The 144,179-nt window shown below is 42.6% G+C and overlaps 1 protein-coding gene and 1 pseudogene across 2 annotated transcripts; one reads left to right on the top strand and one right to left on the bottom strand.

The window, feature by feature from the left end:
- Positions 1 to 1,678: 1,678 nt before the first annotated feature.
- LOC309663522 (uncharacterized protein) lies at positions 1,679 to 113,053 on the bottom strand (the record flags this gene model as incomplete). The annotated part of the gene is made up of 3 exons (XM_082478875.1): positions 112,733 to 113,053; positions 75,419 to 75,466; positions 1,679 to 1,741 (listed from the first exon to the last, which is right to left on the bottom strand). Coding segments are annotated over exons 1-3 (426 nt in total), but the record flags the coding sequence as incomplete, so codon positions are not given.
- Positions 77,908 to 97,207, top strand: LOC309663519 (histone deacetylase complex subunit SAP25-like; annotated as a pseudogene). Its single transcript has 4 exons — positions 77,908 to 78,006; positions 80,360 to 80,511; positions 83,789 to 83,933; positions 96,646 to 97,207. The product of its transcript is annotated as a histone deacetylase complex subunit SAP25-like (transcript).
- Positions 113,054 to 144,179: the final 31,126 nt, after the last annotated feature.

The following is a 144,179-nucleotide window of genomic DNA, read 5'->3' on the forward strand; positions in this document are numbered from 1 at the left end:
TACATTAACAGTTGAGAAACACTTCCATTCTAGTTTTCCAAAACAACAGTAAACACTTTTCTAAAATAACCCTATAACACAGTGAGCCCCTGTAACTGTCCAAGGGGAATCCAGCCACAGCAGCACATGGACATGGGGAGAGGGGTCAGAGATGGAGTTGGGAGCCAGTCTTGCCACCTGCAGTGGGTGAGCCCTATGACTTGATAATTTCCAGCTTCCCAGGCCTCCACGCTTCCACACACAGCTCTGTGGACTTACAGTGTGCCCTGCTTATCTCCATGCTTATCGGGAAGGTCAGACGGTATCAGGACTGAGGATGTATTTCACGCACCTTAAAACTGATGGAGCTGGGGCTTCCTTGGTGGCTCAGTGGTTAAGAATCCGCCTGCCAATGCAGGGGACACAGGTTCGAGCCCTGGTCCGGGAGGATCCCACATGCTGCAGAGCAACTAAGCCCGTGTGCCACAACTACTGAGCCCACGAGCCACAACTACTGAAGCCCACGCGCCTAGAGCTCGTACTCTGCAACAAGAGAAGCCACCGTAGTGAGAAGCCCGCGCACCACAACGAAGAGTAGCCCCCACTCGTTGCAACTAGAGAAAGCCCTCGCACAGCAGTGAAGACCCAGCACGGCCAAAAATAAATTAATTAATTAAAAACAAACAAACAAACAAAAAACGGATGGAGCTGTTATGACCCCAGGTCCACAGGCATGTTTGCAGAACGGAATCTGTGTGCCCTCCAAGGTGAAACGCAGGCAACAGGACCACCTTGGCAGCTCCCGCACGGGGGCAGGGCCAGACCACCGTGTCTGTTTGGAGAAGCTCGGAAGTGCCCTATCGGCCCCCAGTTCCACTCAAAGAAGCCCTGCGGCGCCGTTTCCCTCTGATGCCGCACGGGCATGTCTTCCGGCGTCCCCTTGCCACCACCCTGCACGGTGTTTCTTTGGTTCCCACAGTGGACTTTTCCAACTCTTGTGCTCACGGCCCCTGTGGGCTTTCCGCCTGCTCTTCCTCTGAGCGGCCCCTGTGCCATCAGCCGTCAACCTTCACAGCAGGTCCCTGGGTCCCTGGTTTGCCCTGGAAGAGACCGGGCAGCAAAGCAGCCCTCCCCCGCTTCAGCCCAGCTGATGACTCTAGACCGTGGTTGTCTGGGACAGCAACGCCCTCTCTTCTACCTGAGAGCGCGGGGAAAGTAAGGCGCCCTCCATACGGGAAAACGTGGGCAAGCCTCAGCCCAGAGTATGGGCAGCCCAGGGGGTGAAGAGTCAGGTGAAAATCTCGGAGAAACCCCACCACTAATAAAATCGTGGCTTCCTCCAAAAGGCATGAGAATCAGCATGCCGAGAATCACCCACAGGAGAGCCATAATGTGAGGTGGGAGGATGGCAACAGCTTGTACCTTTCTTCAATATGATAAAAAAAACTTTTACTGTCTGATGAATAACGGAAGCAGTGGGTGGCTAGGTTTTAAGAAGTCTCGAGAATGTTTTTAATGTGAATTTACACACACATGCACACACACACACACACACACACACACACACACACACCTGAAGGAGAGTGAACTTCCCCAGCCACAGAAGAACATGATGCCCTCCCATTCCAAGGACCCACTGGCACGTGGTCAGCCTGCAACTGTGTCCCGAGTGTCCGTGGCTGTGTACGGGGCCTCTTACCTCACAGAAGCTCTGGCACTGCTGCTTCCGCAGGTCCCAGGACACCTTGCAGGGCTCCAGGCACTGGGAGAGATGAACAGGGAAAACCAATCAGTGAACACGGGAAAGAAACAAAGCCCAAAAGGAAAGAGCCCACCTGTGTGCACCCCTGGCTTTTCAGGGCCTACTTTCCCTAGTGACTTCGGGAAACACAATGAATCAGCAGCTCATCTGAACTCTGTGTATCACAGGAATATGAGGAAGAGCGTCACGACCGAGCAGGGACAGAAAGACATATGTTTCCACACAATCGAGAAAAGAGAGCCGCACGGTCTGGAGGCGACACGGAGGAGAAGCAGTTATATCCCCTGTCAGGCACAGCAGTGTGGATATTTACTTTTATTCAGTAAAAAATATTTTCTAAAGGTTGTGGTTACAGATGGATTCTTTTCTCATCTGCTTTAACAATAACTTGCTTTTAAATGGACAACATAGGGCTATTTTTTGAATATTCTTCTGTAAGTGACTGAAGTATTGCATTAAATATATGTATATGTGTGTATATATATATATGTTTATATATATCACACCCATTACTGTTAACTTATGTGTTTATCTCAGTGAATCCAGCAGCATTCACATTTGTCCAGTTTAATTACTCTATTAAAATGGATTGAATAAACCTGAATATGAGACTCTGCCATAAGAGCTTCAGAATAAAGTTTGAATACATATATATAATTTACACATATGATTTAATAAATCAAAGATAAGAGCCAGGATCCACTGTTCAGTAACAATTGTAATAATAAATATATTATTGAATGAACAAAGTATATATACATGTAAATGTAGGTTTTATATACATACTACTATATATAATATATAATTATAACACTTAAAATATAGTACTATATATACTATCTATATAATATATTGTAATAAGAGATAACAGCCAAGCCTCGTGATTGAAATTAAAATCTTACATTCATATGAATGGATATTTGATTCTCAAAATTATATTTTAATGCAAATTTTAATTAGTACAAATTAATCATCTCATATAGTTAAATGACAGTTTTCTAAATATTGGCATACCCTGGCTCCCATAAGCTCATGATTATTCTATCTATCTTTCATTATTGATAAATTTTCCAGTTGATATCAAAATTCTCAGTTAAATTTCAGACATATATAATGTAGAATTCAGAACATACACCCGTACTATATTTTCACTTTACTCTCTAGTACCCTCCCTGTTTTAAAATACAGTTTAAAGATGAACTGGAAGACTCTATGTGAAATTTACTTTGCAAAAATCCATTGCTTTATTTTTCAATCAAAAATGCATATATGAAAACAAACTACTGACTGTATCAACTGTCAGTCTGTCACAGCACTGCTCTCAAAGTGTGATAAAGGACCAATAATATGAGCATCACCTTGGAGTTCATGGGAAATGCACTAGATGTACAGAGTCAGATCTCTGGGATTGGGAGCCAAGAATCTCTTTTAGCAAGTTCCCCTGAAAATCTTGGTGCTTACACTAAACTTTAAAAAGAACTGCCTTATTGTGGTAAACATTTCCCAATATATATGTGTATCAAATCATCACACTGTACACTTTAAACTTACACAATGTTATATATGTCACTTATATCTCAATAAAGCTGGGGGAAAAAAAGAACTGCTGTAGAATTTGATGAAAACAGAGTCTGTAATGGCTCTTTCTTGGTTCATGTAAGTATCATTTAAGAATCAGTCTACTTCTTGTGAGAATATTCTAGATTTGATATCCTTTAAATGTTGCATATGAACAATTCATTTTTAGTTATTTTAAATTAAAAAACTTGAGCTCGTCAATGATGCTTTTCCAAGACCTATATAAGCGTGTCCCAAGTCTATTAGTGTTCACCTCTTCCAAGCATGTTCTAAAACAGATGTACAATTTTTCACCAATATAACAATTCTAAAAGAATACCATTTTTCTAATAGCAATGAAATAGTTTAAAACTTGTCTACCTTACATATTTCATGAGCTCCCTAAAGAGTGAGTTTTGTTTCCTAAAGGTACATCCAATGCCTTACCCACAGAGCTATCCTAATTTGTTGCAAGACATTGGCTCCTAGTCAAAAAACTTTACTGGTCATTTAATAAATATGCTTAGACTTAACTCCTTCTCAAGACTACTTGAAATGAATAACTGACATTCTTTCAAATACCTTGCAATTTTTTTCATTTGAAGAAGTGGCCTACAACGGAGCAGGACCGCACCACAAGACCTGGGGATTTTTCACGGACAGAGGCTCAGCTACTGACAAGTTAAGTCTCTGTCATTTCACTCGGGAAACATCCAACAAGCATTTATTCCATATAAAAAGTGTTCAGTGCAATGTGGCTAAAAATGTCTCAGAATAATTATGTAATTCTTGCTTTCTGTCATTGCTGAAAATGTGAATTATGAAAACAAGATATTACATGTGTACAGTTGCATTTTCACAACTAGGGACATGCATGAGTGCATTAAAAAAGTCAGTCCTTTGTGATGTCCATGATTCCAAATAACCATATTCCTGACAACTTGTGGAATAAATGCCTTATAAAAACTAGATATCATTTACAAAAGTGGGCATATTTCTGAAATGCTAACAACAGCAATACGTAATGCACTTGTCTTCTTGTTAACCCAGAATCTCCATCTGTCAAGTCTAGCATTGGTATATGCAATTCATTTAAAGTTCTATTTTAATTGCATGCTTGCCTCATTTCCAGTCACCACTAATCAGTAGCACCTAAAGATACATCTCAAAATGCTACTAATGACAGCCAACATTTTCTTTTAGTAATCCTCTGTGAAAACTACCTGACAAGAACAGCCTAGATGTAAACATTTGAGTAAATCTTTGCAGGATAAATTTTCCAAAGGTCTGTTTCTTTATGGTGCTACTGGCCAGGTAAAATGATTTCAACAAAAGCTGAAGAGGAAAAAAATGACAGCCTTTTCTCTCACACTTTGAACAAGAAGGAAACACTTTCTATTTCTCCAAGTAATAATAATAAAAAAGTACTGCCAAAGAAAGGTAGTCGCAAAACTCTCTTCCATGTGTGAAGGGAGTAGAAGAGAAATAATACTACAAGCAAACAACTGCAACTCTAAGGGCCATGATCACATACTGTGTCAAACTACAAAAACAAACAAACAAAAACAGTAATCAAAGTTAGTATTTTAGCAAGTGGTTTAGGCTTTCAAGTTTTAGGCTGATCAACTGTTTGAAATCATTTCCTCCTAGGCTACTGCTTCAAGCCCAATGAAGAGAAACTTTACATTTCAGAGAAACTTAAAAAAAAAAAAAAAGGTTGAGCAAGCTAATCACATTGATCATCATTTGGAATGTAGCTATCAATTTTTTTTTTACTTAATCTAGAAAGATACATTCACAATATCACTTGCTCAGATGATAATTGTATATTAAATTTATATTTTTTAAATGTACAGTAATAGAGATTGGTTCAAGATGGTGGAGTAAAAGGACGAGTGCTCCCTCCCTCTTGTGAGAGCAACAGAATCACAACTAACTGCTGAATAATCATCGACAGGAAGACACTGGAACTCACCAAAAAAGATACCCCACATCCAAAGACAAAGGAGAAGCCACAGTGAAACAGGAGGAGGGGCGCAATCACAATAAAATCCAATCCCGTAACCGCTGGGTGGGTGACCCCCAAAATGGAGAATAATTATACCACAGAAGTCCACCACTGGAGTGAAGTTCTAAGCTACATGTCAGGCTTCCCAACCTGGGGGTCAGGAAATGGGAGGAGGAATTCCCAGAGAATCAGACTTTGAAGGCTACTGGGATTTGATTGCAGGACTTCGAAAGGTCTGGGGGAAACAAAGACACTCTTGGAGGGCACACACAAAGTAGTGTGCACATCGGGACCCAGGGGAAAGAGCAGTGACCCCATAGGAGACTGAACCAGACCTACCTGCTAGTGTTGGAGGGTCTGCTGCAGAGGCAGGGGGCGGCTGTGTCTCACCGTGAGGACAAGGACACTGGCAGCAGAAGTTCTGGGAAGTACTCCTTGGCATGAGCCCTCCCAGAGTCCGCCATTAGCCCCACCAAAGAGCCCAGGTAGGCTCCAGTGTTGGGTTGCCTCAGGCCAAATAACCAACAGGGAGGGAACCCAGCCCCCCCCATCAGCAGACAAGCGGATTAAAGTTTTACTGAGCTCTGCCCACCAGAGCAACAGCCAGCTCTACCCACCACCAGTCCCTCCCATCAGGAAACTTGCACAAGCCTCTTAGATAGCCTCATCCACCAGAGAGCAGACAGCAGAAGCAAGAAGAACTACAATCCTGCAGGCTGTGGAACAAAAACTACGTTCACAGAAAGATAGACAAGATGAAAAGGCAGAGGGCTATGTACCAGATGAAGGAACAAGATAAAACCCCAGAAAAACAACTTAATGAAGTGGAGATAGGCAACCTTCCAGAAAAAGAATTCAGAATAATGATCGTGAAGATGATCCAGGACCTCGGAATAAGAATGGAGGCAAAAATCAAGAAGATGCAAGAAATGTTTAACAAAGACTTAGAAGAATTAAAGAACAAACACCTAGAAGAATTAAAGAACAAACAAACAGAGATGAACAATACAATAACTGAAATGAAAAACACACTAGAAGGAAAGAATAGCAGAATAACTGAGGCAGAAGAACGGATAAGTGACCTGGAAGACAGAATGGTGGAATTCACTGCCACAGAACAGAATAAAGAAAAAAGAATGGAAGGAAATGAAGAGAGCCTAAGAGACCTTTGGGACTACATTAACATTGTAGAGGTCCCAGAAGGAGAAGAGAGAGAGAAAGGACCCGAGAAAATATGTGAAGAGATTATAGTCAAAAACTTCCCTAACATGGGAAATGAAATAGCCACCCAAGTCCAGGAAGTGCAGAGAGTCCCAGGCAGGATAAACCCAAGGAGAAACACGCCGAGACACACAGTAATCAAATTGGCAAAAATTAAAGACAAAGAAATATGATTAAAAGCAACAAGGGAAAAACAACAAATAACATACAAGGGAACTCCCATAAGGTTAACAGCTGATTTCTCAGCAGAAACTCTACAAGCCAGAAGAGAGTGACACGATATATTTAAAGTGATGAAAGGGAAGAACCTACAACCAAGATTACTCTACCTGGCAAGGATCTCATTCAGGTTCCATGGAGACATCAAGAACTCTACAGAAAAGCAAAAGCTAAGAGAATTCAGCACCACCAAACAAGCTCTACAACAAATGCTAAAGAAAATCCTCTAAGTAGGAAAAACAACAGAAGAAAGGGACCTACAAAAACAAACCCAAAACAATTAACAAAATGGTAATAGGAAGATACACACTGATAATTCCCTTAAATGTGAATGGTTTAAATGCTCCAACCAAAAGACACAGGCTCACTGAATGGATACAAAAACAAGACCTATATATATGCTGTCTACAAGAGACCCACTTCAGACATAGGGACACATACAGACTGAAAGTGAGGGGATGGAAAAAGCTATTCCATGCAAATGGAAATCAAAAGAAAGCTGGAGTAGCAATACTCATACCAGAAAAAATAGACTTTAAAATAAAGAATGTTACAAGAGACAAGGAAGGACACTACATAATGATCAAGGGATCAATCGAAGAAGAAGATATAACAATTATAAATATATATGCACCCAACATAGCAGCACCTCAATACATAAGGCAAATGCTAACAGCTATAAAAGAGGAAACTGACAGTAACACAATAATAGTGGGGTACTTTAACACCTCACTTGTTAAATGGACAGATCATCCAGACAGAAAACTAATAAGGAAACACAAGCTCTAAATGACACAATAGACAAGACAGATTTAATTGATATTTATAGGACATTCCATCCAAAAACAGCAGATTACACTTTCTTGTCAAGTGAACACGGAACACTCTCCAGGATAGATCACATCTTGAGTCATGAATCAAGCCTTGGTAAATTTAAGAAAACTGAAATTGTATCAAGCATCTTTTCTGACCACAATGCTGTGAGATTAGAAATAAATTACATGGGAAAAAATGTAAAAAACACAAACACATGGAGGCTAAACAATATATTACTAAATAACCAAGAGATCAATGCAGAAATCAAAGAGGAAATCAAAAAATACCTAGATACAAATGACAATGAAAACACAATGATCCAAAACCTATGGGATGCAGCAAAAGCAATTCTAAAAGGGAAGTTTATAGCAATACAATCCTACCTCAAGAAACAACAAACATCTCAAATAAACAACCTAACTTTACCCCTAAGGGAGCTAGAGGAAGAAGAACAAACAAAACCCAGAGTTAATAAAAGGAAAGGAATCATAAAGATCAGAGCAGAAGTAAATGAAATAGAAACGAAGAAAACAACAGCAAAGATCAATAAAACTAAAAGCTGGTTCCTTGAGAAGATAAACAAAATTGATAAACCTTTAGCCAGACTCATCAAAAAAAGAGGGAGAGGACTCAAATAAAATTAGAAATGAAAAAGGAGAAGTTACAATGGACACTGCAGAAATACAAAGCATCACAAGAGACTAACAAAAGCAACTCTGCCAATAAAATGGACAACCTGGAAGAAATGGACAAATTCTTAGAAAGGTATAAACTTCCAAGACTGTACCAGGAAGAAATAGAAAACATGAACAGACAAATCACAAGTAATGAAATTGAAACTGTGCTTAAAAATCTTCCAACAAACAAAAGTCCAGGACCAGATGGTTTCACAGGTGAATTCTATCAAACAGTTAGAGAAGAGCTAACACCCATCCTTCTCAAACTCTTCCAAAAATTTGCAGAGGAAGGAACACTCCCAAACTCATTCTATGAGGCCACCATCACCCTGATACCAAAACCAGATAAAGAAACTACAAAAAAAGAAAATTACAGACCAATATCACTGATGAATATAGATGCAAAAATCCTCAACAAAATACTAGCAAACAGAATCCAACAACACATTAAAAGGATCATACACCATGATCAAGTGGGATTTATCCCAGGGATGCAAGGATTCTTCAATATATGCAAATCAACCAATGTGATACAGCATATTAACAAATTGAAGAATAAAAACCATATGATCCTCTCAATAGATGAAGAAAAAGCTTTTGACAAAATTCAACACCCATTTATGATAAAACCTCTCCAAAAAGTGGGCATAGAGGGAACCTACCTCAACATAATAAAGGCCATATATGACAAACCCACAGCAAACATCATTCTCAATGGTGAAAAACTGAAAGCATTTCCTCTAAGATCAAGAACAAGACAAGGATGTCCACTCTCACCACTCTTATTCAACATAGTTTTGGAAGGCTTAGTCACGGCAATCAGAGAAGAAAAAGAAATAAAAGGAATACAAATTAGAAAATAAGAAGTAAAACTGCCACTGTTTGCAGATGACATGATACTATACATAGAGAATCCTAAAGATGCCACCAGAAAACTACTAGAGCTCATCAATGAATTTGGTAAAGTTGCAGGATAGAAAATTAATGCACAGTAATCTCTTGCATTCCTGTACACTAACAACAGAAGATCAGAAAGAGAAATTAAGGAAACAATCCCATTCACCATTGCAACAAAAAGAATAAAATACCTAGGAATAAACCTACCTAAGGAGGTAAAAGACCTGTACTCAGAAAACTTTAAGACACTGATGAAAGAAATCAAAGATGACACAAACAGATGGGGAGATATACCATGTTTTTGGATTGGAAGAATCAATACTGTGAAAATGACTATACTACCCAAAGCAATCTAGAGATTCAGGTCAATCCCTATAAAATTACCAATGGCATTTTTTACAGAACTAGAACAAAAAATCTTAAAATTTGTATGGAGACCTAAAAGACCCTGAATAGCCAAAACAATCTTGAGGGAAAATAATGGAGCTGGAGGAATCAGACTCCCTGACTTCAGAATATACTACAAAGCTACAGTAATCAAGACAGTATGGTACTGGCACAAAAACAGAAATATAGATCAATGGAACAAGATAGAAAGCCCAGAGATAAACCCATGCACCTATGGTCAACTAATCTATGATAAAGGAGGCAAGGATATGCAATGGAGAAAAGACAGCCTCTTCAATAAGAAGTGCTGGGAAAACTGGACAGCTACATGTAAAAGAATGAAATTAGAACACTTCCTAACACCATACACAAAAATAAACTCACAATGGATTAAAGACCTAAATGTAAGACCGGACACTATAAAACTCTTAGAGGAAAACATAGAAAGAACACTCTTTGACATAAATCACAGCAAGATCTTTTTTGACCCACCCCCTAAAGTAATGGAAATAAAAACAAAATAAGCAGTGGGACCTAATGAAACTTCAAAGCTTTTGCACAGCAAAGGAAACTATAAACAAGACGAAAAGACAACCCTCAGGATGGGAGAAAATATTTGCAAACAAATCAATGGAAAAAGGATTAATCTCCAAAATATACATAAACAGCTCATGCAGCTCAATATTAAAAAAACAAACACCCCAATCCAAAAATGGGAAGAAGACCTAAATAGACATTTCTTCAAAGAAGACATACAGATGGCCAAGAGGCACATGAAAAGCTGCTCAACATCACTAATTATTAGAGAAATGCAAATAAAAACTACAATGAGGTATCACCTCACACCGGTTAGAATGGGCATCATCAGAAAATCTACAAACAACAAATGCTGGAGGGGGTGTGGAGAAAAGGGAACCCTCTTGCACTGTTGGTGGGAATGTAAATTGATACAGCCACTATGGAGAACAGTATGGAGGTTCCTTAAAAAACTAAAAATAGAATTACCATATGATCCAGCAATCCCACTACTGGGCATATACCCAGAGAAAACCATAATTCAAAAAGACACATGCGCCCCAATGTTCATTGCAGCACTATTTACAATAGCCAGGTCATGGAAGCAACCTAAATGCCCATCGACAGATGAATGGATAAAGAAGATGTGGCACATATATACAATGGAATATTACTCAGCCATAAAAAGAAACGAAATTGGGTCATTTGTAGAGACATGCATGGACCTAGAGACTGTCATACAGAGTGAAGTAAGTCAGAAAGAGAAAAACAAATATCATATATTAATGTATATATGTGGAATCTAGAAAAATGGTACAGATGAACCGGTTTGCAAGGCAGAAATAGAGACACAGATGTAGAGAACAAACGTATGGACCCCAAGGGGGAAAAGCGGCAGGGGGTGTGGGTGGTGGTGGTGGGATGAATTGGGAGATTGGGATTGACATGTATACACTAATACATATAAAATAGATAACTAATAAGAACCTGCTGTATACAAAAAATAAATAAAATAAATTCAAAAAAAATAATTAGGGATAAATCTGATTTTAAAATGTCAAGACCTATATGCCGAAAACCCAGACTACTTCTAAGTGAACTTAAAAAAGAAATAAATAAAGTGAGAGATATGTTGTGTTTAAAATAAATAAATAAAAAATAAAATGTACCGTAATATAAAACATGTTCATACAATATTCCACTCATGGAATAGTGAGCAATGAGACTTTGTGACATTTACTACATTTACTACAATACTCTTTATCATTTAGCTGCAGCTCAATAAACACCTGCTGAATAAATTTATTGATAAATTGAAATGTTTTTATAACCAGTACTTAGGACTGGGATACCCAAGTACTTCCAGAGACCAAGCAAATAATGAGGAAGAGTGAAGGGGGTAAATTTTGGATAACTGGGGTGACAGAAAGAATGGTAAACTGGAGAGGTCAGCCAGTATCCAGGAAACAACTGCTCTTTGCTGCCTTCTGGTTGTTTTCCAGAATTGCCTGACACTCAAACTTTACAGAGAAGCCAATGATGCAGAATTTATCTAAATCCTTCCAACTTTTAAATATATTGTACAACACTGTACAGGTCTTTTTTATTGTAATTAACTTATATCATAATATACTAGAGGGAATCCCCTGGTGGTCCAGTGGTTAGGACTCCACGCCTCCACTGCAGGGAGCCCAGGCTTGATCCTGTAAGCCGCGTGGCGTGGCTAAAAAAAAAAAAGATAGTAGGTAAATTTTTTAAATTGCTCTAAGTAAGTGGTTCTGAAATGGGAGTGATTTTGTATTCCCAGGGGACATTTGGCAATGTCTGGAATCATTTTGTTATGATTAAGGGGAGAGGTACTGGCTTCTTGGGGGTGACGCTAGGGATGCTGCTTAAACATCCACCAGGGCCCAGATAGCACTCACATGATAAAAAATTACCTGACTCCAGATGTTAACCGTGCCAAGGTTGAGAATTTTTGAACAACATGCAAAGGAACCGGAGTAACAGAGCTGGTCCTGAGAAACAACTTCCCCAGGATGGAGGAGTAAATGCTACTCAGGACCATGACCTACAATCATGGAACAATTCTGTACATTTTGGCCACATTCATCCTTCTAAAACACGGTTTTGAAGATGTGAGGTCACTGATACAATTAGTCAATCATTATCGAATTTAACCTAAAGTACATGGTTTTACATTCAAAACATCTGGTCAACCAGCAAATCCTGTCCAACCAACTCCTTCAACCTCCTATGAATTGCTTCCAGTGAAGCTGGTTGCTTTTCTGTTCCCCCCAAACAAGATCCTTTCTAATTCCACTCTGTTGTGATATGTCTTCCTTACAGACAAGCTATTCTGTCCTTCTCCACTCAGATCAGTAGCTGCTTCAAACCATCTATTTTTGGCCATTGCTATCCACACAGCACACACTGATTTGCCCTCTCTGCAACCATGTAGCATTTAGAGTTCCCCCCAAGAATTCTCACATTTTTGACTGATTTGTGGAGCCTATGACTTGTATTAAAGTTACACTACCTCCAGATCCTCCTGAGGAGGGAATACGCCTGCAAACCCTTTTATAATCCCTCACAAGGCATATGGGACTGAACATGCAAACAAGAGAACAGATTATAAAAAACAAGCCATGTGCACCATGGAATGGAAAGCCGTGGTTTGAGCCCTAACTTGGCCATGTGTCTCATCTACAACTGAGAAAATCACATGAACTATTTAGCCTCAGCTTGATAATTCAAATATGAGAACACCACCATCCATGTTCACTTGTTAAACTATCACCGAATGTGAGAGAATCTTTACAGATTTACGGAGCACGTTTAAAATGATTTGTTCAGTGGAGCCTCTTAACAACAAAACTACGGAAGTGTGTAAAATTAGGTATTATTATTCTCACATTTTAGAGAGAGGAAACTGCAGTTTAGAGAGGTTGAGGAAACAAAGCAAGTGACTGTGGGTGAGGCTATGGGAACTGGAATTTTGAGCCACGCTTTGGCACACTCCAAGGAATGTTATTTCCATTATAAAGCACTGCCCCATTTACGCCACATGCTGCAAGAGCTTAAAGAGATGAGATATGTGACAGAGATTTGGAAACTGAAGAGCAGTCTGCAAATCTATGAGATTACTAAATTATTATGATCCCAAGGAGGATTCAGCTCCAGAATGCCCTAGGTGCTACAAATTCCAAGGGATTTATGTATACCACAGACAAAGAGATCCCACTCTTCTGAGCCAAAGTACTGACAAGGAGGAAAATTATTGATATTGCTTTGGTGAACTACCATCTGGACAGTTTAGCACAAAGTTCCATACCTTACATTTAACCCAAAACTTTCACGCAAAAGTACAGAAAAGGAAATTATACTACCTAAATGGCAATCACAAAAAATTCTGAGGCAAAAAAGTTTCCTATAAAATTCAAATTTTCACACATGCCCAATCCTCAAGGAAAACAGAACCCATAATTACATTATGCTAAATAGACAGAACCCACGTTAAAACAAAGCAGCCAGCATTCCATACTTTTCAACCTGTTCACATTAACTTCTGCTAAATCAATGAATGTGGATTCGTATTTCCTATGTGCTAAGTGGTCATCGACTCACCAAGGTGGGGGAAATCTGGTCGAAATTTGTTCCACCCTGAGGTAGTCTATCATCTCCATGGGAGAAAAGCATGCAAATAAATCAGTCTACAGCAACAAAGTATACAATAAGTGATAGAAGAGTAAAGTCCCATAAGAAACCAAAGTGGTATGTTGTTCCATATGGGATAATTGGAGAGGATTTCACAGAACTGAGGGCTCATGAATTAGCTTAGAAGGATGAGGAGGACCTGATCAATTGTAAATAGATCTGGGGCCTGGACAATGTCGTAAATATGTGGAGTGTGAGAGCTAAAAAAGAAGATGCAATAAAACACAAGGCTAGGAAGATGGCCCTTGGAATTCAATAAGAGCCACTGACAGTCTTAGAAAGGAGTTGCTTGCCCCTATCTGTGCTTAAAATGACTTGAGTGTTAGAATAGGAGATGGATTACGGAGGCAAAATATGCAGGAAATGAAACCAGAGCAAAAGGTTTTACAATTTCTTCCAAACCTTCTCTCCAGCACTTCTAGTGCCAATACGCCATTTGGATGGAAGAGGACATTGGGTGAAAGGAAAAGAAAAAATCAACCTATGAAAGGCAATGTGGGAGAAGTGAGAACGGGAAAGGCACCCAACTTTCTAACCTCAATCGGAGGAGCTGACTGTGTCAATATGACGGAGGGTGCAGGCGAAACAAACATGGGGCGAGAGGTGGAATTAAGCGTTTAACGTGATGAGTTTGAGCTGTCAAGTGGATATACAGGGAAGGATGTCCACCAAGCTACTGGAATTATGGATACACAGTTCTGGAGAAAGGGTAGAGCTAATGATGAGCATTTACAGGTTTCTTTTCTCTTTCTTTCTACATCATGCATTCATTTCTTTCATAAACATGTGCTGAATTCCATCACCACGGCATCATGCTAAGTGATGGATCTGTTAAATTCATGAATTACACACACACACACACACACACACACACACCTGTCTTCAAGTTCTTCACAGTCTAGAAAGGTAAACAAGGCATGTTCACTTTTAAGCAAAAGTCCAAGATACATGTCAAAAGGAAGTAGAGAAAATATGAAGTTGGCATGTCAAGAATTTGGGGAGCTGGGATATATGACAGCTAGAATGGCAACACTGAGGCGACCTCACAGTTCAGCAAAATGGTTTTGTGTGATCTATCTTGCCCCCTCTTCTGTATTTGTGCCCGGGGAGACTGAAAAAGAAGGGACTGGAACATATTGGTAGGCAGAAAAAAAGGATCAGGTGGAGGGGGTCTGACTGAAGATGTAGGAGAAATGGGAAATAATCAACAGATCCAGGTTCCAGAGAATGTTGCAGGGGTTACAACATGGAAACACAGAATTTTAGAAAGGCAAGCATCTTTGATGGCATCTAACCCAACCCTACATCTTCCAGATTTGGGAACTAAAACATCTTTACAGGAACAATGGCTGGGTAGCAGGATTCAGGTCCAGGGCTCCATTTGTGATTGGACACAGACCAATCAATTCACTGTTGAGCTTAGAGGATGTAAGAATCTGGAGGCAGAGACACACAACAATGGTCATGAGAAGCACATTCTGTCCATAGTTCTCCAGTGTGGTGAGAAAGTGCTGATGATGAGATGTGTGTGCCCTTCTAGGGGCAATTCTGGTGACTGAGCTTGCGAGGTCCTGAGCTGATAGACAACACAGGTGAGGGACACAGAAACTGACGATTCCAGCCAGGTCTGAGGTTTCTGACACATGAAAGAGTAACATTTGCCCAAGAGGATTCTTTCAGAATAAAAACTTTAATGACCACATTTTTAAATGCCCCTATGTAGTAGGTACTCAGTGAATGAGATGCCCTTCCATTTCTAGAAGACCAATAAGGAGAATTAATTTTAGTTCTTTCATATTTCCCGCATATCTACCTTTGTTTCTTTTAATTAAAGAAGAAAATAAACCTTCTTTCAATTCTAGTCTCTCAAGCATGTTCCAATAATTGTTTTAAAAGTGCCAATTTTTTGCCCAAATTCCAACAGCTATGGACGGGTGAGGTGGCATGTTCTTGCGTATGTGGCCGGAAGGTGGAATCAGAAGGAAAAATCTGAGACTAGAGCACTGTACGTTTTATAGGACATATGGTATGCTCTCACACAAAAAAATTTTCTGTTGAATAAAAAAAAGTTAAATAGTGATTTATATTTAATTTTTGTCTGAATGGTTGCCTGGATGTAAAGAATAAATTTGGGGTTCCACAAAAAAAAAATCCACTTTTCATTTCATACAGGTATATACTCATAGCATATAATAATGCCAGCAACAGACGTTTCCAAAGACCTTTTCTGTTTTCTGAATTAATGGCAGCAAGTTTCTCTAGGAAACTGTAGATCTGTTTTTTAGATGGAAGCGTTTTTTTCCCCAGTATATTTCCGGAAATATGTGCGCCATAGTGGCTTTAGAAGTATTCACGGACTCTCTCCAGCTCTAAACTGGTATAGAAATTGTTACAATCCTGTTGTGTCAAAAAGTGTACCGCGTCTTGCCAAAATAATGAAACCTTTTGGCAGCCAGCCCACGGAAGTACAGCTGAACAATCAGCAGAACCTAAACCCGAGAGCTTCAGCATTGCCAGCCCAGCACGGCGATGTCACACCTCAGACATCTCACATCACAAGACAACTTTCTCTGAAACACTCTAAGGATAGTTACTCTCCTGCCGCGATGCTTATCAAGAAATCTGGGCCTCATTTGATCACAACTACTGTTCACAATAAAGGGAATTCTAACATCAAGAGCTCTTTTAGTTTCAGCGAAAGTATTTAGAAACAAACAAACAAAAAAAACAATTAAAATGGAAAAAAGAAACGAATCGAGGTAGTTATTATCAGAAAACCGTCCTGTCACTGTCATTCCTTCTCATACCGTTATGCCTATCATGAAGCCTCTTGAAATAGATCCGTCAGGGGATTCTGTTTCATTAAAGACCAAACAGACTTTCCTAGCATCCAGATTTTCCACTTGATCATCTGCTATGGCATTTTGGCAGAGTACTGAAGTTCCAGATAATAGCCCATGGTTACTTCTCAAATTAAAAAGATACTATGTATACCTGTATACATACCTGTAACTTATATGATATTGTGCATCAAATATAGTTCAATTAAAAATTTTTGTAATAGAAAGTTTTCAAAAATAAAGGTAAAAAATATTAGTAATGAAGAGAAAGTGACAACTTTACAGGGGAGAAACCTGGAGATAATACCTTAACTAAGTGATAAAGGATACATCTCCAGGAACGGGGAAACCCACCTGGTGCGCCCCTGATGCGATGCACTGGTAAAAACAAAGCATCACCATCACTGAGACAGTGTCCTGCCCAAAGGGCAGAACCTGAATTGAACCATGAGGAAGTATCAGACAAATCCAGAATGAGGCGCCTTGTACAAAGCAACAAGCCTCTAGTCTTAAAAAATACCAACATCGGGAACTTGCTGGCAAGACGACGGCATAGAAGGACGTGAGCTCCCCCCTTCTTAGGAAAACACCAGAATCAGAAAAACAAAAACAAAAACAAACAAACAAAAACACTGGAACCTACCAAAAAAGACCCTACATCCAAAGACAAAGAAGAAGCCACAAGGAGACGATTCCTTTATAAGAACTGGTCTCTCATCTTTGTATCTGTGTGGTCAGTATTTGCAGGACTTTGAATTTACCCACATTAAACTTCATACTATTAGTTTCAAAACAAAACCCAATATCATGAGAGGCAAAGAAGGGCTGAGGATTGCTTCCAGATGAAAGGACAGTAAAGACATGTGACAATTAAATGCAAAGCCATGCTGATGGGTCGGATCCTGAATCAGAGAAAACAATGCCAGACAGGACGCTATTCACACAATTAGTGAAATTTAAAATTCAGACCAAATGTGAGATCTTAAGATTACATCAACGTGAAATTCTCTGAGTTCGATTATTCCACGGCAGTTATGCAAGAGATGCATGCTGAAACGTTTAGGCGTAAAGAGTCATGATGTCTGCAACTTACTTTTAAATGGTTGGGAAAAAATAACAATTGTAACAAGTGCACACATACACCTATATCTGTCTATCTAGAGAGAGAGAATGTGATAAAGCAAATAAAACTTAACTGGTAAATCTAGATTGGGGTCAGAAACTAGAAACCAGGGACCAAATCTGACCCACCATCTATCTGTTTTTGTAAATAAAATTTACTGGAACACAGACACACCCATTCATTTATGTATTGTCACTGGTTGCTTTTGTGCTACAATAGCCGAGTTGAATAGTTGAAACAGTTTGTATGGCCAAGAAAGGCAAAAATATTTACTTGTCTTTGTCAGAATGTTTGCTGTACCCTGATCTAGATGAAAGATATGTGGAAGCTCTCTGTCCTATTCTTGTAACTTTTCTGAAGTGTTCTAAATGAAGTTAAAAACGAATAGATCAAAACAACAATCCTACTGTATAGCACAGGGAACTAGATTCAATATCCTGAGATAAACCATAATGGAAAAGAATGTAAAAAAGAATGTAAAACAGAATGTATATATGTGTATAACTGAGTCACTTTGCGGTATAGCAGAAATTAACACAACATTGTAAATCAACTATACTTCAAATTTAAAAAAATGAACACATCAAGTAATCTTAAAATTACTCAAAATCACAAATTTTCTTCAGCAGGCATCACTGAAATCTACTATGGACATAGACCTATGGGCAAAAGGTGATTTTAAAATTAGTAAAGCGGTTATAAACAAGTTGTGGGAAGAAATGGAGACTTAGGGACAAAGGCTTGAGACCTGAAACCTCATAGTGACCGAGGGGCACGTCTTCCCACAGAATGGTTAACAAAAACCGTCTAGGCTCTGCAAAGTTGTATCTAACAGGTTCTGTAAACAGGTGGTTTAAGGACAGCCTCAGGAACCCTGATGGTGCTGAGGCTGGAACAGCCCCGTCATCCTGGAGTCTCAGGGTAATTCCATGCGGGGGTGTGTGACGACCCCAATCATCTCGACCCCTTGTCTCGGTTTCTGATTATAAACACAGGAAATGAGTTCACTCAGCCCTGTGGTCCAATTTGCCTCTGAAAATGTCCCTCCCTCCTTTGTACTAAAGGAACCATTCTTACAACATCAAAGCAAAACGTTTCTCACAATGAAAGTAGGAAATGAGTATAACCTACTTATTTTGCCATTGCAAACCATTCAATGAGACGTCCTGCATAATTATCAGCTTCCAGTAGTACTTGCACATGCTGCCTAAATTCATACCTAAATTCTAAAATCAGCGGAATCAGCCCATCCCTATTACAAGTCCAATGAGGAAAAACTGATCCTGGTGTTTGGCCAAGGCAGGGATGTAACAGAAGGGTGTGTTCCATTTCCTCATCCTAACTTGAACATTTCCCTAAAGACACTTGAGAATGGGCCCTCAGTGGGATATGGACTGCAGAAGCAGACAGCCCAACCAAATGATGTACACGACAAGACAGCCTTTCCTCTGGGAAAATTAAAAATGTATATTTCATCAGGGCGCTCAGCAAATCAACAATGGCTGGAGAATATTATCTCTATGTCATTTCAAAGCCAGATATCTCCCTCTCTCTCTCTCTCACGCATGCATGCACGCACACACGCGCACACACACACCATTTTTTATTATAGTTTGATCACAGGCCTGTGTGTCCTTCACAGGCTATCAAATCAACGACTCATCCTTCTCCAATATTGACCCCCAGGTAATCAAAATAACTTGGGAAGCCTGTCTCCACCATGAGTCAGATTTTAGAGACTGAATTAAGAACTGTCTTGTGCTTTCATTCGATCAGATGCTGCACAGCTCCAGAGGAATCCCTGGTCAGAGTGTCCTGCGGGTTTAACCAGCCAGGCCCCGCTCCCTCGTGAAAGCCAGAATGTAATCTGCACAGCATGCGTCTGACAGCACTGAGGCCCGAGTTAAGGAACTGCTCCCGACATGCCACACACTGAATGGAGATTAGGACTTCCCTGCCTTCATGCTACATTGAAAAGCTTAGGCAAGTCTAGCGTTGATCCTTATCTCCGTATATATTTTCTTCTACACATTTTCTTAACAATACACAATTCCTAAGGAATCATGTAATTGGTGGTGTCAGAGAACCGTGTCAATCGTATCCCCAAGCTGGGTGGCCTGCTGTCCTTTTGCCCTGAGCTACCGGCCTTATAATATCTTGCCTACGTCACAGGAGTAATTGAGTTCTCAATTTGGCCCTATATTAAACCTCACGGAGGTACCTTTGAACTTATTTATAATACGTGCTCTGGGTTAATAAGATTATTTATATCAGCAGTATATAAGAATGGCTTAGGCAGATGTACACTGTGGCTAATTATTTCCAAGAAGTCGGATCCATTTGTCTGAGAGGTGAGTGATTGTAGCAGCTACTCCGCAAGGACCCAGGAACGACGCAAGTCCTTACAGTTAGACAAATCATCAGGAGTGTCAACGCTAATCCTTTTCAGACAGAAGCAGCTTGTTACACTGACAGCTTAATATGTATCTGTGTGGCTCGGCTGTCTGACACGTCAAGCTCCAGGAAGGCATGGCGTGCTCCTGAAAGGACGGGGAGTGGGGGGGGCTGCAGCTCGTAAGGACTTTCATGTTTCCTGTCTCCCGAGCCAGATCAGATCAGCCTGGCTTTGTTGACAGTAAAGGGCCTCTAGCACATTAGGGCATCCCTGAACAAACCCATTCAAGTGGGCCTTATGCGGTAGGTCTGCTCAAAATTAACAAGTGAGTCGTAATATTCGTAACCTTCCAGAAGCTGAAAACACTGGGGAGGAGGATATACGTTAGTTATGGGTGGGAGACCCTATTTCTATAGACCCTGTTTGCCCTTTAAACCAAACTTGGAACTTGCACAATCTCACCTGGGTATTTAATTTTGTTCTCCCTTTGAAGAGTGATCTTGAGGTTCTTGTGTCCAGTGGAATTCCATTATAATAAAATAGCAATTAAACCTACTGTGAGCCCAATCAAAACTAGCAGCAAGAGCAAACTTAGTAAGTTTGGATCAGAATGAAGATTTGTTTAATGATTCAGATTTTGCACAAGGTCTAGAATAGACTTCTTTACACCGTGGGCAACGCAGATGTGGGTTTCTTTGCTAATTTCCCCTTGTACCTCTTTTGACCTGAAACACACAATGGAGGACCCAATCAAGGAAGTGTCCTCTTGCTGTTCCGCATGTCCCAACTCAGCTGATTCAACCCTGCTTGATGAACTCTATGCTGACCCTCTCGACCACCTTACCCGCTCCTTCATCAGTGGCTCTGCTGGACCAAAAAGGGCAGAAAGAGAAGGCATTTGCATCATCCTGACCAGGGCTACCCAACATAAGACCCAGTGGGAATGCTCTACGTATGCATGGTCCAATATGGGAGCCATCTGCCATAGGAGGCAACTGAGGGCCTGAAATGTGGCCAGTGTAAATGAAAAAGTAAACACTTAATTTTAATTCATTTAAATTTGCAGAGCCATATGTGGCTAGTGGCAACCACCTTGGGGAGTGTTAAAAGAAAGTACAAGGGTGCACATTCAATATCCACTATACATACTCCTTCTAGTGGGAAAGCAAATAAAAACTACATTTCCCAGATGACCGTATCACTAAGATTCGGAATGCAATTTGGCCATGGTAATGAATGCTCCAGGGCAACCTTTGAAGGCAAAAGTGAAGCAGAAGGTATTTTCTTGCTCGTCCCCTCTTCACTCTTTCAGAACCACTGTGGATGCGTGCAGGTTCTCTTCTGTCTTCACTCCTCAGCTTCCTGGATGTCTGAAGAGACTTCCCTGGGGGAGATTCCCAGCTCTGAGGTCATTGTTCTAGAGAGACCTCAGAACAAGCAAGGGGGTCGGCTCTGAATCGCTCTGGAGTCACCTCTGGAGGTTTAGTGCAGAGCCCGTTCCTTCAACACTTCCAATCATTTTAGAAGCATTTAATTCCCTGTATTAAATTCCTTCTAGTTTATGCACCTAGAGTGGTTTGTTTTCTTCATTGACACTGGCTGACACAAGCAACTAGGACGACAGATGTGCATTCAGATTTAACCCCTACGCCATCAAAAATGCAAAGGGTGTACCCACGGCTTCTCCCACTGTCTACTGTGTCACCCATGTTAATTTATAAACTCTGCCTTCACTTTGTTACCTCCCTACCCCTGCATAAGTATGTGTTGAGCCACATCTGTGTGTCCGACACCCTGAGAGACACGGGAAGTTCGTGGGCACATAAGACAGACAGTCTGCCTGCTTCAATCTTAAGTGTGATGGAGGGCAAAATTAATCAAGCCAGTGTAACACGTGGGATCAATACCATGGAAGAAGGATGGAGAGAAGCACAGATGGGGACAACGTAACCCTAGCATAGAGCTGGACAAAGCTCTCTGCATGAAGGGGTGTCTAGGCCGTAAAAAGAATAATGAGTAGGAGAAGAATGCGTAGCAAAAGCAAGTGGGATGTTCTTGTCAAATGTGACCTTCAGAAGCATGAAGATAAAGCTGTAAATTTCAGCAATATAGATCCATCCCAATAGTTTCTGCTGGGTTGTGAGATGGGAAACATGCATGATTTATAACACACAGGCTACTCAGAGTAAACTTTAGCTGTTGGGCAAATGGAAGCTGGGATCTTAGCAGTCCTTAGAGTAATTGCTGAATGTGTTTCCAAAAGCATAGCAGACATGATGTCAAAGTGTAGAACAGAGGAAAGAAAATGACTCTGTTATTAAAGAAATTTATGTTCCCTTTATCAGAGACAAATGATCTAGCTTCCGTTTCTCCAAATATGCAGTGCCGTTTATAGAACCAATTCTTCAATTACCTAATAAATACAGCATGGAGAGAGCTGCTTTATGAAATGGTAAAATTCCTAAGTAAGAGTCCATGCACTTGAAAACAGTCTATATTAGGACACTCCTATATTATAACAGACACATGTGGTATTTATGACATAGCTGGTATATTAAGATGGCTTTCTTCCAGCTTAGGGGAGCTTAAAAATAGTCTCACCCACACATGAGATTATTTTGGAAATTTTAGATAAGGTGTACAAACCTCATAAATCTGAGTTGGCAGCTCAATATAACTGAGGACCACTAAATGTGGCAGGATAACTGGCCAAGGACACGCAAGAGGAAAAGTAAAGGGTATTTCTTCCACAGGTTCTATTATTTTCTGCCCAGTTCATTCAGTGTGTTGTCCACTTGCTATTTCCTGAGAGGGACCTAAAACACCTGGAATCTGCAGAATAAAGTAGAAGTGCAATCAGCCAAGACACTGCTAACTGATGGTAGTGTAGCCACAAGGCTGATGGCCAGCCACTCTGCTCTATTCCTGATGGCACCTAATGAACGCACTTTTACACTCTGAGGACTGCTTTTCTCCTGTTTCTTTAACACACTCGCGACGTCTCTCCGTGTTGATACAGAACATTAGAAACGTGTACCCCATTATTAACTTTAGGTAGGAAATGTGACTGACTCGTACACAGACTTCATTGCAAAGAGCATTCCAGCGCCTGCAGGAAACAGAGTCTGCTAAACGCTTCGAGAGACTCCAGGCTTGTCCGATAAGGTAAGTCCTTCCCACGAAGTGAGGAGTTTCTCCTTCTTCTAGCTTTTATTTTTTGGACACGAAGCGGCCCTTGCTGTTTGTTAATGAGGAGAAGCCAGGGGCCTTCCCGTGCAGAGAAGACTCCAGTCTTCCTCTCCAGCCCTCCCCCGCCCCCCCGAGAGTGACCCAGTGACAACAAAATGCTCTCGGGCCGGGTGGACGGCTCCTCAGGAGTCTTACAGACCACCTAGCAATCAAAGAAGGGGGGGCAGGCCGCCTTTGTGCGGGGGTATTTTGTCCATCCTCCCCCCCCCCACTCCCTCCCGGACACCCTCACCACTGCCCCGCATGGCTAGGCAGCCAGAGGCAAGGGCTTTTCACTCCGAATTTCACGGCCTGATAAAATGCAGGGGCTGTTTCCCGGGGGACCTGAAAGCCCTCCTTTGTGAGCCGTGGAGGGTCAGGTTAAGTCCTGCGTTTTGGCAGCAGGCATCTGTTTGTCTTCAGCGAGGTCTCCTAATGGGAGGAGGGGGGAGGGAGGGGAGGAAGGGAAGCCGCTGCAGAAAGGGGGTTTCGTCTTCGCAGGGGCAAATCCCCGCCTGCCGCTCGACAGAAATCAGGCACATGTAAATGGGCTGCCCACCGCACTGAGAGCCCTACCAAATCAATGCGATTAAGCCGTGAGACACGGAGCTTTCTCTGTCTTGCAGACTCGGCTCTCCCGTGTTGCTCTAAAGAGAAAAAAAAGCAAAGCAGAGCCTTTTGCCCACACTTTTTTAATTAGCAAAAAGAACCTGCAAAAAATAGTACTGGGAATATTGAAGATCTGTTTCTTGGGCTATTTTTTCTTCTGCTTGCAATAAAATCGTACATAGGACTTTGAAATTAATTCTTCTCAATTCAGGAACCCTGTTGGACTGTTAAGAGATATTTGCTATTCGAGGCTAATAAAGAGCTCATTCTATCTAAAGACAGTCTCTGTGAGAAAAGCTTTACAGGACATGATTCATATCGATTATTTCTATAAGTTATAGCTACAATTTCTACTCCGGAAAGAAACCAATGGGTAGAGATGGCCCCATCACTGACTATGACCCAAGTCAGTAGTTAAAAAACAGAGTTTTCTAATGTCGTTATAATCAACAGAGCAATGCTTTCTCATTGTAAGAGGACTGTACTTCCTTCTCCAATGTTCTTTAAGACTATACTTCAATAGCTTAGCTTATACGAAGAAAAATAAACATTTTTAAAGTATGAGAAAACTATTGGAAATAAGTGGGTTAGTCAGACATATGGAATGCCCAAAGAGTAAGGAATTTTACAGGGGAGGAAGCAATAAAAAAATAATATATTTTATGACTCTGAAGAGTCATAAACATAACCAGGTACACACACACACACACACACACATACACACACACACATACACACACATACACACACACATACACACACACACACACACAGCAAAGAAATAAAAGCAACACACTGCCAACTATCTAATTCATCGTTGCTAAAACGAGAGAATAATCAATAATCAGATGTGTGGAAAGAGAAAAAAAGAGGCTTCAGGACAGCGGTCAGTGAAATAAAATAGTGATCCTTATATTCACCTTCTCATTAAAGTATTATGTCTTGTGATCCTTTTTCCCCACTGTCACTAAGGTAGACACAATTATCCCATCAATCTTCTTAAAGGAAAGACAATATCACTGGAAAGTCAATCTTGTTAACAACTGTCATCCTTCTTTGACCCATTAGAATATTATAAAGAGAAAGTACAAGACCTGAAAATCAGAAGACTGAAAAGCAAATAACACACACAGGCATACACACACAAATACACACGCTATTTTACTGTAAATCATCATGGATATCTTAAAGCCCACAAGATATCACATCAAATACCAAATGTAGACCCCAGTTATGCCAGTGTGCTCAAGGGAACGTCACCCTGAGGGAATGTGGGGGTGTGCACGCAATCTCCTCATCTTTTCTCAACAGTACTAAGCAAATTTCCCCACAGGCTGATCTAAGGTTAGTGTTTAGTGTTCCAGAAAGGCATTCACTCTGGTTTTGTTTTGGTTTGTTATTGTTTTAATGTGAGGCGTGAGTTTTATTATGTCAGGAACTTACAATGGGGACAAACAATGAAAAAGAGTTTATCTTAATATTATAACAGACAACTGTAGAATAAAGTTAATGCAAAAATTTCAGGATAAAATATGTCCAATAGGTTTAATAATTCCATCCGTGCCACCCAAAATTTGTACACAAATGTTCATAACAGCACTCTTCATGATAGTCAAAAGTGGAAACAACCCTAATGTACATTAACTGATGAATGACTAAACAAAATGAAAATGTACAATGGAATATTATTTGGCAATGAAAAGTAACGAAACACTGTTGTGATACATGCTACAGCATAAATGAACCTTGAAAACATTATACTTGGTGAGAGAAGCCAGATAGAGAAAACTATGTAGCATATGATTCCATTTATATGAAATGTCCAGAAGGACCCAATCTACAGAGGGACAGAAAACAGATGAGTGGTTCTCTAGGACTGGGGAAATGAGAGGGAAATGGGAGTGACTGCTAATGCCTACGGTGTTTTCTGAGGGTGGTGTTGAAAATATCCTGTAATGGTGCTGATGGTTGCACAACTCTGTGAGTACACGGAAAACCAATGAATTATTTAAATAGGTAAATTGTATGGCATGTGAATTATATCGCAATAATGCTACTATTTTTTTAAATTATGTTTATAAATCCACCACTATATAATTTTACTGAACAATAATCGAAAATGAAAGTCACGTAGGTTAAAAATTTAGTGATCTTTGTCCCATTTTGAATAGATTGGTGCTGTCAGACGCATCCCTCCCATTCAGTGGGCTGAGCACATAGATGAGTCTTTCTCAGAGTGTGAGCTCGGTCCCCTCCCCAGCACCTCACCAAGATTGGGATTCAGTCTGAAGGAGCACCCAGGAAGATGTGTCCACAGGGACTCCAGGTGACGCTTATGCAGGCTGAACTTGAGGACCACGGTCCAAATGACAGCAATTACTTCAGGTCACTCTGAGACCGGAAGAAGGCCTGGCCACATAAAAACAGGACTCTTTCTGAAGAACTTTAAATGTTTCTACTTCCATGTTAATTTTGGAATAATTATTTTCCACACAACGTATTTAACCACCCACAAGCAATGAATCTAGAAGACGCTAGAAAACAATGACATTATCTTAAGTTTTATAGGGCAGTCAAAACACTTTTTTTTATTTGTCTGTCACCTGGGGAAAAAAAAGACCTCTTGAAAATGAAATGACCTCTTGAAAAATAAATTCTAGACATAGCAGTGCAAGAACTGGCAGTCCTTTATGGATTCCTGACATTGCATATGTTACCCAGGAAAGGTCCTTATAATAAAAAAAATAGGAGGTGTGTTTGCAACTTGTAAGCACTGGACTCTTTTCTAATCAATGTAGCAAAATGACGTATCATCCCGAGATACTGGTGACTACAATTTTAAGCTAAAATCCTCCATTGCACTCATGAATCGGGTCCTCCCATTCTAAGTTATATTACTGTTCTGTTCTGCTTCTTTTGAAGATTTAGGTTGAAAGGAATGGCTTCTGTGGTGTACCTTTTGGCCTCAACACTGTATTGGATGGGCTTCCCATATGTATTTTGAAGTGAAATGCTTTTACCATTAAAGCACTCAATTTCAAATGCATGTTCCTCAACATGCAATTCAAGGCTCCTTGGGGGAGAAGTGCAATGAGGCAGAGGTACCCTGGCGCTGTGTGCAACCTCCCATCGACAGAGGGAGGTCAACGTGTCCAGCTGTCCAGCAGGAGAAGAAACGTCCACGCCCGCCGGACCCAGAAGGGTGACCCAAAGGGCTCTCTGCAGAGGCTGGCAAAGCACGAACTGACTGAGATTTCCAAGTGCTGGCCTCCGTGAAGGAAGACTTCTTGTGTGGACCCTCAGATTCTACATTCAATAACCCTGCCGACCTAATGCAGCGGTAGACGGAGATCAGTGTACTTTGTGTTTCTACTATTGCTTCCTCTTATTACATTTCTCCACTCACCTTTAATGTGTTATCGTTACGCTCTTTTGTTTTTTCAATTTATTTTGGAATTCATCCTATCTTTCTCTTCTCAGCAAAGAAACATGAACTCAAACATTGCCTGAAAGTTGGGTCTACCTGATGGAGTTTCGTATGTCTTTTCTTCTTACACAAAAAGATCTGGGGAGGGAGGGTGGCTATATGCAGATATACAGATTCTCTCTGATTCTGGAAAAAGACTGTTTTAAAATTCTCCGTAATTTACTTTTTCAAAAGAGGCAAGAATATCCTTAGCTGTATCTAGGCATTTAGCCTCATGGGAGTCTTTAGCTGGGGAAGAAGAGCAGTAGCATGAAATATGTGTATCATAGACTCTACTTTTCAAAATAGTAACAAAGAGCAAAGGAAAAGCTGCAGAGTTCAAGAACAAGAGTAATAAATGCGGGACCATCAAGGAAGACGTGTTCAGGCATGTGAAATTTGAATTCTGTGGGCCTAATGATTTTGGAAAGCGCTGCCAGGATACTGAAGTGCTTTAAGAATGGCTACAATGAAATGACATCATATGTCTCAGCATGAACATAAATGTAAAATATAACACCCATCTTGCATCCTTACTTGGCTATGATAAAAGCTTTATACCTTTTGTAGATTGCAATTATTAGTAAAGGCTATCCCTCCTCATCCCCCCACAAAAAGGGAAAGTCTTGAAGATAGAATCATATTTTAAGAGAATACGTCATGCGGCATTTGGAGGCTACTAATGAAATCGAGGTTGAGGGCTTGACCCCCAAATGGCACAATCTGTCATATGCAAAGCAAACTCTCTTCTACCTTCTGAGCAGGCGTCTGCTAAGTAATGTACTGTTCACCTTGTGGAAACAGGCAGGGCTTCTCAGCCTTAGCACTCTGGACATTTGGGACCTTATATCCTTGCTGGGGGAGGCTGAGCCGTGTGCACTGTAGGATGTTAGCAACATCGTTGACCTCTACCCACTAAAGGCCGGCAGCACCTCCAGCCCCAAGTACGAGAACCCAAAATATCTCAAAATATTGCCGAGCCCCCAGGAGAGAACCAACGGGGATGCGGTAAGAGCATATGAATAAATAAGTTTAAAACCATCAGCACCAAGGGGAAAAGCATTCAGAGCACGCCCTACTGATTCTGAATAGGAATGCTCATCTCCACAACGTGGCTTTCTCAACAATATAATCCAGATTGCTAAAACCAGTAGGTTGGAAGAGAAGTAATTCACTGTAGCAATTCAAAGGGTGAAAGAAAAGAACAAGGAAAATAAACAACAATTATAACTAACACTTGAAAATAACTTTAGAGTTTAAAAGTATTTCTGCAGATCAACATTGTTTTGAATAATATTTCTGTGGTACTTTGGAATATTTATGTAAAGAAGTCAAATCTGTTAGCTTTTCAGTGAACAGAATGTTTCTAGCTAGAGGCTCTTTTAGAGATACCTTCCCTCTTAGCTGTAAGCAGTAAGCAAATAGAGTTACTATGTTCAACCTTGAGAAAAGACCTAAGGTTTCCAGGAAGATGAGGGACAGAGAGAAAAAATGAATCGTTACATTACTGAAATTCCCTCATCATACTCTCTTTAGCCAAAGGAACACCTTAAACGCACACATTTTGATTGTACCTCATTTAGTCGCTCTGCTCTGGTCCACTCAGCCGTCTACTTGAGGGCAACAAACATCATCAAAACTTCCCATTTCCACTAAGCATTCAAAACCTGGTGAAGTTCATTAAATTGTAATGATGTTATAAACTGTTAGATGAGCCAATTAAAATAATGCTTCTCGGGTTAATCTTCAGAGTGTAAAATACTTTATATGTTTCTTATAAAGTAGACCAATACGATATATTAAAACCGAATCATTATATAAAGATAATTTTATTACAAAGGAAACAAATTTAATCAGGTCAAGTAAATGCTAAAAGAAAGCATCCAATCAGCATTCAAACTAAGTTACTATTGGCCATAATTCTGGAGTCTAAAAGAAGCAAAGTAATTCAAAGGTGGGCCAATTTTTTCTCATTTTGTTATACCTAATCCAAGCTGAAGAACAACAATTCTTTAACACATGTTAACTTTATATCCTCTATATTTTCAGTATATATTGTCACTTCATAAAATAAAAGAACCATAGAAATTTGTTACTCATATTAAGCACCAATACTGTATTTAAAATACTCTTATGAATCTCTAAGAGAACCAGTTACTACACTGTCAGTTTTAACATATATGCTTATTTACTTGTTAATTTAATTTCCAGATAAGTTAGTAAATAGCCAATGTTAACACATATGCTCATTTAATTAAATTTTAAAAAATTAATAGCCCGTTTCAATATATACTTATAGACATATGGACATATGGTATTCTAAAGAACTCTGCACAGAACCAGGTGCACTCTAGATGTTTAATAAATAAAAATTGAACCCATGACTGAACATTGCCTTAGAGCTCCTTTCTTTAAAATAAAGAACCAAGCAAGGAATGGCAGTGTCCCAAGCCAGCAATTCCTTTCTCACCAGACCGTCCATTAAAGTGGTTCCAATAGAGAAAGGTTTAAAGATATGAAAATCCCCTAGAAAAACGCTACACTGCTCTAGCCTACGTCTCTCCCAGGAATGACACCTGAGTTCCCTTAGTACCCCAGGTATTTACAAAGGGGCTCGTCCTTAACTCCAAGACACCTCATAAAATGCAAAATCAAAACGATCCCAACATCTCTGATGGTAAGAGGTATGTAGGGATGGAATTGTTGAGACCAGACATGAGATCGAGAAAACAAAATATAAGACTTCATAAATCCTAAGAATGATCCAGAAGAGTCGAAAGGATGCCATTTTTCTGCTGAGAACGTTATGGCCCAGGGAGTTGACATATGTGACTAACATCGTCTCATGACAAAACCAGGACGTGAAGACCCATCTCCTCACCTCCCCGCCAGCCCCCCATCATGCCCCTGGCACTCACTCACCCGGTGGTCACAGCATCTCCCTGAGCCACGGAGAATGGTTACCACCACATCCTTCACTATATTTTCTGCCATAGCCCCATCACCGTCTTTTCTTACGCTCACGAGGGCGAGATTTTTGTCTCTGTCCTCAGGGATACTTTGCATGAGCCGGAGGTACTCCACGAATGAAGACAGCAATCAAATTCCAGCGCCCCCAGTCTTCACAGGACCAAGTCCTATAATTTAAAATTTCTCACCAACAGGAATTGTCATCTCACGTTTCACCAGCACCAAGTGGAGCTCCCACGAGCACCAGCTACTTCTGAGGTACACCTTCCGGGGGCAGCAGGTGCTGAGCCCTCCCTCCCCAGGTGCCGAAGTGAATTTCACAGCATGCTCCCCAAGTTGAGAGCTCATGGTTCCTCACTCCACATGAGCCCCCTCCAAGGCCCTGGAAGAAGTCTTCGCTATGTGTCCACATATAAAATCTGCAAAATTAACACATCTTCATTCGTTTTTCTTAACTATGTAAGCTTCCATTCCACACACCTCCATTGTGTGATGGTGACAGGCTTCATTTTTGGCAAAGGGTTGGCTGGTATTAGTTTGATCTGCTGCCCATGAGAGCTGCCTGGGGGACCTGCCACCATCCCCTTGTGGGGACTGCAATGTTTTCCAGAGTTCTCCAGGGTCTCTCCTGGGTGTGAAACTGTTGCCTCAGAATATGCCTATGACCCTGTCTGATGATGCACTTTCTATCTGCCCTTTACGAGAACATCCCCAAGGGTTCCTGGACCATCAGGAAAAGGCATGTGAGAATCAGAGTGTCAAATCAGCTCTATTTGTAAAAAGAGAACAGCACTGTTACAATTCAGAGAGAACCAGAAGATGGGGTAAATAGAGCAACTGTAGGAATTACCACAAAAGAGACAGCCAACAGGAGAGGATGGAAGATACCCTCCTATAAAATACAGTCTGAAAAAGAGGTGCAGGCTGATGATGAAGGCTGTCACCCTCAGGAGGCTGTCCTTTTAACCACACTGCCGAATCCAAGTAACAGGAGAGGTGTAGACAGGGGGGAAATCCAATTTGTAGTCACAGAGGGAGGACAGAGTGAAAACTATGTGAAAAGGAGTCAAGGCTTAACAGAACTAGTTTATCAATGAAAGACATTTCAAAGCCTTAAAAGGAAAATTACTAATGACCATTGCTAATTAATCATTCCACAGATTCTCATGCAAATGTCCTTTGGGTGGCTTTGATCCACACTGACACCTGAAAGAAAGCACACAGTGTCTCCAGACTGGACAGATGATTGGGAAGAAATGGCCTGGCCGGGACACAGAGCCCTGTGCCGCGTACCCTGGGAACGCCAGGGCTGCTGGCACGGGGCGGCCAAGCACGCAGGTCCCTCCCAGCCTACCCGAGGGACTCAGAGATGCTCCAAGGTGGCCCGCCACCTCTCAAACCGCAAAACACGTAGCCTGCTCAAAAGCAGGCGGCCTTCTCATGCCCTCTGTCTTCAAGCCAATGCAAATCGCCTCCCAGACCCCTCCAATACTACCCTTTGCATGAAAAGGAGCACAGAATACGTTAAGGCCTTGAAGAACCGGGGAGAAAATGTTAAATAAAATTAGCCAGAGATTAGCAAAGTCACGGAACTGGAGGGGGAAAAGAAGATTACTTGGGAGGGATTAAGGAGAAAACCTTTTTCAGAACGATGTTCTCATCTAATAGGTGACCAAGTGTCATCATTTTTATCTGATTTAGAACAGGAGTGTGTCTGAGGGATGGGCCTCTGATTTGCGGGATACTAAAAGCGGGTGCACCTAAAACCATTTAAAATGATATTAAATCAAGAAAGTTTCCCCAGTTGAGATTTCTGCACTGGCTTCCACAAGGTCACACAATAAAACACTTCAGAGGGGAAAACGGCACGTACAAAACTCGACAGATTGCTGCCATTTTTACCTATGTGAAATAAACTCCTGTCAAACCAGTAGTTTAGCTGCAACTGCATTACTGTCCTAAAGCTCCCATCGTAATTAGTGAGTAAAGGGCTCAGAGGTCCTGGGTCAGGTGGAAACTTCCCCAGGGGACACGCACTTCAGACGGCAGACACAGAGAATGCGGAGGTCGGGGGTACATTGAGGCCTTGGGTTCTGTTCTTAGGAATAATTTTAAGTGATACACATATTCACAAAAATAGAAAAATGACCTAAATTGGAAGTTAATGAGAAGAAATGAGAGGAAACGAGGTCATGACGTGGAATCAATAATCTGATACCAAATTACAGCCTCCAAAGGCCTTAACACTCACTGAGCAGAGGTCACAAATACTGGTCTCAGCTTTCGATGACCTGGCAGGGAAAGGAGACCGTGGCCATCCACATGGTTCACACATGTAGAAGTCAAAAGTAAGGAAGCAGGCTGCGGGAACAATGACTGCCGATGCAAATACTAAACAGAAGGTCCTGCTGAAGTTCAGCAACAGCGCATTCTGGTAACAGAACACATGCTCCAGTATCCTCCTAGGAGTGACGCTGGGGGTGCCCCCCAAGAGCCCCTTCTCACAGCCTGTGTCACCGCAGGGTAGCGTCTCCCCAGAGCCAAGTCAGGACCCTCCGTTCCACAGGGTCCGGCCGACCGTGTGAGCAGAGCCAGCCCTCCGTCCGAGTGAATGAAGCCCGTCTTCGTTGCACTTAATTCACATCCCTCACCCTCAGATTTGCTGCTTTCCTTCGCACTTTTGTCACGTGCTCACCTCGTCACTGGACGTGTTTTGGGTTTGCTGATTTTGAGGCACAGAGGAGAAACAAAGCTCATCGTAGAGCTGTGCGTGAACAAGTCTACGTGAACCCACCATCCCTTTGCTGGGTTGCTCTCCCGGGTGGAAAGGAAGCGCCCAGATGGTGAATGCGTGGTGTCCGCCCCAGCAGGTGACGTCGCCCCTCCATCCCTGGAGTCGTCCTGGACATCTTGCTCTCTCTTCTCCCAGCTGCAATCCGTCCACCATATCAGGTCTTGGTGGCTCCACCTTCAAAATCCTTCCCAAACACCTACGTCCTCTCTCACTTCCTCCAGATGTGCAGATACGAAAGGTCTTTAGCAGGAACCTTTTGCACAATAAACATACCTTCCCCAAACTCCCCCTTCCCCTTATCTACCTTCAGTTTTCTCCCTTGCTCTCCTTGCCAACCACAGTATTTAGATTTGCTTCTTGTGTTTCTTGTTTCTCTTCTGCCCCAGAAGGTCCCCCATGAGGACGTGGAACGTGTCCACCCTTTCATTCTAGAATCACTAGAGTCCCTCACAGTCTTTGGCACTCAATAAACGTTCAATGTATGAGTGAAGAATAAACCAGATTAACACGCAGCTCCAGATATGAAGCAACATCTTTGGTTTCCAGCTGAACTGTAGTGAGTACCAAGCATGGTGCCAGGTGCTGAGGATTCAGTGGTGACGAAAATACACATGGCTGTAGCTTCCAGGGAACTTCTCAGCTAAATCCCTTGGCACTGGCCCTGAGTGGGATGAAATTAATGGCTCTGCATTTCAGCTTCAGCCTCAGACACTGTCCCTGCTCTAACTTTCAAGGCCAAGCCGTCCAGCCCCAGAGCTGACACCTCTTTTGCCAGCCATGCCCCCTTGAAACTGGACCTGGTGTTTTCTCCCCATCGGTCTGCATCAGGAGGGCAGAGTCTACCGGTACAGGACGTCAGTATTAGCATTTGGATATTTACAAAGAGCATTCAATAAAATTGAATACAAAACCCCTCCCCCCCAAAAAAAAGAAACCTGTGCTCTGCTAGTAGGAAATGTAACACCACAAAAGAAACAATAAACTGTGGTCTTGGTGAAGGTCTGTCTCTACTCCATCTGCCCAAGAGCAACAAAATATATTTCTGATCTTCTGCTAAAAATTCACCGTGCTGTGGCCTAAAAAAAAAAAGTCTGGGGCTTCCCTGGTAGCGCAGTGCTTAAGAATCCGCCTGCCAATGCAGGGGACACAGGTTTGAGCCCTGGTCCGGAGAGATCCCACATGCCACGGAGCAACTAAGCCCGTGCACCACAACTACTGAGCCTGCGCTCTAGAGCCCGCGAGCCACAACTACTGAGCCCGCGAGCCACAACTACTGAGCCCGTGCGCCACAACTACTGAGCCTGCGCTCTAGAGCCCACGAGCCACAACTACTGAGCCCACATGCCATGAATACTGAACCTGGCACACCTAGAGCCCGTGCTCCGCAACAGGAGAAGCCACCGCAATAAGAAGCCCGCGCACCACAACAAAGAGTGGCCCCTGCTCACCGCAGCCCGAGAAAGCCCATGCTCAGCAGTGAAGACACAACGCAGTGAAAAATTAATTAATTAATTAATTATTTTTTAAAAAGTCCTTGTTCGGCAAACAAGATTTTACATTCCTTGATTCTTGCTTTTTATATCCATTTAATTCACCCAATATAGGAACTGTAGCAGATTTTTAAGAACTGAACATAAAAAGCCTTTAACTTATGTCCAACAGCAAAACTTAGCCCAGGGCCTGCTCTGGGATCTCTGTCCCATGACTGCAGTGCTCCCTACACGGTGCTGACATGATTTACCTCTCCGTTTACCTCCCTAGAATCGTCGATAAGCTCCTTAAATCAGGGGCTGTGTGTGTCATCCAGGGTTTGGCCAGCTAAGGCCAAACCAGCCTGACTCCTGTTTCTGTACAGCCCACAATCTAACCATGATTTTTAAATTTTTAAATAGTTGAAAAAAAACAAAAGAAGAATAAGAGTTTCATAGTATGTGACAATTACATGAAAATCAAACGTCAATGTCCAAAACCCAGGTTTGATTGGCACACACTCCCATTCACTGATATACTGTCCACAGCTGCTTCCAGGCAGGCAGGGTTGAGTAGCTGGAAGAGGGCACTCGGCCCCACAAAGCCCCAAATCCTTGTTATCTGGCCCTTTAAAGAAAACGTGCCAAGCCCTGTTCTATCAATAGTTTATCACTCCTCCCCACCATACAGCAGGGCCCTGGAACACAGAGGGTCCTCCTCAAACCTATATCAAATTCAAATCAGCAGAATTCTGACCTTTGGAAAGAATCTGAGACCTCAAAATTGTTTTCCTTTATCTCGTAAAGTACCTTAAATAGCATCAGCAAAACGGGGCTCTGGCGGGTACAAAGCAAGTTTATCGCTTGTAGGAAGCTCCCCAGCCAGGATGAAGGAGAGAAGGTGGTTTTATCCGAGGCGGTGTCACTCAGCTCAGTCCAGCAACAGCAGCGGAGTCAGCAGAAGTGGGAAGCAGGCCCCTCGCTCCCCAGAATCTGAGACCCAAGGCTCCGGCCTCAGGTTCCCCCAGATTCATGCTGAGGGAGCTGCGTGCTAAGGAAGGTGGCCTCCCTCAGAGGGGTCCGGCCTTGGTCCTCTCGCTCCTGGGAGGTGACCTCCCTCTAAACCCCTGGCATTTCCTGAGTGGTGGGAGTGCCCTTCTTATTCATGGAGAGTTTAACTGATGAGATGACTGACTGATGGCGGGCCGCATGGTACACGGCCAAACTCTGGGGAGGTCGGCGGGGGCACCTGGAGATGGAGGTACGTGGGCAGTGACTCAAGCAACCATGCCCACATGATGAAGCCCCGAGAAAACACTCTGGGCACCAAAGCACGGGTGAGCTTCAGGCTTGGCGATGTTCAGTGGGTGGTGTCACACGGGGATGCCGGGAGGGAAAAGCTCTGTTTGGAACCCTCCCAGACTCTGCCCTGTGCGTCTCTTCCTTTGACTGGTTCACATTTGCCTCCTCTCCCTGTGATAAACATGAACCATCGAATTCTGCATCTTTTCAGTGAACTTTCCAACCTAAGGGAAACTTTCCAACACCATAAGTGAACTTTCCAACACCATTCTGCAGTGGCCGAGAAGTAAAAACGGAACCTTTGAACTTATAGCCGGTGTCAGACGAGGAGAACACACGTGACAGTCAGGAGGACTGTGCCTGTCACCTCCCGGCCTGGAGAGGTCCTGGCCAGCGCGCTCCTAGGACAGAGCGGGGGGGGCAGGGGAGTGAGGCAGGGGAGGGCAGGAGCCAGAATGCAGTCACGTAGAGCTTCTGCTCTGAGCACCTGGGGCTCCGCGGCCCTGGGGACCACTGCGGACCGCTCTCCCACCCCAGTGACAGGGAGACCCGGGTACTTATCGCCCACCACCTCCCGGCGTCAGGGCTTGGGGGCTGCTCTCAGGGCGGCAACTCCCAGCCCTCCCGGCCGTCCCTCAGGTGGCTGAGGGCAGGGTCCCCCCCGTGTCCAGGCTCCCAGGCAGAGTGACATACACGTGCAGAAGCAGCGTGGGTGTGAGGGCATCAGCCAGCGCCACAGGGGGGACACAGGAGGCCCCACCTGCATCTGGCCTGGTCAGCTCTACTTCCTCCAGTGAGCCTGGCCCATCCGGCTTTCCTATAGCGGCCGTTCACCTGCCGGGAACACAGACACGCCCTCGACCCCCCACCCTCCCAGTTGGCCGACTCATCCTCCGGAGTCAGCTCAGCTCCAGTGTCATCCCGGGGCCTGGGGGCCTTGTCTTATTTGCCCTAGCCGTCCACTCACAGCACTTCTCAAGTTCTGTTACCATTTCCTCTTTATCCTCTGTTTTCCCCCCATAAGATCTGACTTGTCCGATTTATCCCCAGAGACTAAGATATTTAGTAATTGTTCAATGGATATCTGTTGATATTATGAATGAAGGAATTTATTCTGGGAATAATGGTATGAACTGATTTAAAACTTGGTCTCAGGAGCATTGTCATTTTAGAAGGGATCCCAAGAAACTCTAGGGGAAGAACTGCAGACAGGACACCATCTCCTTGAAGGAGGGCAGTTTGGAAAATATCTTCACAGGCCCTCAGCTTACACGCCCTGGCTGTCCACCTCTTCTGCTCTTGATTTGCAGGTAAAAGGCACGCACCAGAACACCGTGGAAAACAAGGAGATATGTCTTCCTTAACCCACAGCATGTCACAATCTTGTTGCATACACACACTGTGCTTCACACTTCAGATGCATGTACACTCTAGAGGAGATGGGGAGTGCCTTGTAAACAGTAGGGCCTCACTGTACATTTATCAAAACAGAAAGAACTTCAATGGCCCAGACAGTGATGCATGCCAGGGCAGACCAGGAAGCTGAACAGCGGGCAGAGGAGACAAGAGAAACACAGCAGTACCTACTAAAGGCAGTTCTAAATAATATGCTAACGGTTACAGCAATAGACCGATCAACCAGGTAAGAAAGTGTAAGGATCTAGGCAGATGTATAGGTTGCTAGGGCTATCAGGATACAGTACCACAGACGGCGGGCTTAACCACAGAAACTCACTGTCTCGCAGTTCTAGAGGCTGGAAGTTTGACATCAAGGTGTCACCAGGGTGGGACTCTCCCGAGGCCTCTCTCCTCGGCATGTAGCCAGCTGTCTTCTCCCTGTGTCCTCACGTGGTCGTCCCTCTCCGTGTCTGTGCCCTAATCACCTCTTCCTGTAAGGACACCAGTCCCACTGCACTAGGACTCACCCTAATGACCTCACTTTACCTCAGTGCCCTCTTTAAAGATTCCATCTCCAAATACTCACATTCTGAGGTTCTGGGGCTTAGGGCTTCAACATATAAAGCGGGAGAGGGGACACGATTCAGCCCAGAATGGTAGACTTTTTGGAATTCTATTGCTTGTTTGATTTTTATGAAGGATTGGCTCTGACCACAATTCAAAAAGCTGATGCTAAACAAGAGTGCCTGCTGCCATAGTAAGAATAATAAAGACCACACCGTTCCTGGGCTCCCGGTGCGGCAAGCGGTCCTGATGGTGTGGGACCCGCCCATCGCACACACAACTGGCATTCATCACTGTTAAAAGCGCTCCTCCCAGGGCATGAGAAAGAGCACGTCCACGCTTCCGCCTGCCCTCCTGCAGGGCTCAGGCTCTGGTTTTCTTTCACGAGGTAAATAAAAATTCATGAGTCCACACTGATAACACAAACACAAATATGAAAGTAAACTCTTCCTTAAGACAGGATGCAAATTAATAAACGCAGAAGGAAAGAGGAACCCAGTGGTCCCCAGAGCTGTCCCAGACAGAGCTGTGCTTGAGACGTGAGCTAGTCCCAGCCCCACACGCCAGAACCACCAGCGAAAAGGTTCCACTGGTACCAAAGGGCTTCCTAGTCCTAGAAAAAAATACAGGAAGCAAATGCCAGCAAATGCTAATATTTGAGTAGTGGAACTATGGGCGACATTTTTTTCTCCCCATTCGCATTCTCTACATGTTTTTGAAGGGGTGTATATTGCCTTCAACATGGAAGCAGCATTTTTATACTATGCTCTCAGTAAGACAATTGTTGAAGTCTAAAATATCAATTTTTTTCCTTCTTAAAACTACTCGATAAGGATGTAGATGTTTCAGGTGCTGAAATGTTGGGGATCCAGATGATGTAAACATTTTAAAAAATTCTCCTCTTGGTTAAGTGACTATTGAGAAATAAGTGACTATTGGGAAATAAAGCAGTCACTTAATTTAACCTTCAAAATATTATAGCAGGTAACTGTGGCAGTATTTACCATGCTCACTCTGGCAAAGTGAACAACTTTTGATGATATTCTTTGAAATTAATAATACTGACATTTCTTCAGTCTAACTCATAAACACTTCACAAAGGAAAGAAAAGAAAAGAAAAGAGAAAAGAAAAAGAAGAGGGAAGGGAAGGGGTCTCATATTTCCAGCTTATTGTGTAATCTCTGTCACATATGTACCAGTATGAAGAATCTCCTTGTTCACACTTCACAAATTTTAAAGATTAACATGTTTATACAGGGAGTCGAAGGAAACAGGAAATAGTGTTCAGTGTTCACTATTAACAATTCAGGGATTCCCAAACCAGTATTAGGTTATCTTTTCCTATATCATAGGTGTTGTAACAAGAAATTAAATAATGCTGCTACTGTGAGCTAAAGGAAAATTTACACACACACACACACAAAATGGAGTCAGAAAATTTGCAAAATTGTGATGTTTTCAAGTTTTAACTTTTAACGTGTTGACGCATCATTATAGTTGGTTACAGAGGAATTTAAGAATTTAGGAATTCAGGAGTGCATGGGCTGGTGTCTATGACATGGTGAGAACCTTGAGAGGAAATGCTCTACATTCTGCAGTGGCTGAGAAGTAAAAACAGACAAACTGGTTTTGTACTAAATGAAACAGTGGCATCTCTCCAAAACGTGGAGATTTACATCACTTGTGATAAGTGCCCTTTAATTCCATATTTCCTCCCAGCCTCCAGACTTCTTGATAACTGGAAAATTCGACTCTCCTTATGAGCCCTGGGATGAGGGCCAGGGATACCCGAGAGCTGACGGCATCACCCACGCCAGCAATCCGCCCTCCTGCTAGCCACCCCGAACAAGCACAACAAGTGCCCACAGGCGGAACCACCTGGGAGAAAATACATCCTGCTCCAGGCCAATCAGACTCGTGAAAAGAACAGAAGCCCCAGCCATCACCCACAGCCTTGGGCTGAATAGTGTAGAACTGTATGGGAATTATAAACTCTGTCCATATTCTTTCACCCAGCCCTACCCCGTCAGACGCTCAGAGTTGCTGACACTTTTCCTCAAAATTCTAGGACATATCTAAGAAAATTCAAGTCTACAATGAAGAGAAAAATGAGTTTACATTTGCTTTATAAGAGATTCAAGCCTTCCTGATATTGCACAAATGAAATTCTTCCCTAATTTCATGCAAGTTTCAGAACTTAATCTTAGAGGTCAAACCCAGGAGAGTATCTCATGAAAACCCTTCAGTTCTCAAGTAGACGATCAGAGTTCCCGAGAATGAACATGACCGTGGGACCCGGCTTACACAGCAGGCAGGGGACCCAGGGGATCAGGGGTCACTGTCCTTGCCCACTTAACTCCACTGTGAAGTTTATTGGATATCACACATCATCAGGGATGTGGAGGGTTTCTTTTGGGGGAGGGGGGAGCAATTTAAGGAATTTAGCTGCCAAAGACCAGAAACGACCACTCTCTTTCAAGTAGGCTCTCCCCCAAATCCCGCTTGGGTCAGGAGGGCAAGACTGCAGCTGTGCAGGAGCAGGAGGGGGTGGAGGCTCAGAGCGTGGACTGTGGAGCCAGGTGTCCCGGGTTCAAATCCTGTCTCCTCCAGATGCTCCACGTGTAGAATCAGGGAAGGAAGAGAAGCTACTTCATAGGCTTGCAATGGGTTCCGCGGGAGTTAATACCTGCAAAGTGCTTCCAACTGCCTGGAGCACATAAGGTCCATTCAATTACAACAGCAGCTATGAAAACCTCTATGTCCACAGCAGCAGGATCAGTATTACAGTATAAACCAAAGTGCATGGAGCCAGTTTCCAAAACAGCGCTGACCCAGGAAAGCTACGTCAACTTTGTGGGAGCCATAACCTTCCCCTGTCCTACCCATAACCCAATGGCTGGAATCAACAACTATGGTCCGAAAGCTTTGGGTTGAGGTAGGAGGGCCTCAGCATCAAAGGTGTAACAGCAAATCCTTTCCTTGTGGCCACAACGAAAACTAACAAAAAAGCGAAGTGAGGGTAAAACTCCAAAGCCTCTTAAGAAGACAGTTAAAGATCGGTGGTCCCAGGAGAGGAGGCAGGGAGGGAGTGATGAACAGGTGAGGCACAGGGGACTTTTAGGGCAGTGAAACTATTCTGTATGACACTGTACTTGTGCATACATGGCATTATATGTTTGTCAGAACCCACAGAATGCACACCATTAATGAAACAGAGCAGGACCCCATGGTCCCTTCCCCACCATGTCCTCAGCCTGCCTTTTGTCTGTGAAAAAGCTTTAGCCAAAGAATAAGTTTAATGAGAGAAGTAAGAAAATGCAGAAGCAAAGGAAAACAGTCAACGGAGACCAAATAACAATAGTTTAGTCATTAAGCAAAGTCAAGGACCTTGAGTTCCTCCTCAAGGGCTATAGATCATCTTCTGAGCCACATCTTGTGAGCTGTCTTGTAAATACTGAAACCCCGAGCAGGGGAAGAAGTGGACTCCATAATGACCAGACTGTAGCCATGACATATAAGCTGCCACAATTCCGAGAACTGGCCTAAGGAAATGGGAACAAACAGACCCTGGAACTGAAGACTAACTGTACCTAAAACAGTCAAGAGGACGCTGGTCAGACCATCAATGACCAATTTCAAGATGACGGTCAGAGCTGACCGTGCTGTCCCCTCCCCTCCGCCTATAAAAGCTCTTGCCCACTGATTGTCGGGGGCGGGGTGGGTGGGGAGTCAGCCTTTGGTCAGGCGTCCACCCTCCCACCCCGGTTGCCGGCCTCCAAAATAAAGCAAGCTTTCCTTTCCACCAACCTGGCCTCTTTATTGGCTTTTGAGGGGTGAGCAGCCGGACCCCACTCTTGGTTACATTAAGTGTGAACCCTGGAACTTCCATGGTGGTCCAGTGGGTGAGACCCTGGGCTCCCGATGCAGGGGGCCTGGGTTCGGTCCCTGCGTAGGGAACTAGATCCCGCACGCCACAACTAAGAGTCCACATGCCGCAACTAAGAGGCTGTGAGCCACAACTAAAGATCCCACGTGCCACAACTAAGACCCGGCGCAGCCAAAATACATAAATAAATAGACAAATATTTTTTAAAAAAGTGAACCCTAATGTAACCTATGGACTTTAGTTAATAATAATATATCAATATTGGCTCATCGATTGTAACAAAGGTACCAAACTAAAGCAAGATGCTAATGGTAGGGAAAACCATGCAGAGGGAAAGGAATATATGGGAACTCAATGTATTTTCCACTCAATTTTTGGGTGGAAGTGCTAAAAAAAAAAAAAAAACCCAACATAAGTCTATTCATTAAAAAATCCACGATCTCTTAATGTTCTCAGACATATGGCAAACATGCAAACATTCCATCAAAGACGATACCTCTAGTAAGAAATCTATCAACACAAGTACCAAAACTATGTTGAAATTAATGCCACTCCAAGTAGGTGGATGGACTGAGTTGACATGGTAGATGACAAAGAAAACACAATTTAGAACTCTACACAGAAATTTAAGAAAAAACACAAGAAACTATTGCTTGAATTATTTTACCAGCATCTATAAATGGTAAAAATGCTAGCTTGCATATATTATTAAGTATCTTTCATCAACATGCATGTGACATGAAGGTAGCATGTCAAATAGGATATCAATGAAAGAAGAGAGTAAACACCTGCCTTTTTTTGTGGATTCAGAAATGCCCTCTAAAATAGGTATTGCAACTATGTCATTACTTCCATTAAAAGTAGGATATTCATCCTGTCTGTACATTGTGGAATGACACTGCCTGTGAAATGAAACCGCTTCAGCAGTGGTCCACTGGCCACCCGCATTCGGGCTTATCACTCCCTTCTCCACGTGCGTTTATAAAGCATCTATCAGCACAGCACCCGTGATGTGCCAGAAAACTTACATAAACCCAGATTTCCCTATGTGGTTGAAACTACATGAATCTGCAAGGTAAAACTTAACTTTCATTATTCTCATTTTGGGGAAGAAAAAGGCAAGGAGAGGAAGGTAATGCGTGTGGCCACACAGCAGGTGTGAAGAGCGGGAAGTGGACTTCACGCTGACCCGGCCTCTGGTCCCGCCCATCCGATGAACCACCCTAACTGCCGCCAAGGTTGAGTCCCCGCCCATCCTCACCAACATACTGTGCTTATTAAATTACCACGGAGGCAGGCAGTGACAGACACTCTCCACGGGCACAGAGAGTGGAATTACCCAAGGGGTTCTCCTAGGACGCTGTAAACGTCACACAACCACTGACAACTCAACTTTACGTCTCTCGTCCCAACTGCTCCTGAGCCAGAGACCTCAGAGACCTCTGTCTAAGAGCTGCCTTTCCTTATCTCACAGGCTTCAATGTATCATGTTCGAAAGGAAGTTTCAACACGGCCCTCCCCTCCCCAAGAGGAAGAGCCCAGCCCCTCCTCCAGTCTCTTCCATCTCAGTAACTGGCCCATGCTTCTCCCCAGTTCCCCAAGAAACCCAGGCATCCCTCTCCCTCAGACCTCATATCCAGGCCTGGCCAATTCTGAGTGGATGTTCCCCACATCCATCCTCTTCACCCTGCCTTCACCACAGTCTCTCTCTTCTGCCTGAATCAGTTCATGTGCTTCAGAACAGGTTCCCAGTTCCCAGTCTCTGCCTTATGAACCTCCCCCAAATATAACTTGTATCACATCACACACACACACCAAGTTATGACTCCTCATTGGCTTCTATCTTTGAACTTTCAGACAGGATATAAAACACTTGATCCTCCAAAGCCCTGTAGAGCGCAGGCCCCAGCCTTCTTCACCAGGACTCCTGTGGCCATGTAACAGTTTCTTAAACTCCCCCAAAGATAGTGAGTTCTTTCCTGCCCCAGTGCCTTGGTACATGCCATTGACTCTGCCTGCTCTTCAAAATTTCCAAGAAATTTCATCGTCAGAGAACTTTTTCAATATGTCACATCTCCTATCTTTCTCATCTTAGTACCCTATTTTTTCCAAAACACTTGATAAAATGTCTATCCATTTCTGAAATGGCTGCCTTCCTCACTTCCTTCTTTGCTAATAGTACCGATTTTACTCCATAAAGGCAGAGTCTGTACCTATATGCAGAGCACCCTGCAGAGAAAAGGCTTAGCACACTATGATGTGCTAAAATGAGTGTTTTTTAAGTGAATGGATGAATGAATCAGCACACTATGATGTGCTAAAATGAGTGTTTTTTAAGTGAATGGATGAATGAATCAGCACACTATGATGTGCTAAAATGAGTGTTTTTTAAATGAATGGATGAATGAATCAGCACACTATGATGTGCTAAAATGAGTGTTTTTTAAGTGAATGGATGAATGAATACATGAATGAATTATTTTAAAGTAAACATGAGAAATATGTTAGATATCAGAATTCATTCATTCATTTAGTAAATATTTACCATCCTCCCCCTCATTTTGCCGTAGGAAGGGGAAAAGCCCTTTTCATAATATTAAATATTTGTCATTCATTACATGATATCAAGGTACCTGTTGTGTAGGAGAGAACCTCACTTCCAGAAGAGAGAGGTTAAATACTAGCTTCTTACTAATATTTCCATTTTTCATCTGAGGCATTTATAAAGGGTCAAATAATTTACTTTAGGGAAAGATGTTTTCATCTCTATGAGGGGAAATGCCTTAATTTAAATATTTAACATTCAAATATTTTTTTTTTTTCAGAAAAGTGGGTCAAGGCATGTACAAATCAGATAAGAGGATATTTGTAGAAAGGTGCAAATTACATTTCCTTTCCGGTTGTGACCGGAGGATACAGCGCTAAATTACTCTTCTGAATAGTAATTTCCTGCTGGTTTCAAAAGAGAAAAAAGGAACATGGATGTGAAGCCTCTGTGCTGAGCCAGGATGTAACCTGACCGAATGCCAAGACCCATCAGTAGCCAGGAGTGATCCTCTGACTTAGGAAATGCCTCGGCATGCTTATAAAAACCAGCCTTCTCTCACATAAAGCTACATTTACACATGCTTTCTATTATGATGGCACATATTATATGTACATATACTATGTGTGTACAGAAGACCGTTCAAAAACTCCAATGATAGAAATCAATTTTCTTGACTGGATCAAAAAAATCACTTCCCCAGAGAAATCACGGACCCCACACACACACACACACACACACAGAGTCCTGTTTGTACCACATGGCTCCCCTGACATTAAAGAGAATTAAAACTTGGACCCACCCCGCCATGCCAAGGAGAGTTTAGAAACCTACTTTTACAGCAGGAGAGCGTCCGGTTCTCGGTGGTAGCTGCGTGTGCACTGCCCGAGGGCATCAGTGTACACGGAATCCACCTGCCGCTCAGGCCCTAACCTGTGTGTATAAACCCCAAATCTATCAGCCCAGTTCCCAGGAACGGTCTGTTTAGGCTTGGCCTGAAGCAGTGGGAACGACCCACGCCGGAGCGTTCCCCGTCAAGTGACGGGGGGTCAGTTTATAATCTCCGCCAGGGCCAGGGGTGCCCTTGCTCCCAGCATGCGAGTCATTCATGGCTAACAAGCTTTGCTGCAGCTCAGCAGCCGGGAGCGCTGGGCACAGGGGCTGATCTCTTGTCCCCTCGATGAGAATTCGGAGCCAGACACCCTCGCCCTTAACCGGCCCATGACAGGGCCAACCAATCTGTTAATTCATCATCTTGGGGTCTTCAGCTTGAGCAGCAGTCATATCCTGATTGTAACAGGAAAACTCATCGCCCAGAGGGTGGCTGATCTCACAGAGCAGGAGAGCACGACGGACCTCAACAGGGTGAGTTTTCTTCCAGGAAGCAAAAAACAAGAGTGAAAGGACATTTTCTTAATTGTTCCCGGGGACATAAAAATAAATAAAATCTACTAAAATCATAGAACCAACAAAGAAGTTAGAACTGTATCTCGGCAGCACATAACTAAATAAATATTACCTAAAATGGAGTATCGATGCAGTATTCAACTTTATTATGCACATTACGGAACAAGACAGCTATTTTTTTTTACACTGAAATCATTTGTTACTTTAGATGTCCTTTAACATAAAAATATGAAGGTGATGTAACATGATTTTAAGGTAAAACCCATATTTAAAAATTGTTACTGTGCCACCAACATCTGTTCACCTTTTGGCATTAATTCGGTAAATGCTACTTAATGCTTCATGCATGACTACCTACCACTGATCTAATGTATTTTTAAAACTGGCGTGTAACACTGAATTTGGCTCTTTTCTCTGCTCATTGATGCCCCCAGGAATGACTTTTTTTTGTTCTTTTTCGGAAACTGACAAGAGATTCCATAGGACATGACGGTGCTTCAGAAACGTGCGGAACCATGGAACTTGGCAGTCGTACGTGTTTCTGTTCACCATTACTACAATCTTCACGGAAAAGGAAACTCTCTGTCTGACAGACCTGGGGAGTTTTTCCAAATGCTGTCAAAAACAGAACCCTGGTTTGTACAGAGAGTCAGAGCAGCCTGCAGACACATCAGCCCTCTGGATCCAGGACGGCATGGGCAGTGATGTCACCTTAAAGGCGGGTCTGAGGGTCTCCCCTACAGTACACACACCAACTCCTACTTCCAGACGGTCCTCCTCCATGTCCATGTCCGTATTCTGCGAGCGTCAAGAAATGGACAATGAACTCTGTTCTGCCTTGAAATGTCAGGTAAAGTTAACTCATGTTTCTGAAATGATCGTGTTGGGTCCTCTCCCCAAATCACCACAGAGACGATGCTTAATTCATTGTCCAGGTTGACTGCAGTCAACATTTAAGCGAGATTGAGGGGCCAAAGGTGCACATGCTTGGAGAACGCAACCAGCAGGGGCGAAGGGAAAGTGGAGTAAACTGTGATGACCTTGACGTTGCAGGCCGGCCGGCCTCGGCAAGGGGCCACCTCCACCACCCAAAGCTCTGCACTGCAAGGGTGCCTATTGTCTCTCTCTGCCCAAGGTGTCAACCAGCCTGTCACCGCGCGCCAAATGCCAACAGTAAAGGACACTTCACAAGCTCCCGAGAAGGGCCGCATAAACCAAATGTAAGGACCTTTTGGCTTATTTCTTGACTTTCCACCAAGACACTCATGGTCTGGATTTATTTATTTTTTTTAACACGCGAAGACTCTACAAAGCCCCTTCACTTTTATGTGATAGAAAAGGGAGGCGCAGAATCCACGTGCGTATCTGTTGCAAAAGCACACAAAGCATTTCCTCAAGGTCTCGGCTAATTTAGGTTTCAAAAATACTACTCTTGTTTATTCTTTTCAGAAATGAAAAAAATGCCTACTTTGTCTGTTTTGTTGTTTGTGTTAACATTTCTGTGATCCTGTTAAGTCAGACTTATAAAATCAACAAGCCTCACAAAGAAAGTAACACATGTTACTAATTGAGTGATGGGATTGCTGTATCTGCTTTCTAAGGTCTTAAAGACACAGATGACTCAAATGACAAGCATAAAACTCTAGGCCTGGGGAGTTCCTAATAAAATGCATGTGCCTCATCCATGTGAAATTTATAATTCACACACAGAAATCCCTGAATTGCCTCTAAAACGTGGGCGATCCCAGGAGCAATAGAGGAATCCCAAACAGATTTTCTCAGGCAAACTGTGGTATCTGTGCATTTGACCTCCCGACTTGGCCGTCTCTGCCCTGTCTCCATGCAATCAGCTCCGGGTATCATAATAGCAAGTTCCCACTTCCTCAGCCCCTTTTTGATTGTAGAGTTACCCTTACCAAATACAATCTGAAAGGCGTATGTGGGCCATGGAAGGAAGTCTAGAAACTGAGTCTTGCACGCATGGACTACCATGCACCCTACACAAGAAAGGAGCTTCCCAAGACCCAAAAGCTGTGAATTCAGCACCCTCAACTAGCACAACTTTCCTTTCAAAAGTTGGCACCCCTGAACTGGCACAAAAGTTAACAGAGAGAACCTCCCAAGTATTTTGTAACATAATGTGTTCCATATTTTCCTAGGCATCGTGGTAACACACAGATACATAAACTGATCATATGCTGGCTTCAACCTTCAAAGCAGAGAAGCAGGATCTCAAAGCACCTCCTCAAAGAAAGGCATGGTAACCATGCCACCAGAAGTCCTGTCCTCTCTGGTGGTGTTCAGGGAGAGTCCACCCAGATGTCAGGTAAACTCTCGAGAAATTAATGACCACGGCGGTCTCTATCCGAACGTGGAGCTGAAAACAGCCATGGGTCTTAACCTTTGGGAGAACGCAATCATCAAGATATCTAAATATAAGCAGCCCATGTCTTTGGTCTCTAAAATTAAGCATATCTACATCAACAATTTTGTTTAGAAATGGTTAAGAGGAGTTTCTCCTTGGGTGTCCCAGTTTATATTTCTTGCTGTTTTGACTGATTTGTTTTTCATTTAACTCAAATGGCAAACCAGCCAAAGTTGAGAATTGGGTTCCCTTATATATGGTTTAATATCATATACTTTGATTTCCTCTCCAAAATCGCTCATTTTGTTGAAATAGCATAACTATAACTGTTTTTCCTTTGGAAAGAAACTAAGAAAACTAAGGCACATGCATATGTTATCTTTATTTGCATCAGCTATTCTGGGGAAAATTATCTTTCCAAATATGAAAAATGACTGGATACTTTTTGTAAAATGTTGCATCATTCGTCCATAAGTTCCACTGAACTTAGGAGGTGGGGGGCGTATGCCTTCTCCTCTTAAATTGAGATGTTCCGGTAAAAATGTATTTATGAAAACATGGTCTCTACATTTAGGAAGATCCCTAACTGTCTCATAAATGTTCACTGAGGGGAAGAGAACGACATTTTCTTTCTACCTTTCTTTCCCTTCCAAGACTGACCAAGGAAAATTGAGATGCAAAAATGACTGGGGGTTTTGAGAGCTGGCCTATTTCCAAACATTATACATTGACTAGTGCAGTCTTTAAAAACTTTCTCAAAGGACACATCGGTGACAAAGTGGAAAGGGCACCGCCTCCCAAACCAGAAGACCTGGGCTCCACCCCTGTGACGTGGGCATGACCAAACCAGTTTTCTGTTTAAAATATATTAGTTCACTCACGTATGAAGACAGTCAAATCGCTCTCTCATTTTTGTAAATCTGTAAAATGGAAAGCTTATCTGCTTTAGAGTTCTGCAAAAATTAAATGAGACAGTTGATGGTAAAGTAATGGTCAGTCACGGATTTCTACACGACGAGGACGAGCATTAACATTACTGACAGTTGTGACTTCAGTGAGGGTCGTGATCTCCACAACCTAAGACAGAGATTGGAAAAGGAACACAGAAGCTGCACTACCTTGTCCAGAGAAATCTGTTGTATAAGCATATTACTTCCCTGCTCTCTCCCTTCCTCACCTCAGTCTTAGTCACGCCTTCCCGCTCACCTCAGATGCCGCTGTCCAGGAGGACTGTGCGCAGCGAGGGCTGGAAACGTTCTCTACCTGGGCTGCCCCACACTGCAGCCTGCAGCCGTAAGTGCACACCGGGCCCTTGCAGTGTGGCTCACGTGGAGTTTCCCTACCTGAGCACTACTGACATTTTGGGTCAAATACTTCTTTGTGGTGGGATCGGTCCTGGGCACTGTAGGATGTTTCGAGCCGCATCCCTGGGCTCTACCCACTAGACGCCAGCAGCACCTCCTCCTGCTAGCTGTGACAACCAAAGATGTCCCCAGACATTGCCAAATGTCCCCTGGGGGCAGCAAATTTATCTCTGGTTGAGAACCATGGGGCTACTGGAACTGAATTTTTAATTGCATTCAATTTAAATTAATTTAAATAGCAAATGTATGAAGCAGCTACTATTTTGGACAGCACTGTCTTAAAACTCCTGAGATTAGTATAAAAAGCTAGACTGGGCTTCCCTGGTGGCGCAGTCGTTAAGAATCCGCCTGCCAATGCAGGGGACACGGGTTCGAGCCCTGATCCGGGAAGATCCCACGTGCCGCTGCGGAGCAACTAAACCCGTGCGCCGCAATTACGGAGCCTGCAAGCCACAATTACTGAGCCTGCGAGCCACAATTACTGAGCCCATGTGCCACAACTACTGAAGCCCGCACGCCCAGAGCCCATGCTCTGCAACAAGAGAAGCCGCCGCAATAAGAAGACCGCGCACCACAACGAAGAGTAGCCCCCGCTCGCCGCAACTAGAGAAAGCCCCCGCGCAGCAACAAAGACCCAATGCAGCCAAAAATAAATAAATAAATAAAATTTATTTTTTAAAAAAAGCTAGACTGACAGTCAACAAATATGATGGGACAATCAGAATTATTTTTCCTGAAAGGGCTAAGGATTAAAACAATGTAAGCTTTCACTTTATTTGCATAATAATTATTTATTTGCTGTCTTCAGCTCAGAGCAGTGACAGCAATCCGAACCCAGCAATGTGTAAGAAGGTACAAAATTGATAGGAAAAGGAGATTTTACAAAAACCACCACAGGTTTTTTGTTTTTGTTTTTAATCCATACCTGCCACCCAGGGAGGGAATAATGAGATGAACAGAGATCCATCAGTAGCAGGGGCCGGAAGCAAAGAGGGGGTTAAGAGCCGTGACCACCCCAAGCTGTGCCTGCTGGCTCTCTCTGTGCCCTCTCTGCGAACACCTCCACCACATGGGACCAGGTGCGACTGCTCTGGGGCAGCAGGAGTGACCCGACCCGGCAAGCTGTCCCTCAGCCCGCTGCGGTCACCTCATTTCCGTCACTGGACCCCGAGCCGATGCCGGGGCCTTTCAAGGGGGGTTACACAGGTTCACAGGATGCGTGGAAAGTTTAGTGACGAAGGAGGAGGGAAGACACTCCCCCATGGACATGAGATAACTGTGTCAGGTCAGAGAATCCACAAACAACCAAGGGCCCCAGAATGAGTCCAAGTTCAAAGGGAGTGGCACATAAAGCAGTCCGCCTCTCTGGAATGTCAAAGGCAATTGAACAGCAAGAGCTGGAGGCTGAAACGTCTCACTTCCCAGTTCTACATCCCAAGAAATATACGGGTACTTCTGGAAAGAAACAATATTCAGTGTGGTGAAACACATTAACATGTTATATTTCCTCCCAAATACTTGGAGGGGGAATCTACTCAACGTTTGTGATGTCAGGAACAGTCAGTTAAAGTACAAAGAAAGAACATGGGCTGTAGAGACAAACAGTCCTGCCATTTAGCCCACAACTGGCCAATTTCGGGAACCTTGGACAACTCGTTATTCCAAGCAGAGCCCAGCTTTCTGAACTGTAAAATGAGAAAAATAATAGCCACTTTCTGGGGTTCTTGCAAAAACTGAAAAGAGCATCTTTCAGAATGTGCCAACCCGTACATTTCGCCCATTTCACGTGCTCTAACTTTCAACTTCCCTTTACCGAGGGTATTTTGGTGCTCGTGGTGCTAAAAGATACAGAAAAGAATAAAGACTGCCCTGCCCAGCAAGGAGCTCACGGAGCCCCAGAGGCTGTCAGCACTGTCTCTCCGCTCCAGGGACGCCCATCTAAGGAGACAGGCACATAAACACCGCAGTAGATGAAAGAGGTCCACAGTGGGAACACACCACTTACTGTGGGAGCAACCCGGACGCCACGGCTCATATAATCTGGAGAGGAAATGCCCCCTAAGTGAACAGCTACCAAAAGAGAGCAAAATAAACAACTCTCTTTAATTGTAAAACAAAAAGGGTCAAGCATCTGTTAGTTTCAAGAGCTCTTCCAAAGGACAAATAGTTCAAAACCATTGATTCATGAGTACTTATTCAACTCAAGAGTCCTAGAGATAAAATGATGACCGACCAACCTTTGTTTTGACAATTTAGCATAAAAAATAACAATAATGGTCAAGTAAGTAACAACTTGGCTTTAAAAGAAGTGCATAATGGTAAGTGAAAGGAGCCAGACAGGAAATGACAAACACTGCACGATTCCACTTACATGAGGCTCTTAGAAGGGCCAAGTTCACAGAGACAGAAAGTAGAAGGGTGGGTGCCAGGAGCTGGGGAGGGAGAAATGGGGAGTCAAGTGTTTAGTGAGTACAAATTTCGGGTTTGGGATGATGCAAAAGTTCTAGAGATGGATAGTACTGATGGTTGCACAACAATGTCAATGTGCTTAATGCCACTTAAAAGTGATTACAGGGGCTTCCCTGGTGGCGCAGTGGTTGAGAATCTGCCTGCCAATGCAGGGGACACGGGTTCAAGCCCTGGTCTGGGAAGATCCCACATGCCACGGAGCGGCTAGGCCCGTGAGCCACAACTACTGAGCCTGCGCGTCTGGAGCCTGTGCTCCGCAACAAGAGAGGCTGCGACGGTGAGAGGCCCGTGCACCACGATGAACAGTGGCCCCCGCTCGCCACAACTAGAGAAAGCCCTCGCACAGAAACGAAGACCCAACAGAGCCAAAATAAATAAATAAATAAAAATAAAAATTAAAAAAAAAGTGATTACAATGGTAACTTTTTAATCTTATGTGTATCTTATCACAATAAAAAAAAGATGAACGGCCTGGTTATGCAGCACTCCTAGCTATGAGGCAGGCACACGCACACACACACACACAGGCTCACACACACACAGGCACACACACACAGGCTCACATACACACACACACAGGCACACACACACCCACACACACACTTTGCACCAACGGGCCCCTTGGCATTGAGATGGGAGAGAACGGTGGAGAAACCTCTTGGCCGCCCCTCACAGCACACTCCACTCACAGGAAACCAACAGTCCTGAAGGTGTGCCCTGTGGCACGCACCTCTGCTGTGACTGAACTGCGGAATCAGTGCTAAGGAGAGAATGTTAGCGGACACTCCTTGCCGCGGACACGATGCTTAAAGTATCCCTGTCTCCTGCCGGGTGCCCACGTCCTGTGGTGTAACATCACCCCTTTGTCTTGCAGCCACATCAAAGAAGCTTTTCTGGTTGGTGACCAAGCAGACTGCTAACAAGAAGAAAAACACTTTAACAATTCGTCTTTTAGGCAAATATCTCCTTTTTAAAATAATGACAATAAAAGTTCCTGGAACTCAGCTTGTCTGGATTAATTTTAGTTTGGGGTGAAATAAAATAAATTAATGCCTTGGGAGACAGAATCATTTCCATTAGGAGAAGAAAGGAAGGAAGGGAGGGAGGGAGGGAGGGAAGAAGGAAGGAAGGAAGAAGGAAGGAAGGAAGGAAAAGGGAAGGGAAGGGAAGAGAAGAGAAGGGAAGGGAGGGGAGGGGAGGGAGGGGAGGGAGGGGAGGGGAGGGGAGGGGAGGGAGGGGAGGGGAGGGGAGGGGAGGGGAGGGAGGGGAGGGGAGGGGAGGGGAGGGGAAGGGAAGGGAAACCCAGTTCCACATAGTAAAATGGAAAATTCACTCAACTACATGTCATAACCTTTGCCACGAATGAGCAATGTTACTGTAGACATGGCGCCACCCCCGAAGGGCTGCCGTATTTCCAGTTCATTGGTTAGACCCTTGCTCTTCAAAATGTGGTCCACAGACCAGCAGCACCAGCATCACCTGAGAGCTTGCTGGAAATGCAGACCCTTGTGCCCCATCGGACCCGCTGAATCTGAATCTACATGTGAACAAGATCTCCAAGTGATGCACACTCAAGTTTGAGGAATCTGGTCTACGTAAGTAGGCCCCCAAACGGGGTCTTGACACACTGGTGCACTGCACTATGTTGTGTGACATGGCACTAGTAATCTGTGGTCTGTAATAGCAAAAACAGTTAAAAACGTCAAATAAATACATGTGGGCAAATCCATGCTTTTTCATCTAAAATGAGAATCTTAGCTGTTTGCATCTCTATAAGGTTCCTTGACTGGGAAACAAAGTGGGGAGAAGAGAAAAGATACAGCCAAAGCCAGACCCAAAGGTCTGCACCCCTGGGATAATAAAGCACTATTAAGACATCAAGATGTTACACAGAATCACATGTAAAATAATTCAAAATTTTAGCTGATAGAAAAATTATTTGTAGCAGAGTATTATGCATATAGTGCATATTAAATAAACACTGCCTGAAATTTCACACATTAAAGAAATCATACTATTTCATCCAGGTGAGTTGCATGAACCAGTCCTGTCTCAGAGGAGTTTCATGCCCATGTTAGGGCAAGAGAACACCGCTTCCAACACAGCTAAATAAACAATGGCTTAGGTGTGATATTTTAGTATGAGTGAGGCAAATTATCTCCAGTTACTGCCATTATTTGCAGACCTGCAAAAATGTTTAATGATTAAAACCAATACTTCATCATTCTGTCATTTTCCTAGTAAGGCAGACTGTACGCTGATCCCAAATGTCTTCTGCCCCGCCTAGAAGTGGATGCCCATGACTACATACACTTCTCTGTCCATGGGTGCTGTGTCTTGCTTGGCCAATGGGCTGTGAGAAATGCCAAGTACCACATCGGAGCAGAAGTTTTAGGAGCCATCCCAAGATTCTGCCAGTTTTCTTTACCCCCTGCCTCAAAACTAGCATACCTGTCAAGTCTAGCCAACAGACCAAGCTGAGGAACCTAAGAGGGTAGGGGAAAGTGTTTTCCCTCTGCACTAGTCTAGGAAACCAGCAATTATAAAGCAGGCAATGAAAATCAGTATCCATACAAACCAGTAAAATGTGAGGAGGAATATTAACTTATGCATATTCAAGAAAATATAGCTAAATCTATTGTTTGAGAGACTGTCCTGCCGCTCAAAACCCTGATTTCCGTTTTTATTCTCTTTTCCTTATGGCCACACTACCAAAAGGAGGAGGCACTATAACATGAAATAAATCTCTCCATTTCCACATTTTCCTCAACTCACATGCAGTCAGGCTCCTGCCATGCAGGCTCTCCTACCCCTCCTTCAAAGTCACCAAGGCCACTGGGGTACATTCCACTGTCCTCATACCCTATTAGCCACGAGACACTGAGAGGGCTATTCACTACACCGTATCTTGCACAACAAAGAAAGTTAATATTTTCCCTTCTCTTTTCAGAAAGATGCTTTGACAAGCAAATGGTATTAATTTATGTGAAGACTTTTGCAGACTGTAAATCTTAACCAAGCAAAAAGATATTAACATCAGGACTGAAGACCAAGCCAAAGTTGCTGTCAACACATTTCGGAAGGAATCTAGAAGTAATAAAAACGTCAAATTACCACTAATGTACATGTAGGACGTGAAAGAAGTATACTGATCAGAAAGTGATTCTGAGAACAGAAAACTGAAGAATTCTGATCAGATGACGAAATGTATATCCAACCCACACCCCATCCCCTCGTCCTACTTATCCCTCCGCAAGCGGGACCAGGCACACAGACATAAGGTAATTAAAGCTGGACCAATATAAAGGGAGTGAAGAAGGATAAACTAACTATAATAAAGTGAGGGTCACGAGGCTCCAAGCCTCGAGAATCTTGGGTTCCACATGCAAACACACAGCAGCAAAAAACTCCAAGACAATGAAAACGAACACGACATCGTGTCGGCCACAGGAGGGGCTGAGTCATCGGTCCTGGGGCTGAGGAAATATAAAGGTCAGGAAAGCCTGCACAAAAGAAAGGAATTAAATCTGGCCATTGGAGGAAAAGGAGAATTTCACAGCAAAAACATATGGAACGGGCACATCTGGTTTTCAGGTCCACGTGTAAGGAACATGGAAGTTGCCACTCCATCTTAACAACAAATTAAAAGCTGAACAGACTGAAAAATCAGCAACTGCTCTTGGACCCGTAAGGCAAGGGAGGACACAGAACAAACCAGTGCGCCCAAGACTGGAGAGCCAGACAGGCAAATACAGGCAGTCACGGCTTCCCAGAGCAGAGATCCACAGCTGGAAACCACCGTGGGAACCAGTGCTGGGGTAGGGAACCTCAAATCTAACTGACCAACTGCTGGAGGCTCCAGGTGACAAGTCTGAGGGTTAAAACTCCAGAGGGACTCCAAAAGGAACCCTTCTGAAATATGCTGGAACACTCTGTTCTTCCCAAGAGGGCCAGCTTCAGGGAAACTAGTTCAGCAGACCTTAACTGGCCAGGGTATTATCAGAGCCTACCTGACCTGGGGACAAGGAATACCCAATGCCAGCTGGCTTTAGCCATTCTGTCCCACCTGAGGGAGGAGAAAAAATTTCAGAAACACGTGTGAAGTTCACAGTCCAGAGGCAGAGGCTCACTAAAAGACTGACATCTAAGGATAAGACTAAGGACGCCTCCACTCCCCACACACCTCACCACCACGCAACTAAAGGCCTATTTAACAGCCGCTCCTTTTACCTGGTAGATCACATCCAGCCTTCAAGAGATAATTACAAGCCATATCAAAAGGCAAAAAACACAATTTGAAGAGAAAAAGCGAGCATCAGAAGCAGACATGGCAGGGATGTTAGAAATATCAGACCAGGAATTTAAAACAACTATGACTAATATGCTAAGGACGCTAATGGATAAAGCAGACAGTATGCCAGGACACATGGGCAATATAAGCAGAGAGGTGGAAATCCTAAGAAAGAACCAAAAAGAACTGCTACCTATCAAAAACTGTAACAAAGGGGCTTCCCTGGTGGCGCAGTGGTTGAGAGTCTGCCTGCCAATGCAAGGGACACGGGTTCGAGCCCTGGTCTGGGAAGATCCCACATGCCACGGAGCAACTAGGCCCGTGAGCCACAATTACTGAGCCTGCGCGTCTGGAGCTTGTGCTCCGCAACAAGAGAGGCCGCGATAGTGAGAGGCCGGCGCACCGCGATGAAGAGTGGCCCCCACTTGCCATAACTAGAGAAAGCCCTCGCACAGAAACGGAGACCCAACAGAGCCAAAAATAAATAAATAAATAAATAAATGGATCATCACATTAAAAAAAAAAAACTGGTTCATTCTTAAAAAAAAAAAAAAAACTGTAACAAAAATGAAGAATGCCTTTGATGGAATTATGAGTAGCTAAGTGCACGGCTCAGGAAAAAAACCATCAGACACAAAATTTCAGATCCACAAGCTCAATAAACAAGTGGAATAAATGCCAAAAATCTACACCTCAGCATATCACTTTCAAATTACAGAAAATCCAAGGTAAAAAAAGAAAGCCTGAAAAAAGCCAAAGAGGAGAAAAATATACTTTACCTACAGAGGAACAAAGGATTACATCCAACTTTTCCTCAGAAACCATGCAAGCAAGGAGAGTGGACAGAAATATTTAAAATGTTGAGATGAAAAAAACCCCACCAACTAGAATTCTTTAACCTGTAAAATTATCCTTTAAAAGTGAAAGAGATATAAAGACTCTCAGACAAACCAAAACTGAGAAAATTTTTTGCCAGTACACCTGCCTTGCATGAAATGTTAAGTTCTTTAGAGAAAAAAATAACATCAGACACTCAGATCTACATAAAGCAAGCAAGAAAGCATATTAAAGAAGGAATAAGTGAAGATAAAATTTTAAATTTTATTTATCTTATTCTTAATTCATAACTGTTTATTCAAAATAATAATAGCATCAAGTTATTCAGTTGTGTGTGCTTACATATACATTATGCATTATAAATATATATTTATATGTGCATATTTTATTTTATAATATATACATTTATCTATTATATAACATATACAAAATATATATGTATACATAATGTATATATTTATACATAAATATATATTTATATAATTGTAGATATATATATTTCTGTATACTTATATATAAGTAAAATGAATGACAGCAATGATAGAGGGGCCAAGAGAAAGGAATTAGGATTAGTTTGTTATTGTAAAGTACTCACACAACCAGTGAAGTGGTATAGGACTATTTGAAAATGGACTTGGATTAGTTGTAAATGTATACTGTAAACTCTAACACAACTAGTAAATAAAGTAGAAAAAAAGTATAACTAACATGCTAAAAAAGGAGAGAAACTAGAATCATAAAATGATTTAGCCAGACTCATCAAGAAAACAAGGCAGAGGGCCCAAATCAATAAAATCAGAAATGAAAAAGAAGTTACAACTGACACCATAAAAATACAAGGGATCATAAGACTAGTATGAGCAACTATATGCCAATAAAATGGACAACCCAGAAGAAATGGACAAATTCTTAGAAAGCTACAATCTCCCAAGACTAAACCAGGAAGAAATAGAAAATATGAACAGACCAATTACCAGTACTGAAATTGAATCAGCAATTTAAAAACTCCCAACAAAAAAAAAAGTCCAGGACCACATGGCTTCACAGGAGAATTCTACCAAACATTTAGAAAAGAGGTAACAACAATACTTCTCAAAGTATTCCAAAAGATTGCAGAGGAAGGAACACTTCTGAACTCATTTTACGAGGCCACTATCACTCTGATACCACAACCAGAAAAAGATACCACAAAAAGAAAACTACAGGCCAATATCACTGATGAATATAGATGCAAAAATCCTCATCAAAATACTTGCAAATTGAATCCAACAATACATTAAAAGGATCTTACACCTTGATCAAGTGGGATTTATCCCAGGGATGCAAGGATTTTTCAATATCCACAAATTAAGCAATTTGATACACTACATTAACCAGCTGAAGAATAAAAACCATATGATCATCTCAATAGATGCAGAAAAGGCATTTGATAAAATTCCGCATTCATTTATGATAAAAACTCTCCAGAAAGTGGGCATAGAGGGAACACACCTCAACATAATAAAGGCCATGTATGACAAACCCACAGTTAACATCATACTCAATAGTGAAAAACTGAAAGAATTGCTCTAACATTAGGAACAAGACAAGGATGCCCACTCTCACCGCTTTTATTCAACATAGATTTGAAAGTCTTAGTCACAGCAATCAGAGAAGAAAAAGAAATAAAAGGAATCCAAATTGGAAAGAAAGAAAGAAAGCTGTCACAGTTTGCAGATGACATGATACTTTACATGGAAAATCCTAAAGATGTCACCAGAAAACTACTAGAGCTCATCAATGAATTTGGTAAAGCTGCAGGATACAAAATTAATATACAGAAATCTGTTGCATTTCTGAACATTAACAATGAACTATCAGAAAGAGAAATTAAGGAAATAATCCCACTTACCATTGCATCAAAAAGAATAAAATACCTAGGAATAACCCTACCTAAGGAGGCAAAAGACCTATACTCCAAAAACTATAAGACACTGATGAAAGAAAGTGAAGTTGACACAAACAGATGGAAAGATACACCATGTTCTTGGATTGGAAGAACCAATATTATTTAAATGACCACACTACCCAAGGCAATCTACAGATTCAGTGCAATTCCTATCAAATTACCAATGGCATTTTTCACAGAACGAGAACAAAATATTTGAAAATTTGTGTGGAAACACAAAAGACCCTGAAGAGCCAAAATAATCTTGAGAAAGAAGAATCAAGCTGGAGGAATCACACTCCCTGACTTCAGAATATACTACAAAGCTACAGTCATCAAAACAGTATGGTACTGGCACAAAAACAGACACATAGATCAACGGAACAGGATAGAGAGCCCAGAAATAAACCCACGCATCTATGGTCAATTAATCTATGGCAAAGGAGGCAAGAGCATACAACAGAGAAAAGACAGTCTCTTCGGTAAGTGGTGCTGGGAAAACTGGACAGCTACATGTAAAAGAATGAAATTAGAATGTTCTCTAACACCATATACAAAAATAAACTCAAAATGGATTAAAGGCCTAAATCTAAGATTGGATATTATAAAACTCCTAGAGGAAAACATAGGCAGAACACTCTTTGACATAAATCGCAGCAATATTTTTTTGGATCCTTCTCCTAGAGTAATGGAAGCAAAAGCAAAAATAAACAAATGAGACCTAATGAAACTTAAAAGCTTTTGCCCAGCAAAGGAAACTATAAACAAAATGAAAAGACAACCCACAGAATGGAAGAAAATATTTGCAAACAATGTGACAGACAAGGGCTTAATTTCCAAAATATACAAACAGCTTATACAGCTCAATAAAAAAAAAAAACCCAATCAAAAAATGGGCAGAAGACCTAAATAGACATTTCTCCAAAGAAGACATACACATGGCCAACAGGCACATGAAAAGGTGCTCAACATCCCTAATTATTAGAGAAATGCAAATCAAAATTACAATTAGGTACCACCTCACACTGGTCAGAATGGCTATCATCAAAAAATCTAGAAAGAACAAATACTGGAGAGGGTGTGGGGAAAAAGGAACCCTCCTACACTGTTGGTGGGAATGTAAATTGATACAGCCACTATGGAGAACAGTATGGAAGTTCCTCAAAAAACTAAAAATAGAATTACCATATGACCCAGCAATCCCACTCCTGGGCATATACCTGGAGAAAACCATAATTCGAAAAGATACGTGCACTTCAATGTTCATTTTAGCAGTATTCACAATAGCCAGGACATGGAAGCAACCTAAGTGTCCACTGACAGATAAATGGATAAAGAAGATGTGGTATATATACACAGTGGAATATTAGTCATAAAAGAATAATGAAATAATGCTTTGCAGCAACGTGGATGGACCTAGAGATTATCATACTAAGTGAAGTCAGAGTATACAAATATCAAGATACCACTTATTTGTAGAATCTAAAAAAATAATACAAACTTACAAAACAGAAATAAACTCACAGACATAGAAAACAAACTTATGGTTACCAAAGGGGAAGGGATGGGAGGGATAAATTAGGAGTTTGGGATTAACAGATACATGCTAGTATATGTAAAACAGGTAAACAACAAGGACCTACTGTATAGCACAGGGAGCTATATTCAATATCTTGTAATAACCTACAACAGAAAAGAATCTGAAAAAGAATATCTCTATCTCTATCTATAAAACTGAATGACTTTGCTATACACCTGAATCACTGTAAATCATCTAGACTTCAATTTAAAAAAAACACAAAAAGTAGGAACAAAGAACAACAGCAACAAACAAAATAGTATCAAATATGATAGATATTAACCCAACTAAATCAATAATCACTTTGAATGTCAATAGTCTAAATGTACCAATTAAAAGACATTGATTGTCAGAATGAATCAAAAAACCAGACCCAACTATATGTTGTCTATAAGAAGTGTGCCTTAAATATACAGACACATATAGACTAAAAGTATGCTAATACTAATCATAAGAAAGCATGAGTAGCTATATTAATTTCAGACAGAGCAGACTTCAAAGTAAAGAAAATTATCAGGGATAAAAAAAAGAACATTACATAATGATAAAGGGGTCAATTCTCCAAGAAGACATAACAGTTCTTAACAAACTCCATGAGACAAAACCAAATAGAACCACAAGGAGAAATAGATGCAATCACTATCATAGCTGGAGACTTCAACACCCCTCTCTCAGCAATGTACAGATCCAGCAGGCAGAAAATCAGTGAAGATATGGTTGAACTCAACAGTACCAACAGTCAACTGTATATAATTGACATCTATAGACTACTTCGTCCAACAACAGCAGAATACACATTTTTCTCAAGCTCACATGGAATACTCATGAAGACAGGCCACATTCTGGGCCATAAAATACACTATAACAAATTTAAAAGAAGAGATATCATACAATGTCTGCTCCCAGATCACAATGGAATGAAAACTAGAAGTTAATAACAGAAAGATCACTGGAAAACCCCCAAACATATGGAGATTAAACAACACACTTCTAAATAACACATGGGTCAAAGAAGAAATCTCAAAAGTAATTCAAAATTATTTTGAACTAAATGAAAATAAAAACACAACTTTTCAAAACCTGTGGCATGTAGGGGAATCAGTACTTAAAGAAAAACATATAGCATTGACTGTTATATTAGAAAAGAAAGACCTAAAATCAATAATCTAAGTGTCCGATTTACAAAACTAGAAAAAAAAAGAACAAATTAAATCCAAAGTGAGGAGAAGAAAAAAGAATTAGAACAGAAATAAATGAAATTTAAAACAGGAAATCAATAAAGAAAATCAACAAAAAACAAAAGCTGTTTCTTTAAAAAGATCAATAAAATCATTAAGCCTCCAGTCAGGTTAACAAAGAAAAAGAGAGAGGACACAAATTACTAATATCAGAAATGAAAGAGGGGACATCACTACAGATCACATGGAAATTTGGAGTATAATAAAGGAATACTATGAACAACTCTATGCTCCGAAATTCAATAACCTAGATGAAATCGACTAATTCCTTAAAAGATACAACCTGCCAAAACTCACACAAGAAGCAATGACCTGAATATGCTTATATCTATGTTAAGACATTGAATCAATAAGTAATAACCTTCAAAAATAGAAAGCACCAGGCCCACACGGGATCACTGGTGAATTCTACCAAACATTTAAGGAAGGAATTATACTAATTCTCTACAGTCTCTTTCAGAGGATAGCAGCAGAGGGAGTAATTCCTCACTCATTCTATGAGGCCAATATTACCCTAATACCCAAACCAGACAAAGACATTACAAGAAAGCTGTAGAAAATTCTCTCTCATGAACAGAGATGCAGAAATCCTCAAGAAAATATTAGCAAACCAAATCCAAAAATGTATAAAAAGAATTCACAACATTTGACCAACAGGGATTTTATCCCAGCATTGAATGCAATGCTGGTTCAACATTCAAAACTCAATTAATGTAATCCATAATGATAAGAGGCTAAAAAAGAAAAATCACATGATTATATTAATAGATGCAGGAAAATCATTTAACAAAATCTGACACTCATTCATGATAAAGACTTTCAGTAAATCAGGAATAGAGGGAAACTTTCTCAACTTGATAAAGACCATCTACAAAAGTACCTACAGCAATCATCAGACTTAATGGTGAGAAACCTGAACCTACCCTGGACCAGCAACACCAGAATCCACTGGAAGTCTCTTAGAAACACGGGATCTCAAACCCCAGCCCAGACCTACTGAAGCAGAATCTTTGGAGCTGGGACCCAGGAATCTGTACTTGAGCAAGCTCACCAGGAGACGCTTAAGCATGCTAATGTTTGAGAAGCATTGCTCTAAGAAGTTGGGAGCCATAAAATAGTAGAAAGAGGGAGAAAATAGAGGCCATGAGACTAGTATATTTCAAGGACGATACACATGTGAGTTATAGCAGAAAGGATGGCCAATTAGCTTGAGGCATGAAACTGAAGAACTTTGCAAAAGGATGGGTATATAAAGGTAAAGGAGAGGATGGCACTAAGGAGCATTGTGAGTTTTTAGGTTGAGTGATTGAGTGAATATCCACGTTTTTAATTACTATAGAGAATCCAGGGTGAGGGACAGGTTTGGAGAAGGCAAATAGGCAACTTGGTCCAGGTCACAGAGCTTGTAAGTCACACCCTCAGCCCTGGAACCCAAAGACCAGACTCTCCACATGACGCTCACCACCTCTCATGCAAAGGGCAGAAGAAATGTGTCTCAGTGAGGACTCAGCAACTTAAAGGGTTTTTAAAGGACCATAAATCAGAAATGATCAGTATGGAGCTGAATCCACATCTCAGGATAGAAATAATGGCAGTGGTTTGTGCACGTATAGATGGAGGAATATCAGGAAGAATGAGGCAAGTAAAGAAGTGACATTTCATTGGCCAAAAATGAAGTTCTCATTCTGCCTTCCAAATATCAGAGAGCAAATGCGACTGTCCCATTTCCACTAGATTTTGGTGATTCAGAAAGACAGCCTTCACCTCTATACATTAAGTGTCTTAAGGCTTGATTTATGCTACTATAAATGCATTGTTGATACTATCTTAGAGGTCCAAGGAGACTGCAAGCAACCTAGCTTTGCCTTCGTCCTGAGCAAGACACAACCTCTCAGCAGAACGACAGCTACTGTGATAACATGGGGGATTCCAGCATGGTGGCTCACAGCGGCCTGGAGACATGACTCTCCCAACCTAGGTTATTTTTTCCTCCCCAATACTGTCCCCTGACTGAGCAGAAAATGATTTAGAAGTCACATAGAAAAGCCTCCGAGTGTTTGTAATTCAACGTTCCATCAGAGTTCACTTCTCCTTATAATATTCTCCATTACCAGTTGGAAAACAAAAGTTCTAAGGAGTCTCATTGTCTTTTTGTCTCCAAATGACAAAGAAACGAAATAAACACACACAGGATGCAAACAACAAAAGCAGAGGATGGAGCAGAGAAGGAGCAGCATTCCAGCGTTTTAAAACACAGCAGATCAACATGTTTGCTGCAAATTTGCCCCAGGTCTTGAAATTACGCTTCCTGGTGATCGGAACACTTTTCGATGCAACTTCACGCAATACTTTGGGGATGGCCAAGATTTACAGTTGATTAGCCCGCATAGTTCAGCTTCTTTCTCAAAAGCTTCTAGGAAGGGATTATTTCTGTGCCCAAAGAGCCCCAGAGAATAGGGAGGGCGGCTCGCGGCCATAATGTGAATTCCCCGGACTCGGTACGCTGTGCTCATTGAAGCAGATAAAGCAAAGTTAAAGAAGCATTTAGTTCTTCAGAATGCCAGCCTTAATAAGTATCTTTTTGTGGAAGGATTTAGGAGGAGGGGAGGGTTTACCCTTAGTGCAGGCATTATTTCCTCATACAAAAAGGGAAAATGTGCATACAGTTGGATGTAAAAAGCCAAAAACGCACATGCCCCCCTCGCTCCCCAAGGAAAAGATGCTGAACACACACTCGCAAACGCCAGAGCATGAATCTTCACAGCTTAATAGTCCCGAAGCCATTATGCAGCTTCTCTTGGGAAAGGCGGCTCATTCATCTGCAGCCGCCCAAGTTCATCCTTGCAGCTGTGAGAACCGGGAGGCGCGCAGCCCTCCAGAGCCCCACCTTCATCAGCAGGCGGACTCCACAAGAGCCGCATCCCGTCCGGAGGAAGAGCGGGCAGCTCCCCGGCGCCTCTCCACACAGCTGCCATCAAGGCACGTGGGAAACGTCCACGAAAGGCTGAACCGGCCACATCTGCAGGCGGCCGAACACCCAGTGACCTCTGCTTGCAGAGCGCAAGGCCCGTCCTGGCCCAGGCAGCTTCCACGGTTCTCATTCCCTATGTGGAATTCGACGCAGAATCAGTCCCTCGTAATTACTTAAAACACCCGGTGTTTAATAAGGCAATGCCATGTGATCCCAGTTTTCTAACCACCAGCACACGTCTCCCCTTCAGCTCCGCCTTACCGCGACCTGTCTTCCAACACGAAAATACATCAACATCTATGTGAACTGAGCTACTGACGTAAGGAAAAGCACATGGAGATGCACACGCTGTAGCTTGAGTGGGATTTCTGCTGTAGCTAAAGAAGGTGAAATGCCCAGTTCATCCACATCTATTATTCTGTGCCTATAATTTTCAAGAGAAATTCCCATAACCTAAGGCAGACTGGGAAGGTTCTTCATAGACATCAACATTTGCTACTCTAATAGATACTATAATAGAGAGAAAGAAGAAAAGAAGGAAAGAAAAAAGGAAGGGAGGGAGGGAGGGAGGGAGAGAGAGAGAAAAAGTAAGTAAAGAGAAAGAAAAGGGAAAGGGAGGGAGGGAGGGAGGGAGGAGAGCCATCTTTACAAAGTGCACATTTTAAGTCATTGCCTCCCCCATGCGAATGGAAAATGAACTCACCCACATTGGTAGCTCTGCTCTGAAAAGACCCAGTTGAGAGAAGTTCTTTCTTTATTGTGTGGTTTTAAAGACTTTCTTTGACCTCTGCTATTTATGCCTTAAGATCTGTGAAGACAGGGCCAAACCCCTTTGGCTCGAAAAGCTCACAAACAAAAGCTTTTCACCTTTGTTCCACTTACCTCATTCCCCCTCAGAACACGTCCATACGCACCTCCTGGTTTCACAACTTAAACTGCATTTTCTTCTTTCTTTTGCCCAGTCACAGCCATTACCTAACTGACAAGTGGCCACCTTCGCTCCTTTCCAAGGAGTGAAGCCCTAGTCGTCAGCACCAGCTGAAAGAGCTCTGCTAGGAATATAGATGTCTTGTCATCTCACCTCAGTGAACCATGAAACTGTGGATAAAATGGTTCAGGAAACTAAACAACGCACGAGGCAAGTGCAGCCACAATGGGGCATTTCTCTAGTTATTTGTAATTTTAGGGATTTATGGATTTATCTATTGCCTTTCTCACTCCTGAAAGGATTCAAGACAATTTACAAAGATCCATAGGATACAGCTAGAAAACAAATCTTACGTGTGTGTGATAAAAACAAGATAAAGGAAAATAAAAACTGGAGTCAGGGATAAAGCTACTTCCCATATACACGGGATAAATTTCAGTAACCTTGTTAAAGTAGGTGATTTTGTTTATCATTCAGCTTTCTAACAGTCAGTTCTAAGGGGAAAACACAGTGTCCACAGTTTCTAAGGGACGCATAATTAGTACTGATAAAGTGAACACAATGAACGCTTTCCCAAGTTTTCTCCTAAAGATGGCATGGAATAACAGACCGATGTCCTTGGCAAGTTCCTCAGAGTGGCCTCGGTGACTGGGCTTGTGAGATAGTTTCTGAGAATATTACACGTGCTGCATTGCAGCAACATGGGATTCAGTAAATGTCATTTGTTAAAGGACAATTTTGAGATTGTGAAAGAACATAGTTAGTCCTGTAATGGAGGCATGGATTGTACAGCATCTGGAAACTATATATCTATCAGGCATGTATAAATATTGTTTCTCTCTGGTGCCTTTTGGTACTGCAAGGATACAAAAGGTTTGATATTCTAGCTCTTGGCAAGTACCAGGAGAGCAGCGGCTTGTTGATACGTCACTGTCATTTCACAGCCAGCAGAATTGCTGTTAGCTCTGACATCCACAGCAAAAATTACAGATCCTAATGAGGATGACTGTTTGAATAAAAACGTCATCCTAACTCTGCCTAGACACGCATCAAAGAAGATGAAGGGAGTACTTGATAAAGATCCTCCTTAGGAAAAATTTTCTCTTCCAAGCCAGAAGAAAACAAAACGTACAAACTCACTGGTAGATCCCATGCACAGCTACAGTAATTTTAGGCTGAAAAAGAGTTTAGAACAAATGCCCAGCTTAGCCATTAAACACACACACACACACACACACACACTTCATATTATAACCAAGCAGCACCTTATGGGACCTTCCCAGGACAGACCATCCCCCCATGTCCTCTGCATTCCTCTTGTTTGTAGAAAAACTTTAGCCTCCTAGGCTTTCCCTGAGTTCCAAAGAACAAATTTCATCTGAGAAGTGAAAAATGCAGAAACAAAGGAAAACAGTCAAGCAAGACAAAATAATAATAGTTTAGCCATTAAACAAAATCAAGGACGTTTGTTTCCTTCTCAAGGGCTATAGATAATATTCTGAGCCATGTCCTTGGGCTGTTTTGGAGATACTGAAACCCCCACCAGGTGGAAGAAGTTAACTTCATGTTGACCAGAAGCATGTTGACCACAAGCACGTTGACCCCAGACCAGCTGGAACCAGAAGGTTGATGACGTTGACTCCCAAAATACCACCAGGTTACCTCACCACCAATCAATCAAAATTATGTCCACAAGCTGATCATGCACCTGCAACCCTTCTCCTCACCAAGTCATTAAAAACCTTTCCCTGAAAGCCATTAGGGAGTTTGGGTCTTTTGAGCACGAGCTGCCCATACTCCTTTCTTGGCCTTGCCATCAACACTACACTTTCCTTCACCACAACCCAGGGTCAGTAGAGTGGGTTTACTGCACGGGCGATCAGACCCAAGTTTGGTTCAGTAACAACATCACCCAAAGAACATCATGCTTTGAGCAATGAATCTTACAGAAAGTCCTATGACCCCAAATATTAGAAAACAAATATACTAAGGTAATTGAATGTGATTATTTATAGGATGAAGGAAGTTCTTCCACATCAAATAGATAATAAGTGAGAAATCTTAAGAAAAATTAATTTTTCAAATAATTAGCCTATATTCCTTCTTTAGGCAAATTAGACACAAGAGCATCTCCTAGTAAAGAGAGTGTCAGCTAGTAAAAACAGAGTTGAAATTAATACCTAGGTTTATTTCCCTATAACAACTGCTCTTTTACAAACATAGAGCAATAATCTTTCCAAGACAGACCGTGTACCAACACATATTAGGCTTCTAAGAGGAATTCCTGTGTATATTAGGTAGAACAACTTGACCCTCATGTCAAGGATTACCTACAGGATGGGGTCACAATCATGAACATAGAAAAGCAAATGCTGACCCCCCACTAAATTCAAGAGAGAGTTTTCACCTCAGTGGAGACTACTTCTCCTTGGAGAAGGCAGGGCAACTCAGCACAATGACGTATTCAGTGCCCACAAATTCTGCCCTCCCCGGCTTATTGAAGTCCAGGTCTGTCTTCTTTGTAAAACATAACCATTCCCATCCCTCAATCGACACTGGTGCTCTTTGCCAGTTGCCAGCTCAAACCCAACATCTTCAAGCAATCGGAGCTCATCCAGGCTCCTCTGTGTGCCTTCTGATGAATACATTACAACTTCAAAACGTCTGTCAGACCATAATCACCATGTGACGCATCCTGACGTAGACGTGTTTCATATGTTCAAAATGCATTCCCTTTCTAAAGCCAGCTTTCAGGAACCCTTCCTCAGTCATGAACCAAATAAGAGATTTCGTTTGCATCTTCTTTCATCAGATGGAAGGAGAAATTAATAGGAAGAGCTGAGGAAGGGGTGAGGATAAAGACTTACACAGAGGTGCTTTTTCCCCTCCACATGTCTTTGAAGTTTACAGCAGGTGGAAGTCTTTCACATCCGTAAAAACCGATATGGAAAATCAGAAACACGTTGGGCTATTAACATGTCACATGTTGGATTTAAATCCAAATAAGAACCTGTTCTTTTCCTTAAATATTGATTGTGCTATGAGCCTGGCCAAGTTTTGCAAGTTATTGCAGCACACAGGCTAGTTTCCAGGCTAAAAAAACCCTGGAATGTTCCAGCTACTGATGGCTAATGATCGCCCCAAAGCACACTAATATGTTTGATAAAAGTTCCCAGCGTGAGGGCAGAAAACACTTACCATAAGAATGACAGTGTGAGGGAAAGCAAATCAGTGACACCAGTTCAGGCTGCCTTCCGTGCTGAAGGCTCCAATTAGAGCTGTGAGCTTGCATTCCAGGAGGCGGTGACAGATGGCAAATCTCTCATTGTTAAAATCATCAACTCACCGATCCACCTGCCTGAGCCCTAGCAGGGACCCTGCTGGGAGCCTTCGCTGATTCTCACAAACCTCAGCACTTACCACTTCAGAAATGAAGTTTTGAAACTAGGTGTTCATTTAGCTCCCCCATTTGTAAGTTCTTTTTGTTTTTATCTGTTGTTCCACATTCTCTCACTTTGTTCTTTCTTTTTTCTCCATTTCTGCCTTCACCTCAGAGACGATACCGACTTGAATGTTCCCCTACAGTGACACTGGATGGAGTACTTGAGAATGTAGCTACACATGGACCCCTAACTCAAGGTTGCTGACGATGTGATTTTTCAGCTGCATGGAGACCAGGAAATCCAAGAGCTCAGGTCTCCCGGAGGAGAGACTTCATCTCTTGGTAAGCACAAAAGCACATAATGGTCTTTGGGGTACTTAAAATTATGCCATTTACTGGCATGATGTTATAGGATAGTCTAACAAATGTGCATTTGACAATTTTTACTCATCATGCTAGTACAATATTGCATGTACAGACTGGTATTTCAAAAGAACACTAGCCAAACTTTCACACACCTCACAATTTTTCATAGGCATTCCATACACATTTTAATTCCACTGGTTTAAGGAAATAGAATATTTCTCTTCTCTTCCTAGATTATCACATCCCATTTACTTAGAAATAATATCATGATCATTACTTATGGAAATAATAACATTGGTATCCAAAATAAAGGGAATTAATTATAACATTGGAGAAGTTTTCTACTCCTCCAGTGGCACAAACCTACAACTTCTCTTGACAATCAATGTCAATGGTGGCTTTGCCTGTGAAATAATTGGTACCTCCCAAAAGATATCAATATGTTGGACAAGAGGTGCTCAGTATACATCAACTTTGTCCTTGAAGTTGATTACACAAAATCAGGGAAAACTGTATGAATATCAGTAAGTAGTACAATAGGCTTTAAATGTTTTAAAGGATATAAAACAACTGAAATTTCAAACTGTTGTATACTAGAATATTACAAAAAATAAACTGTTCAACTTTGGTTCTTTGGGTGTTTGGACATAGTGCGTTTCCATGGGTGCCTGAGTTTTCGTTTTCCTCCTTAAGATGTATTTTCCTGGGGCTCTATGGATTTACAGTCATTACCACATAAATCATAGAAAGCATCTAACACAACGCAAAAACCTTCAACAGTCACATTCAGTCATGTTTCTGGGGTTTGACCTTTATCCAATAAATTTCACAGATGTCAAATGAAACTGTCCAGATGTTCGTACAAGCAAAACCAATCTTCCTCACCTCTAAATTTGGCTCTGAATAAACCTGGAAAATCACTAAGAATCTGGAGTTATAGCCCTTATAAGAACCAAACTCCCACCGAGATCAAAGCAACATGCCACCGCACCAAGATTGAGCCCTAAATTACTGCTTTTCAACTCAAATCCTCACAACCAAATGGGAAACAAAAGTCAAGTGAGTGAGTTATAACACCCAAAAGGAGAAGGACGAGAACGCCTGCTCCCCAGACAGGGGTGGGTGTCAACAAGAATGCCATTCTTAGATACAATGTTTAGAAAGGTAACTGAGCAGCGTAAGGGCAAAGGATGCTTATTTTATAAAGTAAATGCATGACTCGCATGCAAATATCAAATGAACAAGTGTCAAAGATTTAACTCGTGAAATGCTGCAAGAACCAGTAATATGTTACATGTGGTTCAAAGGAGAAATCCAAGAAATACAAATATAAATATATTCACACACAAAAACAAACGCTAGAATGGATTTACAGCTAGATGCAAAATGGTCTATTGATGGGGGAAGCATCAATTGCAATACACTGCACACAACCATTTGCATTTCCATGGACAAGATTCATCTGCATTATTATCAGCTTTCTACATTTACAGAGTAAGAAAATAGCTCAAAGACGATGAACAATGCAGATAACCTGCAAGGGTGCAAGAGAGGGGACATCCAGCCATCTTTCTGCCCATCTTGAAGTGCTCCACAATTTTTACTGGCTCTAATAATCGCGTTTTAACACTGAATTTTCAAAAGTTAATTGTGATTTGATGTCTTCTTACTGTTGTTTACCATTCCTTCGTTCATTCAACAAAGCCCCGCAAGCTGACCAACAACGTTCCACACAGGAGGCTAGAAACTGCCCATTTTTTAGTTTGAATACATCAAGATATGTCTTTGTATTGAGAGACAAATGCAACTTTACTGTTTTGTTTTTGACTGCTTTTACATATGTGACTGCAATGGCAAACTCTGGCAAATGGGCAAATCCAACCTGGCACTTGTTTGTGTACAGCCAGCGGGCAAAGAATGGTTCTTACATTTTTTAATGGTTGGGAAAGATAATAAAATTTCATGACATGAACATTACATGAAATTCAAATTCCAGTGTCCAAACATAAAGCTTTATTGGAACACAGCCACTGTCCTTTGTTTAGGTACTATCTATCACTGATTTCATGCTGCAGTGGCCACATGAGTAGTTGCCACAGAGACTTTATGGGCTACAAAGATGGAAATATTTACTATCTGGCCTTTTACAGAAATTGTATATGATGTGGACTTCCCTGGTGGTGCAGTGGTTAAGAATTCGCCTGCCCATGCAGGGGACATGGGTTTGAGCCCTGGTCCCAGAAGATCCCACATGCCATGGAACAACTAAGCCCGTGTGCCACAACTACTGAGCCTGCGTTCTAGAGCCCACGAGCCACAGCTACTGAGCCCACGTGCCACAACTACTGAAGCCCGCGTGCCTAGAGCCTGTGCTCCGCAACAAGAGAAGCCACCTCAATGAGAAGCCCGCGCACCGCAACGAAGAGTAGCCCCCGCTCACCGCAACTAGAGAAAGCCCTCGCGCAGCAACGAAGACCCAACGCAGCCAAAAAATAAATAAATAAATAAATAAATTTATTTAAAAAAAGAAATGGTATATGATGAGCATTAGAATTCCTAACATATAATGAGCCCCTGAAAAGGTGCTTGGCGCATACCACATGCTCGGTAAATTATATGTTTATTCTCCTTCATATAAGAAAGTAAAACTGCTGAGAATAGGAGTGGTTCTTCAATTCCTTTATAACCCACAAAATGCACAGACCAGGGTTTTTCAACCTCCCTCGGCGCTACTGAGCTTGGAGCTTCTTCACTGTGAGGGCGTCTTGTGCATTGTAGTTTGTCAGCATTCCTGACCTCCACCCACTAGATGCCAGTAGTGACAACCAAAAATGTCTCCCGCCATTGCCAAATGTCCCCTTGGGAGCAGAATCGCTCCAGCTTGAGAACCACTGGCCTCAAACCGTGCAGGACAGTAAGTCACTGCTCTGCATCATCTAGGAGCTAAATGATGCTAAAGACCCCTGACTTCACAGTACTGGCTTCATTATAGGAGGAAGATTTTCCTAATTAATAATAAATAATCATGATAAGTTACATGGACACAAAATGGATTATAACCTTTCTCCTGAAGGTAATACAGTAATGATGTACTTTGGGGGAGGAAGGAAATGTTCCCTATGGACTTCATTCATGGATTCATTCACAAATATTTGGTGAGCAACTACGCTGTGCCAAACACCATTCTAGGCTTGAAAATACCACAATGAACAAAGAGAACTCAGTCGATGCCCCTCGGAGCTTACTTTCTGGTGAAGGAGACAGACTCTCAGAGATAAAGGAACAACTATATAATGTCGTGTGGGTACAATACGGCCGAGGAAGTGTGTAAATGGGTGGGAGGTGACCTGGGAGGGCAAGGCTGAGAAGGTGGCATTTGTGCTGAGACATGAATGGGGTGCGGTGAGCTGGGTGACTGCGGAAGGAGCCTTCTGGTGGAGGGAAAAGCAGGCTTGATGGGGGTAAAGCAGAGGAGAAAGTTGGAGAGAGAGCACAGGCAGACAAGACAGGGCCGATGTTTTAGACTGAGTGAGGTAGGAAGATATGAAAAGGTGTGAGGCAGACAGCAGCAAGATTCAGCTTGTATGTTTAAAGGGTCTTTCCAGCAGCCACGTGGGTAGAGTAGAAGCTGGGAGACCCAAGAGGATGCTCCTGGATTGGTCCAGGCAAGAGATGATGGCAGATTGGACAAGGCAGGCAGTTAGATGGGAAGAAGAACTCACCTTCTGGAGGGATCCTGAAGGTGATGGGCTTTGCAAACACAACCAGAACTAATCAGAAAGTGTGTACTTTCTATAAAATATTACGTAAACTTTATCTTTTAACAGATATTCAGAAAAATTATATCATCAGCATTACTTCTTGATTTGGTGAGGTGTTTTTACTCTTCTGTCCCAATATTTGCTCAAAACGGTTTTTCAAGTTGTTGGTCTCTATACAACACAGCCCAGGAGACGGCATTCCAAACTTTAGTTCACCTCTACTGATTTGCTGAGTGATTCCAGGACATTATCCAATATGTATGTGCCTGAATTTCCCCATGTGTAAAATGGAGTTACCACCGCTCACCCTTCACCTCATTAACCTAAAAAGCAAAGGAAAAGCCTACACAATGCTTCATGAATCTCAGAAGAAGTGCAAACTGTAATTATCTGCAAATGTATCCCATGGTGATAATATCCAAAAGAGATGAACTTTGATTAACATGTAAGATTCATCCCCAAGGATTCAGACTAAAGACAACCCTTAAATTTATGTTGGCTTTGTACTATATTCCAAAGTTTCTGTTGAAGTTATCTATGACTTATTGATTCATTTTTGCTTTCAGGCAAAAGGAATTGAGTTCTTTTCTTGTCAAGTTCAGTCTCTCGTGTCAGCCTTGATCATTCAATTACAAAATATGGTTTAACAATCTGTATTCCCTAGGGCTTCAATGTTCTTTAATTAGGATATTTTAAAAGCAGTTTAAATGAACGTGTCCCATTCAAATTTCAAGTGTGTAAAAAAAAATTAATTTCTTGATGGCATAAGGAGCAAAGAGGTGCTTATGAGAAATAATACTGATACAACAAGTTATCATTCATGTAATACCCAACTAACAAAACTGGACAAAAACACTACTTATGAAATCTAGTCAGTCTCATAGCCATACATTCATATATATATATATATATATATATATACACACACACACACACACACATATATATATATCCTCTCCTGCAGTGATGACATAAAAAAATTACCCAGAACACCAACTGAAGAACAATTAATATAATAGATAACCAGAAAATACCTTATCAGAGCAAATATGTATGATATTATATAAAAAGAGTAAAAGGATCATAAACCAGACATTTCATTTCTGCCCAGGATCTAGAGAGTCAGAACTAAGCAAAGTTTATTTTCACCAAATTATTTCACATTCACAGAATAATTCTGTTCTGTTTTTAATAACGTTCATGCGGATTAAATGACACAACGCATGCATGAATGTCAGAATGTATCATTATAGTGAAGTTTTAGGTTTAGGAACATTATTCTACAATCATTTACTTTGAGATAATTTGTTTGAAAGACCTTTGAAACTAATAATGTTCTTCATAAATATGCTGTTTCATATTATTGTGTATTGCTCAGGCGAAATTTTGGTTGTAAAATAAAGGAATGCTTCAATTTTCGGTCTAATACTCGTAACCATGAAAGAAATCTCATCAAACACTATTACAATCCCAAAGTACTGCAGTATTTATAGCAAGTTTAAACTTTATTCACTTATATAATCTGAATATAAAACCAACTTTGAGACTGGAGCTAAAGCATATATATACATATATACTCTCTATATACACATATAAATATATTTAAAGATGGTGATGTTTGGAGACTGAGGTAAGAAATCTATGCTATGAAACATATGAATGAGTATAATGATAGCTTTGGAGCATGTGTGTGCAACAAGAAATACTCAAAGATAGAAAAGAGACTGCTTAGTTAAAGAATCAGATTAGTGAACGAGCAATTCCCACACATAAACACAATAAACGCATACAAAACAACTTAGGTGTAAGTAGAATGCATTAAATCTTCTCGTGCAATCAGAAGATGTTTTCTCCTTAAAAATACTTTTGATTGAAATAATTAGAGAATAAAGAGAGAAATAAGGTAGTATACAGAAATGTTGACACATGTATCTTGATTGCAGTGGTGGCTACACTAACTAAATCCATACATGTGATAAAATCTCATAGAACTATATACATACCTTGTACCAAGGCAATTTTCTGCTTGTGATATTGTTCTACATATACGTAAAGGGTAACCACTGGTGGGAAATGAATGAAGAGTACATGTGATTTCTCTGTACTAGCTTGGCAACGTCCTGTGACTCTACAGTTGTTACAAAATGAAATGTTTTTTAAAATACTGATACAGTTGTAGGGAACATACCTTAGAACATTGCTTGTGATTCTGGCACCAAACCAGGGAACCGTTGTTCTGCAAAAAGAAAAAGAAATATTGACTCATTAAATAATTTTCTATTTGGAATCTACATACACCTGTGTGTATTAATATAATTTTAAAATACTTGCATTAATGAAAGACTAATTTTGCCACCCTGATATATGTCTCTCTTCCTAAAATGGGAAATCATTTTTTGCCCTTGACTTTATGAAACAAATACATATAAAATAACGAAGATTTCAACGTGTTTCAAAAGGAAAAGTGTCTGAGCCACCTCTCGGGTGTGCTGAGCAACGGAATACAGACCAACAGGAAAATGAATGCTAGACGGTTCTTCCATAGTAAGCAGCTGTGGTAAATTTACAAGTTGGCATCCTGGAGGCTTTCAATTTTAACCAATTCAGTAATAATTGTTTGAGCCTGGAAGTCAAATCCCATGGGAAAAACCTCCTCTTTCCCTTTCACTGGGATGTGTGACTCTGGACAAGGGACTTACTATGTCTGTCCCTCAGTGTATCTGTCTGTAAAGCATAAGGACAATATCTCCTGCATGAGGTCAGTGGGATAACTAAGTGAGACACAATCCACTTCACACAGCTTGACAGTTACTCAACACGTACCAAATACTAGGACTAGGATTTATTTGTTCATTAAAATTTATTTTATTGAAGTATAGTTGATTTACAATGTTGTGTTAATTTCTGCTGTCCAGCAAAGTGATTCAGTTATATAAATATATACATTCTTTTTCATATTCTTTTCCATTATGGTTTATCACAAGATATTGAATAGAGTTCCCTGTGCTCTACAGTAGGACCTTGTTGTTCATCCATTCTCTATATACAATAGTTTGCATCTCTTAACCCCAAACTGCCAATCCTTCCCGTCCCCAACCCCCCTCCCGCTTGGCAACGACAAGTGTGTTCTCTATGCCTGTGAGTCTATTTCTGTGTTGTAGGTAAGTTCATTTGTGTCACATTTTAGACTCTACATATAAGTGATATCCTGTGATATTTGCCTTTGACTAACTTCACTTAGTATCATAATCTCTAGGTCCATCCATGTTGCTGCAAATGGCATTGTTTCCTTCTTTTTTATGGCCGAGTAGTATTCCATTGTATATATGTACCACATCTTCCTTATCCATTCATCTGTCGATGAACACTTAGGTTGCTCCCATGTCTTGGCTATTGTAAATAGTGCTGCAATGAAGATAGGGGTGTGTGTATCTTTTTGAATATAGTTTTGTAGGACTATGATTTATTATCCCTAGTATTTGAATTTCTGCTTGAAACTTGTCTTTCCACATGACTAAAATTTTGGTGATGGTTGGACTGTGATATTTACATCAGATTGTTCTACGCTGGGGTGGTTGTAACAGATAACAGAAACAGTCACCCAAAAATTAAGATGCTGTGGCCTCTTGTTCTTTGAAGTTCAAGGTTGGGTATGAGATGAAGTAGTCCATTTCCTATGTATGAATGCCTACACTTATAATTTTAAGAACATCGGTATGAATAGAACAGCATCACCTTTGCTTGCAGTTAAAAGAACATTGAACCAATAATGTATCTTTTGAAAAATACTCTTATTACACGTTTATTGATACATAATTCACAAACACAAAAGTTAATCATATAACTCAGTGGTTTTCAGAAGAAAGGCTGTGTGACCATCACCACTAATTTCTGAACTTTCTCATCAGCCCTGACAGAAAGCAGTACCCAACAGCAGTCCTTCCACCCAGGTCCTGGCCACCACGAACGTACTTTCTTTCTCTATACATTTACCTACTCTGGACACTTCTCATAAACGGAATCATACAATACGTAGTCTTCTGTGTCTGGCTTCTTTCATTTCATAATGTTTTACATTATGTTAGGTGATATGGTATTTTTGCTTCACCCATATTGTCACGTATGTCAATACGTCATTCTTGTTCGTTGTCACCTTCCATTGTACGGATATTTGCTCTTCCATTCACAATCATGTCTCTTAATAATGCAGGATTCCCAAAACCACTGGGTAGATCTCAACTGTTTAGGATTAGAAATTTTCCTCTCCTATCTAAACATCACTCGGCTATAGATCTCAGTCCCACAGTAAGGCTTTAGCTATTAAATCTCTGCACCATACGGCCCTTTCTCCTTTACAGTCTTAACTCCCCAAAATTGCTGAACATACCTGCAATTTAGATAATCTGGTATCAACCTACTCATCCCCTTCTTAAGGTCCGCACATCCTCAGGGGGCCCTCATCTCTCTCTACGTATCAATGTTCATCAGTCCGACAAACAAGGGCTGAAGCTGGAGCAGTACATGAACAGCCTGGGCTGAGGTTAAGTATGATCTTTGGCAGGGTTGACATCAGAGAAATAATTAGATTGGGCAGAGGCCAAAGCTGGACAAACAGTGGACATGGTTTAATTACTGGAAATGATGTGTTAGTAAAAAGGGTGCAAGAAAGAGGGCATTATGGGCAAATTGGTGTTTCAGAAAAGGAGCCCTTGGCCTGGTGACAAACTCAAAGTTCACAGCGGGGTTAGGCAGACTGAGCTGTCGGTCATAAACAGGGTGACAACTGCAACAAAAAGCAGGGGCCAGACGTTGAGGAGTATATTATCACAGGAAAGCTGACAGCAGGGTTCAGGCACTTTGGAGAACATCCGCCCTCATTGTCTTTTCCCGGAAGGGTCTTTGGTCCATGCGGGGTTGGGTCCTGCTGGGACTTCCGAGGACCACGTCTGTCAGAGAACATCCCGGCCCCAACTTGAGTGCTCTGTGCTCACATCCCAGAGATGGGAACCAGTGAGATTCCTTCTAAAGAGACTCAGGGCTGAAGTGAATGGACGCCAATCTAAGAGACTAGGTCAGGGCCAGATCCTGACGACCTTCTGCCTCCTCGTGTCAGGTCAGAGGGTCCTGCTCCTTGCTCTGGGAACCTTGACCTCGGACCAGCTTCCACCTCCTTCCCCTCCAGGTCTTCCTTTTCCTGGACAGATGGGCAGGACCTCTGGAGGTCTGCCTCTGCTGCATTTGCTGCACTGCTCTTGAGAGATGTATCACACACACCCTCTCCTGCTGTAGGATCTGTTTTCTTTGATCTAAGCCTTAGCTCCTCAACTAGAGCGTGGTCCAGCAGACCGGCCTTCCTGTTTGCTGTGTGCTTCAAAGTTTCACACTAGCAACTGGACCAGCTCCTGGTTCTCACAGAGGTGGCCTCCATCAAAGGCCACGCAAAGGTGACTGGGCCTGCAAAAGTAGGCGTGGCAACTGCTGCCTGCCCCCAATTAGTGGCTGACAAAAATATTACCAGTGGGGTAATATGCCACTGACCTGATTATTATCGATAAATATTATCATGATTACATGACTAGCCACATCTGTATAGCAGGCACTTGCTCTGGTGTTGGACATATTCAGCCCCACATAATCATCCCATATACGACACAAGTTTCATTTACCCATTTTCTACTTAAGAAACTGGGAGTCAAAGACGGCAACTAAAATATGGACATCCTGAAGCCAGTGGTTAAACTCAACTGTGAGTGCCCCAGTGAGGAAAGCTGAGTGAGACACAGGGTGAGATTTACAGTGGGCTGTGAAGGAATCTCCGGGTTTATAATCTTGGAAGGAGAGTAGAATTGGTCCAGACAGTCCTGAACGCTGTAAGCTCAGGGAATAGCAGATCGGATGAATGGGCTGGAGCAGACAATAGGAGAGGAAGCTGGCTGAATAGGTAGAAAGCAGATTACAGTGGATTTTGACTTATTGGAAATAAAGTATTTTATTTAGTAAATGTCATTGGGTTTAAAAGAAAATAGAGGATTAGATCTGTGAAACGCTCTGGTCATGGCACACCTTGGTTAGAATTCTTTTGTTCCCTTTGTAGATAAAATGGTCCAACCTCAACAATAAAAGAATCCAGCAAAGACTGTCTTCAGCCGCCCAGCAAATGCAAACTCTGCTGCAGCTCCCCCCATGCTGAAACACAGCGTTCCCTGTCCTATTGGCTCGTATACCCCAATAAGCCACAAAGCCCATCTGTTGTCTACATTTTATTGGGAATTAATATCAATGCATTTCCTCAACCAAAGCATTTTCATTTTAAGCAAACTTTCCCATTAATCATAAAATGAAAAGCTGTCATTAGAAAGAAATATTCGGGGCAACAGCGCGAGCAGGCATGGAAGATTATTGTGATTATAATCATTTCTTTTTTCATTACTGAAGATAGTATGTCACAGTTTGCTTGGGAAGATTAAAAAGGTAATCCATGCAAAGTATTTAGCAAAATATTTGGCACAGAGTTAGATGTAAAAAAAAAAAAAAAAAAAAAAGAAAGGCTACTGTGATTATTGATGTTACTTTGTTTGCCATTATTTGTGTTCTGAGGAGTGGAGGAGGAAGCCTGGACTTACAGTCTCCCAGCTCCTGTGTATAACACTCATCCTATGCTAACCGGTTCCATCTTATTAGTGAGGCTTGGGGGGTAGGAGGTGGGACGGGGGGAATTATCATGGTTTTTTTCCCTGGGTGGCAGCAATTTTCCAATGTTTGCCAATGTGATGAGAGGGCAATTGCTTTAATTGCCTTTGATTGGCCATTTGTATTTCCTTTACGGTGAACTGTCTATGCATTTTACCATTTCTATTTTGGATGGTTTACCCTTTTCTTAGCAATTGTAGCAGCTATTAGTACCAATTAGACTTAATAATAATTTGTCTGTAATAGGTGTTGTAAAATGTTTCCAGTGCATCATTTGCCTTTTGAATTTATTCATGGAGTTTTCTCTATGCAGAAATTTTCTACACACACACACACACACACACACACACACACACACACATACATTTCCACCCTATTTCTTTTTTGGGTTTTGGGTTTCCTATTTTTCTTAAAACAATCCCCCCCCCCCAACGTCAAGGTTTTGCAGCTGCCCTATGCGTTTGCCTTTATCAGTCAGCATCGGCCATACAATACAATTTACCTCTACAAAGAACTTCTAAGAACCCTGCCTAATGGCATCAAGGATGTCTATAAACCCCTGAGTAACTCCAGCCACTGTGTTTGGGCCAGGTGTGCACGTACATTGCACCATCCACCTACGTTGCTTACCTGGAATGCTCTTTGAGCAGGAAAGCAATGCAAAAAGACAAGAATCCCGGTACATTTCAACATCCCGCCTGGGGGAAGTTTTTAGTTGGATTACAATAGCCTTCACCAGTAAAGCCAATTGACAACAAAAATAAAAAAGTCTCACTCTGGCTAAAAGCCAGCAAAATAAAGAGACAAAGTACATTAGGCATGAAAGACATTTGCCTCTAGAATCATCATTGTAACCTCCAGGTAGGATCAGACAGCGGGACTTTTGTAATTATATAAAGATTATATCCTGTATTTTATTGGTTTAACTAGATCAAACATGAATGCCAGTCAATCCAACTTTCAAAGAGTCTATATAAGTTCAATCAACGGCACCCAGACACTATTTCAATGATATTTTCAAAGTCCCTCCATTTCTAGCCTTTTGATTTTTTCCTTAAAGAAAAATAATTCTTCAAAAGCTTCAAGTAAACACTTCACTCAAAGACAGCCCTCGAGGGAAGGATAGAGAGAGATGAAAACTAGTTATCTAGATACAACCATTTGCAAAGAAAAAAGAGAATCAGAACAGATCCCACTTGTTTTTTAGCACAAGCAGGTGATGGTGTGGAACAGCCACAAGGACTAAGCAGTGTGCAGTTGCGGAAACTCAACACTGAGTGACTGCCCAACAGCAGGACAGAACATTTGAGTTGAAACCATTCCACAAAACCCGCAATAGACCTACACTTTACAAACCAACCCTATGAAACCACAAGCAATTAGCTGTGACTCAATCGATGATTTTCTTTTCATGTTAAATGTAAGGTTTTTAAAATGAAGGCATAGATTAAAATTTAGCAGTTCATTTTAATCCAGAATATTTTCCTATTACTTTGGAATTAAGAAATAAAATAGTTGATTTCATTTATTGTTATAAGGCTATTCCTTTGTATTGTCGATATACTCACAAAGTTTCTCATATATTCAACAGCAGCTAAAAGAGGGGTTCAGGAGACAAACTGAGAGTAAGCATTTCCATGGCTCAAAATATTTTTTAAAATGAATCTTTGCCAGTGATCATCACAACTATACATTCATTCAAAATATTTCTCAGGAAACTTAAATGCATATTGCTAAGTGAAAGAAGCCAATCTGAAAAGGCTACAATATTGTACGATTCCAACTCTATGACATTCTAGAAAAGGCAAAACTATGGAGACAGTAAATGGATCAGTGGTTGTCAGAGGTTGAGGGGAGGGAGGGATGAATAGGCAGAGCACGAGAGGACTTTTAGGGCACTGAACCCACTCCGTATGATACTGTAATGGTGGATACATTATACATTTGTCCAAACCCATACAATGTACGAGAGCGAACCCTGATGTAAACTATGGACTTGGGGTGATGACGACATGTCGATGAAGGTTCATCCATGTAGCAAATGCACCACTAGGGAGGGAGGGTGATAGCAGGAGAGGCTGTGCATGTACAGGGTCAGAGGGTACATAGGAACTCTTTGTATTTTCTGCTCAATTTTGCTGTGAACATAAAACAGCTCTAAAACAAAGTCTACTGAAAAGGGAAAAAAAGCTCTGTGTTTACATTTGTTGTTTAGAGTAGGAGTTCCTTCAAATGTTACAGATCGTCCTCAGTAAATAAACAGCCTTTTCATTAACCACTCCCCCTGAAAAATTTCCCTCTGGATTCTACAAATCTCTCACAGTGAAATGAATTCTATAGGAAAACAGTATTTAACCATACAAATATACCTCTCCAGACACCCAGCCCTGCCCTCTGGCCCCCACCACTGGAATGCAGGGCCCGGCCACATTCTTTACTTCACTTCTTCACACCTGGCAAGCTTATCCAGGAATGAGAACCTCTGTAAGTGCTGTCCTCCCACCCAGAACTTGTCCCCTCCCCAAGTCGACTCCCATGCACCCTTCAGGTCACTGCAAGTGCCACTTCTTTCAGGAAGCCTTCCCTGACCCCCACTCCCTGACTACAACAGCTCCCCTGTTGCATATGCTCTGTGCCTCCCTGTGCTTCTCTTCCGAGGCACTCTACACAGTTGCCAAGTATAAACATATTCGTGTTGTTTGTCCTTAGTGATCATCACCACCACTCCCCACCCCACCCCTGCCTATGACCTCCTTAAAGACAGAATGTGTCTGTATCTCCCCCTCACCACTGGCTCCCTCATGATCTTAATGAATATTGACTGAGTAAATAAATGAATGGAATAGGGAGTCATACAAATAAATTTAAACTTAATCATTAGATCATGAGGAACTGAAAAGAAGGAAATAAATAGATGGAGCTGAACAAATTTTTCATCTTCTCTGGGTGGAGCTTTTAAGAAATGGCTTCATTATTTTGTTTCCTGTAGAGTAAATGTCCAAGAGATTCGGCCTGAGAATATGAAAATCTGAACAAAAACTTGTATTCAGAATCAAGTACAAATTATTTAAGAAATAATCATGCTAATTATCTTTTTATAGATGTAAATAAAGTCATCTAAAGAAAAATGTATAGAACAGCAAGGGCTCGACGATGCCATATGGGAAAACATTACTTTCTTTAACACTTTACTGTGAATTTTAATAAGGAATATGCTTACAAATTCTGTCTGTGGGAGAGCACTAAATGAGGACGCAACTTTTACTACTTACTGTCTCTGGCAGAATGCTGGGACCCACCATAGAATCGGAGATACTAGCTTCTGTTAGCACACCTCAGGCAGTAGTCTTCCAACTGTAATCTCCTCCAAGAGGATGTGCTAGCTCTGAATTCATTCTTGCCACAGATATGATTTTGGATATGTATTCACTGAACCATGTTTGGTAATAAAATTTATATTTTCAGGAGGAAATTCTGGTACATTGTGCATTCTCCACAAAAATCACATAAAGCCCTGGAAGATTTCAAGACTGAATAAATGACTTGTGCCGAAAGAAATCCAATCTTAGGTAGCCTTAGAGGGAGCATTAAATGTAATAACTAAAATTTAGTAAATGACTCGTATTACAAAGTAAGGGAAGCATGAGCAATAGAGTAGCTATATAAACTAAACAACTACAGCATTGTTCCTGGGAAACCTAAAAAATAAAGAAATTTTGGTATAAACTTCATTCTCTTCCCAGCCTCTGCTTCATAGCAGGGACAAGAAACAGGGTCGATGAATGCAGCTTATAAAGGCAGGCATGCTCAGACATCACTCTCAAGTTTTTACTTCGCTTGTAAATTGTGTGGATTCTCCCAATTCCAGGAACCTCTCCCCAGTCGCCATAGCTGCTTGTCTAGAAAGTAAACACCTATGGAATAAAGTGCCCAGGCTGGCAGGGCAGAGGTACAAGGGTTCATCATGTAGGAATGACCATCTGCTTCGAAGTGCTGGAAGGGTTATCTCCAAGGTAGGTGGCTTGAGTCGGCCACACCCACTTCTGTTTCCAACCCTTACTTTGAAGGGTCCCTGACTTTAGTTTTGATCATTTGTGTGGGTCTCAGTGATGGTGAGAAAGACAAGACTGGGAAGAAGAGAAGGAGCCGTAGGGGAGGAAGTGGATGAAACAGGCAAGAAAGATAGAAGAGGTCCCAAAAGTCTGAGGTAAGTGGCATATTAAGTCCTTGGGCATAAACATGAGATGTTAAAACCTCTCTAAAATTTAATATAAAAGCACATTTTGCTTTTGTCATCAAGAGGCGAAGGCAAATCTTCTGCACTCTTTAAGATTATCATAACCCAGACACACTAAAGCCACTGGCATGAGGACTGCCATCAGCTGCCAATGGGCTGCCTCTCAGCAGTCCCTTTGGTGGGTGTCTGAATGAAGAGGTGGCACTTTCTGACACTAGGAGGCTATGCTCAGTTATGTAGCTTCAGCTCGGTCTCCATGGCAGCCGGGCCAGCCCATCCAACTTTGGATATGGGGTTCCCACTAAAATCTAAGTATCCCAGCTACACGGGCAGTCCACAGTAATTAGAGACAAAGCACAGAAAGAAAGTTTGGTGGACACGAGGAGGCAATGAGTTCTGGGAACATGATTAATAACCAGGATCCACTTGTTTGGACCTAGAACGTACCCTTTCAACAACCTTAGGAAAAGTCCTGAGATAACACACCATGAAGACGTAAAATCTGATTGTTTCTGAAGTCGGGGTGCTTCTTACCCCAACTGTGATGAACGTGCACCATCACTGTTGGCCAGGTGGCAGTCATGACATAGAGGTCAACACTCCACACATGTGAACTTGGTGGTCACAGTTGTGCACGCTATCACCATTTACACTGAGCTGTGTACCTTGTTGGTTCTACACATGTTGGGTTTAATTACTACTTAAAGTGTGATTCAAAAGATCAGAAAGAGAAATTAAGGAAACAATCCCATTTACCATCGCATCAAAAAGAATAAAATACCTAGGAATAAACCTACCTAAGGAGCCAAAAGACCTGTACTCAGAAAACTATAAGATACTGATTAAACAAATCAAAGCTGACACAAACAGATGAAGAGATATACCATGTTCTTGGACTGGAAGAATCAAAACTGTCAAAAGGACTCTACTACCCAAAGCAATCTACAGATTCAATGCAATACCTATCAAATTACCAAAGGCATTTTTCACAGAATTAGAACAAAAAAATTTTACAATTTGTATGGAAACACAAAAGGCCCTGAATAGCCACAGCAATCTTGAGAAAGAAAAACGGAGCTGGAGGAATTAGGCTCTCTCGCTTCAGACTATACTACAAAGCTATAGTGATCAAGACAGTATGGTACTGGCACAAGAACAGAAATATAGATCAATGGAACAGGATAGAAAGCCCAGAGATAAACCCACACACATATGGTCACTTTATTTTTGATAAAGGAGGAAAGAATATACAATGGAGAAAAGACAGCCTCTTCTATAAGTGGTGCTGGGAAAACTGGACAGCTACATGAAAAAGAATGAAATTAGAACATTCTCTAACACCATACACAAAAATAAACTCAAAATGGATTAAAGACCTACGTGTAAGACCAGATACTATAAAACTCTTAGAGGGAAACATAGGTACAACACTCTCTGACATAAATTGCGTCAAGATCTTTTTTGATCCACCTCCTAGAGTAATGGAAATAAAAACAAAAATAAACAAATGGGACCTCATTAAACTTAAAAGCTTTTGCACAGCAAAGGAAACCATAAACAACCCTCAGAATGGGAGAAAATATTTGCAAATGAAGCAACTGACAAGGGACTAATCTCCAAAATACACAAACAGCTCATGCAGCTCATATCAAAAAAACAAACAACCCAATCCAAAAATGGACAGAAGAGCTAAATAGACATTTCTCCAAAGAAGAAATACAGATGGCTAAAAAGCACGTGAAAATGTGCTCATCGTCACAAATTATTAGAGAAATGCAAATCAAAACTACAGTGAGGTATCACGTCACACCAGTCATCAAAAAATCTACAAACAGTAAATGCTGGAGAGGGTGTGGAGAAAAGGGAACCCTTCTACACTGTTGGTGGGAATGTAAATTGGTGCAGCCACTATGGAGAAGAGTATGAAGGTTCCTTACAAAACTAAAATTAGAGCTACCATATGATCCAGCAATCCCACTCCTGGGCATATATCCAGAGAAAACCATAATTTGAAAAGATGCATGCACCCCAATGTTCACTGCAGCGCTATTTACAATAGCCAAGACATGGAAGCAAGCTAAATGTCCATTGACAGATGAATGGATAAAGAAGATGTGGTACATGCATACAGTGGAATATTACTCAGCCATAACAAAGAACTAAATAATGCCATTTGCAGTGACATGGATGGACCTAGGGATTGTCATACTGAGTGAAGTCAGACAGAGAAAGACAAATTACCATATGATATCGCTTATACATGGAATCTAAAATAATGGTACAAGTGAGCTTATTTATAAAACAGAAATAGAGTCACAGATGTAGAAAACAAACTTACGGTTACCAAGGTGGAAAGAAGGGGAGAGGGATAAATTGGGAGATTAGGATTGACATATACACACAGCTATATGTAAAATAGATAACTACTAAGAACCTACCGTATAGCACAGGGAACTCTACTCAATACTCTGTAATGATCTATATGGGAAAAGAATCTAAAAAAGAGTGGATATATGCACATGTATAACTGATTCACTTTGCTGTACTGCAGAAACTAACACAACATTGTAAATCAACTATGCTCCAATAAAAATTAATTTTAAAAAATGTGATTGAAATAATTAGACTAAGATTTGACATTGAAAGGAAAAATTATTCTGTGCTCAGAAATGCAAAGACTAAAGAGGTGCAGCAAATATTCATTGGTGGAAAGACTGAACTTGCACATTTTCATATTTTCTTGTAACTAATAACTAATACTTTATAGGATTTAAAGAAGGAGTATGTCACAAGTAGATGAATCTGTGCTACACATTCTTACTAATACATGAACAAAAGGATTCACAATCTCATGCAAAAATGCAAATGAAGGCAGAAGAAATCACCAAATCTCCTGGACCAGATGAAAGCTGTTAACAAAGCAACAAGATATTAGTGAGGCCAAATGATGCTTCATAAATGACCATCATTAAACCGTCTGTCATTATTTACGATCACTTTTTTTTTTTTTTTTTACTATCACTTTTAAAAATCTTAGGGTTATGTAAAAATGGATGTTCTGCCCATGGCTTCTTAGATCCCATGAAATCCTGTATACAGATGTATGTCAGCTCTCCACAAATCCCTTTCTCCTCCATACTGACGTATCTTCATAGTTACTCTTTTGGGGACTATTCCCGCTTTCCCTAATCTGCAGTCGGGAAATAATTAGTGAGGGATTTACTAAACTGGTAAGTATTTTCTAGAAAGTGGGCCTGTGCTGATAAGGAGCAGGGTATGATCTGCGGATGCAGGCAGGTCTGCCCATACCACAAACACCGAAGGTAAACCCAGTGTCAGTTCCGATGCTGTCTACATGGAATGTGAGTACAGAATCTGTCCTGACGGGAAGTTGGGAGGCAGGAGCTTCCCGTGCCCTTCATTTTTCCCAATGAGACCAGAACTGAGGAAATTTTCCACAAGACGTGAGTGTAATGGGGGAGGGAATTTAAGGAGAGAAGTGAAAAGTGCACTCGTTGCTGAAGGAAGATGAGAGTTGGAGTTGACCCGAGGTACACTCGGAGGATGGACGGACAGTTCACATGTTTACCTGCGGCTGAGACTATGCATTTACAGTCACACCACTCCATACAGGTGTGTGACCTTCTCTGGCAGTACCCAGCACTGAACTGACATCCAAGTAGGCAGCTATTAGAGCCTGACAGATTTAGAGTTAGAATTTTATAGCTAGAGAGTAGCCAAAGGGCAAGAAAATGAAACTACTGGGGGGAAAAAAAAAAAAAAAAAAGATTAAAATGATGCATCACGGGTCCTAGACAGGACTCAGCAGGAAATTACAAGAAGCGTCAATGTAACAGTACTTTCAAACTTCCCTGGTTCAAGAATCACCTGGGAAATGTGTTAAACATAAAGGTTCTCAGGGACTGACTCAGTAGACCTAGACATGACCCTGGAACCTGTAGATTAACAGATGCCCTGAACGTTCCTTACAATGTGGCACATGTGGTAAACACTAGGCCAATAGACTATCTGAACTTTGAGGGATTACGGAATGAAGGTCTTGCGGTGAACGAGACAGAGCACTTGTGCAAAGGAAATAAAAGCACTAAAATGGTAGGTGTTTGTGCTCAGCATGGAAAAGTGGAGTTTAAAAAGCGTAAGACAGAAGAGTTCTGGTGGGTGAGAGGGCCAAGGGGTGCCAATGGTTGGAACTGTAGAATTCTGTTCTACAAAATAAGAGTAATTGTCTGTGGGTAATACTGCCATGGACCACAAAGATGTCCCCACATCCCAACCATGTGACTGAAATGAACACATTCCTGGCTCTTGAGAGTGTTGAGAGCTGACAGCTCACAGCTAAACTCCCTCTCTCCCCGCCCAGAAGTTGTACTTGGTTGAAAAGAGCCGACCCAAGGCCATGTTTCTTCAGGGAGATGCCCATATCCAATGCCTGGTTGATGCTGGGGAACAAAGGACCAACCTTGTCCCATTCAGGGTAACTTTCAAGGCACCCTAAGCTCCAGAGCGTGTGATGAGACCCACGGTGGCTGCAGTTGCTCCTGCCCGCAGCCCGACTCCTCCTCCCACTCCAGGCTCCGTCCACTTCCCCTCCAGGGCTGATCCTAAGAACACCACCCAGGAACGTTCTGAGCTCAGATCTCAAAATCTCAGAATATGCTGCATGAATAACACAACCCGAGAAAAGTATGCATCTTGCCATAGACATCACGTCTATGGGGAATGCGGGAGGGAATGCGCTTTCTCCAATGGAAGGGCTTCTGGAAGAAGCTAGGTCTCCACAAAGGCAAGCAGATATGAGGCATATTTCTCAAAAAAGATGAGGGTGTTGAAGAAATGAACCCCATGGTGGGAAGGTGTAAGAGCAGCACGGAAGTGTAGCCCCTCCAGTGCAGAAGAGGAAAGTGGGTTCCTACGAAAAGGCTGGTGAGGGGGTCAGCGTTTTAGCCCAAGGACACATCTCTTCAAGTCCCAACAAGATCCTCCTCAATCAACCAAGCTAGTTTAGGAGCCATCACAATTTCACTGCAGGTTAATACATTTTTCCTGAAACTAAGAGAATTGTGGTCTCTTGAGCACATTCACCAAAGAACATTGTTTTTCCGATACGTTTCCACTTGTTATTGGCAGCTATGTTAATCTGCACTTTTGAAAGCAACTTTCGTGTGAGGCTGTGTACCAAACAATTGAAAGGAACAGTGGAAATATTGTTTAAAAGACACATCAAAGTTCCTGTGAAGAGTTCAAACCATTGTCAAAGGAGAAAAAAATGCAAGAGCAATGTGGAACAGTAATTTAAAAACATAAGTTTACACAACTCTTAATTACATCTTTTACTATCATTCTCTGGATAGACAGTGATGAGGTACATATTTACAACTCACTAAAGTATACTTAGGCAATGTTAAATGACTAGTAATGTTTAGGAGTCTTCTTAGGTCTTTTCTTTCCTTAATTGTTGTCACTCTTGTTGCTGTTGTGTTTTTACTGTGGGATGTTTTATACGTGAACAAAACAGAAAATTAGGAGAAATTTTAGCAGAATCTAAAGGGATGTAGTCAGCCACTAAAACAATGACCTCACAAGATCTCTGAGCTACAGAGGGATTCAATCTTATCCTACCTGGGAAGGGGAGTATACAAAAGCTGCTCTTATTCATAAGCAATTGAAAACCAATTTATTATATCAAAACTTATTGAGGGCTCTCCACCATTCATCACATGAGCCATGTGGGATCCCAGAGCTCTCTGAGACCTCCTTCAACATTACTAACAGTCACCTTCTGTGCAAAGCATTTGCATCAGTGGGTATTTCTGTCAGTCCCTCTCTGTGAAAGTATAAGATCTATTCGACTAGGACCAAGCCTGTTGTCTAAGTACAACCAGGACAAGGAAAGGGACCCAAAACATGATTGCAAATACCCACTCAAAATGTTTGTAAACTGTAGAATTCTGACTCAGATGCTACCATATGATTACAAATCAGAGAAGACCTTTGAGGGTCATTTAATCCATCTTCCTGCTGAAAACAAGACACATGTAAGTCATTAATGACATGCCATTGTCTTACAATACAAGGAACTTTCCAAAGGAAAGAGGTTAGAGTGTCCCAGTAACATGTTACCCTGTCTCATCGACTTTTCCATCCCTGAATTCCTACCTAAACCTCTCAAAACCATTAAAGAGCAAAGGGGTGAGAAGTTATTAACTTTCAGACCTTCTGCCTGCTAATATTTTATCCTCTAATTAACTAACGCCTCTAATAACTCCCCAAAACATCTACAATGCCTACAAAGAAAGGCCAAAACCACATGAGAAAGACACAACACAGGGTCCATCCAGTCTGAGTCCTAAGAGGGAAGACCACAGAGATGTTCCTCAACCCCACGAAACTCAAGGGCGGGACCAAGATAATGATGCAGACAACCTGCATCTTGGAAGTGAACATGAAATGGGGAACTTTTTGAGAAATGCCCACCAGTGTCTGAGGAGAAGGGAAAGTGCAGAATGGGTGGGGAGGGAGGATATAAGTGTCCAGTGATGGCACTAAACCTCAGAATGACCATGCCTAGGACTGTCTCGCCACTTGGGTCACTCGTTATCATGGATTTGAGTAACACATGAAAGCCATCAGCAGTACTGGCAACACCAGGTTCTGAGGAAAATTCTAGATCATGAGAATTGGGACAGTTAAGGGAGATTCAAGACCAATGCCCTCTCTCTAGAGATGCAGACAGTGGAGCCCAGGAAGTCTAAAAATATGTAACACATTGTTGATTCAAATCAAAATATTTTAATAGAAAGCACACCTCATGTGGAGTCAGAAGACCCTACTTAGAACCCCAGGCCACTTCCCCGTCATAAACTGTGAGCTTTCGGAAAAATTCATTTCTTCTCTGCTAAAATGCGAAGAAGAGTGTTTTTATAAAGATTGTCACAGAGATGTTTATGAAGACCCCTGGGATCATCTAAAGTCAAGGCTGCTGTCTATGGCAAGATGCAAATCCATCGATAGGAGTGCTTTTCACACAAGGAGCGACTCTTAATAACTTAGAAATTCACAGAGAGTTCTAGAGTCCTGCCTGGCTCATGTGATTGATTAACTGTGGAGAAGTCAGAATTCTAAGAGCACTCAATAAGTTTTGATTTAATGATAAAGAAAATGACTTTCAACTGCTTAGGAACAAGGTCAGTCTTATGAACTTCTATATCATTTGGTTGCCTGGAGTCTCCGCAAAGGCACAAGGTCCATGCAAAGCATAGATCAGACCAGTACTTTAATGCAGAGCTGCACTAAATTAAATTCATAACTCATAACCCCATTTGGGGGAACATTAAAAATCTAATAACAACAAATACTATTTCTTTGGGGTTCCTGGACCCAATTCCAACATGTGTGTTGCGAGGGGGAGGGTGGTTTCCCTCCCTAAGCAAGTCTTGCACATCAACAGGGTGATTCAATTAGGACACTATCTATCCTGAGACAGCGCCAGATCCCACGGGATGAGGGCTCTGTCCCACTAGACTGCCCTCCGCCTTCAGATGCCGACAGCAAGCCCAGGCTATCACCTGAGCTTCTGACCAACAAACTACAGATTGGAGGTTCCAACAATCCCTCCTTGGCTTTAAACACCAGTTGCAAGTCCAAGTTGTCACCTATACTTGTGACCAACTGGCTATAAACAGAGGTTCCCATGACCCCTCCTTGGGTTTGATTAATTTGCTAGAGCGGCCCACAGAATCCAGAGGAACATTTTACTTCCTAGATTACTGCTTTATTATAAAAGGATATAACTCAGGAACAGCCAAATGGAAATGACGCACAGGGCAAGGCATGGGGAAGGGGCACGGAGCTTCCGTGCTCTCTCCAAGCTCAACACTCTCCCAGCACCTCCACGTGGTCACCGACCCAAAACCTCTCTGAATCCCATCCTTCTGAGTTCTTACAGAGGGCTTATTACATAGGTATGATTAAATCATGGGCCATTGGTGATTGATCCAACCTCCAGCCCACCTCCCCTCCCAGGATGTCTGAAGCGGGCGGCAACCAACCCCCTTCTTTAGATTACCCAGGAGCTCTCCAAAAGTCACCCCATTCTCACTGACATAACAAAAGATACCTTCATCACTCTTATTACAGGAAATTGCAAGGATTTTAAGAGTTGGGAGTCAGGAACCAGTGGGTGAAGACCAAATACATAATATGAGAAATATTCTGGTCACCTGAACAACCAAACATATATTCTTATAAATCACAGTATCACACTATTCCTAATAGTATTTAAAACGCAAAATGAAACACAGTGACAATAAGCTTCCTAGTGCTGCTGTAATAAAGTACCACAAACTAGATGGTTTCAACAACAGAAACATATTATCTCACAGCTCTGGAGGCTAGAGGTCTGAGATCAAAGTGTCAGCAGGGCCAAACCCTCTCTGAAGGTCCTAGGGGAGGATCTGGTCCATGCCCTTCTCTTAACTTTTAGACGTTCCTTGCTTTATGGTCAAACGGAGTCCCCCTAAGACCGAGTTCTCCTGCCAAGCATAAAATTAACCTCTCTATCCAAAACTTTATTCCCTTGCTTGTCCTGTCCCTGTTCCCATCAGGGCCGAGGAGTAGCAAAGAAAAGGGGGGACTGAAACTGAGCAGGACCCTGCAGGGTCCTCCCTGGTACAAAAGCCCCTCCATGTACCCTGTTTCTTGTTTACAGAAAAAGGCTTTAGTCTTCCAGGCCTTCCCTAAGTTCTAAAGAGCAGACTGAAGTAGTTACTAATTAGGGAAGTGAGGGAATGCAGAAACATAGGAAAAGCAGTTAAGCAAAAAAAGTAATGATAGCTTAAACAATAGTTCAGCATAAAACAGAGTCCTAGTTGCTCCTCAAGGAACATACATAACCATCTGACACGTATCTTTGAGCTGTTCTTCAGAAACTAAGGCTCCCACCCGGGTGGAGAATGGTGACTACATACGGAGCACAAGACCCAGTCTGGTTGGAACCAGAGGTTGATGATTAAGATTCCTGTTACCTCACCGCCAACCAATCAGAAGAAAGGCATGTACCCTGCAACCCTCACCCCAAATGATGCCTTTAAACACCCCCACCCGAAAGCCATCAGGGAGTGCGGGCCTTTTAAGCATCAGCTGCCCGTTCTCCTTGCAAATCCAATCATCACATAGTTTTCTACCTGTGTCCTCACATCTATGCGTGTCTGTGTCCAAATTTGCCCTTTTAATAAGGACACCAGTCATATCGAATTAGGGGCTCATCCTACTCAAGTATGACCTCATCTTAACCAATTCTATCTCCAACAACTCTATTTCCACGTAAGCTCATTTTCTGAGGTCCTGGGGGTTAGGACATCAGCATATGGATTTGGGGGTGGGGGACACAGTTCATCCCATAACAGTGACTAAACTAAATCAAAGCCATGGAAGAAATGCTATGTTGTTTCAACCAAACCCCAACCTCCACCCCAACTGAGAATCTGCCTTAATATTTTCATGCAGTTTTTCCACTTCCTTCAAAAAATCACCGTCGGGGTTTATTCCCTCACTTTGACCTCCCTGCCACCTCCCGGCATCTGTCAGAGCACAGCGTCTCTGTACGTCCCATCTTCTCTCCATCTCGCCAACGATGACGGGTCCCTCGTGTTTTACATAAAGTACTTAAGGCATATGCTTGCATCATAAGGAGACACTTGTTAACCATAAAGTAGACTCTTTAGGATCAAGCAGTCCAGTCTGTGGTGAAAACAGCCCTCTTAAATAAGCAACCACACAGTCACAGGGAGATGATGTGGCCATGCCCAGCATGTGCCCTCCCCCAAGGGGAACCAGTCCATTCTTATGGTGCTCTTTCTACCCTGTGTCCAGACCCCCAACGTCATGTTCTTGAATTCATTTCATAACAAACCTTGACCGCTAATGACTTTTGCTCTCTGAGGTCTCTGTTAAGGCGTCTTCCCCCTACACCTAGATTTCCTGAACACATATGGTCAGAGGAAGCAGTGATGGGCTTCTTCCCCCATCAACAGATTGGAGCCGTGACCCATGTTTCAAAAGAGATGACGGCCAGCGGAGACTCCAACCCTCTCCCTAGATAAGTGACTGTTTTGAAACTGTGCCCTCAGTGGCATTCCTGCTGAGGAAGCCACCACTGACTCCTACTTAATAAGCTAAATCTTAATAAATGTTATGTAACTTTGAACGAAGGAAGGTTGGTCAGAAGAGGAGTGTTGAGGTCAGGGGACAGAGAACGTAAAGTTTCCATGCTAGAACGTGGCACAACTTACCAAGCAGAGAAGGACCCTAGAGAGAAGCCCCAGAGCATAAATAACCCTACATCAGTGGTTCTCAAAGTGGGGCCCCGGGACCAGTAACGTCAGCCTCAGCTGGAAGCTTGTCAGATATGCACATCTCGAGTCTGACCCGAGACCCACAGAATCAAAAGCTCTGAGGCTGGGGTGCAGCGAGCTGTGTTAAACAAGGCTACCCAATGATTCCGAGGCTTGCTGAAGCTGGAGAACCAGCTGCAGAGGGAGAAGGACCGTTGGTCGTACTCCGCTACACAGGACTTCATGGAATCCCACTCCAAGTGTTGCTTCCTTCTCTCTCTCCATGTTGCCACGTAGAGTCCTGAGTACTTCATCCAGCTCTTCAGCTATCTCATAGCATCCTGGGTACTGAGACATACAATCCTCTTTATCAAGTAATAAATTCATCTTTGGATATATATATATATATATATATGTGTGTGTGTGTGTGTGTGTGTGTGTGTGTGCGCGCGCGCGCGCACGCGTAATTTTCCACCAACTCAAGTCCGTTTCTGCTTCTGAGCCTGAAGGCCGACACTACCTCGGGAAGCATGAGTCACCCAGGGCAATGATCCCCAGCAGGTCCAGGCCACGCTGGCCTCCACCGTGTCTCGGCCTCACCTCAGTCTCTGGGTATCTTCATAAAATAAACAACTCAAGGAAGATGCTATGTATTGATTGGGACGACGGTGAGGAGAAAAATCGCAGCAGTCTTTAAAGGCACTCTCAAGTCCCCTATTATTTTTCAAAATAGATGCTTGGCAGCTGTGAAACTTGACAGGGGTGATCCGTGGTTCGTAATAAGCAGTTCCCGAGAGACTCATTACGGCCTGGTTTCTGGCATGTTGACCGGCAGAGGCTAAGGATTAATTTTAAATTATCGAGCTAATTACTCAGAAGCATTAATAGTAACCAGAGACAATGTGTTGCCAGATAACATGAACTGGATACATGAACTGGATTCTATTGCTATTATCACTACAACCATTGAACGAATGTTACTTGAAAAAACATACAGTGCCCTATAAATGAAAACTACTTGCATTCCTACACAAGAGTTTAGTAACCCGTTTTGGAATACACTCAATAAATCCTAGAAGGACTTATTTTAATACTAAAGCAAAATCTACCACCTTGATACACACATATAGGCTGGAAGGCTCAGAATGTAGTTTAGTTGACTTTCATTTGTAGTGGAGAAAACCTAAGCAGGAAAAAAAGAATTACTAGAGATACATGGTTTTCCCATTCTAATTGACTTTACTAAGTCAGATTTTTGTCACATGGTTTTCTTGTGATACATGCTTCTTCATTGTGCTAATTTATGCTATTCATTAGAGAGTACAGAATAATTAATCAAACTAATACAGAGCACCTCAAAGTCCATTATACCCTGACTTATATGATATTCTAGTCCATTCATCATGATTCTGGGTTATTTTAATACGGACTTAAAAAAACAGCATGTTTTAATGAGAGGTCACTTGAGAAAACATGATGAATTAAATGGGATACAAGAGAAAGCACAATAACCCCAAGAAAAGACCTTGCTTTGCAAAAAAAAAAAAAAAAAGTCAATTTCAAGAAAAATGTGTTATCTGCAGAATTATAAGCACCCAGCATCTGGGAAGTCAGCTATGTTTTCCTAATAGAATAGATGACCTAGAATTCAATGGCCTTTTCTACTTACACAATACCTATCCTGGATTTCAAATTTCAATTTAAAAAGTCTACTTAAGCTGTTCCCATGCGTCATACGGGAACAGAAAATCTTTAAGTGACAAGAGCATATGAGAGATCTGAATTTCATTCACTACCTAGAACTAAGCACTTTCTGAGAAACTTCAAAGGGTTTTTTAAATTAAAAAATTAAATTTTAAAACATTTATTTTAAAAAAGTTTTTATTTTTTAGAGCAGTTTAGGTTCACAGCAAAATTAAAAGAAAGGCACAGAGATTCCCGTACACCCCCTGTGCCCCCATACACATAAGCCTCCCCCATTATCAACATCCCAATCAGCGGCACATCTGTTACAACTGATGAACCTACACTGAAACATCATTATCATCCAGAATCTATAGTTTACATTAGAGTTCACCCTTGGCTGTATATCCTATGGGCTTGGGCAAATGTATAATGACATGTCCATAACTATAGTATCATACCTTGTGCCATCCCTCATTCTGGCCTCTGTACGAAGCAGCCTCAGGCAGAGGCCTCAGGGCCAGTCTAGCTGGACATTAGAGTGGAGAGCAGCCGCCCAGGGATGCAGGGTTCCCAGTGATGTGCTGTGAAGATGTCTTCCTTTCTGACCCTCTGCTGCCCTGTGGGCAGTGCGTTCCCCTGTACCTGTCTCAGGCCCCTCAGCAGGTGATGGGCTCTCTGAAGCTGCTGGCCCCACCCCCAGGCATGTCCCCCTGGGTCCTCCCCACTGCATCCTCTGGCTGTTCCACCACCTGGCTCAGTGGGCCTGAGCTGATCGCCCTCACTGGCTTCCTGCAGATGAGCCAGGGGGAGCCAAGACCCAGGTCCCCGGGGGGCTCCCATGCCCCCTGCTGGCCCCCCAGACCCTGCCTCTGACCACCCAGGTGCCGGTGGTGGCCAGAGCTGTTCTCACTGGGTGGACCCATCTCCCCCACGGGCCGCAGACAACCAAGGTCCATAGCCCCTCTGGGGGCAGAGTGGGCCCCCTACTTCCCCAGGCAGGTTCTGTTGACAAGAAAACAATGTTGGCTCCCCCCCGCAAAAAAAAAAAATCCTGAAAAACTCCTCTGGGCTCCACCTATTCATTCCTACCCAGCCCCCAGCCCCAACCCCTGGCAACCACTGATCTTTTTACTGTGTCCATAGTTTTGCTTTTTCCAGAATGACATACAGTTGGAATCATACAGTGTGCAGCCTTTGCAGATGGGCCTCTTTCACACAGTGATATGCATTTTAGGTTCCTCCATGTCTTTTCACGGCTTGAGAGCTCATTTCTGTTTAGTGCTGAGTAATATTCCATAATCCGGATGTACCTCAGTTTATTTATCCATTCACTTACTGAACGACATCTTGGTTGCTTCCAGGTTTTGGCAATTATGGATAAAGCTGCTGTATACATCTAAGTGCAAGTTTCATTGTGTACGTAAGTTTTCATCTCATTTGAAGAAACACCAAGGAGTAAGGGTAGTTTTGTTCTGTAAGAAACTGCTTGCCTTCCAAAGTGAGGGTCCCATTTTGCACCCCCAGCAGCAAGGAAGGAGAGTCCCTGTTGCTGCACACCCTCGGCACCATTTGGTGCTGTCGGTGTTCCGGGTTATGGCCATTCTAATGGGTGTGTGGTGCTATCTTGTTGCTTTAATTTGCATTTCCCTGATGACATGTGATGTGAAGCATCTTTTCATACGCTTATTTGCCATCTGTATATTTTCTTTGGTGTGGTGTCAGTTGAGGTCTTTGGCCCACTTTAAAATCAGGTTGTTGAAATTCCCTTTAACTGCTCTTAGACCAGCCTGGGAAGGATCGAGGGGTGTACGCTACTCATTTTTCTGTCCCAAGATCTTCAGCACCAGCACTCACTCTGTGCCTCGCGCATCTAAACAACAACAGCCAATACTTCTGTAGAGCTAAGCACACGTGAGGTTCTGCTCCGAGTGAACTGTGTGGCATCATAGAACGATCCAGTGAAGCTGTGCTACCATCGCCACCACTTTATGGGCGAGGCACTTGAGGTAAAGAGCACATAAGCGGTCTGCAAGAATGCTCAGAGACAAAAGTTTTTCAAAAGGAAAAGACAGTTCACTTGCAAAGAAGTTCCAAGGGAATCAGACTTTCGGACCAGCTCACCAAATTTTAAAAACGTAACAGGTATTTAAAGGAAAAGATGCAATACAACCAACTTTACACATTAGACTGGTCATGGCTGAAAAACCCCGATTTTCTTACAGGCTATCACACCCACAAATGCCATGACATATCTTCAGAATCATCACTGCTAAAGACAGAGATACTGTTGTTTTCTTTCAGGAGAACGTTTGCTATAGAATGGAAGACAAGCATTTTTTTCGAAATAAGTGCCTTATTCTTTCCCAGATTCTCAAATGGAGACATAAATGAGCACCTTTCCAAACTCCCATGTTATACGTGAAAAAGAACATTGTTACTGCAATCAATTTATTGACTCATGTATCTGAGTTTATTCTTTCAAAGAGGGTAACTGAATATGTAATAAAAGAGTCATACATACACATATACATTTAGATATGGATATACATATCTGAATACAGATATTGAACTAGAGACACATCGACCGAGACAGATGTAAAGTAAAAAGAGAGAGAACTAGACCAGTGGCTTTCAACAAGGGTGATTTTGTCCTATGGCACATATTGTAATGTCTGGAGATATTTCTTTGTCATGACCGGGGGTGGGAGGAATACTACTGGTATCTAGTGGGTAAAGACCAGGGATATTGCTAAACATCCAACAATGCACAGCACAGACCCCATAACAAAGGATAATCTGGCCCCAAAGGTCAGCAGTGACAAGGTTGAGAAACCATGAACTAGACACTCTTGGATCATACACATATGGAAAAAAACATTTTGGCCCTAATTTCATACGGCTGTTCAAAAAAGAAGAAACTTCCTCCTTTTTTTTTTTTCAAAATTGTGGAGTAATAAATGGGACTAGAGTATGCCAATCTTGCCCAATAAAAAATAGGTTTAAAATACTATACAAGTCCATGGCCCCTGTATAATAGAAACATCAAAATACAAATGGATGTCTGTTCTCATGGAGTCTCACCTCTAAATATGTTTTTCTCTGGTGATACTTAACAAGTGAATAGATCCTGTCCAGAAGTATTTTTTTTATTTCTTTGCAGCTGTGAGGACATTACCTCATAATTCCGGAAACAAAAATGTGGAAACAACAACAACAAAAGATGTTCCCTACTTTCTTTTAGATTCTGGCCCAATGGGAAAATAACTTCCCAGATGTAGGCCATTCCTGGAATGATCAGCAAATGGGTTTGGCTGTGCTGCTTTCAAAATGGTACACAGCCAAGTGTCAAAATAAAGGAAGGAGAGGGAGAGAGGAGGGGGTGACAGAAAGGGAGAGAAAGTGCATTTCTAGTCAAAGATGCGCCAGGGATATTTGCCAAACCTCTACCGAGGGCCTACCTATGTCTAAAAGAGGAAGAAAGGAACTGGGGTACATATTTTAGGTTTTAAAGGCAAAGTTCTAGTTCTAAACGGCTATAATAGCCCAAAACGTGGACGAGAAAATGAGAAGCCAAGAAAGTGCTCACCTTCAACCAATGACTATCTTTAACCGTGGACAGCATCTTGGGTGATTTCTCTGCACTTCCTTGCCACAGAAGAAATGTAAAAGAACTGCAGTTACCAAAGCATTTTAACAGCGGCCTGTCTCCTATTTTCTGCTCATCGTTCCTGAAAGTAATCAGTAACTTCTGCATAAGCTTGGCATCCTTATCATTAACACACTTCCACTCCAGAAAGCAAGCTCCAAGTTATGCTATGTTGCAGCTCGTAACTTTACCTCTATTTGAATCATCCATATGGCAGGACTGCTGGGCAAGAACGGGCCACCCCAGATGCCTGGGTGGTCTTCTGAGCCTTGTTTCACACGAGGTTTCTCCTCTATGGTGAGCAAAACCCTCTTCTTGGGGGAATGGCCATCAAGGGAAGGATAGACATCAGTAAGCAGGGGCAAAAATAAGTAGCCTGTCATGATGGATAGGCATGGATATCTGAGTATCTCAACAGAATTGTTTGTACAGAGATTTCTCAGGGAACAGTGTCATATTTCCAAATGTGGTGATGATGATGGTGATGGTGGTGATGGTGATGATGATGATAATGGTGATGGTGATGATGATGATGATGGTGGTGATGCTGATGGTGATGATGGTGATGGTGATGATGGTGATGATGATGATGGTGATAGTGGTGATGATGGTGATGATGATGATGGTGATAATGGTGATGATGGTGATGATAACGGTGATGGTGGTGGTGATGATGATGGTGATGGTGATGGTGGTGATGATGGTGATGGTGGTGATGATGGTGATGGTGGTGATGGTGGTGATGGTGGTGGTGATGATGGTGATGATGATGATGATGGTGATGATGGTGATGGTGGTGATGGTGATAATGATGATAATGGTGATGATGATGGTGGTGGTGGTGATGATTCCCTCATGATTGGAAATGGTCTTGGTATTTGCATTCTGAAGGGGTCTGCTCATCCGTTGGAAAGCAAGCTAATGATCCTGAGATGCCAGGATCCTTGCCATATTTGGGTTGTTGTAACAGCACTTGGAAACCTGTCCAGCGGCTGGGGTGACATATCACTACAAGACGTGCATCCTCTTCAAAATCTCTTTCGCTATTGCAAGCCTTTGTCAATTTTGTTTCCAGACCACAAAGTATAACCAACAGTATAAATTTCAAAAGAGTGCTATTCATTCCAGTAGTGTAGGCATTTAAAGACAGGAATAGAGGCATTTATTTAAGTCTAGAAAGTGCTGTCTCTCTCAATTATGTGTTATCAGAGAATTAAACAAGAGTTGATAAACGTTCATCAGATGAACCGTTTATATGAACTCAATAGAGACACAATAAGTAATAGGTAAAATCACCTTTAACCTGAAAGCTTTATATTTGTTTGCATTTAGAATTTCTCAACTGTTTCAGTCTTTCTTTTAGAGAAGCTGTCAGTAATCTCCCAAGAATGTGATCCACCTGGTTTGTCCTCCGACAAGACCAGACCATCATTTGCATTGGAGGGAGAGAGGAAGAACAAAAACACTGTGATGTGTTTCACACATAAGAATTATTAATGCATTAGAATATTAAAGTGGGTTGAAAAAGGTGTAAACTGCAAACAGAATATGGAGAAAAGAGCTCTAAGTTGCTTAAGTGAATGAATTCCCATCATTTTTCTTGTCCCCAGCACCAGTATGATTAACAACATTTTCGTAAGGTGATGGATTACTGTGCAAAATTAACGTTTCTTGTTTCATTAAAAGGACCCTCTGTTTTGTGTTTTCACTTACAGACTTATAAAATTGTCACTTCTTTGGATATAACCAGAAATTAGCTATGAAATTTAAAAAGTCATCCGTGATAATTAGATACTGAATTGAGGGGAAACATGCATTCTTGTTCGCTGAAGGTTATTTGAGATCCTATGCACGCCAGTAAGAACACGCACTTCCCTAAAATGAAGATGGCGGTCACCAGACATTACTTGACTGTTTTCAGTGGTGACGGCATATCTGCCTTATCTTTCGAAGTAAGAAGGTAATATGAAATACAAAATCATATATTTTGAGGTCACTCTAACAGAATGTTATTTTCTCAAGTTGGCAGGATATTAATCACTTGGAGACCAAAAAGCTTATTAAATGACGAAAGTTATAATTTAAAACAAAAGGATAAATAGCATGTGAATTAAGAGCTTTTCTTCCCTCTTGATGAGCCATTGTTTCTCAGATTCCCCTGAGGATAGATTTTTGCACTCTGGGGGATTAAAGAACCCCAATTCATCACCATTTTCTTTTCATGCACTGCCTTGAGAATTTTCTAAATTCTTTTCTCAGAATTCCTTACTGTCCAACTTTTATATCTTAGAGATGATGCAAAGAATGATAAAATGTAAACACACACACACACAAACACACACACACACACTCCCAAAACCAAAACAAAAGGAAAGCGAGCAAACTTATAAGACACCCTGAGTTCTTGGAAGTAGCTGTCACATACCTACAAGCCATGAACACCACTTGCAAATATTCCAAATGTGTCCCACCACTGTACAAAACAGCAACGGCAGCCAAGAATGAAGGTCAAGGGTGAAGCCCTGAGACCTCTGTTACTCCCAGACAACAAACTCATCCTCCACGGCATCAAGGAGTTCAGCTGTTCGTGAAACATGCCTGCAAGGATCACAATACTACTCTGTTATTTTGCTAGACAAGTGGGATTCTGGGTGGACCTAAACAAAATCAACTTATAAGGGAAAAAAAATCTTCATCTAAGAAATTATGATAATGTGTTACACAATTCTCTATAAAGATTTAAAAGATGATTCATGATTATAACACTTTCTTCACTTCAACAACTCTTTGCAACTATTTGCGTAAATGTCTGCCCCCCCCCGCCCCGCCCTCTCTCTCTCCACTAGAAAATAATTCTTTTGTGGGCAGGAAGCATGTGTCACTTATGCTGGGTCCCCAGAATCTAAGCTACCTAAAAAACATCTGTGTGTGACAGATCCATATTGGTTGGAAGAAAGATTGGGGTAGACAGATGCACAGCGGATGTCGTTGATGGACTGATATTTTTAATGGTTTTTTTCTATCACACCAGCAACCTTTCAATCGTCCACAATTGTGGCACTTCGTGATGCAGTGGTACCTCCAAGAGGCAAGGAGAGAGTGAGACATGGAGGTCCGTTTCCCCCCAAAACTCCGTGACTGTCGATGATATTACAGCTGATATTTTCACTCTGTCTTCTCTCACTGTCAACATGCTGAGAAGCAGATCATTTAGTATAAATATTTAGGAACATGACAATTAGGGCTTGAGTTTCTGCTATAAAGACTTGGCTATCTCACTTCCCAATAGCTCACAACCTTCAGTTGTCTTATCTGTAAACATAAAATAACACTCCTGACCTCAAAGAGTTGCTGTGAAGGTCAAATAGATATTTTATGTGAAACTACTTTCTCAGCACCAAGAAAGCAAAAAATGCGATGAACGCTAAGTACCTTCTACCCCCTGTGGCTCAGTGATTCAGGAGAGTTTCTTACTTAGGATCCAGCCCCACCAATCGGAACTGGGGTCCGTCCGTAAGCCAAAGCGTGATGGCAGGGAGACGGGAGACGCAGCCCCCTTCTCTCCTTTTCATGCTCATCTGGGGCTCTTTCTTAGGGGTGCTGGCGAGGCTCTCCACAGAGGTCAACTCCGTAGCATGAGGGCAGCTGGTAGTGTCGCCTGATGTCCAACCACATCAGCACGAAGCAGGAAGACACCCCTAAGCGTGATGACCTGCTCTCAACCCGTCCTGCAGAACAAAGCACTTGAGCTTTGTACCAGCTCTTACCAACAAGTTCCCAATGCCTGGCTGCAGGCTGGGCGGGCTGACGCCGCATCCCGTCCGTGAGGAGCCACCGAGAGCCCCCAGCAGACAGAGCAAACTCCTGCGAGACTCTGCGTTTGCTCACGTTGGCTGTTCTGCGTTGGAAGAGCCCAGCTTTTGAGGCTCAGCTCAAGCGTCGTCTCCCCTAGGACGCGTCCCCTATAGCAACCAGCCTGAGATCTCACACAAGTAACTCTCCCTGAGCCCTCCCTTGTGGACTGCAGTGGTCTGTTTACAAGTCTTAGCCCCTACCAGACTATAAATCCCTCAGGAGTAGGGACTTTACCACCTCATCTTTGAAATTGCAGCAATCCATCGATATTAGCTGAAATAAGTGGAAGTGATTAAAGCGGCGTTTTTTGTGGGGTTTGTTTGTTTTTTAAGGGAGAAACAGACCCAGCATCTACAGTCTGAGATTTACATTAAAATGAGCCATAAACACTGCTTCCATAAATCTTTCCTTACTCATCGGCTATCAGGGGTAACCACTTTTATCCAACCTTCTCCATCACCATCAGGGAAAATGCCTCCGCTCATTATTTTGAAACCATGTGCGTAATCTTTTAAAGAGATGGAGGGGACTCTTGGTCCTGGGAGATGTGGCAGCCTGGTCACTTGCTGAGTAAATGCAAAGTTGGTTAATATCTGAACTAACTGGTCCTCTTTGCCATCCTCTTAGACCTGCCAGGGGTACTGAGGTTAATGATGTCCCCTCACCCCACCTACTGTCCACCTACCAGACAACTATTTCAAGCTGGCTTTAACAGTACAGTCGTCCCTTGAGATCTGTGGGGGATTGGTTCCAGGACCCCTGTGGATACCAAATCCGCAGATGCTCAAGTCTGTTATGTAAATACGGACAGCCGGTCCGTGTTATAATAAGAGTATAGCCGGTCCTCTGTATCCGCGGGTTCCTCATTGGCGGATTCACCCAACTGCGGATAGGCAGAACCAGAACACACGGAGCGCCGAGTACACATATTTTTTCACAGAGGCAATGAAGGAGCACGATGTGCTTATGTCTTAGGATCAAGATTTGAAACTTTTTACTGAAATCATCAGGAGAGATAAACTAAATTCAAATAACAGAAGACGTACCGACTCTTACGTGCTTCCCCATCTAGAAGGATTCTTTTTTTAATTTGTATAAACTCTCACTTTTTTTTTTTAAAGGGAATGGTGGATTACAAAACAGAAACAGACTCACAGACGTAGAAAACAAACTTATGCTTACCAAAGGGGAAAGGAGGGGGAGGGATAAATTAGGAGTTTGGGATTAACATGTACACACTACTATACAGTATATAAAATAGATCATCACCAAGGACCTGTTGTAGAGCACAGGGAACTCTACTCAGTGTTCTGTAATAACCTATATGGGAAAAGAATCTGAAAAAGAATGGATATATGTATATGTATAACTGATTCACTTGGCTGTACACCTGAAACTACACAACACTGTATATCAACTATACGCCAATGTAAAATAAAAATTAAGTTAAAAAAATAAACAATAAAAAAACCAATAAAGGGGATAGTGGGGAAAGTCTGAGCTGAGAGTTGTGAACGCTGGGTTATATCTTGACTTCTACTATCTATTATCTGTATGTGCTTGAATGAATCATTCCTATAAGCATCAAGCTGTCCAATCTGCAAAACAAAAGGGTTGAATCAGATGAGGTATCTGAAGGTAGGTGTCTGAGGTTGGGTTTCGTGGAAGCTGAGGCTGAAAGGGGTCTTTCTGTGAATGTGATGTATCAGGGGGGAAACTCTCAGTGGAAGGGGAGGGAAGGATGCAGGAGGAGCTGAGTAGGGATGTGATCTCGGCTAGAGCCCTGATAAGCCTGGCCCCGTGCAATGCTTTGCAGCATAAATTGCACCAGAGTTGATCCCAGCAGAGGGCTGGCCTCCTGTATCCCCCAGCGGTGAGCCAATGGCTATGATCTGCCCTCATCAGGGAAGGAGGGTACACTGCCCTGCTGGCAAGATGGTGCCCAGCGGCTAAAGGTTAGTCTCTCTGGGGGAGCAGCTGTAAGCTATTAGCTGCCGATCCAGGAGCCAGGGAGCTGGTGGGGTGAGGGACAGAAAGTCACCAACAGCGTCTCCTGAGAAGGAATAGGTGTCTATGACCCATTTCCAATATTCAGAGAATCCAAAACAAATTACACATTCTCCTAAGATAGATGGCACAAAAATAACTAAAATGTCAAGAATGTCAGTTTTATCAGTCTACTGTGGTAATGCGGGCGACCTCACGCTGATCTGAAGTTTGAAGGAGTTATGGATATCTTTGATTAATGTGACGAGGAAAAACTAGGTCATACTTAATAAAGGCCATATGTTGATAGACAACATACTTCCAAAATATGGAGTGCAGGGTGAGTGGAAATGTTGAAAGGTGGCTGGCTTCAGCACTCGAAAGGACTTGGAGCTCAGACACTGCACCAACAGTATGAGTTATGGGGTAATTTGACAAAGCATTCCAACAGGGCGTTTGCTATTTTCCCCAGTACTATTGTTCATATAAAAAATGTCTCTCAATAATACAGATACGCTTCACTGATCATTGTCTCAAGCCCAACCCTCAAAATCGTGTGAGAATCAGATTTCCGGAAGGCAATAGCAAGTCACACGTAGGAACTTCTCCATTTCTGAGTGAATACAAGCAGTGCCCACTGACACTTTGATAAGTTTCTTTACCTAGCCTGAAAGTTTTATGCCCATTTGCCGAAACATACCCAGGTAGGTTATACAGTGAAACCTGATCAATCTATTTCAAAAAAACGTAAAAAAATGATAAGTTAGGAGGCTATTAAGGTGGGAATGCTTAAACCAACAACATTAACTTTTAAATGTAGGTCTCCAAACATACATACATGTATGTATTTTATTAATATAATATATTGAAATATATAAAAATATATACTATACTCGATATATAAACATATATAGATATATAAATATAAATATATTTCTCCTCTAATAGTACAGTGCACAAAGAAATAAATAAGTCGGTATTTTCTAATGTGTTTTCTTAATGTTCTGTAATAGTCACAATAAGATACACTTGTAAATCACGGTTCAAGGAGAAATGCTGTATTAAAAACATGAAAATTTGCCATGAATAACCTAATATTTAGTTTGGGTCAAATTCAGAAATTCTTAGAAACACAGCCAGAGATCCAGTGACCCAGACCAGGAAATATAAAGGTCAAACTTGAGGATGGACTTTCTTCCCAGAGACTTTCTAGCATGTAACTTCAATCTCACGGCAGGCCAAACGGACACACCACAGCTGAGTGTATTCACCACAAAATCGCTCCTCCAAAAATCTGCGAGCCTGGGGCAGATTTGTGGCTGCTAAAGGTTTCTGATGCTTTGTTTGTTTGAAACAAACAAAGTAATTGTTTGTTTACTTTTTCTGAGAGGAGAGGCTAGTCCTCTAAGCAGAATGAGCTAATCACCAGCTTAGTTCTCCCTTTTGCCAAAACAAACAGCTTCCAATTACTGCTAGAAAAAAGCCTCTGATCTCTAATCAGCTACCTAAACGAGTCTATCAGCAGTAGTTTGGAGAGTGACTAATGTCCCATTAAGGTGGAATCTCTTAACACTAATAAAATTCTAGAGCCCTAGGACCAAGGCTGCCAGCAACCTGCTACTTATCTTCCAAGAAGATTCCACCCACTTTTCCCAAAATTTTCAGGTCCCAAAATCTGGCAGAGAAATAGACGCACTCTTCCTATTTTATTACACGTGGGCTACTCTTTTTCCTCAAGCCCCATTCTACTGAGCCTCCTCTGGGAAAACTCGGGCAGAGAAAGAGCAGGTTGCAGGTCTGCTAATATTTAGTGCAAGGACTCTATCGGTAAAGCTGAGACTCAGCTCCATCACTGCCGTGACGAGCAGGACCTAGCGAGACAGGCAGGGTCTCCGCCCTGAAGGTCCCAGCGAGCGCAGGAGAGGAGGCCACTCTCAAGTTAAATGAGAGTCACCCAAAAAGAGACAGAGCTTGCTTCAGGCACATTGTCTCTGTTTTCCCTCTTCTTTAATCTTCTAGTGAGGTTGAGAAAACAAGGGCATAGCAGGTTATTCCCAAGTGAGCACGTCAGCATTGTACCCTTGAACACGATGGACAGAATATGAAGAACCACCAGGACAAGTGGGCTTAACCTACCTCTTCCAAGGGTTAAAAAACCCAAACCAGGGCTCCCCTGGTGGCGCAGTGGTTGAGAATCTGCCTGCCAATGCAGGGGACACGGGTTCGAGCCCTGGTCTGGGAAGATCCCACATGCCGCGGAGCAACTGGGCCCGTGAGCCACAACTACTGAGCCTGCGCGTCTGGAGCCTGTGCTCCGCAACAAGAGAGGCCGCGATAGTGAGAGGCCCGCGCACCGCGATGAAGAGTGGCCCCCACTTGCCACAACTAGAGAAAGCCCTTGCACAGAAACGAAGACCCAACACAGCCATAAATAAATAAATAAATAAATAAATAAATAAATTTATTTATTTATTTATTTATTTATTAAAAAAAAAAAACAAAAACCCAAACCAGGGCCAGCTTCAGGGACAAATGACCGGTGCACGTGGCCCACGCTCAGAAGGGGCCGTGCACCTGAGGGGTAATGTGCCGAGACCGCCACACTGAAATGCTCAATGATCTTATCTTGGAGTGTGCGTTTCGTGTGTGCAGTCTGATGGGATACAGGAGCATGTTCTGGAGGCTCCGGCAGGCATGCTGCTGCCTCTCACCGCCCCCTCCTCCCCAGGCAAGATTCTCGGCTGCCCACTCCCTGGCCCACCGGCACCCCAACCCTCCCAGCCTCCCCCTCCTCACCCCCAAATCACGGTCACACCCTACCCTTTGCAGGGACCTGAGAGTGACCACAAGGAGGGTCAGGGCGGCGCATGCGTGCGGTGATGTGTCCCAGAGTTCAGTGGTAGCTGTCCCCGTCCCACGCTGGGACCATCATACTGTGTTTGGTGGATGGCCAGCCAGAGTCCGAGACTCCACGGGAACAAGCCTACTGCCCGTCCCTAATGCAGGTAGCTAACTGCATCTGGCAAGCAGATCTAAGTACACCTGGGGGCTGACCATCTGCTACGGGTTGAGCAGTAGGAGGGGGAGACGCCTGGCTCAGGTTCCTGAGGACCCGGCTAGAACAAAGTGCAATGCGTTGGTCCAGCAGCTGGCAGAACAGGGCACTGGGCAAGTGCCGTGCCCGAGCAGGCTTGTGTGCTCGCCAGACCCTGGGTGCCCATGACGGTCTACACACGTCCTGCAAGATCCCCTTGTGGGGCACCCACTGGGCACACCCTACACAGGGCACTTTGGGGGTCCTCGCTTCCTCCTTCCCACCTTCCTGAGTCTGGTCCCCACTTTTCCCTCCAGGGATGGACCAGGAAATCAAAACTGTGCACAGCTGGTGATTCCACATATAAGTGAAATGATCTGATGTTTGCATGTAACGCTGGCACTGCACAAGAGAAAGATGAACAGTGAAATCCATGCGAATGACTTCACGTTTAAATTATGCTTTACCGAGAACAGCATTGGATAGCAAATTCCAAGAGAGAAGGGTCACAGAAGAAAGAACAAGTTTTATATTTTAGTTCCTTCGACAACACTTCTTGCTCTCTGAATAATGGACGGCATGTTTCCATTTGGCGCTGGGGCCTGAGAAAAAGGCAACCAGTTCTGAAGTAAGTTAAACCACTAACCAATAAAATCCTAGAGATAGGAACAAATCCCAAACCTGTAGCTGTCCTTGCTGGGAACCCAGGTCCCCCGTCTATTAGCGTCTCAGCATCTCGGGTCCTTATCAGTTCTAGGAGGACACCAACGGTACCTTCTTTGTATGACGGTTGTGGGGATGAAATGAGACAGACTTGTAAGACCCCCAGAACAGTGACCCCTTTATTACCATCGCTTTCATTATCCCCAACAAGTTTTATGATCTCCACCTTGCTGGGCAGGTGTCCTACCGGGCACACGAGAGGCTGGAAGTTCAGGAAGGTGATCTTCCCCAAGCTACATATCTGCCAAGTGGCAAAGCCTGACGCAGAGCCCATCTGCCCGGCTCCAGAGCCCACCTCCCTGCTCCTTACCCCACAGCTGCATTCACTGAGGAAAGGACGCCCTTCCCAACTGCCTCCGTTGCCAGGCTTTTAGCCACGTGCACGCATGATACGTGTGAACCTGAAATGGCAACGTGCCAAATGCCCTGCGCACGGCATCGTGGAGCCGGGTACTGATAACCTGTGAGATGCTAGCCGTTACTGCTTTCCACAAATGAGAGGCAGCCCTCAGTGGTGAAATCAATGACTCAGTTCAGAATCCGTCTCCCTTGCAGTATGAAATCCTAAGCTCCTTCAGGTCGGGGACCGTGGGCAGACCATTCAGGATACAGATGCTCCGGTATCCCCATCACCACCCCCACTTCCAGGCATCAGTGTTGAGTCCCCTGTGCCGTCAGGCAAGGTTGACAGCCACATGACTGACAGGTGAAGCCGATCCAGCCCCACACATGTGGAGGCACACGTGCGCCCCATCCACCTTCAGCCTCGAGCTGCAAGGCTGGGAGGCACTGGAGAGCGTGCAGAATTGGGGCGGAGACGTTTGGACCCCAGCCTCCTCTGCAGGCCTGCTAGCCCAGGTCACTGGCCCTGACAGCCCCTTCAAAGGAGGCCGGGAACTGAGCAGGAGAAGCTGGGAACCGGCACCTGCTCCAGAAACAGCCTTCTGCTACGGTTTATTTGCCCAAGTGGGTGGGGTGACCCTGAGAGAAGGGGCTCTTCCGACCCCTTCCACCAGCCCAGCCTCTCCTGCCCACTAATACATTCCACGTGCAGCGTAATGAGCTGCCCGCAGGCTGATCCCTCCACATCCTTCCAATTATTTAAGAAGGGGGAGGGGCAGGGAAGCTTGACGCTTTATAAGGAGTGTGTGCTTCTGTCTTCTCAAATCTTAAGAACGCTTAATCCCTGCAATTTAGATAAATCAGATAGGCATTACCAGGTTAGGGTTAAACCTCCAAGAATGGCTTTGCAATTGATTGCAAAAACAGCAGTTATTAAGTCCTGAGTAATTTGCAGCTTATTTCACCCAGCTAATTAAAATGTAATCAGGATTGTCTGGCAATGTGTATTCTGTCAGCAGTTTTTCTTCCGAAGAGGAATCATGCCAAGAGACCACAAGAAAAGCCTTTCACAGGAATTGGCTTGATCTAAACTGCTTCTTTAGCCGCTGAAACTGTAAAACAAATAAATTACAGCAACTGACAATTCAATTAAAATAAAGAAAGAAGAAAGAAAGGAAGGGAAGAAGAAAAAGAAAAGATACTCTTTCTCCCTGGGAACAGGCTGCCGTTTTGTTTTGTTTTCTGTTGTCGTTTACACAGTAGCGCGGCATCTCCTCAGGAGAGTGACTGAACGCAGGGCCGGCGGTTTGGAAACCAGGTGGCTGGGGAGGGGCCCTCTCCAGGATGTCGGCGTAATTTCAGCGCACGAGACCACACTCCCTTTTCCCTTTCCCTGAGGACCCACGAGGACAGCAGAGCGCGCCGAGTTCTCTGACACCCACCGGATGTCGCTTCTTTGAGAACATAGAGAAGCACGCACTCAGGCGCACGCAAACTTCGCCAGCTGGTTCACTCTCTGAAGATCCCAACTTTTACTTCTCCTTGTGCCATTCGGCGCGAGGTTTCATGAGTTCTCAAGCCAGAATGAACATGGCTTCAGACTTCGGAGATTCGTCCCCAACTCCACGGTCATTACGATGGCCTCCCGTCGCAGGTTAGTCCCCAGGGCCTCTGGGAAGGCCCATTTATCCCGCCCGAGTGGAAGAGACGCCCAGTTTATTTCTCAAGGGCAGAGGGCTCGGCTTAGAACCCCACCCAGGAGCCCCGGTCTCCTTCTGGCCTCCGCAGTTTTCCCTGCGGCGAGAAGTCGGAACTTTGGAACAGGTGAGCAACTAAGGAGAGAGACGAAGAGCCGAGGGCGAGAACCACGGCAGACGAGAGGAATTCGGTTATCTGCGTGAATGGTTTCAGAGTGCGCGCACTCGGGTCAGCTGGGGAAGGCAGCTGTGAGACGCGCCTCGGTCGGGGCCGGGAGCGGTTCCCGTGCGCCCACCCTCAGCCAGGGTCCCTGAGCAAGTCCCGCGGGGGTCCTCCCCTCTGTGGCGCCCTCCCTTCCCCCCCCCCCCGCCCCAGGATCCCGGCCATCCACAGCACCAAGCGTGCCGTTCTCTGAACCTTCTACACACCCAACACCCACACTCCCACAAGCTCTCCTACCCTCAAGCCGACAGAACCTACGAGGGCTGGGGGCGATACTGGCCCCCGGGAGTCCGCTCAGAGCATCCAAACACGGCGCCTCCAAGTCCCGGATCCCCTGCATCCACGCCATTCGTTGGCGAGACCTAGAAGCTCTGGGGCTCCGAATCGGGGCGCGCACAGCTACCATCACCACCGCCTCCCCGGGCCCCAACACAAACGCGCTGGAACGCACGACTTGGCCCCCCCAGGGCTCGAAGGGTGGGCCGCGAGCTCTCGGCCCGCCGAGTGCGAAAGCAAAGCTCGAAAGAGACAAAAGTGTCCGCCCGCGGGCACCTGCGGGGCCGGGGCTCGTCGCGCGGGTCCCCGGGCGCAGCGGTGCGCGCCTCCCGGTCTCGCTCGCTGTGCCCGCGGCGCCCGCCGCGCCGAGGGCCCGGAGCGCCCCGGAGTTTGCGGGACTCGCTACCAGCCCGCAGTCCCGCGCCGAAGTCCCGGGCAACTAACAAACCCACACTTCCACCCTTGGAAGCCACAAAACTGCTCTCCCTTCCCAAAGAAACCGCCTTTCGTTTCCCCCTCGGAAGAAGGGAGTCAGGTAAAGATGCCGCAGGCTTCTTTTCCCTTTCGGGAGCAGGGAGGGGGCTGGAAAAGAGGGTTCGCGCACCCAGATTGTAAAATCCGCGCGGAGGGAAAGCCGGACCTGCCGGCTGAGCTGGGCGAGAAGTTTGGGCGGCGAGGCTGGGAGGCGCGCGCCCCGTGCGCACCCGCCGCGGCCCGCAGCGCCGGGGAGGACCCGGGCGGGCGGCGGTTCGTACCTGGAAGTGCTGGAAGAAGGCGGAGATGCGCGTGATCTGCAGGCTGAGGCGCACCTGGAGGCGCAGCGGGCGCGCTGGACGCTCCCGGCCGACAGCGACTCGTCCAGCCGCCGGGCGGCCGTCGCGCCGGAGCCGGCCGCCAGGCATCCCCCGGAGGCCGCCAGCCAGAGGCAGAGGGTCAGGGGCGCCCCGGGCACCATGGCTGCGGGTCGGGGGCGCGGGCGCCGGGCGCTGGCCGAGGCTCCCAGCTCCGCGCCGGGGCCGCACTGCCGGGAACCTCGCGGCCGCCGCAACTCCGCTGGAAAGTTCAATCATTCAACTCCGGCCCCGCGCCCTCCCTGCCAAGGCCCTCCCCGCTCTGCCTCCAGGGGTGGGGTGAGGGTGACAGGCGGCCGCGCCATTGGCTGGAAGGGAAGTGAGTGACGGGGGGCGGGCGGAGGGCCGTGGGCAGGTCTGAGGGGCAGCGAGCCGGGAGCTCCACCGCAGGGGGATGCCGGCCGAGCGCCGCCGTGCGCCCCTCTCCAGGTGGTCCGCTCCCGCGCAGGTTCCCCCACGGTCCGCTTGCGCTCCTTCCTGCCCCACCTCCCCCTTCGCCATCCAGGTGAACGTCAGGTGCGAGCAAGCCCGGGCCTGGATGTGAGGCGCTGCCTCTGGCAGCAGGGCCTCGGGACCCACAAGGCATGGGAAGAGGCTAAGGAAGGATGGAGCGCCCCTACGTTGTGGGCTTTCTCCCCGGTTCCTACCCCGGGCTCAGCTCCGCTCACGCTTTCGCTTATCTGAATTTCCCTTTTCCCGAGGAGTGGAAAAGAGCTAAGTGACAGAACTGTGATGGGTGTAACAAGGCGAGACAGCGGCCAGGCAGGGACGTTTGACTGACACGTCCCTCCTCCTCCCTCCCTCGTTCCTTCTTTCTTTCCTTCATTCCCTTCCTCTCTTCCTTCCTTCCTTCCTTCTTCCCCCTCTTCTTCCTCCCTCCATTCAGACCTTCCTCCAATCCTTTCCTTCCCTCCTTCCCATTATCCCGTGGAAACCGATGTGAGCGGGCAGCCAGGAACATTTGTTACATAGACCCACACCCCTAGTTTCCTCAGGTGTGTGTTGTTCTAGTAAGCACTACCCGCCCAGCCTGAGTGACTTATTCAAGACAAACCTTTCCTACACTCTTCTCCTTGTCTTTGCCCCAAGTCTTTTGATTTGGCCTTTTTAGCAGCAAAATTACTGCCCTGTCCCCTCTTGTACTCTCTTCCAATGCTCTTTCACCACACGCGTTCTCCATCCCCAGCTAGGGCCCCACCAGAGGAAGAGACGCTGCAGCATCTATGCTACACCACCCCTAACAAAGCTCTGTCCTGCCCTGAGCTCCACTGGGAAGTGACTGCGCTCCAGCCCCCTGCCGGTAGGAGAGCCTACAGAGGGCTGGGACGTGAGGAAGGCTGTGCTCCAAACTTGGGGATATTTATGGAACGCAACAGAGTCCGAAAGACTCATGCACACTCATTCGGATGCGGGACAACTGACCGATACTCCCATAAACTGACACTGCCACATTCTCATACAGAATTGCACTCGCACGTTCCAAAACGCAGTATCTCCCTAAATACACCACTAAGCGTAGCTGGAGCGTCTAGATGCACGCAACCTGCTCAAAGATACCGCGCAAAGCTGGAGTCTTCTTCCCATAGAGCCCATGGCTTTTTCCAACCTCCAATCCTGTCCCCCTAAAATTCTGCAGATTTTCCACTCTAAGATTTTGAGATCATCCTGTTCAATGGTAGCGACAACCATCTGCAGTTATCCTATTATACCCACGTTTCTTTTACATCATCTTACATGTATATTTCTTCATATAGTTTAAATCAGCAAGGCCAATACAATTAATTGCTTAGCGTGTTTCCCAGTGAGTTTTAAAAACCAGAGTTGTTTTGTTCAAAAGGTTCTGTAGGCAGAGCTGGCCTGATGGGTGTGTGACCTTAGAAGGATCCATACCTTGTTTAATGTTCTTCTGTCACAACCTTGATGGTAATTTTCAACACCGTCCTCCGAATTTTCATTTCGCCCTAGGTCCCACGAATTACATAGCCGGCGGCACCTGTAGCTTTTAGCATGACAATGCTACACGTGAGCTGGAAACAAAAAATTTAGACATGAGCTCACATGAACTCATGTTTGTTTAAAAGATGCTCAGAACTGTGGATGGAAATCTTTTTAAAGAATGTTAAACATACTCAGTATTGACTAAGAGCAAAGAAGCTAACCGTGGTGACCCCAAGCAGGAAGGTGCATTGAGCCTTAGGTCAACTAACGGAGGAGAGACATCTAAATACAGGGATTGTCTTCTGAATGTTATCACTTTCATTCAGGAATTACTAAAAACATTTCCAAAAGCTGCAGTGGATCCTTCCCACAGTGTTTGAGTTTTAAAGTTAAGCAAATACCTGGTCTTGATGAAGGCAAGGGTATTATGCATGCCTATATTTTCTTATGGTATCTTTGATTTATAACTCTGCATGTTATATCATGAAATTTATATTCTAGAAAGTGAAATCACAAGGACAAGCATGCTGAGCTTTCAAAACAGCTTTTAAATGTTCAAAGGGATCACTATTTTTTTAAAAAGCAACGTGTGTTCTGCTTATATGGGTTACATAACATATTCATTTCCATGAATAAATGCATTTTATGATGAACCACAAAAGAACATCTAGTGAGTTGCACAGAAAGCTTAGGATTAAACATATAGGGCTGCTTTATTATGCACATGTTAAAATAATACTTGCGGTTATATTGCTTTCTTCTTTTAGAATTATCACAGACATCTTCTGTGATTATGCTGGCTTTTTTCATGTTATTTATTTTAATTGCAGTTTAAAGCAACTTTGAAAAGGAAAGCATTTTGATAAAGTCGGAATAACAGTCAAAATCTACTATTTTATTCTGCTCACATATGCGCAATCAATTACACAGCTGACCCTTTGAATTGGCACAGAAACTCCCTAACTTTTGACATGACTGGGTAAGCCATACCCTACGTTCCTGGAGACCAACCACATGAGAGGGGAACCAGAAGTAGGTATGGGAGGAATGACAGGTAAATGGATGGGTGGGACTCGTCCAGGTGCCTTAGTAAGAACACGCTTAGTATGTCTTTCCTCAAAGCCAAGTTGGACCTCATGGTCTGAATTTGGAGAGGAAATGAACCTCATATTGACTTCAGTGGGACTTAAATAGACAAAACACCCATCTATTAAAGAGAGTAGAAAAGGGCCTTAATTGACTCTTATCTCTATGTATATGAACACAGATGGACCAGACTGTGTGGTCCATCTCAGTCAGGTTACAGAAGAAACACAAAACAAGGCCCCCATTCCCAGTTTCCAAAAAGTTAGCTATGCTCTTCCTTGCAATTGATTTAGGTTATCAGTTTCTTCTCCTTTTTATACTTTTTTTTTTTCCTTAAGCAGAGAATAAGAGGCCCCTGAGAGGTTTGTTAAAGATGTACTCCAAGACTCCACGTTCAGAGATTCTAAGTAAGCATATCTGAGGTAAGGCAGCCCTGGAATCTCAGCTTCGAAACAAAGCCTCCTGATCCTATAGCAAGTGAGCCACGGACAGGTTTGAGAGAGAACTGATTTAGAAAACATGTGCCCCATTTAAAATGGAGTGGAAGCTTTGATTTCAGTAGCATCTATGACTTCATTTTGTTTAAAGTACCTTTTTTAGGTATGTGTGTTGATATAGATTGGACATACCTATCTACTTCTTAATAATCATATTGATATATTTTTTCCAAAACATTTAGCCAAGACACTCTTAGAGTCATTTTTGGGGGCCAGCGGCTTGTCTTTTTAAAGGCTTTTCAGCTGCATTCGATAAGGATAAACTGTGAAGGAAGCAAGCACAATCTTTCTCTGGCATTCCCCTCTTGGAAAAGCAAATTGAGAGCTTGCTCTAAAGCTGGAGAAGACCAGTACTTTAATTCGATGGCATTTATGAGTTTTAAACCTAGTGTCGTCCATGGTCACTGGTTTATAGGGGACAGTGAAGTGAGGGCAGGGAACTCACACATGGTGCCCAGTTTCCTTTTAATTGCTTTCACTGGATGATGCAATAACATGCATCTTCTCTCAGAAACTGCAGTTAACATCAGAGAAATTAAAATTAAATTTAAAAAATTAAAAATTAACATCTTGAGAAAAACCAAGAAGTGAGCCATGCTAGAGCCTTGGCCCATACTCACCTCTTCATCTGCATGTGGAGTTGTCAGAATTTGGTAGCCAGACTCTTCCAGATCTCTTCTTCAACTGGGCTTTCCCCCTCCTCCAGACTTAACTCTCGTCTGCTCAGCTTTGAACTGCATGATCCAGGGAACATAGAGAGAGCTCTTAAAAAAAAGAAAAAAAAAAAAAAGTGAAATGGGGAGCTCGGATGCAGTTAAGAACTGCATGTCTAAATATCAGATTTGCATCCTTTGTAATATGATTTCAGGTAAGAATGGAGTGAACCTCTATGGCGCCGGACCAATCTGTTCCCTGATGGCAAATTTAATCATTTACAAATGAAAATTGTAGCATTTTGCACTGGGTCACTGAATATACACTCAGCTTTTTGGAAAAGGACGTGCATATCCATTTGCAATTATCTGCTTGCTTTTTTCGTCTTGCAATGTAAATATCCTATTTGGAGATAATTTTAGTTTACAAGACATGTTCCTCTTCAGCAAGATTATAAAAATTTGGTTGCAGTATACACAGGTTTAAAGGTATTATTTTTAATTACCTCGATGCTTACTAAGATATTACTAAGAAGTATCAGAAATGTGTTTGCTATTACTTTTGTGTGCTGAAGAATATTTTAATGAAAATTTTAAACTTTTTTTCTGCAAAATATACAAAGAATTGTCAAATATCACAATTTCAAGCTACTACTACGCTTCAAGAATTTGTCTCCTTGCCCTTTTTCCCTTCCCTCCCCCAAAGTCACCATCAATCCATCAATTAGTGTTAAATTTGTTTGGTACCTGTTCTGCAGTCATCCTAAGAGCCTGTTCTAGATTAAGTCATCACTAAAGTTTTATTCTGTCCCTGCAATAATTACTAAAATTTAAATACTTATTAAAAAAATGTATAGGAGTGTGCGCATTTTTATGTTTCAGGGATCAATTGTATGGTGATGGTGATATCCAGCTGTAAATACTTTTACCCTCGCAGCCCCAGGAAATTTTAACTGTAGCTTATTTGAGGGCTTTTGTTGATTTTAGCGTCTTATTGAGCATAACAGCTGCTGCCCATGCAAGGAACACTGGGCCTTTAAAACCCGATGATTTCAAAGAATGCTCAATGTCAGTAGAATTGAACACTTGTCCCAAAGACCAGGCAATTAACTGATTTTACACAAATTTTAATGTTAGCAACACTACCATGAGCAACCAGAAAGAGTTAGGGTTCTCACATTTGATTTTATATATAAGCTGTAGATACTGAAAAACATATAAATAGCCGTAAAAGAAATACTATGTAACAGCCAAATGCGTGACACTAAAATATAAAAAGTAACTTGTGTATTTCAGCTTCTTGACATGACCAAAATATTACCAGTTTGCCCCCAAACATACATTTTGAGAAGCATAAGCGAGTTGAAAGAAATGTAAATTATATAATTTTATCCCAAATCTTAAATGAGATAACTTTAACTGAAAACCTCATTTCTCACTTCTGAAGGGCCTGCTATTCACGGGAAATGAATAATAAATTGTGCAGTAAAATTCATATTTAAAATTTTGTAAAATGAGACTTTTTTGGCTCTTTAAAAGGAAGCTCAAATAATCATGCTTTTATTCTGATTTTCATTCCTAAACATGAAAAGAAACCTACACAGGTGCTCCTCAGAAAACTGAAGCTCTATTCTGTTGAAAGACTGAAGTGGGGTTGTTCTTCTTTGATGTTGTTCAGCCCATGGAAATTTCCACTGAGCCATGTAAATACCATAGGTTCGGAGGAGTTTCTGAAAATGAAAAAGGCAACTTTTAGCAGGAAACAGCGCCACACGCTGGCCATCTAAATAAAACGTGACGGCAGTCGACAGAATCCTCTGTTTGATAACCTAATTTGAGGACATCAACTTTAAGGCATAAATCTGACTGGGATAATCATGCAACGTTCTCAATTAATAGCAACTAGACTAATTCCACTGTGGACTTCAACACAGGAAAGCTTTCCTCCTTAACTACAGTCACACTGAACTAAACTAGGGAAATGAGCACAGCTGTCTTCAAATGAATTTTTTCCCAGCTTTCAAGCACTTCTCAAACTATTCACTACAAAACTAAACGACAAAGGCAGCCTGCGCGTGAATTATATTTGAAGTAGCTCCTGTTCCAAACACCTTTGCAGCTCACGCATTGCTTGCTTGTTAAGATTTCCTAAAATATGAGACTTAGGTGAATAAAATTCAACACCAGGGGAAACTAAAGCAAATAAAGTTGACAGCCTTTATCTTCAGTGTTAGCAAACAGAAAGAAGACCCAGAAACTGCCTTTCATCGCTCACTGGCCACTTTACACAAGATGAACCAACAGTCAAGAGATTAAGAGAAACACATTTAAGAATTTGAGGGAAGCATTGTGATACCCTGGGACCAAGGGAATAATAGACTGATGAATGTAACTAAGGTCGGAATTAATCTTTTTCTCTTCTGAATCTGCAGGGGCTAAAAAAAAAAGTGTCCCCCAGCACCAAAACAAAACAAAAAACAAAAACGTTTGGGTTTACTTCCAGGGTTTTCTATAGTGGCTAACAGGAACCAGCTGGGGGACATTCTGCCCTCTGATTGCCTTTGGGTGCTTCCAGGAATCAGAAATCAAAGGTCATTCCCCTCCCTCCTCTCTCCATACAGCTGCTTCTGGACGCCCTCCTGCCCACCCCTCTTCACAGGCTCACACGCCCTCTCACACAACAGGTTGACTTTGAGTTCCAGACAAGGAATGCCAAGCCTACTTTGCTCTGTGTGCTCTGTTTTCTTAGCAATCTGTGCTTCTCTGGGACACAGATGGACAAGAATTGGATATCAAAGACGGTAAATGGGGTTCCCCTAGTGTTTAAGTGGGATTCCTAGTGGGAACATTCTTCTTACGGTCCTTCTGGATGTTGCATCATGTAGAGAAAGTCGTTGGTGACAATGCAACAACTTCTGAGCTCAAGAAGAACTTTCAATCCGTTTCTTTTTCTTCTCCTGCAAATAATTAGTAGCTACCCTTTTGGATGATTACAGACCGCAGTCATCCTGGAGAAATTTACGTTCGACATGTTGATATTCATACTGTTCTTCATATGTGAGGACTGAGCTAGGAAAAGTGTTCAGTTGAGAGCAACCGTACCGGCAGACGTGTACCTGGGTCACTGAGACATAGTAAGAGGAGTTAAGAGGAGTCTGGGATCAGTGAGATCTGGCTGACTCTGTCACATCAGCAAGATCTCACTAAGTGAATTACTGCTTCCTGGCATTACGAACAACGAAAGAAATGAAAGTGATCTAAGCCCCTTCCTGTTTTCAGAGAATTAGGTGCACCTGTTCAATGTTAATCAATGTTAATTTAATACCAAAGACTTTTTACCCTAGATAGAGATTTTTCCCTCCCTGCCAAATAATTAACTGAAATTATAGCTGTAACTGTAAAAATTATAAAGTTATGACTTCATACTTGCCTCTTCAGATGCTAAGGGATTGTGAGAAATGATGTAGCTTGAAGACTAGAAGGGGTGAAAAATATCAGTTCGGAATCAACCTGGTGTTAAAATCTCAACAGGAGCAACGAGGGATGTGCCACCTAGGCAAATTCCTTCCCTTCCCTGCGTTCCCGAATCTTCCCATTGGAAAACAGAGATCGTAACAGAAACTACCTCCCAGGATTATTCTGAGGTAATACTTCGAAAAGATTAGGTACAGACCTTCAGTTAATAATAAGTGCCCAAACTAGGCAAGGTACATATAGCATTCACAGTATTAATGAAGGGATTTATAACGTACGTTTTGTTTTTGTTTTTAACTACTCCTTTAGTACAAATTTTATACCAGGGCTTCCAACCTCAGCGCTATTGACATCTGGGGATAATTTGCCATGGGGAGCGTCCTCTACCACGGGGAGCCGATCTGGCTTCCACCCACTAGACACGATCATCTAACAAAACTGTCTCCCGATAGCACCGTGTGTCCCCTCAGTGACCCCCAGCTGAGAACCACCGTGTTAGAGCAATACATCTTTAGTTTGGAAGAGTCAGTTCCCACTGATGGAAAGGTAAAGATGATTTTCAAACGACTTCTGAAATGAACATTAGCTTCCGAACATGAAAACGAAGTCCACTTTCTAAAAGGATTTCTCAAAACAGCTTATTTGACAATATATAAATGATGACAGACTAAAGAGAAAAGCAAATACCCAGGTACAACGACCATCTGCCTCTCCAGAGTGTCCAAGACAAGCGGTCAAACCTCGGATGTTATCCAAAAAGAACTCGCACAGCAGATGTGAACACCAGAGCCGTTTTTCTACACCTGGTCAAACACTCTACCTGATCTTAAACACACCTCTTTAGGTGCCTGCTGCATAAAATTTGATCGTTAGGGAGTTAAATTATACATTCTTTCCTCATTTAACTCTTTACTTTTTCGTCAGCTTTATGGAGGTAAATCTACTAAAAACAGAATTAACTTACATAAAATACAATTTGTAAATTTTAAATGAGCAATTTGATTAAGACGTAATTTGTCTTAACAAAGTATGCAGTTGTGTGACCACCAATACAACTGTGATATAGCATATTCCCAGCACCACGAATAGTTCTCTTATGCCCTATTGTACCCATTTCCTGCCCTCGCTCCCAGTCTCTGGCAACCAGTGATCTGATTTCTGTCCTTCCATTTTTCTCTTTTCCAGAACGTCATATAAACGACAGTATGAAGTGTTGTCTCTGGCTTTTTTCCACGGAGCATGATGTTTCTGAATTCAGCATGTTTGATGCAGAAATAGTTTATTCCTGTAACTATGTGAGGTTCTGAAAGTATGAGGTGGGGATTCAGGAACCGCATAAGAATTATCTGAAATTATTGAGACCTGAAACAAATGGAAATGCATCAGGCCACACCCTTCTCTCTGCTTCCCAGCATGCAATTTGACTGATTTAATGCAGCAACCCTGGTTACAGCTGCCTGCAGGGGGCGGCAAAGGGCTGGGATGCAGCACCAACATTTGCCCCCAGAGTCAGAGATGTGGAACTGAGGCCGGAAGCTCAGTCCCAGGTGAGAGAGCTTCCAGCTCAAAGCTTCAGCTTTACCCTCCAGCAAAACCTGAATTAGGCCCGGGGAAGTCAGGAAGTCCTCAAACCATCATCTGACATGAGAGAACAAATCAGAGGTTAGATCAAAGATAAATCCAGAACTAGAGACTAGAGAAGCATTTCTTAAATAAAACACACAATGCATTCACTTTTTTAAAAATAAGATATATTCAGTTATATTAAAAATTAAGACATAGTGTTCATCAAAAACATCTTAAAGAAAGAAAAGAGACTCATTACAAAGTGGAAGAAAAATACTTTCACCACTGACAAAATGTTAGAGTGAAGACCAGGGAGTGAATTCCTACAAATCAATAAAAACAGCATAAACAGACCAAAAGAAAAATAAGCAACAGTTATGAACAAGCACGGGCAGATGAGGAAACACATATTTCTAAAAGACAGATGAAGGCATGTTTGGCATCACTGATGATCAGGAAAACAAATATCTAAAATAAGACCACAGCAGATGTGATTTTACACCCTTTCTCTCGGCTACAACTGAAAGTCCGACCATGCTACCTCTCAGAGAGTAGGTGGCTCCACAGAAGCTTTTATTCACTGCTGGTGGGGCTGTAAACTGATGCAATGACTCGGGGAAAGGGCCAGACATCACCTGTAAACAACCAACCACTCACACAGCTGATGATCCCTCAATTACACTCCTGGGCAACCCAAGAGAAGCTATTGCATGTGTATTGCAAAAACCACAGACAAGCAAGTTTTTATAATAGCACAGCTCAAATTAGCAAGACCTTGAAACCAACAAAATGTCTATCACTGGAAGAGCAGATGCATACACATAATGAAGTCGTATACAGCTATCAAAACAAATTAATTACGGAGATGTACATGTTAAAGATCAACCTTAAAAACTAAAAACAACTTGGCAGTGAAAAACACTGCCAAGAGATTAGTATGGCAGGATATCCTTTTCATAAAGTTAAAGATAAGTAGAATCAAATTAATTAGTAAGCAGACAAATGCAATAAATCTACATTAAAAAGAAAGAACCAGGGATAGTTGACCTAGATTGCAGGGTTATGGTGAAGAAAGCAAGAGGGTTGGTTGATTGTAAAGACCTGGCTTTTGTTGTTGGTAATGGGATTTTCTGGTATCCATTACACTCTTAACAATAACTAATTAAATAGCTAGTTGAATACGTAAAAGGGGCCATAGCTGGAAAATGGTGAAAATGTCTGGACCAGGAATTATAATTCATCCAACTCCATGTTCCTGAAATTTAATTTAAAAGTATAATGGGGGACTTCCCTGGTGGCGCAGTGGTTGAGAATCCGCCTGCTGATGCAGGGGACACGGGTTTGAGCCCTGGTCCGGGAAGATCCCACATGCCGCAGAGCAACTAAGCCCGTATGCCACAACTACTGAGCCTGTGCTCTAGACCCCGCGAGCCACAACTACTGAAGTCCACACGCCACAACTACTGAAGCCTGCGCGCCTAGAGCCCGTGCTCCACGACAAGAGAAGCCACCGCAGTGAGAAGCCCGCGCACCGCAACAAAGAGTAGCCCCTGCTTGCGCGCACAGCAACAAAAATCCAATGCAGCCATAAATAAATAGATAAATAAATAAATAAATAAATTTAAATATATATATATATATATATATATATATATATATATATATATAATGAAGTAAAATTAACAGTACCAGATACTACATGTTTATTTAAGCAGCAATTCAGGGCCCAGGTCTTCTAGAGCAATATTAAATGTATTCTTGTTGAAAGAAGAGTCAAAAAGCAATTCTTTTTTTTTCTGAGTACAAAGCCAGAGAAGAATAAGTCTTAGTAGTCGAAAGTTATTCTTGGGAATAATAAGGAACAAAAAGGTAGCATTCAAATGACTGAAGAATGTTGACCTTGAGAATGCAATAGCTCCGGACTTTGTAGAACTGTTTCGTGTCCCTAGGAAGACAATATGTGACTGTGAGAAAAATGAGAAGTTAAAAGTACAAGACAGGGAACTGACTCACTGGGAGACTATGAGAACTGCGGGGTTTAAACAACCACCGCCCATGGCATGGTCTCCTGTGCTCCTCCTGCCTGCCCACTGATAGGGGACGCCTTGTTTCTCAGCTCTTCACTCTCCTAACAGAAAATTTTAAGGCTCATCATCACACAGATGATATTCAAAACCACGGGCTGAATGAGGTCACATAGGGAGCAAGTATGGATATATGTAAAAGGGCAGAGCTACAAGGATTAAAGGCCGTCCCAAGCCAGGAAAATAGTTCCTACTATAATAAAGCCTCCCCTAGACTCATGGATTGGTGATGTCTGGAAAACCCAGACCTGTAATCTGGGGAAGGTCTCAAGTAATGTAATATTAGGAAAAGATATGTTCCTGATTGTATCTATATCAGATATAACCTAACCTAACCTAAATCCTTCTATCAGCCATTTGAGGGTTTTCTGTTACTATGATATTACTGAATTGTTTTCTCCATGTTTGTTAGACTTATCTTTTTGATTACTTGAGTGAGTTTTAGGAAAGATTCTCTTCAAACATGATCTTTTTCATGCTCATGGGAAACCATTTATTAATATGATAAAGGAACTGTGATAGTTAATTTCACGTGTCGATTTGACTAGGCTAAGTGATGCCCAGATGGCTGGCAAAATGTTATTTCTGGGTGTGTCTGAGAGGGTGTCTTTGGAAGACATGAGCGCATGAATCAGTAGACTGAATAAAGATGGCCCTCACCAATGCAGATGGCCACCATGCAATCCACTGAGGGCCTGATCAGAACAGAAGGGCAGGGGAGGGGCGTTTTCTCTCTCTCTGCTTCTTCCCCTGCTTCTGCTTACACACATCCACATTCCTGGTTCTTGGGCTTTCAGATTCGGACCAGGACCTACGCCATCTGCCCCAGAATTCTCAGGTCTTGGTACTGAGACCTAATTGCACCACTGACCTTCCTGGTTTTCCAGATAGCAGATGACAGATGGTGGGACTCCTTGGACTCCATAACCACATGAGCCAATTCCTATAATAAACCTCTATCTCTTCTATCTATCTATCTATCTATCTATCTATCTATCTATCTATCTATCTATCTATCTGCCTAGCTAGCTCTCTCTATCTAGCATATCTATCTATCTACAGTGTCATCTAGTTATCTGTTATCCATGTATCTAATCTATTTATCTATCATCTGTTTATCTATTTATCTACCTACCTACCTATCTTCTATTGGTTCTGTTTCTCTGGAGAATCCTAATACATGAAAGTCTGCTTCTATTTCTAACCTCATAAGTAACTCTGGAAAAGTCTTGGGCATTGAAGAGAAAGAAAAACAAAAACACAACACTTGCACACTAGCATAAACTTAGTTAAAAGGAAAGTAAATAAACTAATAATCCAATCCAAAACTAAAATGTTTAAATCCAAACCACAATTATTCTAAAAGTTATTTTAAAGTTATCAATCCATAGGTATTGTATGTCCCAGTTTTTATTTATAGAGAAATTATAATGGTCTTATATTTGGACTAGCAGCCTAGCACACTAATAGCGTAAAATACTCTATAACTTTTATTATTATTACTATTATTTTGCATCTCCAATAAGTCACTGAAATGTTCACTAAAAAAAAAATGGACTTAGAAGTTAAGCATTGCTACCAACATGTCAAGACAAAGAAGTAAATATTTTTATCCTATTCCAGATCTATCTTTACAAGACTGGAAACATTTTTAATGCACATTTTTCCATATCTAAGTGAAAGAAAATCCTTTTACAAAATATAAGAAGCACATAAGAAGCCACGGAGTAACGGTAGCTATTATATTCTCATTTAAGCTGGAGAGCTGTATCATTTTATTTGTAGATATTTTAAACACAGATAAGGTAAATCAACTCTGGTGGTTTTAATTTCCTGTGTTGCATCATTTAAATCAGTGCTGCTCAATGCTTGTGACCATGAGTAATTTAAAAATGCAGATGCCCAACTCAAGGCCCCAACTCAAGACATCTCCATTTAATGGTCTGGGGTGGCTTAGGTATCAGTAATTTTTAAGGCATTTAGGTGATTTTGAAGCCACCAGAGTTGAGAATCAAGAAGAAATTTTGTCCCTGAATTCAAATGAGAGATTTGAGAAAAATTATGAGAATTTGATGAAGATGGTAGGAAACTCATGATTTCTCAACATCAGCACTATTAACACTTTGAACAGGAGCCTCCTTTGCTGCGAGGTCTGCCCTGGGCACTGTAGGATGGTGAGTGGCCTCTCCGGCCTCCACCCACTGGATGCTGGTAGCACCCTCTCCCCAGTGTGACAACCGAAGGGGTCTCCAGACGCTGCCACGTGCCTCTGGGGGACAATCTTGCTCCCTTTCCTAGGTTGAGAACCACCAATGTGACTAATTCCTACATCAAGGATATCCAAGCAGTACTTCTAGGAAAAACGAAACAAATAAACAAATGTGTCCTTCAATGAAAACAACAATATATAACCATGCAAAAGAAAAAAAAGGAGACACACTATTTCAAAATGAAGTTCTGGATGTTTTGAATTAGAAGTGAACCATATAAAAGCTTTCCGTTTCTTGTATGGTTTCGCTTCTGGATCTCCACCCCTACCCCGCCTTCACTCCACTCCCTCTCCAAATTGCCTCAGTGGAACTTCTTGGGAAGATAAAAGCCTCTCCCTCTCTCTCTCCCTCTCCCTAACTACTGGAAGGCTGTAACTAGCTCCCCCTACCACAGCCTCACTTCCAGCTACGGGCTCCACAGCTCCATCCCCACAGGCTGCACTTAGCTGGCCTCTTGCCCTGAATCAGCGACCAGAAGCAGCCCCGGGACACAAGAGCATGCATTCACCGGCTCTCCTTCTCCTTTCCTCCGCCTGGCAGGAGAGGGGTACAGTTAAATCAGTTTCTGTTTCTCATTTGCTCTCCTCCCTCCGCCTCATGATTTTAACATGATTAGTTTTATATTTTACTTGTCCAGCAACAAGTTAAATAATATCCATTCATTCAGTGACTCTCTGAGCCTCTCACTACGTTTCAAGCACTGTTCCAGACACTGTGTCGCAATAATAGACAAAATAAAGTCTCCACCCTCTGGAGGTTACTTATTCATAGGTGGAGATGTTTACATCACTCTAGAGAATGATATTCAGTCCCACAGTTTGCATTTCCTTATCGCATGAGCTTCTCTTTTCAACAAATATTCAACCATTCAACTTTTCTAGTTCCAAAGAATGCTAAGAATGAGGTTTTTTTTAAATGTTGAACTTGCCTACCCTGTTACCTGAAGGCAAGTGAAGGCTGTTACTGGTCTGCTGGGATCATTTTGTAACCAGCCAGCAAATTGCACTTGGTCTTGAGGTGTCTGACAAGCATTACTGACACTGTGTTGAGTAAGTTCAAAAGCAATGAACGCTCTGACAGCAAGCAGGGGAGGGCACCTTGAAGAGCCCGGATGGGGAGCTGCAGGGCCAAGGTCACCCATCACCAGGTAGCACTGGGGACCATCTGGGTGGTGCAGCTTTACTGCAATCAGTCTCAGCAGAGAAGGGGCCCTGGTTGGGGTCACCTGCGCTGGTGACCACGGGGTTTAATCACAGCTGTCAGGTCTGGAGTGGTCTAAACGGCAACCCCCGGAGGATCAGTAAAATAAAACAGGGTTCATCCAGTGGAGAGTTGCTCAGCGCTGTGAGAATGGCCTCGCGTGCCGTCCACCTCTGGACCTGCCTCGCTGGTGCTGAGGGCGGACGGCCACTGCAGCCCGGTGGACACTGCTGGGTTTCATCTCAGCCAAGCCACTGGTGAACCGGAGCCCGGCACTTAGGGGAAACTCTGGGAACCAAGGGCTTTGCCTCAGGTGATGAGAGTGGGAGCGAGAGGTTCCTGCCAAGGGGTCGCAGCCACGGTGGGAAGCCGCGGTGCCTCCCTGAATGCCCCGTTCACACTGGGCAAGCAAGGCGGCTTGCTGGGCCCTTCCCACGTCCTTAGTCACTGAGTCAGAGGTGACGCGCCCTGAAACGCGGCTATCAGGTGGGAGACTCACAAAACCTCTGCAGATCCCATGTTGAGCGCTGACAGAAGCCCAGCAGCACGCTGATAGCCGCTCCTCAAAGGGGAGAGCTGGAGATTTCTCCCACTGTTAGTGTCATCTGCTGGGCATGGAGAACCAGCGTGTGTAGCACCAATGGTTCACAAAACCCAGCAGAAGTGAACGATGGCCATGACAACGTTCAGGGAAGATGACTGTCTCCCACCTGCTGTCTGGCCACCGGTGACCGTGAGACGCTGTGACTGTGCTGGGAGCCCCACCTCAATTTCAGAGAGGTTAATATGTGTAAAAATAGATGTTCTTGAATCTGTGAACTAGGGGGCAGTGTCCTGCTCATAGCTGGGTTGTGAGGCTTAAATGCACTAATCTTTATTCCGTGCGCACAAGCATGGGACGTCACAGGACACACTCAGTGTCATTCTCATTTAAGCCATGCACTACTTGCCTGCTTTCTTCTCTGGACCAGCTGAATTTGTCTACACCCTGGTACCTTCCATGAAGACAGAAGAGAATATAAGAAAGGAACCCACATTTGTCATATGATGTTAAAATCCTTTATAGGATGAAAAATGGAATGAATATTTCTGTAAAATAAAGCTATAAAAATGAGTTAAGAGGGTAATTCTCTTCAAAAACCTTAACCCGATGCTGTGATTCCTAATATGGTGCTCGAACACACCTCGACTCTACTTGTAGTCAGTACGACTACAACTACCACCCTGGTTACAACTCGGCTGCATTTTCTCTCTATATTCTAAATGTGTGTGGCCATTATTTATTTCCAATCTCACAAGATTTCTAGAAGATAGTTTAAAAGCAATTATGGAACCATCATCCCAGACTTTGCAATTACACTCACTGACTGTATTGATTTTTATTTTTCAGGCTAAATGACTAGTCTAGTAACTGTGAAATTTAAGTGAAAAAGAAATTGTTGGTTCAAAATAATGTAATGAAACTTAGGACAAAAAGGTGCTGGTAGATGATTATTAGCTGGGTTTCCAAGCCTAGCATGAACATTAAGTTGATCTACTAGGAATGAATAAAAGAAAATGTGTGGCACTTTTTATGATGCTATTATAATGTCGATGCTTATAGCTGCAAAATGTGAGATTTGTATTTATATCTATTTATGAAGCACTGGTAAATGGCTTAAAACATTTTGAGTTTTGTGACTGTTACCTATCTCACTATATTAAAAATATCTGCCCTTTCAGAGCTATTCCCTATTTCTGTCACTGTATATTGGTAGGACATTTTAACAAAAATTTAGAAAATGTGGTTTTCCTGCTCTACATCTTGTCTTCCCTAAGAATAACCAATTAGTTGAATATCTCTTCTAAATATATACTTATAGTTTATGTGCTTTATTTGCATAATGTTCATAAACAGTCAAATTAAGAGGTCACTGGAACTTTATGAAAATATTAGAAAACAGTAAACTATTAATTGGAGGTTTCACAAATCGTAGCATTTTCTAGTGGGTTCAGCGCCTTCTATTTGACTTGATATGTGTTAAGAAAGAAATCCTACCCAAAGTAATCTACAGATTCAATGCAATCCCTATCAAATTACCAATAGCATTTTTCACAGAATTAGAACAAAAAATTTTATAATTTGTATGGAAACACAAAAAACCCCAAATAGCCAAAGCAATCTTGAGAAAGAAAATCAGAGCTGGAGGAATCATGCTCAGACTATACTACAAAGCTACAGTCATCAAAACAGTATGGTATTGGCACAAAAACAGAAATATAGATCAATGGTACAGGATAGAAAGTCCAGAGATAAACCCATGCACCGATGGTCACCTAATCTATGACAAAGGAGGCAAGAATATACAATGGAGAAATGACAGTCTCTTTAATAAGTGATGCATGGAAAACTGGACAGCTACATGTAAAAGAATGAAATTAGAACATTCTCTAACATCATACACAAAAATAAACTCAAAATGGATTAAAGACCTAAATGTAAGACTGGATACTATTAAACTCCTAGAGGAAAGCATAGGCAGGACACTCTCTGACATAAATCGCGTCAAGATCTTTTTTGATCCACCTCCTAGAAAAATGAAAATAAAAACAAAAATAAACAAGTGGGACCTAATGAAACTTAAAAGCTTTTGTACAGCAAAGGAAACCATAAACAAAATGAAAAGACAACCAACAGAATGGGAGAAAATATCTGCAAACAAAGCAACCAACAAGGGATTCATCTCCAAAATATACAAACAGTTCAGGCAGCTCAATATCCAAAACACGACCCAATCAAAAAATCGGCAGTAGATCTAAATAGACATTTCTCGAAAGCATACAGATGGCCAAAAAGCACGCGAAAAGATGCTCAATATCCCTAATTATTAGAGAAATGCAAATCAAAACTACAATTAGGTACCACCTCACACCGGTCAGAATGGCTATCATCAAAAAATCTACAAACAATAAATGCTGGAGAGGGTGTGGAGAAAAGGGAACCCTCCTGCACTGTTGGTGGGAATGTAAATTGGTACAGCCACTATGGAGAACAGTATGGAGATTCCTTAAAAAACTAAAAATAGGGGGCTTCCCTGGTGGCACAGTGGTTGAGAATCTGCCTGCTAATGCAGGGGACATGGGTTCGAGCCCTGGTCTTGGAAGATCCCACATGCCGCAGAGCAACTGGGCCCGTGAGCCACAATTACTGAGCCTGCGTGTCTGGAGCCTGTGCTCCGCAACAAGAGAGGCCACGATAGTGAGAGGCCCGCGCACCGTGATGAAGAGTGGCCCCCGCTTGCCGCAACTAGAGAAAGCCCTTGCACAGAAACGAAGACCCAACACAGCCAAAAATAAATAAATAAATAAATAAAAGTTAGCTTCAACTTATTAAAAAAAAAAAAAAAAAACTAAAAATAGAGCTACCATATGCCCCAGCAATCCCACTCCTGGGCATATATCTGGAGAAAACCATAATTCGAAAAGATACATGTACTACACTGTTCATTGCAGCACTATTTACAATAACCAGGACATGGAAACAACCTAAATGTCCATCGACGGAGGAATGGATAAAGAAGATGTGGTACATATATACAGTGGAATGTTACTCAGCCATAAAAAAGAATGAAATAATGTCATTTGCAGTGACATGGATGGACCTAGAGATTGTCATACTGAGTGAAGTAAGTCAGACAAAGACAAACATCATATGATATTGCTTATATGTGGCATCTAAAAATATGGTACGAATGAACCTATTTACAAAACAGAAATAGAGTCACAGATGTAGAAAACAAACTTATGGTTACCAAGTGAGAAGGGGGGGAGGGATAAACTGGGAGATTGGGACTGACACATACACGCTACTATATATAAAATAGATAACTGATAAGGATCTACTGTATAGCACAGGGAACTCTACTCAGTACTCTGTAATGACCTATATGGGAATATAATCTAAAAAAGGGTGGATATATGTATATGTATAACTGATTCACTTTGCTGTATAACTGATTCACTTTGCTGTGCAGAAACTAACACCACATTGTAAATCAACTATACTCCAATAAAAATTAATTAAAAAAATAAGAAAGAAATCCTAAGTTGTTTCAATGTCTGGTACTTTGGTACTTTAGGGTTATCGTTTAATATTAACTAGGCTGCAAAGGAAATATTATTTGAGTATTCAGATGAGGAAATGAAGGTTCCCAGAAGTTAAGCAATTGCCCAATCCCAGTGGGTAAGTGTGGAACTGTTATCCAAACCCAGGTCCAGGTACTCCAAATTCCACACGTTTTGTAATAGACCATCCTTCCAGACACCAAAAATGCAGAAAAGGATTTAATAGAAGGAAGAAAGTAATTGGGAGGCAGAATAAATGCACCCATGGCTTCATCTGTAATAACCTGAAGTTAAAGGCTAGCATTAAAATCTTACACAGAAGTGAAAGATTTGCAAGTAAAAAGTAAACAGCAAGGAGAATGATACTATTTCAGTGAACTGCTCAAAAGACTCATTGTAGTCCAGAGATTAAGTGAACCTACAGGTCAGAGGTTGGGGGTGGTGGTGGTGGGTACTGAACGGCTCAAAATGTCCAGAAGCATGGGTCCCTGGACACACGGACGGCCAGAGTACGTGGCCACAATCTCTTACACGGAGCAGAGGTCAGGAAATTTTACGGGTAGCCCAAGACTCTAAAACAAGGCCAGCTAATTAGAGCCCAGGAGCCAAATCCTGCTTGCCTTCTGTTTCTATAAATAAAGTTTTATTGGAACCAAAAATGAGCCACGTCCACTCATTTGCATACTATCTATGGATGCTTTCACACTACACGGACCGAGGTGAGTAGTTGTAACAGAAACATCATGATGTACCAAGCTTAGAAGATGGACTACCTGACCTTTATGGAAGAAGTCTGTCCACCCCTAGTATAAAGCAGAGGCCAAGTGTTGGGCAAATGGCATTCTCAATGTGATGGAACCACGTGGCTTGCCTGCTGCCTGTGCACTCTTGCCCGAGTCTTGCCAATGATATCGTGTTACACAGCCCTGACACACCTATTTCACATCTGACCTCTGTTAGCACCTCCTCTGACACTGTTCTTTTCTGTTCACTACTTCGATAGCTGTCGAGGGTAATATTGAGTTCACTACTTCGATAGCTGTCGAGGGTAATATTGAGTTCACTACTTTGATAGCTGTCGAGGGGGTCTTCACCTTCACACCTGCCCTTCCCACTACTGACCAATGTCAGCAGACTGAGCCCTCAAAGCACAAAGTAGATGATGTAGCTCTCCTCCTCCCCACCCCCCATGGTTCCCCATCACTTGTAGATTAAACCCAATCTCTTTTCCTGTCCTCCAGCCCTTCCTGGTTTGCCCAGGCTCCCTCTTGTGTCCTCTCCTTGTTCTGTCCGCTCCAGCCCCAATGCATATCTTGCTGTACTTCAAGCTTGTTCCTTCCTCAGAAGATGAGCAAATGTTTCCCACAGCCAAAGACATTTTTACACCCAATCAGCCCTTCATCCTCCAGCACCCGTGCAAGTGTCACCACCGCATTCTTTGCCGCAAGGAAAATAATTCCACAAATTCCAGCAGAAATACCCCTAGTCTTTATGAGAATTGCATTTTGAATGTCATTAAACAAGAAATGACAAATTTCCTCAAAATTCTCAATACATAAAAGATGGTACATAAGTTGATTTTTATTTCCCTATCATCACTTTAACCAAAAAAAATTTGTAAAATGGCTTGTAATAAGCCAAGAAAAATATGTTTTTGTCAAGTTCTGATTTCTCCATCTCTAGTCACGTATATACTCTCAACCCCCAATCACTCACTAGACGCTGCTTCATTTTTCTTCCTAACACTTATCTCTGCCTGAAATTGTATTCTGTATTTGTACATTTATTTATTTTATTCTTTGCTCTTTATCTCTAACTAGAATAGAATCTCCATGAAAGCACTTTTTTTTTCTATCAAATTTGCCACTCTTGACACACAACAAGAACTCAACATTTATCGAATATTGGGTGAGTTGTCCAGGTTTACAGATAAAATATTACTTGATAATACACAGATCCTGTTGTTATGCTGACATAATTTACATCCTTTGGACCAAATTGAAGGGATGATTCTACTTTACAGCTGCCCATACCTCTCCCCGTGGTGTGTGGTCTGACGCCCCCTTCCCTTTCTGACCTCTTCTGAAACTGCCCTTTCCTTCCTCCCTCCCTCTCTCCCCCCTTCCTCCCTTCCTCCCTTCCTTCCTCCCTCCCTCCCTCTCTCTCTCTCTCTCTTTCTTTCGTTCTTTCTTTCTTTGTGATTCTGGAACATTTCTGGCCTGCTTTCTTTTGAGGTCTTTGTCCTTGCAGTGTCCTCTGCCTGAAATACACCAGGGGAAAGAATTTCACATAAGCGACACTTGCCTCTGTCCAGTCTTTGCTCAGAGGCAAGCTTGTCAGTTCAGCACACCCTGCCCTTCACGTCTCAGGCTGGGAACTGCCTCCACCCCAGTCCTCTTGACCCCCTTCCTCTGCTGCACTTGTTTTCCCCTGTGACACTCACCACCCTTTTAAAGTCTAAAAAATGCAGCGTAAAATTATCATTATGTAAACTATAATAATAATGTGCAATGTAATTATGAATGATATAAAATGCTTATTGGTTATCATGTCTCCCTAAAAGGTAAGCTTCAGGAAGGCTCAAGTCTTTGTCAATTTGCTCCATTTCTTGTACCTGTCTGTGTGGGCTGCTATATAAACATACCCTAGCCTGGGAGGCGTAAACAACAAGCATTTGTTTCTCACAGTCTGGAGACTAGAAGTCCAAGATCAAGTGCAGGCAGATTCAGTGTCTGGTGAGGGCCCACGTCTCGGGTCATGGATAGCTGCGTTCTCAATATAACTTCACATGGTGGAGGGGTGCAGGAGCTCTCTGGGGTCTCTTTTACGAGGGAGCTAATCCATTCACGAGGGCTCCACCCTATGACCTCATCACTCCCAAAGGCTCCACCTCCTAATACCATCACGTTGGGCAACAGCATTTCAACAGCAGAATTTGGCAGCGGGAGGGGGCACAAACATTCTGTGTATTGCACTGTCGTCCCTTCCTGGTACTGGGGCTGGTCACCCCAGGCTGGTCCCCAGGCTCTCCAGGGAGCAGGCTTCCAGTTGGGATTGCCCAATGGGCAGTGCGTCTGGGCTGCTGTGTCTTTTAACAGATTCCAGCGCCTCCAGTTTCCAGCAGGCGGTGCTGGTCCTGGGTTTGGAAATCATTGTTTCCATCCTGCATTCCATCCCGAGGGGGCTTACTGTTTCTGGAGGCTGTGCTCTGCTTTGCCTTCCCATCCCACGTTGGCTGTTTAGTTCTTCCATCCACTGCCATCACCTTCCTGAATTCAGTGCCCTCTGTTTTAAATACTCAGAGTAGTGTCCGATTTCCTGGTAGACCTTGAAATACACATTTACCTTCCTTGTGTTTAACGCCTTCTTGGAAGTCAGGTAGGAGGAAGTGAAGCAAGGCAGTGGCCAGTGAGACACTCATGACTCACCACGGAGTAAAACCAAGTGACTTAGCCTCTCAGCAGGTTTAGCAGATAAGCTCCGGTGTAACGTTTCCTCCACTATCACAGGAGAGATGCGTCATAAATCACCACTGTAGACGAGAGCTATAATCCGATGTACAGTAGAATCACAGGCATACACGGCAAAGTCATTCATCATGAGGCCTTAATTACATGAGGAGACGCATTAAATTTATCTCCGTGCCCTCACCATCCGCTGCGCTTTCCACGTTACAGTATAAGATAGCACAAGAATTCTGACAACCCATGAGCGTCTGGATGAAGAAAAATCCCTCGAGTCTGCGGCATGAAATTGCTGAGGGCAAACGTTTGTACTGATGCATGGGAATCACGAGAGGAAGGCCTTTCTGGTGGATCTCGGGGCACCTGGCAGGCCAAACCCCCAGTAAACACAGCTGTGGTCACTGCCTTCTCCTCAGTCTCTGGACATCTTGGAACAGGCCACAGTGATTGACTGACATTCAGGATGGAGAGAGAAATACTCAGAACTCAGACCTGTATGGGGGAGGTCATCCCCATGGGCTTGCACGCACGTTTCAGGGCACTGACGTGTCATGGACAAACCCTGAAATAGATGCAGGACGCAGAACAGGAGATGGGGGTGGGGGGAGGACAGAAGACAGAGGAATTATTTTATCCTGTCGTCCAGGGTGTTATCGCCAGGCCTGAATGAGTAGTCAAGAAAGATAAGGAAGATTCACTGACTTCTGGTCCCCGTTTCGCCAGCACATAGCCCCGTGCAATCTTAAACACCCCCGTAGCCAAGCGTGGCTCCAGACATTCCTTGGAGAGTTACTACTGCAAGCTTCTGATAGATTCGAGGGGACCGGGCTGTGGACCGTGGAGGCACAGATGCCCCCCGCCGACACTGAGCAACCCTCTGTAGGAAACGCCTCCGCGGTGGTGTCCTGGCCCCTCGTGTGTGCTGCACAGGCCGCCCGTGCAAAGGCTGACCACACTCCGACCCACGTCTTGGTGGGAGATCCTGCAATTCCTTCGGGAGCTGATGGAGAGGAGCCTGGGGAGCAGCTGCTACGAGGCACGTTCCCAGCCCTTCCCCCCACCGAGGCTCACTGCTCCATGTCCCTAGCTTCAGCCACCCACAGCTCAAGGCCTCTGCCCTCTGCGTGCTTGAGTTCTGTGCTGTCGTGCGACACCAGAGTCCTGGGGAGCCAATGCCATGCTGACCCTGCTCCCTGCCTGCATCCGTCTGGGCTCCTTGTGTCCCCACTGGCCACGTCCATGGAGGAGTGGCCAGCCCGACCAGCAGAGAGTAGACGCTGCAGGCCGTGCTTAGCGATGGCAGGGCCACGTGGTGGTTTCATCTTGGCTTGCACCCTCTGTTAATGGACTCCGGTGCCCCATGCTGGGGTCCCCATGCTCCGTAGCACAGGCTGTCGTGGCTTGCCACAATTATGTAGGATGTCCTCTCAGTGACATAGCCACATGTACCTTGTGCTGTTTTTCGATGGTTTGCCAACTTTTCCCACAGGTCTGCAGGTCAGGATTCTCCTTGTGCAGCCCCAGAACTTGTATGCACCATTCACTAGGCATTTATGTGGTGAAACAGTTGATGCCATGAGATCCTCATATCGCTCCAAGTGTATGAGGTGACTCTACTAACTGTCCTCAATTATATCAAATTCAAAGATAGCTCCTTAAGAAAAAAAAGTGAGTTCATGAAATTTAGAGGCCAAGAATACGCTGTATTTCGTCATAGAGTGCATAACTTACACATGTACTGAATAGAAACTTCTCCTCGACTCCAAATATGCATAAAGCCCTCTGAACAGACCCAGGAGCAGGAACAGCATTAGGGAAAGTATTTGGATCTAGCTGCAGAGTATTCTACTTTTGCCACATAAGCCCTTTTCTTACGATAGCTTTACAGTAAATAAATACAAGTGTTAGCTTTTTCAGCGGTCACTGTCATGTGTTTTCAATCATGGCTCTTGTTAGTTTTGAATTCTATAAGAACTCAAATTCATTTTTAATTGTAACATGACTGTCCTCTGGCTAAGTACAACCCAGATGTGATATATTTGGAATAAAAAGCAGATTTCTCCACCACAGCCTAAATATGCTCCTATCGTAAAACATATCTGATCCCGAATGTCTCGGGCGCTTCAGTGATTGACTGTAGCCGGGCTTTGCACGCTCTGCCAAAGCAAAGACAAGAAGCACAAGTACGGGTGCGCCCGGTGTCCTCACAGAACAAGGGGGACCCGCCCCCGTCTTCATCATGACTGTGACCAGGGACATCTTCTCCAGTCACGCTATGTCAAGCGCGGTCTGAATTTCCTGATTCCTCTTTTCAGAACACAAGTTCCGAAAGGAAGATAGAAAGAGAGAGAAGGAAAGAAAGAAAGGAAGGAAGGGAGAGAGGAAGGCAATGCATACTTTTATCCAATCCGTAACTGCATAATAGTCAGAAAAGAATAGAAACTAAGATTTCCTGTAGAACCAAATGAGGCTATGAGTAAAATGTAGTTTTCACTTTTTGACTTTAGGATTTTCCTTTAAGTCACAGACTCACCAGTGCATGTTTATGCGCAGTAAACATTTAGGGGTTATTCAGATGGAGAGTGCCATGAGATCAATGTGAGATTTAAAGACAGTGCCTCATAGGGAGGGTGGGAGGGAGACGCAAGAGGGAGGGGATATGGGGATATATGTATATGTATAGCTGATTCACTTTGTTATACAGCAGAAACTAACACACCACTGTAAAGCAATTATACTCCAATAAAGATGTTAAAAAATAAATAAATAAGGACCGGTGCCTCGTCAGTTCTTTGTATTCAGAACGTGAGTGTAACAGTACCTCCAGTTGCTGAGCCTTCCTTGCCCTCAGGAAAGGCCTGCTTGTGTCTGTGAGCTGGGACACAGAAACGGACTCCCCAAGTTCAAGGGAGCCTTAAATAGCAACCTGTCCCCAATCCACAGAGACAGAAGAAGACTAGTGGCTGCCAATGGCCGGGAGGAGGCGTGAAGGAGGATGAGTTGCTAGTGGCTGTGGGATTTCTTTCCGCGGTGTTGAAAATACTCTGGAATTAGACAGTGGTGATGGTCGTACCCCTTTGCAGATGCGCGAAAAACCACCAAACTGTATGCTTCACAGTGGTGATGTTATGGTATGTAAACTATGTCTCAACTAAAACAAACAATAACATTTAGCAGTATGCGAAGGTCTTTGCACGCACATGCACACACATGCACACGTGCACACACACAGGTGCACACATACACGTGCGCCCATGCACACAGACTGCATGGGACATACTTACACTACAAAGGTCTTGTTATCCGAAATTCACATTTAATTGGGTTCCCCGCATTCTGGAGGTAGACTTTTCCTTTTAGAATTGTTTTCGGTTAACAGTTGAGGGGAAAGTAGAGAGTTTCCATACGCATAGATCCCGCCCCAACACACGCCCAGCTCCCTCTCTATCAGCATCCCACACCAGACGGCGCACTTGCTACCATCAGTGAAGCAAGCCTGACACATCATTGTCATCCCCCAAAGTCCATAGTCTACACGAGGGTCCACTCTGGGTGCTGTGTTCTATGGGTTTCGACAAACATACAGTGACATGTATCCACCATTACAGCACCATATAAAGTAGTCTCACTGCCCTAAAACTCCACTGTGCTCTGCTGTTCATTCCTCCCCACGCTTAACCCCTGGCAACCACTGACCTTTTTACTGTCTTCGTAGTTTTGTCTTTTCGAGAATGTCACAGAGTTGGAATCACGAAGTATGTAACTTTCTCAGATTGCCTTCTTTCACTTAGCCATATACATTTTAGGTTCTTCCATGTCTTTTCATGGCATCATAGCTCATTTCTTGTCATTGCTGAATAATGTTCCATTGTCTGGATGGACCACAGTTTGCTTATCCATTGACCCACTGAAGGACATCTTGCTTGCTTCCAAGTTCTGGCTATTATGAATACAGCTGCTTAAACACTTGCATGCAGGTTTTCAAGCGAATAGAACTTAGCAATTCATTTAGGTAAATACCAAGGAGTACAACTGCTGGATCGCATGGTAAGACTTTGTTTAGTTTTGCTAAATCTGGCAACCCTATGCTCAGTGAACTTGCACTTCTTTGGAAGAGGCCACAGAACAAGGACGTATTTCAATGAGAAAAGGCAATAAGGGACATCTTATCTTTATTCACTCCCTCATCACCTCACTCATTCGTTTGCTATTTATTGAACAAAACTATGTACTGGACCCTGGGAATGCAAACAACACATGTAATGGAAGGAACAAATACTGTAAAACACAGCAACGCAGTGTAACAAGGGCATTAGTAAAGGTTTCCAACATGCAAATTGTAGAACAAAGAAAAAAAGATGGAGAAGTTTCCCCCAGGTAGGCTGCAAGGGAGGCTCAGAAAATGTCCCCCAGAAAACGAAAGTCTTCCCCTTGAAGGATGCAGATAATCCGTGCTGGGGTATTGATGAGAGACAGGTGCAGGAAAGGATGACCTTGACAGAGGTGCAAAGGTAGGAACTAGCAGTGACACACATTTATTCAGTGATATTTAATACTCTTCTAGTATGCTGGGCCTGAGGACACAGCTCTCACAAAACAGGCAGCCTTGACAAGTATCCACGACAGGAGAACAAGTAACACAGGACAGCGCCGCTCAGAAATGGGAGCCTTTCCCATGGTTGGCAAAAGAGGTGCCTTGAAAGAGTGCTCCTTTTTCCTGGGTATTTCTCCCGTGCCATTATTAGGGAATACCCCCTCCTACCCTAAAAAGGAAATACCACTATCCATTTCCCCATCAGTTTCCCAAACACGAAGAGTAATGTAAATGTGTATAAATAGTGGTTACCATCTATTAGAATTTCAAGACTTGGTTTGGGGATTTTTCCTAACTATCGAAATCTCCTAAGTCCAGTGAACCTTCCGAAATTTAGTTACTATTGTCCTCTGTGAGATTTTTGTATCTTGTGTCCAAGGTGTTTGTTAGACATTTCTTTATAGGCATTTCAAGATTTACAGGTGCATTTGATCAAATAGCTGGAAAGATCGAGATGTTTTTCATTGTATAATTTATTCCATATACACCCAACAGCCAAGCATTTGGCAAGAGACCAACAGATATGATTTAGAAAGCCTGAATAGCTCATGCAGGAAGTAAGTAGCTGACAGATAAAGAAAAATGGCAACTTTATGCTTTAATGGCAACATAAACTATCTAGAAGGGACATTTATCAGTTCAACAGGGATCAATTTTCTTCACTCTCAACCCCTAGAACAAATCTTCTCTTTCGAAAAGGTAGGAGTGTTCGGTCTGGTAATTTATTTGTTTATGTATAACTAGCCCATTTCGAGAATCTCTATAAGACATCTTTCTCTGGCACATATTTTATCTTGTTCCTAGGTAGAAGATAATAATAACCAAGTGACCTGTTGAATAAGGCACACTTGGAGGCCAGGTAAGGAGTTGTGATTTAATGTGCATTAACAGACATCAGGGCAAGTGTTGGCTGAGTACTGAGACAGGGGAGCAGACAGCTGGGCGACCTTTGCTCCTTAAAGAGACGTGAACTATCTGAAGTGTCAGATTTTGTCCCACTTGATAGTTTCAAATGATGTAATTCAAAAGAGATTTAACTCGTTAACTAGTGAAAATCTAAAGACAGAGGATTTCTGGTTAATTCACAGAAAATGGGAAGTTTGAACAAATTTCAAGACAACGTTTTAACTAGGTGAAGTTAATTCTAATATGTATGTAACACAGAGAATGGAGAATTAACGTTTGTTCAACATTATCCAGTTCACTCCTTCAATGATCAATCATTTATTCAGCAAACGTTTACTGCGCACCTCTAAACGCCCGGGAGTATGCCAGGTTCCAGGAATAAAAAAACTAAGAATGAAATAAAACTTCCGGGTACCAGTTAAGTAAACAACCGCCATAATATGTGGTTTGAGAGCTATGGAACCACTACAGAGAACAGAATAAGGACAGTCACAATTTTGTTTCAGAACAAACAGATGATGCATTCTAGCAAAGGTGAAGTGCAAAGTGATTTTTGACCCAAGTCTTGAATGAATCAGGAGATGAAAGTGTGGTATAGACAGAGAATAGACCAGTTATGATGATTAAACATCAATTACATCCATCTTTACCAAATACTCACAATTCATTCCCAGGCAAAATATCGACACTTAGCTCTCTATCCTGTTTTCACGTCTGTAAAATAGAGATACTAATAATACCTAATTTACAGGCTATTAAAAGGATCAATTGAGATAATAAGCCTTAAACGCTTAGCGCATGGCCATGAAAGGCTGACCCTGTGGAACATTCCAATTAGTTAGGTTACCGCCCCTTCCTCCACCACCAATGGTGGGTGAATGGTTTTCTGTTCTCTCTTCCTCTCCCCTAAGAAGGATGCAAGTAACTTCGTAAACAACACAGAGCAGGAAATGAAAGTTCTGTTCTTGCTATTTACATGAAGCAATCCAAAGCTATGTGCAATGGCTCCCTGGACTGTACTGTATGTCATACCTCCGATTTTTCTCTTCTAGAATTTCTTGTCATTTTAGTATCATTTTTTACGTTGTCTTTTATTGGCAAAAGGTTTCACGGGAGGCAGAACTGTGGTCCAGTCCCCTCCCTAAAATGTTGATTGATGCTCTGATTCAGATTTCTCTTGAAGTATTTCCAATTTCCCAAGTAGTTCACATTTTCTGGTATTTTGTCATTGATTTATAATTTTATGGGATGACAAGTAACAAAGGTGGACCATATACAATTGCTAGGTCTTGGCAATTTTTATTCCTGGCACCTGTGCATGGCTTCACTTCTGGGTTCATTCTAGGTTCAAGGGAAGCTGCTGGACCTTTGAGCTGTAGAAAGAAAGTAAGGGCCAGTCCATGGTCATCTGCTTCGGGGATGTGGGACACACCCGCTGCCCACTGGAGGCCCCTCCTGGTGCGCCGGCAGATTGGAGAGCTGCTTCGTATTCTTACTCATCCCCCTCGTCCCTGAGTCTGACAGATGGTACCTACTTTGTAATAGTCCTTAAGTAAGTGAATAAATATTTATTCTTACTTTCCTGTAAAGGAGCATGACTAATTTTATAACATCTTAATGAAGACAGAAACCAAAAAAAAAAAAAAGGATCTTTTAAAAACTGTCATCATTTTTGGACATTTAACCTATTCCACTATCCTCTGTTCACAGAGTGAAGGTATTCCAACTGACCCCCTGTTATCAGTGAAGTAGTCTGTTGCAATTTTAGCTTATCACATAGCACAGCACAAAGATAAAATTATCTTAAGCATAAGTTGCAAGCAAAAAAAAAAAGCACCAACATTGAAAAATTGTGAAAGTATGATTACATTCCTCCAAGTAGCCAAAAACACTGAGAAACTACCTCATGGTCCAACAAAATCATCAGACTTGAAAAGCCGGAAACTGGAAATGCAATATTAACTGTGGAATTGCTTAAACTAATTCCTCTTCTTGACCAATTGTTCTTAGCGCAAATACAAGCTACCAAAGCTAGCAAGGGTGAAAAACCTAACAGCGCTTCAGTGGAGTTGTAATGAGAGAGAAAGACGTGAGCTTTATGTATACACCATCAGACACATTTTTTACTTTTACTGGTGATGGAGTGCTAGGAGAAACGAGGTTTTCCAAAGGCCCTCAATATGTCTTTCCCTCACACTATTCATGCATCTGTGAAAAAATCTGCAATACTTCAAAACATTGGAAGCAGAGCAAAGGCTGACATGAAGAAAGCTATTTACTTTAACAGGATCACTAGCTGTACATCATTATGCGTTATTAGGTGTGACTGGGGACTCTCTGACAAAGTAAACACCGATTGCTGAATTAAATGATTCTTCAAAAAATTGTCATTGAATTAAGTAGGATTGACCTTGGTTCTTAGTTCTCATTTCTCTTTAAATTTCCGTTAGATCCTCTGTTGTAAAATTCTTTCAGAGAAACTTAAAGTATTTTTTTCTTTATCTTCAAATGGAAATTCATGATTTTTTTCATTTTTTCAATTGAGATGTAACTTACATACCATAAAATCCACCATTCTAAAGTGCACAATTCAGGGATTTTACTATATTCACAGGTTGTGCAGCCATCACTTCTCTTGATTCCAGAATATCATCATGACTCCAAAAAGGAAGCCCATACCAGTTAGCAGTTACTCCCTATTTCCCCCTCCTCTCAACCCCTGGCAACCACAAATCTACTTTCTATCTCTTTTGCCAATTCTGGATATTTAATATAAATTGAGTGCTACAATAGGTGGCCTTTCATGGCTGCTTCTTTCACTTAGCTTCTTGTTTTCTAGGGTCACTCATGTTGCAGCGTGAATCGGTATTCCATTCCTTTTTATGGCTGAATACTATTCCATGGTAGTAGACCACATCCTGTTTTTCTACTCATCAGTTGATGGGCATTTGGGTTGTTTCCACATTTTGTCTTGCATGAATATTCTGCTACAAACATTCATATTCAAGTTTCTTGGGGAACATATGCTTTCAGCTCTCTTGGGTATCTACCTAGGAGTGAAATTTCTGAGTCGCATGGAAATTCTATGTTTAACTTTCTGAGAAACTGCCAGTGTTTTGCAAAGTGGCCGCTCCATTTCACATTCCTACCAGCAGTATTTGAGGAGTCTAAACTCCTCACATCATCACCAACACCTGTTACTCTGTTACACTTTGAAATTCAGCACTGAGGAGAAATGATGAATATTCCATAGAGACAGGAGTTCCTGTGGCAAAAATAACCTAATGTTTGATTTTCACATTGTAAGTGGGAAAAAACTAAAGAGTGTGGCCATTCAGGAAGTGCAAATCTCCTTAATTAATCAGAAGAAAAATATAACATTAATATTTGTTAGCAATAATTGGTTATTATATAACTACATTTCAATTCATCCTTTTAAGAGCACGATCAGAAGAAAATGAAACAGATTTTAAGACAAGCTTCAGAATGAAATCTTAATGGCATCATCTATAAAA

Source organism: Balaenoptera physalus (genome assembly GCF_965194825.1).
Source record: "Balaenoptera physalus genome assembly, contig: SUPER_6_unloc_2, whole genome shotgun sequence".
Taxonomy (NCBI): Eukaryota; Metazoa; Chordata; class Mammalia; order Artiodactyla; family Balaenopteridae; genus Balaenoptera; species Balaenoptera physalus.